At 43.0% G+C, this 119,349-nt stretch overlaps 3 protein-coding genes across 9 annotated transcripts; 2 read left to right on the forward strand and 1 right to left on the reverse strand.

Moving 5' to 3' along the window:
• Positions 1-4,839: 4,839 nt before the first annotated feature.
• BORCS8 (BLOC-1 related complex subunit 8) lies at positions 4,840-90,059 on the reverse strand. 6 transcript variants are annotated; one of them, XM_073661042.1, is made up of 6 exons: positions 89,746-90,058; positions 83,780-83,892; positions 81,303-81,367; positions 56,192-56,269; positions 13,865-13,950; positions 5,552-5,667 (listed from the first exon to the last, which is right to left on the reverse strand). In XM_073661042.1, exons 1-5 carry the CDS (start codon positions 89,780-89,782, stop codon positions 13,881-13,883), a joined length of 363 nt encoding a protein of 120 aa, XP_073517143.1. In that variant the 5' UTR covers positions 89,783-90,058; the 3' UTR covers positions 5,552-5,667; positions 13,865-13,880. The 6 variants fall into 6 exon arrangements, with proteins under 6 accessions (XP_073517142.1, XP_073517145.1, XP_073517141.1 ...); XM_073661041.1 differs by lacking the exon at positions 13,865-13,950 and having other exon boundaries at positions 4,840-5,667; positions 89,746-90,059; XM_073661040.1 differs by lacking the exons at positions 13,865-13,950; positions 56,192-56,269 and adding an exon at positions 68,284-68,391 and having other exon boundaries at positions 4,898-5,667; positions 89,746-90,057.
• TMEM221 (transmembrane protein 221) lies at positions 55,409-67,508 on the forward strand. Its single transcript, XM_073661037.1, has 3 exons — positions 55,409-56,620; positions 57,826-57,911; positions 62,776-67,508. The coding sequence occupies exons 1-3, from the start codon at positions 56,334-56,336 to the stop codon at positions 63,339-63,341; spliced, it is 939 nt and encodes a 312-aa protein (XP_073517138.1). The 5' UTR covers positions 55,409-56,333; the 3' UTR covers positions 63,342-67,508.
• Positions 90,060-90,061: 2 nt separating the features above from the next.
• Positions 90,062-113,168, forward strand: RFXANK (regulatory factor X associated ankyrin containing protein). Of its 2 annotated transcripts, none has more exons than XM_073661038.1 (9): positions 90,062-90,233; positions 91,666-91,782; positions 94,599-94,679; positions 96,311-96,376; positions 96,456-96,556; positions 105,491-105,616; positions 106,390-106,456; positions 107,069-107,149; positions 111,517-113,168. In XM_073661038.1, the coding sequence occupies exons 2-9, from the start codon at positions 91,668-91,670 to the stop codon at positions 111,567-111,569; spliced, it is 690 nt and encodes a 229-aa protein (XP_073517139.1). In that variant the 5' UTR covers positions 90,062-90,233; positions 91,666-91,667; the 3' UTR covers positions 111,570-113,168. The 2 variants fall into 2 exon arrangements, with proteins under 2 accessions (XP_073517139.1, XP_073517140.1); XM_073661039.1 differs by lacking the exon at positions 90,062-90,233 and adding an exon at positions 91,106-91,539.
• Positions 113,169-119,349: the final 6,181 nt, after the last annotated feature.

Genomic DNA, 119,349 nt, shown 5'->3' on the forward strand with positions numbered 1-119,349 from the left:
TCAAGGTGTTTAAGATTTCTGCAAGGGTGTGCAGGTTTGTGGAGTGGGGGTTGTACACCTGGAGAGGAGAGGGAGGAGAATGTAAGTAGGTTGTGGTCAGAAAGAGGGAGAGGTGAGTTAGAAAGGTTAGATAGGGAACAGAGGCGGGTGAATATGAGGTCCAGAGTGTGGCCATCTTTATGAGTTACGGGTTATGGTACATTTTTTATAGTTTGCGTTATTCCAGACATGACAATACTAAACGTGTACTTTTTTTTAAACTTTACTTTTAAATAAAACAAAGTTTCTAGTGATGAAATATTTTTCGGTTATTTTATCATATATCCTATATTGGACCTTAACTTTTTCTTGCCTGATAAGTAATATAATATCCTACAATACTTTTGTATTGCAGGATATTAGATCTGTCAAGTTTACAATGGCACTTCACCTGTAGACCCTGCTTACTGCAGAGCCTTACAGGCCACCACAGCTGGCTGACCCAAAGGCAACTACCTTAGCGATTTCAGGGAGCTGATAGGCTTAAAGAGGGAGCCCCCTCCCTCAAATAACCACCTAAATACCAATGTCACTATCGACAGTGATATCTAAGGGGTTTACCAGCCAGGATCGATGCGAATACCAATCATGACCATCGCAGCAAGGGGGTCACCAATGATATATAGCTAATACCCACTGATGATGGTGCCTTCTCTATATGTGAACTGCGGAACACAGATGACAGCCCTAGGGCTGCATTTGATCCCCGGGCAATGTGTTTGAGACCCCTGCTCTAAATGAAACTGTATTGTGATGATACAGTTTAAAATCTTAATTAGCCAGACAATTAGATTTGTTAAGTCAAGAGAAATACACTATTGTGTTGTGTTGACTTATACATGTATTTGTATTTCTCTTGCTGATCAAAAAGGTCACGCTAATTGTATAACCCTGAATGTTGAATTCTATTCTTTGGAAACAATCATGTTTACTATGCTAATGACAAATTGTACTAAAAGTCAGGTAGATGTTTATTTACAATAGCCCCTGTGATACCAAATATGTAACTAGCTCAGTGAGTTTGGATGGAGAGTTTCTATGAACAGAAATTTTCAAGTCTTGTAACAGATTCTCAATGGGATTTAGGTCTGGACTTCGACGGGCCATTCACACACATGAATCTTAGATCTAAACCATTCCATTGTAGCTCTGGCAGTATGTTTAGGGACACTGCTCTACTGGAAGGTGAACCTATACCCCAGTCTCAAGTAATTTGCAGCCTCTAACAGGTTTTCCTCCAGGATTGCGCTGTATTTAGCTCCATCCATCCTACCATTAACTCTGATAAGCTTCCCCATCCCTGCTGAAGAAAAGCATCCCCATAGAATGATGCTGCCACCACCATGTTTAATGTTGGGGGTGGAGTTTTAATGGGTGATGTACAGTGTTAGTTTTCTTCCACACATCGTTTTGAATTTATCCCAAAAATTTCTACTTTGGTCTCATCTGACCAGACTATCTTCTTCCACATGCTATCTGTATCCTCTACATGGCTTTTTGCAAACTCCACACAGGACTTCTTATGTCTTGCTTTCAAAAATGGCTTTCTTCTTGTAACTATTCCATAAAGGCCAGCTACTCCTGTGACCATGGGCCTCTTGACTGCTTCTCAAATTAGTGCTCTCCTTGCTTGAGATGTCAGTTTAGGTGGATACCCATGAAAGACAGTTGCAGTTGTGCCATACTACTTCCATTTTTGGATGATAGATTGAACAGAACTCCCTGACATGTTCAGACCTTGGGCTATTTCTTTATAACCTAACCCTGTTTTACTCTTCTGTACAACTTTATCCCTGAACTATCTGGTGTGTTCCTTGTTTTCACGATGCTGTTTGTTCCCTAATGCTCTCAAACAATCTTCTGAGGCCTTCAGCTCTAGTTACACTGAGAATAAATTACACACAGGTACACTCAATTTACTACTTACAGTGGCTTGCAAAAGTATCCATCCCCCCGCTCCCCCAGCATTTTTTATGTTTTTCTACCTCACAAACTAATTTCACCGTTTGTTTTTTTTTTTGAGGGTTTGCATCAGTTCATGTAAAGAACATGCCTACAACTGTGAACATTTGTTTTTCTTTTTATTGTGAAGGAAACAAAAAATAGGACAAGTCACTTTGTATAAGTCTTTATGAGCTTTCCACATCTTGCCACTGGGATTCCTCAAGGCAAAACTGCTCCAGCTCCTTCAGGTTAAAGGTTTTCTTCTGGTGAACAGCAATCTTCAAGTCTGACCACAGATCTTTAATTCAATTGAATTAAGGTCTGGGTTTTGACTAGGCCACTCCAAAACATTTACACATTTCCCCTTAAACCGCTCTAGTGTTGCTTTAGCAGTATGCTTTGGGTCTTGTTGGAAGATGAACATCCGTCCCAGTCTCAAATCACTGACAGACTGAAACAGGTTTTCCTCAACAATATCCCTGTATTTCGCACCATCCATCTTCCCCTCGACTCGGACCATTTTTCCTGTCACTGTTGCTGAAAAACATCCCCACAACATGATGCTGCCACCACAATGTTTTACTGTGGGGATGGTGTTCTTGGAGTGATGAGCTGCGTTGGTTTGGCTCCAGACAGAGTTTATCTTGGTGGCTAAAAAGTTACAATTTGATCTCATCTGACCACAGCACCTTCCTCTATACATTTAGGGAATCTCCCATACGTCTTTTGGCAAACTCAAAACGAGTCTTACAATTTTTGTGTGTAAGTAAAGGCTTTTTTCTGCCCACTCTTCCATAAAAGCTACTTCTATGAAGCGCACGGCTTATTGTGGTCGAATTGATAGACACTCCAGTCTCTGCTTGGGAACTGTGCAGATCCTTCAGGGTTACCTTCAGGGTTACTTTTGGTCTCTTTGCTGCCTCTCTGATTAATGTCCTCCTTGCCCGGGCTGAGAGTTTTGGTGGGCGGCCCTCTTTTGGCAGATTTGTTGTGGTACCATGTTCTTTCCATTTGATGATAATGGATTTGATGGTGCTCCAGGGGATCATAAGAGATTGGAATATTTGTTTTTTTACAACCCAACCCTGACTTGTACTTCTCAACAACCTTTGTCCTTGACTTGTTTGGATATCTCCTTGGCCTTCATGATGTTGTTTGGTTAGTGGTGTTGCAGCCTGTGTGACCTTTCAGAAAAGGTGTGTATTTACTGACAGACCATGTGACACTTAGATTGCACACAGGTGGACTTCCTTTCACTAAGCATGTGACTTATGAAGGTAATTGCTTGCACCAGAAATTTTTAGGGGCTTTATAGCAAAAGGGGTGAATACATATGCAGATGCCAAATTTTAGTTATTTGATACCATAAATTTTAATTTATGCCTATATTTTTCTCACTTCACTTCTCCAACTTAGACCATTTAGTGCTGATGCATCACACACAAATTGGATTACAAAAATATTTAAATACAAGTTGTAATATAACAAAATAGGTAAAGAGCCAAGGGGGTGAATACTTATGAAAACCACTGAATGCGACTTCTGGAGGCAATTGGTCACTCAGGATTTTATTTAGAGGTAAATTACAGGGGGCTGAAAACAAATGTAAATCCCAATTTTCAGATTTATATATTTTAAAATATTTAGAAAACCATGTCGTGTCATTTTCTTTACATTTCAAAAATTCTTTGTGTTGTTATTTGCCAGGATCTCTATTGAGGATAGTGCAACGCTCTGCAGGACATTTGCCAGGATCTCAATTGAGCAAAGTGAAACGCTCTGCAGGACAGTTCATTTGAAACAAACAAAAGGATCATCATACCAAAAGGTAGGAAACACAGTTTTTTGGAACCTTTACCTATATATCCAATTGGTTTATATTCATATGAAATACTAATATTATTTCTATATTTTAGTTTTGGATTCACTACGTAGCACATCTGTAACTTTTTTCATTGGATTTTACTGAATTCACTAGTGTGCACTAAGGCAAAGGAGCCCTTGAGTTTGCAGCTTGGAAGTTAACAAACACAGCGCTAGTGCAAAACCTTTTTACATAGTTGGTATAGCAGGGGGGCTCTTGTAAATCAACACTTAGCTGGCTTTAGTACAATATACAATTAGCATATTAACAAACATTATTGTTTCCAGACTAAGAGAAGTCAACATTCAGGTTTATACACATAATAGTATGTCCTTCTTGACCAGCTAAAGAAACACATATATTCAAAAGTCAACAAAGATATTAGTGTCTTTCTCCTGGCTTAACAAATCTAAACGTTTGGCTGATTAAGATTAGAAGTTGTGTCGTTACAGGGTGCAAGGTGAAAAAATGTGGAAAAGTTCCTGGGATGTGAATACTTTTTAAGGCACTGTATATTGACTTCTAATAAAGTATACATTTACATGTGTGCAGTATACATAAAAATAGCCTCTAAATAATGAATCTATAGTTTTAGATACATGAAAACAGATAAATACTAAAACACGCGATTTTGCTAAATTAACAAAGTAAAACCAAAGAAATTGAGCCAGAGCATATGTTGGTATAAGTACAATGCTTAGGTGTGCATTCACACTGTGACCATTTAACAAACAAAACCTAATATAAAAACAAAATGAGCAAATTCCCTGTAGCAAGTAAATGAATAAATTGTAATAGCACATTTAAGTAACTATTTAGATTTAGTGAACACTGTTTTGATCAAAAAAGTGTAAAACTCATCCCACTTATGTAAGTTCACCTCACTATGTGTCAGTGGACTTTAAAATAGATAAGGGTAGAGCAGGACCAGGTACGGCTCACATAGGACATAAATAAAAAAAATCTGACAGAAAAAGAAAAGCCTTACCGTTATCATGCATTCTATTGTCTTGTAAATGTAATATTACACTGTTATTACTTACAGGAACACACACTGGGAGAAAGCTAGATTTTCATTTAACTTCTGTAAACTTTTCTTATGCTGGAAAATATTGTCAGTATCCAGTCCTGGTCTCTTTAGTTTCAGAGTCTGTTAAGAAATGTAATTTTATGATAAAGCCTTACAATTGGATATGACACTTGAAAATAGTCAACTATCTGTAACAATGAGTTAGTAAAGTATCCTCTCCCCCCACTTATACCAGTTCTATATAGAAGTACACTTTTCAATATTATCATTAGTGTGATGTTAAAATTCCTCATTGCCAATGCTAGGGGGCCTGATCTAAAGGTTGAACAAGTAGGATTATATTATATATCTAGATAAATGAAATGTATTTAAAGTTTAACATCAATTTATTCAAAGTAACCATGTCAGTACTAGCATACTGCTAGAGTCGATTTGATCCATTGAAGATAATGAGGGTAATTTCGCAATCACATAGGACACTTAACTCATATTCCATCTTCATCAATCCAAAATTCCTTTTGTTAAATGTAACGTATACAATAGCACATTAAGAAAAATAATAAGATGATTATTTCATTTGACAGTCTCAGTACTTCCTAATGGATGCTTTATAAATATATCCTGTATATGTCAATCTTTCATGTAACAAAAATGTTGTGCTCATTGCTCTTTGTAGCACACTAATCATACTTGTCTGCCGCGTTGGTCTAATATACAGGATTTTTTTTTTTTCTTTTCGACGCATGTGGATATTCTTTGTGTGATCTTCAATGTAAATAGTCTTGCAAAACTGAAAAACAAGAAATGAACATAGTTTTACTAATTGACTCGTATAGTTGACTATTATATAGTTGATAGGGACAGTTTTGAAAGGCATATTTATTTTACAGCAGATTAACAATAAACACATTAGTTTTGCCAACTTTCTTAGGGCTCATGCATACGTCCATACAAATCGATCCGAGTACGGACCGCTTATGCACGGACTGGCTACCTGTCTCCTAACCAGAGCATGACAGCTTCATGTATTTCTATGGGGCTGTCATGCTCAAGTTGTGAGACCCCAAGCCAGTCCGTGCATTGTGGTCGAAGATCAGACCAAGCCTACAGACATCTGCAGTAGCCTTTCATATTGGGAGCGACAAAGCAGTTAAACAACTTATATTACTAATGTGAGAATATTATAACGAATTTGAATGAAACTAATAAAATAATATACGCACACCCCTTATACTTTACAAAACTGCAACTGTCACCAGCAGGGAGGAAGTAAAGGGCTGCAGTAAATCATGTTTCCTGCTAATCTGCCTCATAATGAAATGAATGGACTGTGCAGCTTTCTATGGAATGATGTTAAAGAAACACTCCCATCAAAGTGTTTATCCTCTTAACCCCTTTACAACCCAAGGTGGTTTGCACTTCAATGACCAGGCCAACTTTTAGAATTCTGACCACTGTCACTTTATGAGGTAATTACTCTGGAACGCTTCAACGGATCCCCCTGATTCTGAGAATGTTTTTTCGTGATATATTGTACTTCATGGTAGTGGTAAAATTTCTTCGATATCACTTTCGTTTATTTTTGAAAAAAATGGAAATTTGGCAAAAATTTTGAAAATTTTGCAATTTTCAAAATTTGAATTTTTATGCCCTTAAATCAGAGAGATATGTCACACAAAAGAGTTAATAAATAACATTTCCCACATGTCTACTTTACATCAGCACAATTTTGGAACCAAATTTTTTTTTTATTAGGGAGCTATAAGGGTTAAAAGTTGACCAGCGATTTCTCATTTTTCCAACAAAATTTACAAAACCATTTTTTTAGGGACCACATCACATTTGAAGTCACTTTGAGGGGTCTTTATGACAGAAAATACCCAAAAGTGACACCATTCTAAAAAATGCACCCCTCAAGGTGCTCAAAACCACATTCAAGAACTTCATTAACCCTTCAGGTGCTTCACAGGAATTTTTGGAATGTGGAAGAAAAAAATGAACAATTAACTTTTTTCACAAAAATGTTATTTTAAACCCAATTTTTTTTATTTTCGCAGGGGTAACAGGAAAAAATGGACCCCAAAATTTGTTGTGCAATTTCCCTTGAGCACGCAGATACCCCATATGTGGGAAAAAAACACTGTTTGAGTGCTCGGCAGGGTTCGGAAGAGAAGGAGCACCATTTGACTTTTTGATTGTAAAATTTGCTTGAATAATTAGCAGACGCCATGTTGCGTTTGGAGAGCCCCTGATGTGCCTAAACAGTGGAAACCCCCCACAAGTGACACCATTTTGGAAACTAGACCCCTCAGGGAACTTATCTAGATGTGTGATGAGCACCTTGAACCCCCAGGTGCTTCACAGAAGTTTATAACATTGAGCCGTAAAAATAAAATTTTCACATTTTTCGAACAAAAATGTTTTTCAGCCCACAATTTTGCATTTTCATAAGGGTAACAGGAGAAAGTGCACCATGCAGTTTGTTGTGCAATTTCTCCTGAGTAAGCAGATACCCCATATGTGGGGAAAAACCACTGCTTGGGCATACGGCAGTGTTCGGAAGGGAAGGAACGCCATTTGACTTTTTGAATGTAAAATTTGCTTGAATAATTAGCGGATGTGCCCCTGATGTGCCTAAACAGTGGAAAACCCCCACAAGTGACACCATTTTGGAAACTAGACCCCTCAGGGAACTTATATAGATGTGTGGTGAGCACCCTGAAACCCCAAGTCCTTTACAGAAGTTTATAACATGGAGCCGTGAAAATAAAAAAATCAAACTTTTTCCACAACAATGATGTTTTAGCCCCAATTTTTTTATTTTCACAAGGGTAAGAGGAGAAAATGGATCCCAAAAACTTTTGTGCAATGTCTCCTGAGTACGCCAATACCCCATATGTGGGGAAAATACAGTGTTTGGGCGCACGGCAGGGTTCAGAAGTGAAGGAGCATTGTGTGACTTTTTGAACGCAAAATCGGCTGGAATCGAGAGCGGACGCCATGTCGCGTTTGGAGAGCCCCTGATGTGCCTAAATAGTGGAGACCCCCCACAAGTGACTCCATTTTGGAAACTACACCCCTCAAGGATTTTATCAAGGGGTATAGTGAACATTTTGAACCCAGAGGTACGACACAGAATTTGATAACATTAGGTCATCATATTGAATAAGTTGTCATTAGTCTTGAGCGCAAGTGCTCGCTACTTAAGTTTGCATCGGGTACTCGGGTATGCACCATGTATCACGGGTGCTCAAGTGACATGCTTGAGTCCCCACCCACATGTTTCACGGTTATTAGACACCCAAAAAAAAACATGCGGGGATCGCTCGTGCATGGCAGGCAATCCCTGTGAGGTTTTTTTGGCCGCGAAGCATATGGGGCGGAGACTCGAGCATGTCACTCGAGCACCCGCGATACTCAGTGCATACCCGAGCACCCGATGCAAACTCAAGTAGCGAGCACTTGCGCTCAACACTAGTCACCATATCGTCATCTTTTTTTTTTTACTTTTGAAAAAAATCCCAACCCTAACCCTAACCCTAGCACAACCCTAACCCAAGAGTTTATTTTTTACGCCATTCCTCGTGCGGTATAAGTGATTAGACGACTTTATTCTTCGGGTCGGTGCGATTACAGCGATACCAGAATCATATCGGGATTTTATGATTGACAGCATACTAAAAGACGCATTTTTTGTAAAATCTAGATTTTGCATCGCAATATTTTGAGAGCTATAATTTTTATATATTTTGGCCGACAGAGTCATGTGACAGCTTGTTTTTTGTGGGATGAGTTGACGTTTTTATTGGTGCCATTTTCAGGCATGTGACATTTTTTGCTCGCTTTCTATTCCGATTTTTGGGAGGCAGAATAAACAAAACCAACAATTCAGGAATTGTTTTTTTTTTAAATTCTTTTATTCTGTTTCGCATGTGGTAAAATTGATAAGGTAGCTTTATTCTTCGGGTCAGTACGTTTACAGCGATACCACATATATATAATTTTTCTATGTTTTGCCGCTTTTACACAATAAAAGTTATTTTATAGAAAAAAATTTTTTTTGCATCGCTTTATTCTGAGAGCTGGAACTTTTTTATATTTCGGCTGATGGAGCTGTATGGCGGCTTGTTTTTTTGCGGGACAACATGACATTTTTAGCGGTACCATTTTGTTTTTTATTTTATTTTTTTACCGTGTTCACTGAAGGGGTTAACTAGTGGGACAATTTTATAGGTCAGGTCGTTCCGGACGCGGCGATACCAAATATGTGTACTTTTATTGTTTTGTTTTGCTTCATAATATTTATTGATGGGTACATTATATTTTTATTTTTGATGGATTATTTTTTTTATTTTCTTTTATATTTTTACAATTTTTTTTTTCTTCACTTTCTGATACTTTTTTTACTTTTATACTTTGTCCCACTATGGGACTTTCACTTTTTTTATTCTGATCGCCTGTATAGCATAGGGATGGAGCACCATCCCTGTGCTACGCAGGCTGTCTGCGCTGCAGATGCAGAAGATTCTTTGGTCATCCACTGCGCATGACCAAACTATCTTACTGCTGTCTGGTGACCCGGATGTTGTCATGACTACATCGGGTCGTCATGGCAATATCCGGGAAGCCGCGGCAGAAAGCGCTGGAGGCTGGAAGAGGATGTGAGTATTGCGATCACCTCCCCTTGCCACCGCAATGCTGCGATCGACTTCGATCGCAGCATTGCGGGGGTTAATGTGCCGGGAGCGGTGCGGGACCGCTCCCTGCACATAGTACCGGGTGTCAGCTGTGACAATCGCCATGACGCACTATTCCGTACCTGGCTCTTAAGTCCCAGGGCGCAGGTACGGAATAGTACGTCATAGACTTTAAAGGGGTTAATATATTGCAGTTGTAAGGGTTGTGGACTGTGCTGTCGCGTTCCTACCCTTGAAGACACCAATCACGTTATGTGTGTGTATTGTGTCATGCGTCTTTGTATATATCGTGAAATGTGAAATTTAATATGTTCCTGTGTGATGTTAATAATGTACAGTATAGGATGTGATAATTTAATCATAATGTATAAGATATAGATAGTTGACTGTAGTACAGGTAGTGATGATAGGGTAAGTTAGGATACAGTTAATGTTTGGGACTAGCCCACATGGGGAGGGAATTTAGTGTTAGGGAAAGAGACTGAGTTTCCCATTGATTGGTTTCATAGGGTCTGTAGTGTAAAGTGAGCAGAGCTGCATGAACGGGTGACCCTAAGTAAGAGGAGACAAAGGGTAAGAGATAGTGTGATCCTGAAGAGAAGTGAATGATGAGACAGAGTGTCCTTCTGAATAGGGGTCCTTGGATAGGACGCCGATGCACAAACCTCAGTGCTTGTAAGGTGGAAGGCATACTTCCCAACTTTTGAAGACCAGAAAGAGGAACAAATTAGACAGAATTCTTATAGTATCCCTCATGCAGCGGCATGCAGATGTTAGAGGAGTATGATGAGCAGAGGGCATTTACCCACATTTCTAAAGTAAAAGATGTATTTAGGTCTGCTTCCCATTTTTTCATAAATGTGGTTTTATTTGAGAGTACATCTTTGTTAAAGCAAGTATAGATATACTTCAGACTCCAGAAGATATTATGATTTGTATTACAGAGTAGGTTTATAGAGGCTTCAGACAGTGATTTTCTGTTGGAAAAAAATAACATAATCAGGTCCTTAGTCATTGAGTAGTAGAAGAATTCATCCGATGCCAATTTGAATTTGGATTTTAGTTCTGCGAAGGGGATAAAGTTGCTACCATTAAAAATGTCCTTAATTTGGTTATGCCTATGGAAGGCCAGTGAGAAGGAAACGGGTGGTTATAAAATGCTGAGATATATGAAAGAGGGAAATTCAGTGAGTAATTGGAATTGTTTTTGTTTCTATTGAGAGTAGTGAATTTTCCCCATGCAAATAAGGCAGCTTGGAAGATAGGGTGGGATGGAGTATAAGTGGGATTTCTTGAAAAATTTGTTAAGGAGTAAATTTTGAGGGGGGAGGTTACCGTAAAGCAATGTCTCCAATTCTATCCATGCTGGAGGGTGTTTTTGGTAAAACCAGTATTGACTCTGTTTTATTATGTTAGCTAAGTAGTATGAGTTCACGTTGATTAGTCCTATGCCGCCATTAGTTTTGCTTTTATATAGCAAAGCAGTCGGGGTCCTCGCTTTTTTACCGCACCAAATGAATGAATTGATAAGGTATTGCAATTTGGTTAAATATGAGGAGGGAATGATTAAGGGAAGGTTTCTCAGCACATATAAGATTTTAGGTAGAACAAATGTTTTTAGGATTAGTGACTTGCCTAACCACGATAAGTCTTTGTCGTTGTAGTAATGTGTGTCTTTATTTATTGTTTCTACAATTGAATACATGTTTTTGGTGATGATTGAGTTTATATTTTTTGTGATGATGATTCCTAGGTATGTGAATTCCTCCTCTTCCCAATCGTAATTAAAGTCTTTTTTGATTTTATTTATTATATTGTTGCTTAAGTTGAGTTGGATTATTTTTGATTTATTGTTGTTTATCTTAAAATACGAAATTTCCGAGAATTTTTCCAGAGTATTTGTTACCTCTGTGATGGAACTGAGAGGATCAGCTAATGTTAATAGGATATCATCTGCGAACAAATTAATTACAAATTGGCGGGAGCCTGCTTGTATGCCTTTTATATTTTGGTTTTCCCTAATTTTCTGTGCGAGGGGTTCAATTGCTAAAACAAACAACAAAGGTGATAGGGGGCAACCCTGCCTGGTTCCATTAGTTATTTTTAATGGGCTAGAGAGGTGGTTATTGGCGTATATTTTGGCCGAGGGGTTAGAGTACAGAGCTAAAATGGAAGACAAGATTTTTTCATTGAAACCAAATTTCGTTAGGGCGAGTTTTAAATATAGCCAATTGAGACGGTCAAACGCTTTTTCGGCGTCTAGTGTCAGAAGTATTGAAGGGATTTTTGAGGAGTTCAAAAATTTGATGATATTAATGAGGCGTCTGGTTCCATCTGTAGACTGTCTTTTTTCGACAAAGCCGATTTGATCAGTATTTATTAATGTAGGTAGTATAGATTTTAATCTATTTGCCAGCACTTTGGCGTATAATTTAACATCAGTATTTATGAGGGAGATAGGCCTGAAGTTTTTGACGTCCTCCAAATTATTTTTAGATTTAGGAATTAATATGATTGTGGCCTCCAGCATTTTGGCTGGGAATGAACCCTGGGACGCTGCCTTATTGAATACTTGGGTAAGGTGTGGGGTTAGAATAGGTTCGAAAGTTTTAAAATATTCATTGGTAAAACCAACGGGGCCTGGGGATTTATGTGGTTTTAATTGTGTTATTGCCTCAGATATCTCTTTTCCTGTAAAAGGGGATGATAAGAGTTCTAAATCTTGGTTGCTGGCTTGGGGTAATTTAATTGAGGAAAGAAATCTGTTGATTAATTCTTTATTGGGCTTTGGTACAGAATCGTCTGTATTGATGTTATATAGTTTATGATAATATTTCGCAAAAGTGGAGAGTATCTCTTTGGGGTGGTATTTAAATGTGCCATCCTCCGTTAAACTTTATCAATTCTATTGTGTATCCTCTTTTTCTTGATGCGGTTCATCATAAATTTAGTCGATTTATTCAAGGAGGCATACATTTTAAATTTTGAGTTCTTAATTAAAGAATCGAAGGGGGCGAATATTTCTTTTTTGAGTTCTACTCTTAAGTTGTTGATTTCTTGGCCTATTTTTTGAGATGGTGGGTTAGTGTTAGTTTGAATTTCTTCTTTATATCTAATTTGGGATTGGAGTTCCGTAATTTTTGCTCTATTTTTCTTTTTGATGGAGGATAACAATTTCATCAATGTCCCTCTGAGGACTGCTTTATGGGCATTCCAGTATGTAAATGGGCTGATGGTTTCATCTTCGTTTTCTGTGAAATATTGTTTTATATTTTCCTCAATTATAGCTCTGTACTCTGGTGAACAGAGAAGGGTAGGGTTGCATTTCCAGAGAAAATTATTTGTGAGGGATGGGCCTAGCCTAATTTCTCCCAACAAAGGGGAGTGGTCAGAAATACTTTTTGGAAGAATTGAGATTTGTTCAATTTTTGAGATGGAAAAGACGTCAGTTAGTATAAGGTCGATTCTGGAAGCTTTCTGGTGGACGTCTGAAAAGAACGTGTACTCCTTTGAAGTGGTGTTGATACACCTAAAGGCATCAAACAGCTCGTTCTTTGTTAGCCACGGGTTTAGGGAAGCAGACAGACATCCTTTGGGAGATGAGGAGTCCATACGACTGTCAGGGACCATGTTGAAGTCACCTAGTATAATTAGTTCCCCCTTTCTAATTTTAGAAATTTTTTTCATTATCTTATTAAGAAAACTAATTTGTCCTTTGTTGGGGGCATAGACATTTACAATTGTGCAAATTTGGTTGTTGATTCCACAAACAAGAATATGATATCTACCATTTGTATCAGTAACCTCTTCTTCATGTTTAAAAGGGACGGTGTTTTTGATTAAAGTGGCGACCCCGGCCTTCTTTTTATTCTTGTTTGTGGATTCAAAAATATTGTTGAAGTTTTTATGGCTGAATTTGGGATGGTTAGATTCAGAGAACTTTGTCTCTTGCAGACAGATAATGTCGGCTTTTTGGGAGTTGATTTCTTTCCAGAGGGAGAATCTTTATTTGGGCTGTTTAGCCCCTTAACATTGTATGATGATATTTTAATACTCATTCTTGAGTACGTTTGTACTAGGTTGGAAAAGGTGGGTAAAGTCTGAGAGTTGGAATCAGGAAATGTGTAAAAATTATTTAAATGACTACACAGGTGAACTTTTATATTTGTGTCATAAAATGTGTGAATAGATCACTATGCAAAGACAAATCAAATAAGAGCAACAATACAACTTTTAAAACGTTCGTGACAATCAGAATGAATAATTACACTTCACGACTCGTAAACAAACCTCCAGGGAAGACCTACTAGTCCGTAGGGGTTTTTTTTTCTGGGGAAAAAGTTCGTGAAATTGTCCGATGTAGAGCAACCAAGTTGCTGAAAGAGAAAATCCCAATATGAGGAGTCCAGTTAGGATTGCATACAAATAGTATATAAAACATAACATAATACCTATTAACCATATGGTGAAAAAGTTATATAATTATAACATGACGTAAGATCCTTCAAAAAACAGTGAAGGAAACTACAGCTTTAATGGAATCAGCAAGTTTTGGAAAAGGTAAAGGTAATCCGGGAGTTCAGCGATTGTCCCTCTGGTAGAGAGGAGGGTCTTTAAATGAGGTATCATCCTTCAGAGAGGCAACAAATTTACGTCCTTCCTCTGGGGAGAAAAGAATGATAGTTTTCCCTTTGTGAAAAACTAGCAGTTTTAGTGGGAAGCCCCATCTGTAGGGCACTCCCGAATCTCTCAGGTAGGTCGTGGTGTCCCTGAAAGATGTCCTAGCTTCTATCGTTTCCTTCGACAGGTCAGTGTAAATTCTTAAGTCATTATATGGTTCCGGAAAAGTTTTTTCTACCTTGATGAAGTTTTGTATTTTTTCTTTTGTTTGGTAAAAGTGGATTCTTAGTATTGTATCCCTTGGAGTGTCCGCTGAATCTGAGTTGGGACGGGGTAGTCTGTGTCTCCTGTCTATGGTGAGTTCATGGTTTGATAGTGAGGGCAGAGCTCTTTTGAACACTGATTTAGCGTAATCGGAGAGGCCATGTGGTGGGATCGTTTCCGGGATACCGCGTATTTTGAGGTTGTTTCTGCGGTTACGATCCTCCAGATCTGCCAGTTTTGCTCTGAGCTAGTTGATTTCTGCCTGGGTGTCATACTGGTCATTTGTTATTTTTTCAGATTTGGCTTCTACTAAAGTAAGTCTTTTTTCATAATCCTCCAGTCTTTTGTTAAAGGCTTGGAAAGTGGAGTTTATGGCTTCCGTTTGTTTGTCCAAAGTAATTTTCATATTTTCGTTGATGACTTTGGCTAACTCCAACATGTATGTTTCAATGTTGTTTGAGGGTGGAGGAAACTCTTTGAAGATACATGAGTTGTGAGAAGCTTTATCAGGAGTCTTGTGCCCATGTTCAGTTTTCTGTTTGCTTTTTTCAGGGCTAGGATTTGGGGATGAATCTGTGAAGTCAGGTTCTGAGTCAGATTCAGTATGCTCCTGGTAGACTGTGCCCTTGTGACCCCAGCTTTATGGTTTCAGACTCTTATGAGAGATGGATGTGTCCATTCCCTCGAAATTCAGTTTATTAGTTGTAGTTGAAGGAGGGTGATCCTTGTTTGGATCTATTGGTGGGGACGAGCTAGAGGGAAGGGGATTTTGGGATGCAGCTTGTGTGGCTTCTTTTAGGTAGTTTTTTCTTGAGGTTAGTTTTTCGTCTCTTTTGAGGGGAGACCTGGACTTGAGAGGGCTTACCAGGCTTGGAGAATCTTCCAGGGGATTGCAGTATGTGTGGTATTGAGGATTTTTCTCATTTGAATTTTTGGACTTGGTTGTTGAGGTAGAAGGTTTGCTTCCTGCGGTGGCATTTTTCTTAGTGGAACTCATGGTTGACGATATCAGCTAGGGTGTGCTTTGATAGATTTCCAGTCAGGGTTTGTTTGAGACTTCAGTAGTATTGGATTGCTGCGCCAAGAACGAGGAGGTCGCAACTGTGTCGTACAGTTTATGTCAGAGAATCTGTACGCAGTTGTGCCTTGTGTTCAGAGATGATAGCAGTCTGATGTAGTGCGACAGATGCAGTTAGGGACGCTGTTGCGTTTCGCGTTTCCAATCTGTGTTTCAGGACACAGTTAGGCTCTGCACTTAGTGCTGTTAATGATCAGGTGTGACGTTGAGTCTTTGGAGGGACGCAGTTGTGACCCGCAGATGCGATGTGTCACATGACGCAGTAGAGTTTCGCGATCGCAGTGGCCAGCGATCAGATGTAACACTGTAAGTGCTTGGGAGGACGCAGTTGCGACACGCAGATGCAATGTATCACAGGACGCAGTAGAGTTTTGTGTTCAGCACTCAGGTATGACACTGTATGCAATTTGGAAGACGCAACTGCGACTCAAAGATAATGTCACTTTATGATATAGGATGCAGTTGTGATCTACAGTCCCGGCTATCAGATTCATTTGTGTTGCGGAAGCGAGAACGGAGGCGACTGAGTCACGTGTTATGAGCCTGTTACAGCTCGCAGATAAGTCTTAGTCTTAGGGCTGGACTGGGACCATTCATGCACTCCAAGTTTGCTTTTTAACCCCCCAAGAGGCCTGTCTGCAACGTGAAGGTGATAGAGGTGGCACAGGCTTGTATGGGATTATTCGCATATGCGATGTAGCTGCGACGCTGGGGTGGGGGCGGAGCGATGTCGCGGATCAAATCTGCAACGCCGGCCGGTGTTACCGGACGGTAATCCCCCGCACAATTCACCGCTAACTGGTGGTTCCCACGTACACCGGGTATGGCGGGACGGGTTGGGGGGGACTGTACTAGCCTGTGGTAGTCTCCGCTGTTCCGTCGTCCGCGCCGCTCCCTCCGCTCAGTCCTCGCTGTCCTCTCCTCAGTGGTGCTGGAGCTTCACCTCCGAACTTCACTGTGTGGAGCTGCGACCTTCCGCTTCGGGATCCAGGGTTCTCAGGTGGGATGAGGGTCTGTGGTGGGGCGCTGCTTAGTAATGGCACCTGTGAAGATGTCACCTTCCTTCTTCTCCCTTGGGGACTTGAGCTGTACTTCCTGTGGCGGGAAAATGCAGCTGCCTGCTTCAGAAGAATATTGTTAGAACCCTCCTGTTAGTTTTTTCTATTTTGCTGGTCACATGACTTTTTGCCTATATAATCCAGCTCCGCCCTCCTGGCCTTGCTGGACTTCAGTGTTACTTTTACTCTTAAGCTAGCCAGGTGCCTTGTACCTTACTCTGTAGTTTGCTTGGTCTTTTGACCACTAGTACTTCTGTTTGTTTGTTTGTCTTTGCTCTGCTACTATTTCTGCTAGGAGGTGTCCAACTATATCCCAGTCCTTAGTTCTTGTAGGGACCCCTCCCTAATATCTATAGGTCTGCGTTCAGACTAGCCGAGGACTAAGGCGGGTCTGTTCACAAGGAACAGGTCCCCCGCTGCATCGTAGGGAATCAGCTTAGTCCTATTGTAGGGACAGTTTTCCTATCTTTCCTTAGTGTTTGTAGCAGTTCATAACAGTAAGTCCAGCCCAAAAATAAAACACTCTAAGGAAAGAAATCCTGATTTCAGCATGGTGTCGGTTCAGGAGTTGGCTCAAAGCCTGCAGGGACTGTCTTTGGAGGTGGCTGAGCTCCAGCAACACGTGAGTAGCTGTCCCGGAGCGCATTTTGTCGAACCGAAGGTAGGACTGCCAGATTTTTTTTATGGTAAACGGCAAGATTTTTTTTCCTTTAAAAACGCTTGTTTATTATATTTTCGTTTAAGACCCAGATCCTCGGGGAATGAATCACAGCGCATTGGGTTTATAATGTCACTTTTGCACAAAGAACCACAGGGATGGGCCTTTTCTCTACAACCAAATGACCCGTGTTTTAGATCTGTGGAAGATTTTTTTTCTGCTATGGGGTTGTTGTATGATGATCCTGATCGAGTCTCATCTGCTGAAACTGAATTAAGACGTTTGAAGCAGGGATCAGGTGATGTGGAAAATTATTGCACATACTTCAGAAGATGGTCGGCTGAAGTGGAATGGAATGACTCAGCATTAAAATGTTTGTTTCTTGATGGTCTAGGTGAAAGGGTTAAGGATCTGCTGATTGCCTTCCCAAAACCTGGAACCTTGCAGGAGGCATTGCAATTAGCCATACGTGTGGACAGGAGACTGCGTGCTAGGAGTAATGAAGAGAAATTTACTGCTATGGCAGCTCCTAGTTTTCAGAGGGTCTGTTCGGAGGGTGGAGAACCGATGGAGATTGGGGCGATGTCACCCTACTCTCAGGAAAAAGACCGCAGGTTTGCTAAAGGATTGTGTTTTTATTGCGGTAAATCTGACCACTTTATTAAGAACTGTGTGCTTCGTTTGAACAAAGAAAAAAAAAAAGAGATCAGTTACGCCCGCATAGCTTGTTTAAACTCAAAAGGAGTATTTCTTTCTGGAAGTACCTCATTCCAGGAGGAGTTGATTGAATTTCAGGTATTTGTGGATTGTGGTTCTACACTCAATGTGATTGATGAGGGCTTTTTGGAAAAATTTAAATTAGAATCCAAACTTTTGTAATCTCCTATTTCTGTGGTTACTGTTGATGGCTCTCCCTTGAAAGGTATTACTCACAAGGTTTTTGAATTTCCCCTCACCATTAATGGTATCCACCAAGAGAATTTGGATTTGGCGGTATTAAATAATTTGCCTGCTCCAGTGGTTTTGGGGTTACCTTGGTTAAAATTGCACAATCCTGTACTGGACTGGTCTACCAATGAAATTAAGTCTTGGAGTCCTAAGTGTTATGATAAATGTTGTAATGGTCGCATTGCTGCTGTGGAAAGAGGGGAATTACCTGTACCTATTCAGGACTTTTGGAAGTTTTTTTCTGAGGAGGAGTCGCAAGTTTTGCCTCCTCATAGGGACTATGATTGTACTATTGAGTTTGTCCCTGGAGCAACTCTTCCCAAGAGTCGCTTATTTAATCTTACTATCCCTGAGAGAAAGGCCTTGGAGGAATACATACAGACAAGCTTGGCCGCCGGTCACATTAGACCTTCTAAGTCACCTGTGGCTGTTGGATTCTTTTTTGTAAAAAAAAAGGACGGCGGTTTACGTCCATGTCTGGACTTTCGCGAAATTAATAAAATTACAGTACGCAATTCCTACCCACTGCCATTAATTCCTGACTTGTTCAACCAGTTAGTGGGGGTCAAGTGGTTCTCTAAGATTGATCTCCGGGGGGCATACAATTTGTTACGTATGAAGGAAGGTGATGAGTGGAAAACTGCTTTTAACACTCCAGTGGGTCATTTTGAGAATCTGGTTATGCCCTTTGGTCTTACCAACACACCAGCGTTTTTTCAGAACCTTATTAATGACATCCTAAGACTGTTGATCGGTAATAATGTGGTGGTGCATTTGGATGACATTTTGATTTGTTCGCCGGATCTGGAGTCTCATTGGCAGAGCGTATGTGAGGTATTGCAGTTGTTAAGTGACAATTCACTTTTTGCTAAGCTGGAGAAATGTGAGTTCGCTGTGCAGAGAATTAGTTTTTTGGGCTACATTATCTCCAGCGAGGGCTTTGAGATGGACCCGGTGAAGGTTCAGGCGGTTCAGGAATGGCCTAGGCCTATTGGTTTGAAACCAATACAGAGATTTTTGGGTTTCGCCAATTATTACAGAAAATTCATTAAGAATTTTTCTATAATTGTTAAGCCGCTGACCGATCTCACCAGGAAAGGTGCGAATACGGTCCAGTGGACTACTGAGGCCATTGAAGCTTTTGTGTATCTCAAGGAGATGTTCAGTTCTGCCCCCATCCTTATGCAGCCTGATGAGACCAAACCTTTTTTGGTCGAGGTTGATGCTTCTTCGGTGGGGGGTCGGTGCTGTTTTGTCTCAGGAAAACAAGGATGGAGTACATCCCTGTGCTTTTTTTTCAAAAAAATTTTCTGAGACTGAACTTAATTACGATGTCGGTAATTGGGAATTGCTGGCGATTAAACTCGCATTTGAACATTGGCGTCATCTCTTGGAAGGTGCTAAATTTCCCATTCAGGTTTTTACTGATCATAAGAATCTGATCTATCTTGATGCTGCCAAGCGCTTGAATGCCCGTCAAGCTAGGTGGGCACTTTTTTTTTCGCGGTTTCATTTTTCTGTTACTTACATTCCGGGTACCAAGAATGTAAAAGCTGATGCTTTATCTCGCAGTTTTTCTCCCATGGTTGGTACCGAGGAGGAGGAGAGCATTTTACAGGAAGGTGTTGTGATAGCAGCATTGGACTCCGTTTTGGAAGATGGGATTCTGAAAGCCCAGGAGGATGCCCCATCTAACACTCCCCATGGGAGGTTGTTTGTGCCTAGGAACTTTAGGAGAGATTTGTTTGTGGAGTGTCATGAGTCTCGGTTGGCAGGTCATCCAGGAATTTCGGAGACTAAGAGACTTGTAGGTCGCAGTTTTTGGTGGCCTGGGTGGCAGAAGGAAGTCATTAAGTGGGTGCGTCAATGTACTGTGTGTGCTAGATCTAAGTCTTCACATGCTCCTGCTGCGGGGTTGCTTTGCCCTCTGGAGGTTCCTAGTGCTCCTTGGACGCATCTTGCTATGGATTTTATTACTGACCTTCCTGCCTCTGAGGGTTTCACTGTTATCTGGGTGGTCGTGGACCGTTTTAGCAAGATGTGTCACTTGGTTCCCTTCATCAAACTGCCCTGCGCCAAGACACTCGCTAAGACTTTTGTTAAAGAAATTGTCAGGCTCCATGGTGTTCCTACCAACATTGTTTCCGATAGGGGACCTCAGTTCGTGGCTTGCTTTTGGCGTGCCTTTTGTGACAGGTTGGGAGTCCATTTGTCATTTTCATCTGGTTATCATCCTGAGTCTAATGGACAGACAGAAAGAAAAAAACAGGATGTTGAACAGTTTTTGCGTTGTTTTGTGGCTGACAATCAAGAGGGGTGGTCTGAGTTTCTGCCACTGGCTGAATTTGCTCTTAACAACCATACATCCTCTTCTCCTGGGTGTTCTCCTTTTTTTTGTTGTACTGGGAGACATCCGTCGTTTGGGTCATTCTCCAAATTGGTATCGGCTGTGCCGGAGGAGGAGAATTTTTCCGGTGATTTGGAGAGAGCTTGGACTGATGTACGTCGTAACTTTCAAGAGGCTAACAAAAAATCCAAGAGGTACTTTAACAGGAAACGTCAAGAGGTTTTGTTTACTGTTGGTGACATGGTTTGGTTGTCCTCTAGGAATCTGCGGTTGAGGATTCCTTCTAAGAAATTGGGCCCGAAGTTTGTGGGTCCGTTTAAGGTGCTTCAGGTAGTTAACCAATCTGCTGTTAGGTTGGAGGTTCCTACCTCCTGGAAGATTAATCCGGTGTTTCATGTTTCCTTATTGAAAAAAGCTGATGTTTCTGATAGGAACGCCACTGTCTCTGTTCCTCCGGTGGTGGAAGACGGTGAATATGAAATTTCTCGCATTCTTAATTCTAGATGGCATAGAGAGAGATTGCAGTATCTCGTCGCTTGGAAAGTTTTTGGTCCCGAGGATAACTCCTGGGTAAGGGCGGATGATGTCTCTGCTCCTAGACTTGTCGGAGCGTTTCACAGGAGGTTTCCTGATAGACCTGGGCCTGGAGGATCCGGAGGATCCTCATAGAAGAGGGGGTACTGTTAGAACCCTCCTGTTAGTTTTTTCTATTTTGCTGGTCACATGACTTTTTGCCTATATAATCCAGCTTCGCCCTCCTGGCCTTGCTGGACTTCAGTGTTACTTTTACTCTTAAGCTAGCCAGGTGCCTTGTACCTTACTCTGTATTTTGCTTTGTCTTTTGACCACTAGTACTTCTGTTTGTTTGTTTGTCTTTGCTCTGCTACTATTTCTGCTAGGAGGTGTCCAACTATATCCCAGTCCTTAGTTCTTGTAGGGACCCCTCCCTAATATCTATAGGTCTGCGTTCAGACTAGCCGAGGACTAAGGTGGGTCTGTTCACAAGGAACAGGTCCCCCGCTGCATCGTAGGGAATCAGCTTAGTCTTATTGTAGGGACAGTTTTCCTATCTTTCCTTAGTGTTTGTAGCAGTTCATAACAAATATAACTTCTTCAATTGTTTGTTGATTTTTCACGAGGAAGGTCTCAAAATACTCCTGAGACGGTCCCCAAGAGAATTCTGCAGGAGCTTTAGGGATTTCTTCTTTCAAATTGCGTTATAGTAGCGTTGAATTGGTTGTCTGCATGGAGCTCAACTCTCCTTCTTCCTACATCAGTTGAGCCCAGGCCATGCCCCCAAGGTGGCTACTTTGAAGAACCTAGAATATAAGACATATTTTCAGTTGTTTCACAATTTTTTGTTAAGTATATAATTCCACATGTGTTAATTCATAGTTTTGATGCCTTCAGTGTGAATGTACAATTTTCATAGTCATGAAAATACAGAAAAATCTTTAAATGAGAAGGTGTGTCCAAACTTTTGGTCTGTACTGTATGTCTGAGTATGGGACCTAAAGTCTATGTTCTGTGTTTCGGGGTTGGTTAAGTCTACAAAGTATAATGAGGAATAAAAAGATTTAAACATGTCAGCGATATCAGGTAGTAAATGTTTGCATCTCTGCGATTGATCAAAAATGGAAGGGACATAAGTGTTGGTTGTCTGTATTTATAAGTCTCTTGCTAGTGATTTACCACTTTTGCTTCTGTGTTCATAGTAGTGGCGACGACATCTCTTGAAATCTACCTTTTCTTTATGTAGGAGAAAAGAACGGAGAGATACACGTTTAATTATAAGGGACTTCCTTAGATCATCAGTAGGAGCTCTTTTATGCGATCTCTCCAAGTTGCCAATCTCTCCCAGCAGACACAACATCTCATGAGCACAATCACGTTTAAACCGGGCTCCATACTTAATAACCACTCCGCTGACCACGCACTTGTGAGCCTCCCACACAATACAAGGATCTCTTTCCTCAATACCAGCGAAATATGTGTCCAGAGTCCTCTGTGAGTTGGACTTTATAATGGGATCGTCTAGAAGAGATGAGTTCAGGCGCCAGTGGCATTGTTTGGCACTGAAAATAGGTAAAGTAATGGAGATACTAACGAGTGCGTGGTCTGAGAAGAATATACCATCAATGGAAGACCTTTGAAGTAAAGTGATGTCTTGATGGAAAACATTTTTTTACCATTTGGAAGGAGTGGGACTCCTAGACTGGTAAAGCAGATGCACTAAATGCAAGGGCTGAAAAACATTTACCCCTGGGGATATATCTATATCTATATATCTATATATATATATATATATATATATATATACATATATATATATATTAGATGAAACCAGAAGTTTACATACACTATATAAAAAGACACATATGTCAAATATTTGCCAAATGCCAGAATGAGAGAGAGAGAATGTTTTAAGGCATTTTTTAAATTTTCTGCAAAGTCAAAAGTTTACATACACTAAGATTACTGTGCCTTTAACCCCTTTACGACATAGGGCGTATTAATACGTATCTGTGCCCTGGGCCTTATGGACCAGATACGTATTTATACGCCCTATCTTTAATGCGGCACCGCGACCGAAGTCGCGGTGATAGCATTAAAATTCCGGTGCCATCTTACCTTAGGGTAGATGGCGCCGACATCTCGAGGGGTGTCGCCGCCCCTTCACACCCACGATCGCTGTGATTGGCTGTTCAATTCTGAACAGCCAATCACAGCATTTCTCACTGTTTCCGGCAATCTGATTGCCGGAAACAGTGATGTTCAGCCTAAGATCGGTGCTCCTAAGAGCACCGATCCTAGGCTGTTGCCTAGTAACCCCTGCCCTCTCCCCAAACTGTTAGGATCGGTGCGATCGCCGATCAAATCGATCGCACAGATCACAACGGGACCACGCAGTAACAAGGCGGTCACGGAGCGGTGACCGGCTTGTGACCTGCCTGTCACCTCCCCATGACCCCCTGTGATGTCATAGATCCCCCAGCCAGCCTCCAGCCAGCTCTGATTGGAGCGATCGATGATGACATCGATCGCTCCAATCAGAGTACCTGAACACAGGTGACAGGGCGGTCACAGGGCAGTGACCGGCTTGTGACCTGCCTGTCACCTCCCTGTGACTCCCTGTGGTGCGTGCCCAGGTCCCAGCCATCTCTGATTGGTGCGATCGATGTCATCATCGATCGCACCAATCAGAGTACCTGACCGGGAGGTGACCGGGTGGTGATCGGCCTGTGACCTGCCTGTCACCCCCCTGTGACCGCCCTGCAGATCCTCACACTTGGTGAGGATTTCTACAGAGCGGTCACGTCAGATCTGCGCTGTGCTGGGCCTTGTAGTGCCACAGAATCTTCTGTTACACTACAAGACCTTTCTCCTACCTGCTCCAGTCGCTGCTGCTGCTCCGGCATCCTGCTGCGGTCTCCAGAGTCCTGGATCTCCTGCTCCGGCGTCCTGCTGCTGTCTCTAGGTTGCTGGGTCTCCAGCTTCAGCGTCCTGCTGCTGTCTCCAGGGTCCCGGATCCTGCTCCAGAGCCTCTTCCAGAACCTGCTGCTGATCCTGCTGAAAGAAGAACAGAGAAGACTTTGGTAAGTCCATCTCTGTTCTCCCCTCATCCACCCCTCTTCCCCCCTCCCCCCCCCTCATTTTACCCCCAATCCCCCCCCCCAGTTTTTGTTTTTCTTCGTGCGTCCTGCAGCGGCCGAGCGCTGAGCAGTGTCTACGTCACTGATCAACGTCCGTGCTCGCTGCTTTTCAGGACTTTTTCTTGTCCCTGTCAATTCTCCCCCACCCCCACCTTTGCACCACATCCGCGCACACACCAAGCAGCTGCCGAGAGTTGATTGGTGACATAGTTCACCGATCCGCACTCGTGCTCGCTGTTTGCACCACCTACGGTAGTTCCTTTTTTTCTCTTTTTTTTTCAGAAAAAAAAAGTTCACACCAAGCACACTGACACACACACACTCTAAATAATGTACTGACACACATGCACCACATACACGAGAAAAAAAAAATGTCCGGCTCATCCCAAACTCGCTATTCAGTGGAGGAGGCATACGCTATTGTTGCCTCTGACACTGAGACTGACAGCGAGGGCGAGGATCCCACATTTCTTTACTTTTCCGACGCCTCATCGTCCTCCTCTTCCTCCTCAGGTGCTGCTGGACCGCCCCGCAGTCGTCGCAGGAGAGAAGATGTTCCAGCGCCCCCCACTACTGATCCCGTATGGACCTTGCCCCCCGAAAATTTTGAGCCACTGATTCCTGATTTCGTGGCGGAATCAGGAATCAAGTTTGACACCACCGGCCTCACAGAAATAGACTTTTTCAAAGTCTTTTTCTGTGAGGATTTTATAAACCTCATGGTGGGCCAAACTAATTTGTATGCTCATTAATTTTTGGAACAAAACCCCTCTTCATCATTTTCTAACTGGTCTCCTGTAGACGCAGAAGAAATGATGAAGTTTTGGGGCCTGGTCCTTCATATGGGGATCCTGAAAAAAACAGAGGTTCGGCAATACTGGAGTGTTGACGCTTTGTATAACACTCTAGTGTTCTGAATGGTCATGACCCAGACACGTTTTGAGGCCATCCGCAATAACCAAGATAATGCAAGGTGTCCTGCATGCGATGACCCGAACTTTGATCGTCTTTTCAAAGTTCGGCCGGTCATCGAGCACTTCAACAACAAGTTTGGTGAAGTGTACGTGCCCCAAAGGGACATCTGCGTGGATGAGTCCTTAATATCTTTTAAGGGGCGGCTTGGATTCCGGCAGTACCTGCCCAGTAAAAGGTCCATGTACGGGATCAAGCTGTATAAACTTTGTGAGAGTACCTCAGGGTACACTCACAAGTTTAGAGTTCATGAAGGGAAGGACTCCCGGATTGAACCCCCTGAATGCCCCCCTGTTCTGGGAGTGAGTGGGAAAATTGTGTGGGACTTGGTGCACCTACTGCTGGATAAAGGTTATCACCTGTACGTGGATAACTTTTATACAAGTATCCTGCTCTTCAAGTCCCTCTCTGCGCGACATACCGCAGCTTGCGGTACTGTCCGTGAAAATCAGAAAGGCCTCCCAAAGACGCTAATTGGGCAGCTGCTCAGAAGGGGTGAGAGCAGAGCCCAATGTAGCAACCACCTGTTGGTGGTCAAGTACAAGGACAAGAGGGATGTCCTTCTCTTGACCACCATACATGGTGATGGCAGCACCCTCAGCACTGTAAGAGGTTCCACTACACAGGTCGCTAAACCAGACTGTGTAGTGGGGTACAACAAGTACATGGGGGGAGTTGATCTCTCCGATCAAGTCCTCCAGTCGTATAGTGCTTTGAGAAAGGCCAAGGTATGGTATAAGAAGCTGGCCGTGCACATTGTTCAGATGGCAATGCACAACGCTTTCCTTCTGTCAAAATGTGCAGGCCAGACTTCTGTGTCGTATCTTCACTTTCAGGAGACAGTTATCAAGGCCCTGATATTTGGCAGTGGTGGCAGAGTGGGCCCCACTACTTATGGAACTGAAGAACCTCGAATTGTACCGGGCCAGCATTTCCCGGGGCAGATCCCTCACAGCGGAAAAAAAGGTAAGTCACAAAAGAAGTGCCGAGTGTGTTACCGAAGGGGAATACGCAAGGACACCATTTACCAATGTGACACCTGCCCTGACAAACCTGGCCTCTGCATGAAAGACTGCTTCAAAAGGTACCATACTTCCATGGACTATTGAATTAATTTCTGACATATGACAACCTGACGAACACTACACAGCTGACGTAGTGTTCGTCAGGTTGTCATACTTCAGTTGTGTAGTTTTTGTCAGGTTGTCCTACACAACTGGCGTATAACACTACATTATAAAATTGACAAATCAGGTATCCGTTCCAAATAGGGGGCACTTGTTGGGCATTTCCACTGTTTAGGCACATCAGGGGCTCTGAGAACGTGACATGACGCCCGCAGACCATTCCATCAAAGTCTGCATTCCAAAGCGTCACTCCTTCCCTTCCGAGCCCTGACATGCGCCCAAACAGTAGTTTTCTCCAACACATGGGGTATCAGCGTACTCAGGAGAAATTGCACAACAACTTTTGGGTCCAATTTCTCCTAGTACCCTCGTGAAAATAAAAATATTGCGGCTAAAAGAGCGTTTTTGTGGAAAATAAATGATTTTTTTTTTCATGGCTCTACGTCATAAACTTTTGCAAAACACTTGGGGGTTCAAAGTGCTCACCACACATCTAGATAAGTTCCCTGAGGGGTCTAGTTTCCAAAATGGGGTCACTTGTGGGGGAGCTCCAATGTTTAGGCACACAGGGGCTCTCCAAACGTGACATGGTGTCCGCTAACAATAAATAGTGTTTTTTTTTCCACTTTTTCATTTTTACGAATCAATTTGTGAAGCAGCTGGGGGTTCCAAGTGCTTACTATGCATCTAGATAGGTGCCTTGGGGGGTCTAGTTTCCAAAATTGGGTCAGTTGTGGGGGAGCTCTAATGTTTAGGCACACAGCGGCTCTCCAAACGCGACATGGTGTCCGCTAACAAATTGAATGGAAAATCGGCTCAAATTGTTAGCGGACACCATGTTGCGTTTGGAAAGCCCCTGTGTACCTAAACATTGGAGCTCCCCCACAAGTGACCCCATTTTGGAAACTAGACCCCCCAAGGCACCTATCTAGATGCATAGTGAGCACTTGGAACACCCAGGTGCTTCACAAATTAATCCGTAAAAATAAAAAGTGTTTTTTTTTCCACTTTTTCATTTTTACGAATCAATTTGTGAAGCACCTGGGGGTTCCAAGTGCTCACTATGCATCTAGATAGGTGCCTTGGGGGGTCTAGTTTCCAAAATGGGATCACTTGTGGGGGAGCTCCAATGTTTAGGCACACAGGGGCTCTCAAAACGCAACATGGCGTCCGCTAATTATTCAAGCAAATTTTACAATCAAAAAGTCAAATAGCGCTCCTTCCCTTCCGAGCCCTGCCGTGCGCCAAAACAGTGTTTTTTCCCCACATATGGGGTATTTGCGTGCCCAGGGGAAATTGCACAACAAATTTTGGGGTCCCTTTTTTTTGTTACCCCTGCGAAAATAAAATTAGGTCTAAAGTAACATTTTTGTGAAAAAAGTTAAATGTTCATTTTTTTCTTCCACATTCCATAAAATTGTGAAGCACCTGAAGGGTTAATAAAGTTCTTGAATGTGGTTTTGAGCACCTTGAGGGGTGCAGTTTTTACAATGGTGTCACTTTTGGGTATTTTCTGTCATAAAGACCTCTCAAAGTGACTTCAAATGTGATGCGGTCCGTAAAAAAAATGGTTTTGTAAATTTTGTTGGAAAAATGAGAAATCGCTGGTCAACTTTTAACCCTTATAGCTCCCTAACAAAAAAAAATTTTGGTTCCAAAATTGTGCTGATGTAAAGTAAACATGTGGGAAATGTTATTTATTAACTATTTTGTGTGACATATCTCTCTGATTTAAGGGCATAAAAATTCTAATTTTGAAAATTGCAAAATTTTCGCCAAATTTCATTTTTTTTTACAAATAAACGCAAGTGATATTGAAGAAATTTTACCACAATCATGAAGTACAATATGTCACGAAAAAAAATCTCAGAATCAGGGGGATCCGTTGAAGCGTTCCAGAGTAATTACCTCATAAAGTGACAGTGGTCAGAATCGTAAAAATTGGCCTGGTCATTAACGTGCAAACCACCCTCGGGGGTAAAGGGGTTAAACAATTCTGGACTGCCCATATGATGATGTCATGTGCTTGGAAGCTTCTGATAGTTTTTTTTACAACATCTGAGTTAATTAAAGACACACCTGTGGATGTATTTTAATGCACACCTGAAACACACTGCTTCTTTGTGTAGCATCACAAGAAAGTCTAAAGAAATCAGCCAAGATATCAGGAACATAATTGTGGACTTGCACAAGTCTGGCTCATCCTTGGGTACAATTTCAAGACACCTGAAGGTGTCTCGTTCCTCAGTACAAACAATTATACGCAAGTACAAACAGTTATTATGCCCCCGGTGGCACTAAAAACCCACTCTGACAAGATTCTGATGGCAGGGCAGGCCAACACCTCCAAGGCGTAGAGGGACAGTTCATGCCATGAGTCCAGCTTGGACACCCAATAGTTGTACGGCTCAAAGGAATCCCAGAAAATGCTGGTACGGTCTGCTAGGTACTCCTTCACCATCTTCATAAACTTTTCCCTCCTTGTCAGAGTACCCCGCAAATCAGGGCCTGGGAGTTGGGAGGGTCTAATGAAACTGTCCCACACCTTTGATAGTGTTTCTCTGCCTCTGTTGGTCGTTGTGTGTGTCTCCCTCCTCTCTACTCATTGGTTGTCCAAAGAGCTTTGACCTCTGCCGCCAGCGTTAGATGGGAAATTTTTGTCCAATTCTTCAACTTTGGCCTTCTGGTATTGCATCATTTTAGTATCTCTCTGTGCTGCAGGAAGGAGAGATGGAAAGTTCTCCTTGTAGCATGGGTCGAGAAGGGTGAACAACTAATAATCGGTGGTGGCCAAAATGCGTATAACGCGAGGGTCATGTGAAAGACAGCGGGACATAAAGTCTGCCTTGTGTGCCAGGCTCCCAACAGCCAAGACTTCACTGTCCCCATCAGGAGGACGACTCTTCATCTCCTCCTCCTCCCTCTCCAACTCCTGCTCCTCCTCTTCAGGCCATCCATGCTGAACTGATGAGAAGCAGGTGTTGGTAGTACCATCTGTAGCGCAGGCAACCATCTCCTATTCCTACTCCTCATTATCACCCAATCCGTGCTGAGAAGATGAGATGAGACTGGGCTGGGTAGTATCAGCCTGTCACTTTCTTCCTTGGCGAGGGTGCCAAGCTTCAGAGCCAGCACCAGGTTACGGCCAATACCACGCACTTCATGATTGCTTGGAGGTTTAGCGACGAGAGACACAGATCTCTCTGGTCGGTCAGACCTTTCAACAACTCTGGTGTGGGTGGTACAGTTTGTCACCTAAAGATATAAATTTAAGTAGAGCCTGTTGCCGGTTCACCGACACAGTGCTGTAGTGCTTACAGTTTGTGACCGATATGGACGATAATTCTGAGATGGAGGATGCGGAGGGGGTGCAGGAACTGGTGCAGGAGGAGGGGAAAACCCTGATGGAACTTGGGCCTGTAATTCTAGTCGTCAGTAGCATGTGTGCCATCCCAGGGTCTGACTTGGTCTCGGCCTCCACCAGGTTCACCCACTGTGCCGTCAGGGAAATATAGGGTCCCTGGCAAAAAGCACTTGTCCATGTGTCGGTGGTTAAGTGGATCTTCCCAGTAACTGCATGGGTGATGTTATGGGACATGTGCTGGTGTAAGGCGGGGACGGCTTTCTGGGCAAAATAGTGATGGCTGGGGACCGAGTACCAAGGGACAGTCGCCACCATAAGGTTGCGGAAAGCCTCAGTGTTCACAAGCCTAAATGGCAACATTTCCAGGGCAAGCAGTCTGGAAATGTGGTCGTTTAGTGTTTTGACGTGTGGGTGGGTGGCTGGGTATTTACGCTTGCCTTCCAAGACCTGTAGTAGGGACAGCTTAACGCTGTGCTGGTACAATGAAGTGGACGTGGTTGCTTATGGTGCTTGTCAATGTGCAATGAGAGGTGCAGGGCAGGAAGTGTCTGCCCCTGCGTCATGGACAGCGGATTGGCAAGCATGTAGCATAGGGGAAGAGGCAGTGGTGTTGAAGACACTAATTGTGGACCCAGGCTTTCGGCCCACCTAGTAGAGTACTTGGATCACATGTGTCTGAGCATGCTGGTGGTGGTCAGACTGGTAGTGGTCTGGCCCCTGCTGAGCTTGGTAGGGCACAGGTTGCAAATGACCATTTTCTTGTCTTCTGCACTTTCCGTAAAAAAGCGCCAGACTGGGGAACATCTAACCTTTGGCTGTGTGTGGGTGCTGTTAGGGAACAGTTGACCACCTTCTCCCTTTGACAATACCACTGCCTCTTCCTGCCTGTTGCGGTGCTGGTATTCCTCACCCTCTGCGCTGCTGTGCGTGCTCTGCATGCTACCTTGCCAGGTTGGGTCAGTGACTTCATCATCCACCACCTCGTCTTCCACTTCCTCACTCTGGTCCTCCTCCTGACTTGTTGACTTAACTGGACTTGTTGGCAACTGTGTCTCATCATTATCCACCTCTTAAGACATCAATTGCCATCCCCCACCGTTGTCTTCTTCTGACCGTGGCTGCTCAAATTTTTGGGTATTCCTACACACCATCTCCTCATGTCCCTCTTGAAACGTGCAAGACGAGAGGCCAAAATCATTAAATGGAAATGTAAGGAGCTCCTCAAAGTGTCCAAGTGTGGGATCACTTGTCTCCTGGGACTCGGCATGGTGGTAGGAAGGAGGATCAGAGTGAGGATTATGTGGTCCAGACTGTTGGCTAGTGAGACTGCACCATGTGGAAGACAGGATGGTGCTGCGAAACAGACTAGAAGTATTATCTGCAATCCAAACGACCACCTGTTCGTACTGTTCTGGCCTCTGTGTACACCATCAGCAGCACGTCCACTTCGTCGCCCCTTACCGCACACCTTGCGCATTTTAAATTATGTTAGCAGCTAAGAGCAGTATTATTAGAGAATAGAATCTATTTAAATTGGCACTGAAAGGACTTTTGGTTGTACGTGGCAGCTCCAAGGACTGTAACGCAATGAACCCTGCCTAAATGCCTCTAATACACTATCCCTACTTCACCAGCTAAACCTACATGAATTGCAGATATGAGTTGTATTATTAGAGAATAGAATCTATTTCAGTTGGGCCTGAAAGGACTTTTGGTTGTACATTGCAGCACCAAGGACTGTAACGCAATGAGCCCTGTCTAAATTCCTCTAATACACTATCCGTACTCTGATTAATGCACTGTCATAAATGTGTACAAAAATACACCTTCAAAATATTAATGAAATAACACTTCCAGAGAAATTAGGTACCTGTACATGAAGGCACCAAAACTAAAAATTATTAAAATGGTACAAACTTTATTAATATTTCAAATATATAAACAACATTAAAAACCCAGCACATAGGTATCACGGTTCGTAACAAACTGGCATTTCAGGTCCAATATGATGTGTAAATGCCTAAAAAAAGGACACTGAAAGTTCAGTTTTATAAGAAGGTGTTAGTAAGAATTCCACAGATTTATAAAGTGCATAGTGCTAAAAAATTATTTCACACATTCTGTTTGCAGGATTACAATGTTATAATAACAGCTACTGGTGGAACATTGTGGGTGGAATCAAATGTTTTTGAAAAAAGTTCTTAGTGACAGTTGTATCTATATATCCTATCATAGGGAAAATTGAAAACAAAAGAAACAAAAAAAAATAAGACTAAGAATCAAAGTGTAAAATGCACGTGCTTTTGTAATTATCACAATTTCCATTGAGATTTATGTGCCTTATTTATCGTATATATAGCTACCCACAAGACATAAATGAGGGGCATAGAGAGGCTCAATCAAGATATGTCATTATATAACTTACGGTTATAGTTGTAAGGACCTGTGTGTGGCTGGGCTACCACCCCAACGACTGTTTCACCTTAGCTTTTTCAAAAGGGTGGCAGACAACTAACGCTGCACATCACTCTGAAAACTTCATCCCCACTGTTGGTGGCAGAATCATGCTGTGGGGAAGCTTTTCTTCAGCAGGGACAGGGAAGCTGGTCAAAGTTGATGGCAATAAGGATTGAGCTAAATACAGGGCAATCCTGGAGGACAACTTGTTAGAGGCTGCAAAAGACTTGAGACATCCCTAATTATACTGTCACAGCTACAATGAATGGTTTAGATCAAAGCATATTAATGTGTCTGAATAGCCAAGTGTCAGTCCAGACATAAAGTTCATTGAGAATCTGTGTCAAGAATTGAAAATTGTTGTTCACAAACGCTCTCCATCCAATCTCACTGAGCTGGAGCTAGTTTGCAGGGAAGAATGGGCAAAAATTTCAACCTCTAGATGTGAAGAGCTGGTATAGATGTAAGAGGTGTGGACTGGACTGTCGCGTTACTACCCCTAAAGACACCAATCGTGTTGTAATGTGTATTGTGTCCTGCGTCTTTTGTATATATTGTGTCTAGTGATGGGCGAGCACTAAAATGCTTGGGTGCTTGATGCTCGGGTCGAGCACATTGGAATACTCGGGTGCTCGACCCGAGCAACAAGCCCAATGTAAGTCTATGGGAAACTCGAGCATTTTTCAGATGTCTCCCCCCGGTGGTTTGCAGAGGGCCTAAAAATTGCCTAAATCGATGGGAACAGTGCTCGAATGACATGGGGACAGCACGGGGAAGACCCCTGGAAGCATTTCTGACTCCCAGGTCACTTCTGTCAACAACGTTGTCAGAGGTATTACGCCACTTTTACGGACTCACAATAAAACATGCAAAAACAAAACCAAAATGGATTTTCCTGGGAAATATGTTAAGGAACATCCTTTCCAGGGTAATGACTTGTATATAAAGCAAAATAAATAACCAAAAACAAAAATGCTCCTCCACACCTTGGGCTATGTTCACACGTAGCGTTTTTGATGCGTTTTTTCACTTTTGCATTGCTTTCAACCGTGACAAATGCATTCACCAGGAAATGTAATTTTAACATTTTACAACCTTATCTGGCCATGTGGTGTGTGAGATATCATCAGACACATTGTGTTTCATTTATGAAGGAGGGACTCTGAAAGTCACAAAGCCTATTTTTATAGGGCCATCAGGCGACCTTTACTATTCTTAAAGGGCCAGCAGTAGGCCTTCACTATTCATAGAGAGCCATCAGCCGGCTATGTTTTATTGTTCCCATTACTAAAGAGTGGGTCTCCTATATTGTTATTGCATATGCAGTGAGTGGCAGGGCTGCCCAAAATTTGGACGCACCCCAATACCACTTTGAAAATTTGGACGCACCCCAATACCCCTTTGAAGAGACTTAGAGGAGGGCCTCCTTAATACAATGTTCCCATTATTAGGAAGTGGGTCTCCCATTGTGTTTGCCTATGCAGTGAATGCAAGGGTTGCCAAAAATTTGGAGGCACTCCAATGCCCCTTAGAAGAGACGTGGAGGTAAGAGGGCCTCCTTAAAACAATGTTCCCATTATTAGGAAGTAGGTCTTCCATTGTGTTTGCCTATGCAGTGAATTGGTTGTCAAAAATTGGGAGGCACTCCAATGCCCCTTGGAAGAGATGTGGAGGAGGGCCTCATAAAAAAATGTTCCCATTAGAAATGAGCGGATCTCCTATACTTGTAATGCCCATGCACTAAGTGTATGGGCTGACAAACATTTACCCCTGGGGGGTATACATGAACATACTGTATAAAAAATTTTTTTACGGGCATCATAAACACCCTTTAAAAAAATTATGTGGGTGTTGCATCACGGACCACGGTCACCCTGGTGATAAGGTGGTGGAGGATGAGGAGAAGGAGGACAAGAGCAAATAGCCAAAATCAGGAAGCGTATACCCATGTGTGGGTGTGAAGAGGTGCATGGGGATACACCTCCCAAAAAAAGACACTGGATTTGAGATTATGTTACGCTGCTATCATTCGGTGGTGTTGAGAAGTCTGGCCCAATCCAGTCCTTGTTCATTTCTATAAGAGTCAGCCTGTCAGCATTTTCAGTTGACAGGCGGATGCGCTTATCAGTTATAATTCCACCAGCGGCACAAAAAACCCGCTCTGATAAAACGCTGGCGGCAGGGCAGGCCAGGACCTCCAAGGCATAGAGAGCCAGTTCATTCCACATATCCAGTTTGGATACCCAATAATTATAAGGCACAGAGGAATCACGGAGGATGTTGGTAAGGTCGGCAAGGTACTCCCTCAACATCTTCCCAAACTTTGCACTCCTTGTGAGAGTACCCCGCGCCTCAGGGCTTGTGCGATGGGAGGGGCTGAGAAAATTCTCCCAGAACTTTGACAGTGTTCCCCTGCCTCTGCTGGATTGAAGTTGTGTCTCTCTTGCCTGTACTCCTTGGTTGTCCAACGATCTGTGACCTCTGCCGCCAGCGTTTTCAGATGGGAGTTTTTTTAATAGTTCTGCAACAAGGGCCTTCTGGTACAGCCCCATTTTTGTAGACCTGTCCGCCTCAGGAATAAGAGATATAAAGTTCTCCTTGTAGCGTGGGTCTAGAAGTGTCACCAACCAGTAATGACTGTCACCCAAAATTTTGAGAACGCGAGGGTCATGGGAAAGGCAGCGTAATATAAACTCAGCCATGCGTGCCAGACTGCTAACAGGCAAGACTTCCGTGTCCTCACCAAGAGGATGACTGACCATGCTCTCCTCCTCCTCTCTGTCCTCTGGCCATCCACGCTGAACAGACGGTATGACAGCTGTGCAGGTAGTACCGTCTATAGCGCATGAAACTAGCTCCTGTTCTTCCTCCTCCTCTTCCTCATTGTCACCCAATCCACGTTGGAATGAAGTGAGGCTGGGCTGTGTGTAATCACCCTGTATGGTTCCTTGCTCCATCTCATCGTGCTCCGCCTGCAATGCATCCTCTTTGATTGTGAGCAGAGAGCATTTCAGAAGACAGGGAAGCAGGATTGTGATGCTAATTATGGCGTCATCGCCGCTCACCATCTTGGTGGAGTCCTCAAAGTTTTGGAGGATGGTACATATGTCTGACATCCATGTCCACTCCTGAGGTCTTATGTGTGGAGTCAGAACTGAATACCGACGGCCTTGTTGATGCTGGTACTCAACAACTGCCCTCTTCTGCTCACAAATCCTTCTCAACATCTGCAATGTAGAGTTAAAACGTGTGGGGACATCACACACCAGTCTGTGAGCCGGAAGCTGCAAACGCTGCTGAAACACAGCAAGGGCTGCAGAAGCTGTAGGTGACTTTCTAAAATGGGCACACAGGTGGCGTACTTTAACAAGCAGATCCGGCAGCTCCGGGTAGGATTTAAGAAACCACTGAACCATGAGGTTAAGCACATGGGCCAGGCATGGTACGTGTGTGAGCTCGCCTCGCCTCAGAGCCGCCGCCAGGTTTTGGCCATTATCACACATGACCATGCCTGGCTGTAGGTTCAGCGGTGTGAGCCACAGATCTGCCTGCTATTTCAGAGCTGTCCACAACTCTTCAGCATTGTTCGGTTTGTCACCTAAGCATATTAGCTTCAGCACAGCCTGTTGCCGCTCGGCCGAGGCAGTGCTGCAGTGCTTCAGCTTGTGACTGATGTGGTCATTTCGGAGATGGAGGCTGAAGCGGAGGAGGAGGCTGAGGAGGATGAGGTGCAGGACCTGAAGACTGTGGGGGCAACCCTGATTGACCTAGAGCCCGCAATCCTTGGCGTCGGGAGGACGTGTTCCATCTCAAGGTCTGACTGGGTCCCGGCTTCCATTATGTTAACCCATTGTGCCGTCAGCGAGATGTACCGGCTCTGCCCACATGCACTTGTCCACGTGTCCGTGGTTAGGTGGACTTTCCCTGTAACTACGCTGTTGAGGGCACGGCTAATGTTTTGGGACACGTGCTTGTGTAATGTGGGGACGGCACACTGGAAGAAATAGTGGTGGCTGGGGACCGAGTACCGAGGGACGGCCGCCGCCATCAGGTTGTGGAATGCTTCTGTCTCCATGAGCCTAAAAGGCAACATTTCGAGCGCAAGCAGTCGTGAAATGTGGGAATTTAGTAGTGTGGCCTGTGGGGTGTTGGCTGCGTATTTGCGTTCCAAGGACTGGGGTATGGACAACTGAACGCTGCGCTGGGACAAGGAAGTGCTTCCTGATGCTGCTACTTGAGAGTGTGCAGGGGCGGAGGCATCTTCGCATACACCATGGACAGGGGATTGGCTTGCATGCACAACAGCAGACGAAGCAATGGTGCCACCCACAGATCCTGTTGCTGGACCCTGGGGTTCACCCTCAAAGTCAGGTGCTTTGCTGCCATGTGCCTGATCATGCTGGTGGTGGTCAGGCTGCTAGTTTTGCCACGCCTGCTGATGCTGGCCTGGCAGGTGGTGCAAATGGCCTTTTTGGGGTTAGCGGCAGAGTCTTTACAAAACAACCAGACTCAGGAAGACCTAACTGTTGTACTGGCAACTTCCTTCGTGTTGGTGTTACGGGGAACGGTTGCCTGCCTTCTGTCTGCGGCCACCACACTGCTTCTTTCTGCCTTCTGGGGTGCTCTGTCTCCCTCCCCCTGTGTGCTGCTGTCCTCGCTCTGCATGTCTTTCTGCCAGGTTGGGTCAGTTACTATATCATCCACCACCTCGTCTTCCACATCCGCACCCTGGTCCTCCTCCTGACTTTCTGGCAATTGTGTTTCATCATCGGCCACCTCTTGTGACACTTTCCCACCGTCGCCTTCGTGTGACAGTGGCTGCTTAAATATTTGGGCATTGCTACATGCGATCTCCTCTTGCCCCGCATCAAAAAGTATGGGGGCATTATGTGACTATGAGGGCATCATAAAGTATGGGGGCAGCAAAGTGTGGGGGCTCCTCATACATTGTAGGGACTACTGTGTGGGGGGGAGTCCCTCATACAGTGTGGGGGGCTACTGTGGAGGTCTTCATAAAGTGTTTGCAAAAAAGAAAGCTTTTTTTTTGCAAACTTCTGATTTTTTATTTCACCACTAAAATAATAAAAAACCTGGACATGTTTTGTATCACCATAATCGTTCTGATGAGCAGAATCATATTACGAGATCAATTTTACCACAAAATGTACACCGTAAAAACAGTTCCCAAAAAGCAATGTCAGAATTGTATTTTTTTCGCAATTTGTCCCCACTTGGATTTTTTTTATCTATTTTCCAGTACACTATATGGTAAAATTAATGATGTCATTGAACAGTACAACTTGTCCCACAAAAATTAAGTCCTCATATGTCTATATGGACAGAAAAATCAAACAGTTATGGCTCTAAAAAGAAGGGGAGGAAATGCAAAAATGGAAATTGGCCCCGTCATGAAGGGGTTAATGCAGATTTGAGTAAAGGTTACTGTGAAGATCCGGGGTCTTCCGTGGGCGTAATGCTACTCAGACAACACAGGGTGAGGGTAAAACAGTGTGGCAATACTTTATTGAACCATCAAATGGACAATAAACATATAGAATAGTCCCAGCAAATACCCAAGATGGTACAACATTACACAGTCTCACCCTTTCGCTGGCCCGATGGGAATAGAGCAGCTGCGACTTTGAGACTTCCAGGGCCAACTACCTCAACTAGTGGCCCCCCGCTTTTGGCGGGCCCCCACAGAGAGGAGGTAGCGGCAAGCTTAGGAAGCTGACAGTCCATCGAGGTACAAGGCCAGGAGAACCGAGGGTCCCACCCTGGCTTTTCCAAGAGTTTTCATGGGGCCAGATGACCAGCTGGTCCCAATCTGGCTTCTCCAAATGTCTCCATGGGTTGCAGGTGACAGTAGGGTCCCACCTGGCAATCCCAAACAACATATCCATGGGGCCAGGTGACTTCATCATCCCAATATGGTCTGCCCAAATGTATCCATGGGTTCTATGGTGGTAAGTGGAGCAGATCTGTATCCTTCCAGTCAGGGCCATGTACCCTTAGGCTGGAATCCTGTAGAATCCACTCTGTGTCTCTCTGGATGAAGACATGCTACCAAGCTGATGTCCTGAAGAGTCTGACTGATGTTTGATTCTCTCTTGCAATTCTGACAGCTACAGAGGCATATGTCGCTTTAAATAGTTACAATTGTCCTTTCAAGTACACATCCACAAGTCAAGGATTAGGGATGATATTATTCCACAGGGCTCAAGTCTCATTTTTTGTACATTTAATCAATTTACATAGTTGGTATAGCAAGGAGGGGCTCTTTCTATCAACAACTAGCTGGCTTTAGTACAATATGTAATTAGCATATTAACAAACATTATTGTTTCCAAACCAAAAGAAGTCAACATTCACGTTTATACACATAATAGTGTCATTCTTGACCATCCACAGAAAAACACATACATTCACAAGTCAGTACAAACACAATAGTGTATTTCTCTTGGCTTAACAAATCTAGAAGTCTGGCTGATTAAGATTAGAAGCTGTTTCGTCACAGTTTTACAGTGTTCAGCCAATTTTCCAACTTCTTTGGTATTTGGTCTGACCTATTAAGAGGAGGCTGTTACTGATATTATTAAAGGGATTTTCCACTACTGGGCAACCACTTTTTCAATACTAAAATGGCCCAAAAAAAATAGTGCACATACTCACCTCTTGGATTGGCACCGTGTCTTCAGGTGGTTAAGGCGAATAAATACCGTGCTGACGTAGCTGGAACTACACGTGTCCAGAAGGTAAATTTTGCTAACTCCAATTTTAGCATTTAAGAAGTGGTTGACAAGTAGCGGATAACCCCATTAATCCTCTGCCTCAGCAGCAAAGTTTTTTTATACTTGCTTTTTTTCTCTCTCCTGACATAGCTGTATGGCGCTTGCTTTTTGTGGATTGAGATGTAGTTTTGAATGACACCATCCATTTTACCATACAATTTACTGAAAAACAGCAAAAATGTTATGAGAAGTAAATAGTTTTTTGGTGGGTTGTTTTGTACGGCGTTCATTGTAAGGTAAAATACTTGGTAGCATAATTCTCCAGATCAGTATGATTACGCTGATGCCAAACTTATTATTTTTTATTTAAATGAAAAAAAATCAGAAGTTTGGTTTGTAGTTTGTATCACTATTTTTTGAGTCTCACCACATTTTTTATTTTTCTGTCTATGAAGTTGTGTGAGCGCTTATTTTTTGTGTGGCGAGCTGATGGTTTTATTAATATTAGTTTTGGGTACATACAATGCTTTGTTCGCTTATTTCATTCTTTAGGGAAGTGTGTTGATCAAAAAACACAATTTATTTAAAAAAAATTTCATAGGAGACATAATTTTTTTTTAAGTTCCCTTAGGGAACTTGAACCTGTGATTGTCTTATCGCTTACACTATAAACTGTAGTACCAAATTGTGTCATGGGGGGGCTGGTGAGAGCCAGTGAGCAAGATTATTGGCAACTGTTCTATTTAAACACCATTGTCAGAGATTGATAGCAGCATTTAAATGGTTAACAGCAGCGAGTGGAGCTTAGCTCCGGTCACTACTTATAGACACACATGCCGACAATGTATCATAGCCAGCACCTACCATGTGTGTAGAGAGCTTGGCTCCTGAGCCGCCTCCACACACGGCGACCCCAGCAATTATGAACCTGCCATTTTGTGATATGGGGATAAGCTTATTTTTTTGTGGTGGCCTCTGAATATGAAAGTGCAGTCTTTTGTGCATTTCTATACAGTTAAATAAATGGTATACAGATGAAAACCAATTAGAAAAAAGCCAAAAATCACACTTTGGGACTCCAGCTGGTAAATTAAGGGTATACGGTAGTGTCACAAGATTTAATAGCACATGATGTGGTGTCTCAATATCAGATCTGATCTCTGATATTGTACAATGCAGCAATACATCCCCGTAGAATTCCTCCCAAATGATGTTTAGAATGATGCAACGCGACTAAACCTTTAACATGAAAACAAGAGCAGACAACAAAAAAAGAACAGTGGAAGAGATATTTTCTGCCAGGCAGCTCTTTATTAGGAATAAACAATACAGATGCATTGAAAATTCAATAGATTTAGATGTATCATCCTGTTTTCTCACCAAGTTAGATGCTTCTCTTAGGCTGCGTTCACACATTGCGTATTTTCCTGTCTTTTTTTTCGCGCGTGTATTTTCCTGCTTTTTTTACCTGCGTTTTTTTACGCAGGTAAAAAAAGCACCTCCATTCACACACTGCGTTTTTTCCTGCGTTTTTTCACGGAGGTGCAGGAGAAATGAAGTGTGAGGAGCATAGACACCTGTATGTAATGTAATGTATGTGTCTGTATGTGTATGTATGTAATGTAATGTATGTGTCTGTGTGTCCTGTCTGTGTCTATGTGTCGTGTGTGTGAGTGTCCCCCTAGCAGTGTATGTACAGACAGCTTCTGTCTGCAGTACATACACTGCTTTAAAAGAAAAAAACTATGGATACTCACCTATCCGATGGATGGGAGAGGAGTCCGGTCCGGTCCCGGGGCTTCCAGCATCTGCCGTGAAGCGATCAGCTGACTGTCAGCTGACCGGCTTGTAAATCAGCTGACCGGAAGCCGGTAAGCTACAGTCAGCTGAACGGTTCTCCGGCAGATGCTGGAAGCGGCGGGACCAGACCGGACGCCTCTCCCATCCATCGGATAGGTGAGTATCCATAGTTTCTCCTGCGCCTCCATAAAAAAGCGCTGGAATTACGCAGTGTGTGAACACCGCTGCGTAATTCCATCGCTTATAATGGGCACAATAGGAGAAAGCGCAGGACGCAGCTGCGTAAAGAATTGACATGTCAATTCTTTACGCAGCTGCGCTTTCGCGCTGTGTAAAATCACAGTGTCTGAACGGCAAAGTGAATTTCCCATTCACTTTGCTGGCAGACACAAGGCACATTGCGTATATTGAAAAAGCGCAATGTGTGAACGCAGCCTTATAGTATTTCAGGAACTTGTTCTCATGCTATTTTTATTGTGTCGAAATACAACATAAACACTGTATACACTCCTCAGCATCGAAATTGCAACATTAAGGAAAACTCATGGAATTATGTAATTCACAGCATGTATAGACATGTTAATGATATTCAAATGATGTAACAATGGAAACATTTTCAAGATATTTCGATTTATTCAGTATTGAGTATGATCGTCACATGCAGAAATATATGGACTTACAGCCATCTCATGCTATCAGTGAGGATAATAATGGTTCTCTGATGTGTTGACAAGAGGGAGCCGACTCCCTCTGTCAAACACCTTTGGCATTGTGGTCACTATTGAAAATTTATCTCCTAGCTGATGCACTGTCAGCACCCCTGAGATGATGAGGTGCAATTAGCACTGTGACATGCATTTTCAGTGCCTGTCAGAAATTAGTTAAACATTCAGTGGTGTGAAAAAGTATTTGCCCCCTTCCTGATTTCTTATTCTTTTGCATGTTTGTAACACTTAAATGTTTCAGATCACAAAACAAATCTAAATATTAGACAGATAACACAAGTAAACACAAAATGCAGTTTTTAAATGAAGGTCTTTATTATTAAGGGAAAAAGAAATCCAAACCTACAAGGTCCTGTGTGAAAAAGTGATTGCCCCCAAAACCTAATAACTGGCTTGCAATCAAGCGTTTGCGATAACTGGCAATTTGTCTTTTACAACACTCTGGAGGAATTTTGGCCCACTTATCTTTGCAAAATTGTTGTAATTCAGACACATTGGGGGGTTTCCGAGCATGAACTACCTTTTTAAGGTCATGCCACAACATCTCAATCGGACTAAAGTCACAACATTAACTAGGCCACTCCAAAGTCTTAATTTTGTTTTTTCTTAAGCCATTCAAAGTGGGCTTGCTGGTGTGTTTTGGATCATTGTCCTACTGCATAACCTTAGTGCACTTCAGTTTGAGGTCACAAACAGATGGCAGGACATTCTCCTTTAAGATTTTTTGGTAGACAAAATAATTCATGGTTCCATTTACCACAGCAAGTCTTCCAGGTCCTGAAGCAGCAAATAGCCCCAGACCATCACACTACCACCACTATATTTTACTGCTGGTATGATGTTCCTTTTCTGAAATGCTGTCACTTCTACTCCAGATGTAATGGGACATACACCTTCCAAAAAGTTATACTTTTGTCTCTTCAGTCCACAGAGTATGCTCCCAAAATTCTTGGCGGTCATCAAGATGTTTTCTGGCAAAACTGATACGAGTCTTTATGTTCATTTTGCTCAACAGTGGTTTTCATCTTGGAACTCTGTTATGCATGCCATTTTTGCCCAGTCTCTTTTTTTTATTGTGGAGTCATGAATAATGCTGAGCGAATTTGTTTGGCATTTCAAATTCGTGTTCGGGGTTCCGACTTGTTCGCGCCAAAAAATCGGCTCCGCCCATGAACATCCCTGATTTACCACGCTGTCACACAGATGACATCTGCGTGACAGCGTGGCAAATCAGGGATGTTCATAGGCGGAGCCGATTTTTTTGCGCGAACAAATTCACTCAACCCTACTCATGAACACTGACCTTATCATCTGCAAGGAGTTTGTATGTTCTCCCCGTGTTTGCGTGGGTTTCCTCCCACACTCCAAAAGACATACTAATATGGAATTTAGATTGTGAGCCCCAATGGGGACAGTGCCCATAATGTCTGTAAAGCACTGTGGAATTAATGGCGCTATATAAGTGAGTAAAATAAATAAATAAATAAACTGAGGCCTGCCGTTGTTTGGATGTTGTTGTGGGGTCTTTTGTGACCTCTTGGATGAGTTGTCGCTTGGGGTAATTTTGATGGGCCAACCACTCCTGGGAAGGTTCACAACTGTTCCATGTTTTCGCCATTTGTGGATAATGGCTCTCACTGTGGTTCACTGGAGTCCCAAAGCTTTAAAACCTTTCCCAGACTTAGAGATCTCAATTACTTTGTTTCTCATTTGTTACTGAATTTCTTTGGATTGCAGCATGATGTCTAGCTTTTGAGGATCTTTTGGTCTACTTCACTTTGTCAGTCAGGTCCTATTTAAGTGATTTCTTGATTGAGAACAGGTGTGGCAGTAATCAGGCCTGTGTTTGGCTAGGGAAACTGAACTCAGCTTCCCAAAAGATGTGATAAACCACAGTTCATTTATGTTTTAAGGGAGGGACAATCGCTTTTTCACATAGGGCCCTGTAGATTTGGATTTCTTTTTCCCTTAATAATAAAGACTTCATTTAAAAACTGCATTTTGTATTTACTTGTATTATCTTTGTCTAATATTTAAATTTGTTTTGTGACCTGAAACATTTAAGTGTGACAAACATGCAAAAGAATAAGAAATCAGGAAGGGGCAACCACTTTTTCACACCACTGTATCTACAAAAAAAGGAACATAACGATTAAAACACAACTCCAATGTTTTTTATTTCAGTGCTGGAGTGGTGTCACTAATTTAAGTTCCCTGCCTCTAGTCTTATACTTACCTGTCGCCGTCTTTTTCTCTTCTCAGCACTGTGCCGTTTCTGATCCGCATCTTGTGATCGCAACTTCTGACTGCCTGGAAGTCAGAAGTAACGGTCATAAGCTTTCAGTCTAAGTCTATGAGAGCCTTGTTCTGGCCTCGTTCTAGATCTCATAGACTTACATTAAAGCGGTTGTCCAGTCAAAAGTGATAAGTCTGCAGTCGCTGTGTGTGACTGCAGACTTATGAATCCCCCCCAGTGCACACACTGTGCGCTGCGGCGATTCGCCGGTTTCAGACCCAGGACTGGAGGGTATGTATGCGTTATACATACCCCCAGACAGTGGGCGTGGCCTTGCTCTCCATACACTTGTATTAAGTGAGGCCACGCCTTCCAGTCAGACTCGCCCACTGGCCGTCTGCATCACTAGACGGGGCGTGGCCTCACTCCATACAAGTGTATGGAGCGAGGCGACGCCAACTGGCTGGGGGTATGTATAACTTATACATACCCTCTGTTCCCGTGTCTGAAACTGGCAAATCTCCGCAGTGCACAGTGCATGAGCTGGGGGATTCATAAGTCTGCAGTCACACAAAATGAATGCAGACTTATCACTTTTGACCAGACAACCCTTTTAAGTTATGACTTCTGGGTCGCCCAGAAAACACTGGAGCGATCTGACAGGTCATAAGCTGCAGAAGACGACTTGAGTGGCGCTAAGAACAGAGGAAGACGGCTGCTGGTGAGTATAAAACTAGGTGCAGGGAATTTAGATTAATAGCACCACTCCAGCAGTAAAATTAAATGAAAAAAAAGGCTGGAATGGTGCTTTATTTAGTAGTTTTTCTCCAATGCCTTTTTTTTTTTTTTTATTGCTTCATCTGATAACTTTTCATGCAACCGCATTAGAAGTTGCGATCACACAAACTCTTGTAAACAAAAAACTCCACTCACCTATAGGACAGGCCTGTCTAATGTTAATAATTTCTAACTATCATTTTAAACTTTAAAATTTAGTTTTGTTCTATGTTTTTTTTTCTCACTTCTTCATCCTCTGCTCCACTAGTGGTTTGTCTGAATTGCATGCCAACCTTACTAGTCTCCCATTAGGTTCTTAACATCGTTGAAGACAAGCTTCATTTCATAGTCTCCCTCCAATTGGCACCCAAAAAATAGTTTTCTGCCCCTTATGCCCTTGTAGGGCTCTTTTGGCAAGTAGAAAAAAGGCATAGATATACACTCCCTGACAGAAGTTATGTCACTTATCCATGTTTTGTAAATAAAAGCTTATAACCTGACGTTAAATTCATCCATTGGTTTTATAAATTACTCTTTTGAAATCTGAAACCCTCCTAAATTTGGTTTCGGTTAAGAAAATAAATTGGCATCAATGCTGAAATAGTGATCATTTAATGAATACAGAATGGTCAGATTTTGGCAAGACAAAAGTTTTGTCGCCCACAGAAAGTAATGTGATATTCAAACAAATAATTATCTTAAAATACAAATATATGTTGCATAACATTGGTGAATGAAGTTGTGGTGCTATTAGAGTCATATTTAATATTTTGTGCGACTTCCATGAGCTTGAAGGACTGCATCCATGCGGTTCAACAATGATTCATACAATTTATTAATGAAGTCATCAGGAATAGCAAAGAATGCAGTCTTACATGCCTCCCAGAGTTCATCTAGATTCTTTGGTTTTGTCTTCCAAGCTTCCTCTTTCATCCTACCCCAAACATGCTCAATGATGTTCATGTCTGGTGACTGGGCTGGCCAGTCCTTGAGCACCTTGATCTTTTTTGCCTGGAGGAACTTTGTTGTAGAGATAGATGTATGAGATGGAGCACCATCCTGCTGCAGAATTTGACCCCTTTTATGATTTGGAATGTAAGAGGTAGCTAATACTTCTTGATATTTTAGGCTATTGATATTGCCTTCCACCTTGCAAATGTTTCGCACACCCCCATACTGAATGTAACCCAGACCAAATTTAACTGTTTTCTGGGTGTATTTTGGATCCATACGGGCTCCAGTAGGTCTCCTGCAGTATTTGCGGCAGCTGTGGTGTAATTCTACTGAAGATTCATCAGAGAAATCCACCTTCTGCCACTTTTCCAACGTCCATCTGTTTAGCAGGCTGTGGGACTTTGCAAATGCCACACAGTTTTTTTATTTGCCTTTTGTTTAGTGCTGGCTTCTGGGCACTGATTCGACCATGGAGGCCATTTCGAGACAGAATCCTACAAACTGTTCTAGTTGACACAGGGACTTGAGGTGACCAGGCCTGTTGGAGCTCTGCTGCAGTGGAAGAGGGGCTTGCTTTGGATTTTCTAACCAACAAACGTTCCTCCTGAGCAGTTGTCTTGCGGGGTCTGCCGTACCTGGGCTTGTCAAACACATCTTCAGTCTCTTCAAATCTTTTTTTAATTCTTTGTACTTGACGCTGAGACACATTAAAGATGCCAGCCACCTCAGCAGTGGATCTGGTCTTCAGCCTCCTGATAATCAAGGCTTTGGTCGCTGGGTGGATTTTTGGCATGTTGTCAGAGCTCAAGTTGCAGTTCAAGTGAAGGTCTGGGGTGCTGGGTTTCTTTTTATACACACCCACTAATTAACCGATCATTTACTGAGCACTGGTGAGGATGTAAACTAGGATTGGGTGCATTATATGACCAGGCGACAAAACTTTTGTCTTGCCAAAATCTGACCATTCTGTGTTCATTAAATGATCAATATTTCAGCATTGATGCCAATTTATTTTCTTAACCGAAACCAAATTTGGGAGGGTTTCAGCTTTCAAAAGAGTAATTTATAAAACCAATGGATGAATTTAACGTCAGGTTATAAGCTTTTATTTACATAACATGGATAAGCGACATAACTTCTGTCAGGGAGTGTACTGTAATTCAACCTATTAACAAAGAGAGCTCACTAGGTAATGCCGAGCTCAAAGTGGAAGAAGGACAACAAAAGCACATGCGTGTCCACCATTACTGAATGTAGAAGGTGACTGCACATATCGGGACATAGGACAAACACTAGTGGCAGCTGCCAGGGCCGGCGTCAGCACCCGGGCAGGTGCCAGGGCCCTGAGCAGGTGGGGGGGCCCACTCACCATTGGGCACTCTGGCGCGCTATGGGACCCGTGAATGGTGCGGTGCCGGTGTCAGCGCTCACTCCCCCCCGCTTGCTCAGGGCCCCGGCACAATACTTACCTCTCCCTGTGCCTCAGCAGCAGCTCTGGTCTCCTCCGCGGCTGCTGCACTGTGACGTGTCAGGTCAGAGGGTGCGGTGACGTATTTACACTGTGCTCTCTCCTGAGCTGTCACAGCGCAGAGCGGGAAGACGCCGGCGACGCTGAGGAGTCTGGAGCAGCGGCACAGGTGAGAAGTGAGGCGAGTATTTGACTTTTTTTTTTATATGTATGGAGGCATGGGGCATTATATGGTGGGGGGGACAAGTGACATCCTGCATGGGACATTACATGGGGGGGACAAGTGACATCCTGCATGGGGCATTTAATGGGGGGGAGAGGTGACATCCTGCTTAGGGCATTATATGGGGGGGGAACAAGTGACATCCTGCATGGGACATTATATGGGGGGGGCAAGTGACATCCTGCAAGTGGTATTATATGGGGTGGAGAGGTGACATCCTACATGGGGCATTATATGGGGGGGGGACAAGTGACTTCCTGCATGGGGCATTATATGGGGGGGTGACATCCTGCATGGGGCATTATATGAGGGGGGGTGACATCCTGCATGGGGCATTATATGGGGGGAGAGGTGACATCCTGCTTGGGGCATTATATGGGGGGAGAGCTGACATCCTGGATGGGGCATTATATGGGGGGGGGGAGGTGACATCCTGCATGGGGCATTATATGGGGGGGAGAGGTGACATCCTGCTTGGGGCATTATATGGGGGGAGAGGTGACATCCTGCATGAGGCATTATATGGGGGGGAGAGGAAACATCTTGCATGGGGCATTATATGAGGGGGAGAGGTGACATCCTGCATGGTGCATTATATGGGGGGAGAGGTGACATCCTGCATGGAGCATTATATGGGGGGAGAGGTGACATCCTGCATGGGGCATTATATGGGGGGGAGAGGTGACATCCTGCATGGGGCATTATATGGGGGGGAGAGGTGACATCCTGCTTGGGGCATTATATGGGGGGGAGAGGTGACATCCTGCATGAGGCATTATATGGGGGGGAGAGGTGACATCCTGCATGGGGCATTATATGGGGGGAGAGGTGACATCCTGCATGGTGCATTATATGGGGGGAGAGGTGACATCCTGCATGGAGCATTATATGGGGGGAGAGGTGACATCCTGCATGGGACATTATATGGGGGGGGGCAAGTGACATCCTGCATGGGGCATTATATGGGGGGGTGACATCCTGCATGGGGCATTATATGGGGGGGAGAGGTGACATCCTGCTTGGGGCATTATATGGGGGAGAACAAGTGACATCCTGCAAGTGGTATTATATGGGGTGGAGAGGTGACATCCTACATGGGGCATTATATGGGGGGGACAAGTGACTTCCTGCATGGGGCATTATATGGGGGGGTGACATCCTGCATGGGGCATTATATGGGGGGGTGACATCCTGCATGGGGCATTATATGGGGGGGAGAGGTGACATCCTGCTTGGGGCATTATATGGGGGGAGAGGTGACATCCTGGATGGGGCATTATATGGGGGGGGAGAGGTGATATCCTGCATGGGGCATTATATGGGGGGGAGAGGTGACATCCTGCTTGGGGCATTATATGGGGGGAGAGGTGACATCCTGCATGAGGCATTATATGGGGGGAGAGGTGACATCCTGCATGGGGCATTATATGGGGGGGGTGACATCCTGCATGGTGCATTATATGGGGGGAGAGGTGACATTCTGCATGGAGCATTATATGGGGGGAGAGGTGACATCCTGCATGGGGCATTATATGGGGGGGAGAGGTGACATCCTGCATGGGGCATTATAAAGGGGGGGGTGACATCCCGCATGGGGCATTATATGGGGGGAGAGGTGACATTCTGCATGGAGCATTATATGGGGGGATTGGTGACATCCTGCATGGGGCATTATATGGGGGGGAGAGGTGACATCGTGCATGGGGCATTATAAGGGGGGGGATGACATCCCGCATGGGGCATTATGTGGGGGCCAGTATTCTGTATGGAGCATTATAAAATGGGGCCAGTATCCACTATGGAGCGTTACATGGGGGCCGGTATCCTATATGGAGCATTATATGGGGACCAGTATCCTGTATGGAGCGTTATATGGGGACCAGTATTCTGCATGGAGCAATATATGGGGCCCATAATACTGTAAGGAGGACTATATGGTGCCCATAATACTGAACAGAGGAGTATGTGAGGTCCAGTATTCTGCATGGAGCAATATATGGGGCCCATTATACTGTATGGAGGACTATACTGTCAGGTCTGCACTGGGCGCTGTGAGGATTCACCGGTTTCTGAGCTATTGTAGAATTTACAATACATATCGCTCATGTAATGTAAGAAGTGAAATCTTCGGCATTGTACTATATACTGTGTATATATATATATATATATATATATATATATATATATAATATATATATTATACACTGCTCAAAAAATAAAGGGAACACTCAAATAACACATCCTAGATCTGAATGAATGAAATATTCTCATTAAATACTTTGTTCTGTACAGAGTTGAATGTGCTGACAACAAAATCACACAAAAATCGTCAATGGAAATCAAATTTATTAACCAATGGAGGCCTGGATTTGGAGTCACCCCCAAAATTAAAGTGGAAAAACACACTACAGCCTGATCCAACTTTGATGTAATGTCCTTAAAACAAGTCAAAATGAGGCTCAGTATTGTGTGTGGCCTCCACGTGCCTGTATAACCTCCCTACAACGCCTGTGCATACTTCTGATGAGGTTGTGGATGGTCTCCTGTGGAATCTCATCCCAGACCGGGACTAAAGCATCCGCCAACTCCTGGACAGTCTGTGGTGCAACGTGACGTTGGTGGATGGAGCGAGACATGATGTCCCAGATGTGCTCAATCGGATTCAGGTCTGGGGAACGGGCGGGCCAGTCCATAGCTTCAATGCCTTCATCTTGCAGGAACTGCTGACACACTCTAGCCACATGAGGTCTGGCATTGTCTGGCATTAGGAGGAACCCAGGGCCAACCGCACCAGCATATGGTCTCACAAGGGGTCTGAGGATCTCATCTCGGTACCTAATGGCAGTCAGGCTACCTCTGGAGAGTACATGGAGGGCTGTGGGGCCCTCCAAAGAAATGCCACCCCACACCATTACTGACCCACTGCCAAACCAGTCATGCTGAAGGATGCTGCAGGCAGCAGATCGCTCTCCACGGCGTCTCCAGACTCTGTCACGTCTGTCACATGTGCTCAGTGTGAACCTGCTTTCATCTGTGAAGAGCACAGGGCGCGAGTGGCGACTTTGCCAATCCTAGTGTTCTGTGGCAAATACCAAGCGTCCTGCACGGTGTTGGGCTGTGAGCACAACCCCCATCTGTGGACGTCGGGCCCTCATACCACCCTCATGGAGTCGGTTTCTAACCGTTTGTGCAGACACATGCACATTTGTGGCCTGCTGGAGGTCATTTTGCAGGGCTCTGGCAGTGCTCCTCCTTGCACAAAGGCGGAGGTAGCGGTCCTGCTGCTGGGTTGTTGCCCTCCTACGGCCCCCTCCACGTCTCCAGGTGTACTGGCCTGTCTCCTGGTAGAGCCTCCAGCCTCTGGACACTACGCTGACAGACACAACAAACCTTCTTGCCATAGCTCGCATTGATGTGCCATCCTGGATGAGTTGCACTACCTGAGAAACTTCTGTGGGTTGTAGAGTCCGTCTCATGCTACCACGAGTGTGAAAGCACAACCAACATTCAAAAGTGACCAAAACATCAGCCAGAAAGCATTGGTACTGAGATGTGGTCTGTGGTCGCCACCTGCAGAACCACTCCTTTATTGAGGGTGTCTTGATAATTGCCAATAATTTCCATCTATTGTCTATTCTATTTGCACAACATCATGTAAAATTGATTGTCAATCAGTGTTGCTTCCTAAGTGGACAGTTTGATATCACAGAAGTTTGATTTACTTGGAGTTATATTCTGTTAAGTGTTCCCTTTATTTTTTTGAGCAGAGTATATATTTCTCTGTGGTATCTGTGCATCATGAATCGTGGTATGTGTTAAAGGGGCCCACTCAGACTCTTTCGCCCAGGGCCCACAAAAACCTGGAGCGGGCCCTGGCAGCTGGCATTGACAATGAAAGTTTTTTTGCACACAACACGTTGTGAAATGACTAATACTTAGAGGTTCTTTCACTTTTAGTAACAATATTGCTAAGGGATAACCCCTTTAAGCATGCTCTGACTAGCCTCCCTCTTCAGTATGTGCAATCCTATGGATGTACTGATCTTAGGACACACCAAAGCAATGGAAATAACGAGTGCATGTTAATTTCCAGTAAAACTCGGAACAGTATCATAAAGATTGTGGCAACAGGGTGAAGAGGTACCAGTTCCGAACCTGTTCATCTGCTGTTTTGTGACTTTTATCTGACCTCTTCACAACAGCATTTCTAGTTTATCAATAACTTTCTCTTACATGTGCTGTGCATAATTACAGGTAATGTTTATTAATGTCGGACCCTCGTTCCTCGTTAATCACTTATTAACAGCCTATGTGCTGATGTATTACAGGGTAAATGCTGAAAGTAACAAGCTATTGTCATTTAGAGTTCATTCTAATTTCCGCAAACAGTTGTATAATGAAATGTAAAGTTCTGCCGTTTTCTTACATTCCTTGTGTATCAGCTGTGCACCGCTTTAAGGACTTTGCTTACTGTCATTGGGTAGTATTCTTTATTGGAGAAGATTGTATAATCATGTTCAATATTTAGATTACTGTCTGAAAATGCAAAATTATACAAATTCACTAATTTACTTGTGCTTCTATATAATAATAAACTGAGCAATTTGTAAAATGAATAATGAGATGCTGCCCTTGTTTGCTTATAGTGAATCAAGGTTATTGTGCAAACTACGCATATGGGGGTGTGCTGGATCCATTCCTGCACAGGGGTCCGCCGGAGAATAACCAGTTCCCTTGTGGGGCAGTCTGAGCCTGCTCATGTATCATGTTCATTCACTTTCCTTTTTCTTTTGGACCAGATCATCAATACTTATTTTAACCATGAATGAATGTACAGCAGAGACATATTTGGCTCATTGCTTTTCCATCCCCCTCTACATTTCCCCACCTCTGCACAGACCACATTGTGCTATAATTATCCATAGTGCCCTATGTTATGGATCCGGGTGGTGGAACCTCTGTGCTGCGGTGCAAGGAGGGACCAGAGGGGCGTGACTAAGTGCCTACTTGGACTGACCAAGGTCACACGGCGGCTCAATCGACTCCGTGAACCAGGGAGGGCCGAGCAGAGGGACCAGGTGCCACTCTGGGACCGACCCTGTATGAGAGCAGGTGACTCCCACGGGTCAGATGGCAGGAACTGACCGGTACAGCGGATGAGCACGGCAGGCAGGCTGACGGGTGGTCTGGGTAGACAAGTAGGCTGATTCGGCTGATAGCCAGACGGGTGCTCCGGGTAGGCAAGCTAGCGGGCACAACGAGAAACTGGCAGGTGCTTCCAGGTAAGCAGGCTGGCGGGCACGGCAGGTAACAGGCAGGTGCTTCCAGGTAAGCAGGCTGGCGGGCATGGCAGGCAACAGGCAGGTGCCGGGAGGGCAGAGCCCATAGACAGACTGGCGGACTGGACTGTAGGCAGACTGTCGGGCAGGATAATAGTCAGACTGGCGGGCTGGACTGAAGAACAGACTGGTGGACAGGACTGACTTGCAGAGGGACCTGAGGGCTGAAGCAAAGTAAGAATCACAGAGGAACAACCTTGCACGGGAACCTCCATATTGGAGGAGGTGCTTTTTATAGGGAAAGTCCTCAGGACATTGGCCGGGGACTTTTTAGGACGGCGCGCGCGGCCCCTTTAAGAGGGAGCGAGCGCGTGCCATAAGCACAGTGCCCGGGAAGCTGTGTGCACCAGCAGCAGCAAGGTGGCAGGAAGACGCCAGAGCAGGACTGCGGCGGTAAGGGGGACGGCGTCTCTGCCTGGCAGGGGGCAGAGACGCCGATGCTACACCCTATACAGTAATAATGCTCTTTGGTGCCTCACACATCAAAAGTATTCCCCTTTTATGCTGTGCCCCCACATAGTAAATTGCTTCTACTGTGCTTGCGCTCAGTCATTTTGCAACCCTATGTGCCTCTTCAAAATAATAGTTTGTCCGTATCCCCCTGTGCCTATTCATAGTAATAAATGCCTCCTCTGTACATCTACACAGTAATAATGACTTCTTTACTCCATCAGATAGTAATAGTGTCTCCATATAGTAGTAATGCCACTTCCAGTGCCTCTCTATTGTAATAGTGCACTTCTCTGTGCTACTATATAGTAATAGTGACCCCTTCTGTGCCTTCACATAGCAATAGCTCCCCATCTTTCCTACTATAAAGTAATTGCTCCCCCTGTATTCTTTTCATACAATAATAATCCTCTTTCCCCCTTTCAGTCCTCCCTGCAATCTGCAGACCGGCACAGACGGTACAATGGAGGGACGTCATCACATCACTTGACAACCCTAGAGGTCCAGACTTCAATGAGCGGCTAAAGGCATAAAGCAGCCTGTGTCCTGTCAGAGTTAATAGTGGTGCAGGGAGCAGAAGACTCCCCTGCGCCGCCACAGTTTTTAACAGTGTGTGTCATTTATTTGCAAATACCTTTAAAGTGGTGCAGGCCCCTTCAACTCCTGTCCCCATGCAGCCCACTGCCAGTAACGGTCCTTCTGTCAGATTTGCCAGATAGGCGGTCAGAATTATATCATGCAATGAGCTGCACACCTTTGCAAGCATCACTTGACGGGTACAGATTTTTAGCAATTGGAAGTCAACAATATGGATTACTTTTGACTTCCAGCAATAAGAGATCTTGAACACTCAAAATGTATAGGAAACAGTATAACGTTTTATCAAACAAAAATCGTTACTTGCTTAACCCCGTGGTGACGGAGCCAATTATGTCCTTAATGACCAAGCCAAATTTTACAATTCTGACCACTGTCACTTTATGAGGTAATACCTCTGGAACGCTTCAACGGATTCCCCTGATTCTGAGATTGTTTTTTCGTGACATATTGTACTTCATGATAGTGGTAAAATTTCTTCAATATGACTTGCGTCTATTTGTAAAAAAAATGAAAATTTAGCCGTAACCCCAACCATGAGCCTAACAGCAAAGAATGGAAAAAAAAAATATATTTTTTTATTTTATCATTTTTATTTAACTAATCTGGTGACAAAGGGGGATTTGATTTACTATTTTTTTGCTTATGATTACTGTTATAGGGTCTATCAAAGTGATCAAAAGGTACCAATAGAAAAAATTCCCTATTGTTGCCGAGTACCGGCCAGCAGATCTCTTTTTTCCAGGAAGATGATGGAGGGCTGTAGGATGGATCAGGAGATCCGGGGGACGAGCGGAGGAACCGGGAGAGGTCGGGGGGCATCATTTCTCTCTCCTCTGACATGTATATCATGTCAGAAGTGAGAAAAATCATTGTAACCACGGGCACACTTTTTTTTCCTGTGATCACCGTTAATCACTGAATAACGAAGATCACCTGATCGGGGACTGGAAAAACCAGCCCTGATCATGTTCTTTAGGGTCTCAGCTACCCCTGGTAGCTAAGACTCTGGAGAATTTCCAACTCTGGGGAGCGCTACAGCCTTTTTCCCGATCGCTGTTTTAAAACAGCAATGAGGGAATAAGGCCCCTTAACGTCCGCCGTTTTAATGCATATCGGCGGTCCTTAAGGGGTTAAACAACGTTACTGAAAAGCAGATTTCTGAAATTATGTAGTATTAATGCCTCTTAAAATATAAAATGCTTGAGTTCCAGTTATAATCCATGTTAATAGCTAATTCACTTTTACCACCCTTGAAGATCAGTGAATATAATCCACATCTTTGTCTGAAAAGCAGTGTGATGGATAGGTCAAAACAAGACTTTTGAAAAGAGAAAAAAAGATAGCAGATGGGTAGCTGACATTGAGTGCTGGCCCGCTACTCCATCTTCCTTTTGAATAGTCTATTCAGCATCATCCGATCATTTCTACATAAAGGAATATGTTTGTTTTTCAGATTTTTAATTAGAAAATTATCCTGATATCCTAGAAATTCTTTACTACTCTCAGTCTTGGAGGATCATGTATATTTGAAAAAGTGTCTTTTTTTGTGACATGTTGCAACATTGACAAAAGCTGCCATAATTTTAAAATATGGAACTGCATATACTAAATGTCCCACAACTTGAACAGGACTATGTCATAGGTCTAGGATAGTATACATTATTTTGGGTGCACATATTTGCTGTATAGAATTGATATATATGTTCCAAAACACATTTTTCAATTGGTAAATAATGATAATATAATAGAATTCTAGAAACAAACTAGTTTCAAAAACTTAAACAAACAAAACAACTTATATTTACTATTCAGAACATTCTGGAATTGTTATAAAATAAATTGAAAATGCTTCACATCCCACTCAGTGATAGCTTTAACCCTCCTGTCACCACAATGATTTCTAGTTAGGGAAGAGGTTAAAAAGACGGTTGAAATTCCCGCCCATGCCCCCTCCTTCTGTGCCTGGACCAAACAATTCAGAGATTCCTTCTTTTATCCTCTTGGAAACCCCAGAGTTTGCAAGAATCAGAGAAACGAGGCAATCTTTTCAGAACTCTTCATTTATTTTGGTCCAAATTTGATATATTTTTTCTCTTTGTAAATGGTCAAACAATCCTAGGAGCTTATTTTCAGGAGACCAGCAAGAGGTTAAAAGGCAGGTTCTTTGCAGGGAGTAAGGTAAAAATCAGGAATTGTGACTTTCTTATCTTCTAAGAGAAGTTGATATGGTGGTATAGTATTATGTGTAACAACTTTCTGTACATGGAGGGGCTTTAGATGTTGGCAGATAATTTCTGGCTCCAGGTGCAGAGATTTAGAAGGCTTGATTTTATGTAGTGTAATTGTTCAGTTATTTTATCTACAGCTATATAATTTTGGCATATTAGTTTTACCAAGGGCATTATTCTGTAAGCAGATTGTCTTTTTTGTACTTTTATGTGTATGTTACTTTTTTGACTCTTGATTGTATATCTGTTTTCCAACTTATTTTTTTTATGTTTATTTAATGTTTAGTCCTGATATATGGTAATAGTTTTATATTTGTAAGTTAGTGTGTACGTGAAAGGTTAGAGAAGACTACACTCCCGAATGACTTTAATCTTTTGCATAGTGTAACAATATATAGTCGCTCGGTGCTTCATGCTGCTGATATGACATAGCATAGCGATGACTTGTAAAACAGTTACTGTTGTCTATTACATTATTCATTGATAATCGAATGTACTACAAACGTATTTTGTAATAGGTAGTGCCATTTTAGGGCTTACCTTGCACTGCATGATTGTTTTGTATATAGTATTGGTTGGTAGAATTTCCTTAGAGTGCTTGTAGCCGGTTGCTCTATTCTAGGATAATAGGGAGAAAACGCTGTGCATTATATTCTAACACACTTCAGCAAAGAGATCAAAAATGCCTTCTCACTACAGCCATCAGTCCATTATAGTCCTTGCACTTTTTGGCATTTTGGCAGCCATTATGGCCTCTCTTTCAGTTATCCTAATCTTCCAAGTTCAAACGGCTACAAAACAAGGGGAGCTCACTGCGGGACTGGGCCCTGCAGCGGGTAGGATCCTACTGCCAGCTTCAGCAGTACTGGCTGCCTTGTGTCTTGCCCTCAATACTAGTTGCCTCTTGATGTGTCTGCTCCACTCGTATTTCACTGCTGAAGTTTGTCGTGAGGACCCAGATTCCAGGAGGTGAGTACATTCATTCAATAACATGTAAAATGCATTGGCAGACCCATTACAAACCTATTCTAATGATACATCAACATAGTCTCACAGCACAGTGCACAGTGGCCTCCATCAACCTCCTCATTACATGTAGCTCACGCTCTTTGCTCCATAGTCTCTGCTCCAGTTTTCAGATCCTTGCCCTTTGTTCCCGAAAACAATGTCCCAGCAAGGAGCTGCTTCCAGCTTGTTAGGCTGACACATGACCATTAACGCCTCACAGCCAAGAGTAGGGAACAGTCCCATCAAAGCCAGTTTTAGAAGAAGTAACGCTCATTTCAAAAGTATGGCACATGCCCAATTAATATAACAACCCGCAGTTGTGATACCTTGGGTGTATAAATTATACAATTAAATAATTTCTTACATTTCCAGATATTTATTTCTATTTTACAGGGAAATGTAACTCACTAAGGTAATCTGTTGTGTGATGATGACTTAAAGGGGAGCTCTGACTTAAAAGCCATCCATGATGTTTGCTAAACAGAGGGACAAATATGTTTGGGCAGGAATGTATATTGTACCACAAAGAAGAAAGTACACATCTGGAGCTATGGAAATCTGAATGTCACTTAGCAGTGAACAACTGGTGGTACACATTGAGATGAAGTAGTGGCAGTTCCAGATGCAAGTGGTAAGGAGAGAAAGCAACCAGAAAAGTGGACATGAGTGGTCCAGGAGGGGAACTGGTTTGCTGCATTTTCTATTAAGCCATTTGTAATGGTTTTTAAATGATATGCAAGCCTTATTAATCCAATGCAGCTAAAATAAATACCCTACTGTTTTGCATGGACAATACTGAACGATCAGACTAAATTTGGTTTGTTTCCACGGAGAGGTCTGCGTGGGAGCCATAGACACAAAATTAGGAAATTTTCTAAAAAGCAATTATTTTTTTTTATTGGAGATGCAAAAGAAATAAAAACATAGTTTACAGAAGGTGAATATTGTCATTAAGCTTTGATTTTAGTATGCCATCTCTATTAAGGGCAATGTGGTAAGGCAATATACTTCAGTTTACAATATACTTCACAATGGATGAAACGTCACTACTGAGGACAGCTAATGCAACCTCATGGCGAGCAGGGGACCTTTCAGGGTAAAGAAGTCCCACCAAATCCATCATATCTCTTACGGTCATACAATAATATATATTCTTCTCTATGTAGGTGTGAATGGTTTCTGCTAGATAACCGGAGTATACGGCAATCAGCAGTCTGCCTCTTCTGCCTTGGGCTTTCACTGTACTTGGCAGGTAAGAATTTCTTGGTATACCTTAGTTCAGGGGTGGGAAAATTAATTTTCTTGAGGCCACATGAGAGACCGTAACTGTTGTGGAAGGCCGAACCAATCAAATTAAATTACTTTTACTCAATATTAATATATTAAATACAATTATTTTATATTGCTCTTAATTGTATCACTTAATATTGAGCAGAAATAAATATTGTGACTAGCTGCTACTGCTAATACATGTTAAGATAGGCCTAATTGTAACATTTATCTTACCAGTAGCAGTAAATCGAAAACATAATTTACTACTTTATATAAATCATATGTACCTGTTATTCAGTCCTGGTACCTTGATCAACAGCTCCCTTCACACAGTATTATGTCCCACAGCCCTCCCACCCACAGTATGATGTCCCCACAGCTCCCTACACCGTATGATGAATTTCATAGCACCTCAAATACTGACTCCAACACAGAATGATAGCCCCCCACAGACAGTGTAATGGCCCTCACCACATATGGTATGATGGTTCTCACAGACCCCCTATACACAGTATGATCCCCCACAGCCCCCCTCAAAGGATGGTCCTCATAGTCCCCCTATATGCAGTATAATGGTCCTCACAAACCCCCTATATAAAGTATGATCCCATATACAGCATGATTCCCCACACATTCCACCCTGTATACAGTATGAGCCCCCACACCAAGTCCCCCTTTATACAGTATTAGCCCCCACACACAGCCTCTCCTATATACAGTAGGAGCCCACAGAGTCCCTATATGCAAGAGCCCCCACACACAGTCCCCCTTATACACAAGTATGATTCCTCACACAATCTCCTATATAGAGTGGGCAAATTAAGTATTTGATACACTGCCGATTTTGCAAGTTTTCCCACCTACAAGGAATGAAGAGGTCTGTAATTTTTATCGTAGGTACACTTCACCTGTGAGAGACAGAATCTAAAAAATCCAGAAAATCATATTGTATGATTCTTACATAATGAATTTGCATTTTATTGCATGAAATAAGCATTTGATACAATAGAAAAACAGAACTTAATATTTTGTACAGAAACCTTTGTTTGCAATTACAGAGGTCAGACATTTCCTGTAGTTCTTGACCAAATTTGCTCACACTGCAGCAGGGATTTTGGCCCACTCCTCCATACAGATCTTCTCCAGATATTTCAGGTTTCGGGGCTGTCGCTGGGCAACATTGAGTTTTAGCTCCCTCCAAAGATTTTCTATTGGGTTCAGGTCTTCAGACTGGCTAGGCCACTCTAGGACCTTGAAATGCTTCTTATGGAGCATTTCATGTTATTGTCAAGCTGGAAGACCCAGCCATGATCCACCTTCAATGCTCTTACTGAGAGAAGGAGGTTATTGACCAAAATCTCACGATACATGACCCCATCCATCCTCCCCTTCAATACGGTGCAGTCGTCCTGTCCCCTTTGCAGAAAAGCACCCCAAAAGTATGAGGTTTCCCCACCATGCTTCACGGTTGGGATGGTGTTCTTGGGCTTGTACTCATCCTTCTTCTTCCTCCAAACACGGCAAGTGGAGTTGATACCTAGTTCTATTTTGGTCTAATTTGACCTTCTCCCATGCCTCTTCTGGATCATCCAGATGGTCATTGGCAAACTTCAAATGGGCCTGGTCATGTGCTGGCATGAGCAGGGAGACTTTGCATACCCTGCAGGATTTTAATCCATGATGGTGTAGTGTGTTACTAAGGCCACTGTCTCACTATCAGTATTCGGTAATTATATTTTCTCAGGATTGGGAGCCAAAACCAGGAGTGGGTGATAAATGCAGAATTGGTGCACTTGTTTCTATTATACCATTTCTCTGATTGTTCCTCACCTGGTTTGGTCTCCCACTCCTGAGGAAAAAATATTGACCGAATACTGATAGTGGGCCCGTAGCCCAAAGTTAATGTTTGAGACTGTGGTCCCAGCTCTCTGCAGGTCATTGACCAGGTCCTCTCGTGTAGTTCGGGGCCGATTGCGGACCTTTCTCAGAATCATCCTTACCCCACACGGTGAGATCTCGCATGGAGCCCCAGACCGAGGAAGACAGACAGTCTTCTTGTGTTGTTGGCTTCTCACCAAGCTGCTTTTCTATTGTCCTGTAGCCCATCCCAGCCTTGTGCATGTCTACAATTTTGTCCCTGCTGTCCTTAGACAGCTCTTTGGTCTTGGCCATGCTGTAGAGGTTGGCGTTTGATTGATTGTGTGGACAGGTGTCTTTTACTAACGAGTTCAAACAGGTGCAATTAATACAGGTAATGAGTGCAGAGTAGGAGGGCTTCTTAAAGAAAAACAACCCGGTCTGTGAGAGACAGAATTCTTGCTGGTTGGTAGGTGAACAAACACTTTATTTCATGCAACAAAATGCAATTTAATTATTTAAAAATCAGACAGACAATGTGATTTTTCTGGCTTTTATTTTCAGATTCAGTTGAAGTGTACCTACAATAAAAATTACCACCCTCTCCATTCTTTGTAGGGGAGAAAACTTGCAAAATCGGCAGTGTATCAAATACTTATTTTCGCCACTGTACAGTATGAGTGCGCACACACAGTCACCCTTATATACAATGTGAGACCCCACACACAGCCACCCCTATATACAGTAGGAACCCACACAGCCCCCTATATACAGTAGGAACAAACACACAGGAAAATAAGTATTTGATACACTGACAATTTTGCAAGTTTTCCCAACTACAAAGGTGGCTTTCTTTTTTAGTTTTGCAGTGTAGGAGGTGATTACTTGGTATTCTGGTGGCTCTTGTAATCTGGTTTTCAATTCTTCTTGGATGTTAGCCCTGATTCAAAAAGGTCTTTCTGAGGCCACCAAGGTTGACCAGACCTCAATCAGAGGACAATAAAACTTTCACACTCCTTATCAACTATTCCAATATTTATGGCCACAACTGTTTATCCCTCTCCCATAAAGATAGTTCTGCTTCACGTCACTTGTCTCATCTATTGCATTATTTCTGTGTCCTGTTCTGTATAAATATGTGACTTTTCAGATTTTGTGTTATTCTATGCCTGATAAAGAGACCCTAGTAGTCTCGAAAACTTCAATTTGTTACCATCTTTTTAGTTAGGCCACGGCCCCACTATCAGTATTTGGTCAGTATTTTTTCTCAGGAGTGGGAGCCAAAACAAGGTGAGAAACAATCAGATAAAAGGTATAATACAAACAAGTCACCAATTCTGCATTTATCACCCGCTCCTGGTTTTGGCTCCCACTCCTGAGAAAAAATACTGACCGAATACTGACCAAACACTGATAATGGGGCCCTGGCCTTAGCCATTAAAAGTCATCAACCACTGAGGACTCTCAAATGTTAATATTTTGCTGGTTGGTAGGTCATCAAACAACGGTTCTGCACCAAATTTTAAGTTCTGTTTCGCTATTGTATCAAATACTAATTTCATGCAATAAAATGCTAATTAATTATGTAAAAATCATACAATGTGATTTTCTGGATTTATTTTTAGATTCTGTCTCTCACAGTTGAAGTGTACCTACGATAAAAATTACAGACCTCAATTCTTTGTAGGTGGGAAAACTTACAAAATAAGCAGTGTATCAAATACTTATTTTCCCCACTGTATACAAATAAACAAAAAGGAAAAAAAAAAAAAAAAAAAAAAAAAACACATACGCCCCTTGCTCCCGTTTCTCTGCTCCAGTCTTTGCTGAGTGCACTAAGGCTCTGCACACCAGACACGATGTAATGACGTCATCACGTCTGCTGTCATCACACACGCTGAATGGTGGAAGTAGGAGCTTGCAGCTCCCTCCTCCACCACTGTATTCACCACTATCTGCATCTTGAGGTTGCAGATAGAAGTGAAATCAGGATGCGGCCGGCCGCATGGTACGCTCCTTGGGCCACAGTTTTTAGTCCTGCAGCTGTCTTGGTCCACAGGCCGGACAGTAAAAGCTAGAGGTCAGCACTTTGCCCACGTTACAGCTTATGAACTGGCACAATATCAAAGGGAACCTGTCAGGAACCTCATTGAATGGTTTTGCAGCCTCAGGGTTTTGAAGAAAACACACTTTGAAAAGCTGGCCAGGGACTATGTGACTAGGATAACTTGTCCAAGTCAGTTCTCCAGGGGCTTCTTCCCACCTGGCTCCCTGGAACTGACAGGTCTCTCCTTATGTATGTGGATATGGAGACCTGTTAGTCAAGGAAAGCGGGGCACATAGAAGCCGCCAGGGTACTGCCTCAGACTAGTCATCTGAGCCACAAAGTTTCCAGGCAGCCCCAATTTTTTTTTTTTCCCCTACAGTAAGACTTTCAGAGTTCGATGCAGGCTGTCTGCTGAATGCACAGGTTTTATTTAAAAGGAACCAAACAAAATGTATGGCCACTAAGATTTGTGTGAATCGATTAGCACAACTCATTCCATTGGCTAGGACAGTGGTGGGATTACCACTTCTTAACTGTTGGCATCCGCAGCTCTTGTTTTGATTAGCCGGCCTGGCATGACGTCACTTGCGAGTCAAACCACAATGATGACTTCGCGCCAGGTCACTCAATCAAATGAAGAGCTGCAGGGGCTATGAACCAAGAGGTGGTACTCTAACTCCCTTGCAGCAGAGACAAGAACACTGTCACGGCCTATGAAATGGAACGTGCAAATAGATTTACACCAACTCTAATGCCCACACAAGACTTAATTCATTATATGCCTCAAAGACTGCAGTGTGTTTCTAGAGTGAGCTTTATTCTTGGCTGTTTATCACAGGAAGCATTTTTTAAAAGTAATATAACTATGTATAGCCTCCACATTAATGGAAGTACATATAAACTTAAGTAATGTTTTGTGACATTTTTATTCTCTCTACAGCGCTCTCACTCTACATGTTAATCCTGTTTGAAATAGAAACAGGAATAGCTAGTTCCTGTATTCTCAGTATGGGCTCCATTTTTATGATAGTCACTGTGGCTCATACACTACACAAAGCCTCACAGGTCACCTGCCAAAACCACGACCAGGCGGCAAGTACACTGTATGAAAATGATTCAGCCCATGAAGCAGACCTTAATGATTCTACACCTTCCTCAGACCTCCATGATAAAGAAATGACGCCAGTGCGGCCACATCTGGAGATCCACCGTGAATTCTCTTACCCTCCATTTCTACAGCAGCAACAGCAACAACAACAGCAACACAAACCACAAACTCTTTCTCCACTATTCAACAATGCACAGTGTGTAGTGAAGCAGAGCGAGAGTATGTGCAACAGCCAGAGGGATGAGCGCTACAACATTCCCAGAATGCAACGTACACTTTCTGTCGAGTCTGGACTCACACAGCCGAACACTAGATCCTGGAATGGTGGAACGCAAGAGATGAGAACAATGATATTAAGGAAACCAGGAGTGATTGGGAAGGACTCCACACTAGTATGATCTCTCTATACCACCGTCAATAGGGTGCAATATATACTAAACTCGAAGCAGATTTGATCAAACTCTATTGCAGGTGGAAGAAAATTCGCGAAATATAGTCTAAGACTATGAAGATGTTCAACCAAAGACGTCACTGATAAAAAGGACTGAAGTTCTTAGAGTGAGGGGCTTATTGTGTAAGATTCCATTCCCTACTGGAACTATGAAGACCATCCTAATCTCTAAAATTTACCAAGAAACAAATCATCCAAACCAATGTCTACTCTATATTGGTAAAGTCCCCAGCCATCTGCCAGACGATAGCCATCTATCGCTCCTGTGTTCTCTATGAGAAAGCCGCTGCCAGACTCCTCTTGTAGCAGCTTATCTCCTGGACAACAAAAGGATCAGCCACTGGAAATACAGCATGTCAGATCCTTCTCTCCCCCGACATCAGTCAGCAGAGCGTAGGAAGGCCGCCATTAAACATTAGTTGGCGCATTCTGCCTATACAGGCAGATTTGGACTGCTTTAGCCCAATATGTATTCAGGACTTAAAACTTCAGCTTTCCGGGTCTTATTATTAAAAAAAATGGAGATTATTACTCTTCTCTTTGCCATTACAAGCAGAGACATGATGCAGTGATAATGATAAGAAACTAAACACTGCCATTGTCCTCATATTGCGAGGAAACCTGCCAGACCTGCATTTAAGTGCTCCAGAAGGAATGAAGCTGGCCATACATATTAGATAGTTTATGGCCAAAAGATGCTCTGGCCCATCATTCGGTCAACAGCCATCTCTTCATACACCGAAGCACACCAAGCTTCCACTCCCAATTCAGAAAAAAAAAAAAAAAAAAAAAAAAAAAAAAAAAAAAGATGCCGGAATACCCCTTTAAAATTTTTAACAGTATTTAACAGAGCAACAGCACAATACAGATTTTTAAGAACAAAATATTCTGTTATTTCATGGGGAATACAATAATTTACTAAAACAGACCTGTCATCTTTAAAGGCCACTGTCATTTAAAAAAGTCTCACACGAGAGATTTGACGTTGTGCTTAAAGAGGCCGTTGAAAAGATAGAGCGCAATAGCCAATCCAGTGTGGCTAAGGGCATGAATCTTCAGCACACATTGCAGACAGAAGTATGAGCAAATACACAATTAAATGCTGGCTATATGAATTTATTTCCCCTGAACCCACCATAAACATGTGCTCTTGGTTAAGCATCCACGTCATTTTACTGGGGTGATTGGCAGCTTATCAGGAGGCATCCATAAACAGATTGGCGGGTAACCAAGACCCTCATCTATTTGAGACCTGACACACGACGGGAGCAATCTATCATCACTCCAGAACAGTTTTCTGGTATGAAAAATTTGCCAAAATAAGTGAAAGTAGAATTTGGTATAATTTTGCTACTTTTTGTGTGGCTAACTACAAAGCAAACGATTTACTATAATGCATGCCAGTAAGCTGTCGCAAACTATAGCTGAAATCTATGCTCATAGCAGCCATACATTTTATTTCTGGAGTGTGGACAGCCCAAAGATGCACCAAACTTATAGAGATGTGCGCCTCTTAATAGGTTTGGTGCACCCAACGCCAGCTGTTTGGTTCAAGACTGGTGCATAAAACATCAGGAACTCTTTAATTCTATGTAATATCTAATATTTTGCTTTTTCATTATTCTTCTACAGTTAATGGGGTAGTTCACTACTGAACTACCCGACATAACCAAATAAAACCCCTATAAAGTTATTGTCCAGACTGGAGGTCTGTGGTCGCTGATCAGCTGCTGCCCTCATACTTCCATCAGAACTGTCCTAACAGAATTGTGAGAGCAGTAGTATATATTTGGAGGGCACACCCAGTTATTCTTGGAGGTGCTAGCGAGGCGGGAGTGAAATCTCAGTCCATCAGAAGCAAAAGGTTCACTGCACACTCAATCGGTGAAGTAGTAGTGATGAAGTGTTATTTATAAAAGTATTCATTTGTGAAAATGTGTTTCTTGATCGTCGTAATACTGTGACGTTTCGATTCGTGGAATCTTTATCAAAATGGTCACAGGGTGAGTACTGTGGAATGCCATGGGTGTGCAGGCCTTTATAAATAAGGCTTCATCACTACTACTTTACCGAATGAGTGTACAGTGAACTTTTCGCTTCACAATTGTGAAAGCTGCGGTCAATTAGGAGGAAAGTATTTGTTTTTTTTATATTATGTGGGGCTCTTAAGCAGTTAAGGGGGTTGTACATTGGTAGGACAACCAATTCTCCATCTGAATGTTTGCAGCCGTGAAAATGAAATAAGTTTATACTCCACTCCTGTGCCGATGCCGTTCCATGCATGGTGACACTTGCGTTCCTAGGCTCACGTGCAGTTATTAGGACACGTGAGCCCTGCACCCAATCAGCACTGGTGTCACTGTCCCAGCCTTCAAACGTATACATAATCAACAGGGTGTGAGAGCTGTGGTTGGCCGCTCATAACCGCACGTGAGCACCGGGAACACAAGTGCTGACATCACTGAAACGGCACCAACACGGGAGGAGAGTATAAGCTTTTATATTCTCACAAGGGGAAACATTCAGATCGGGAAGGAGTTGTTCTAGTAGTGGACATCCCCTTTAAGAAAGGGTTTTCCAGTAGAAGATAACCCCTTTCACCTCATCATCCTCAGTAAAACCTGAAATCTAAAAGAATGGACTCATACGCATGCATCATTAATACTGCAGTGATCTGCTGCTAACTTAGTCACAATATATATTTCTAAGTTAAAGGGGTTCTCCAATACTGTAATTTTTTGCTATAGTTAGTTTAATGTATAACTAGTGTGTTTGGATGAGCTGTAGTACTTGTATGTACATATATGAATATTTGGGTTTCACAGAAAGTAAATGGGACCGGACAGCCATACAGGAAACACAATAGCAAGCTGCAAGAAATAAGAAAAAAATAGATAGGGAATCAAAAGTAAAATGAACATTTAAGTCTTTTTTTGATATTGGATTTTCTTTTGCATTATATTATTTACTCTTATTTTTGTAAGTCAAGGAAAACGTTTTACTCGCGGGCAAGTTTTACAAATAAATAAAAGTTTTATTTGAGTAAGCTGACATTTGCTGTGGTTATACAATTGCTTTACAGCCGATAAGGAGATAAAAAAAACACAAAAAACAAACTCTTATCACGAACAGTCCATTTGCATAAACAGATAATTACTTTAATGGCACTGTACTTTCAAATAACTTATTTGACAGATGGAACATTTTTGTTGTTTGTCCCCTGAATTCCCCTCCTCATCCCCAAAAAACAACAACTCACTGACTTGCCACGCTTCTTACAGCCCTTTTTGGTATTTCGAGTAGAAGATGTCAGCATTTTAGAGGGGTGTTTCAGAAGAGGCTCAAAAATAAAGAAACCATAATATTTTGGATGTAATGTATCATAAATGTTATTTGAAAATATAGTGGCCATTTAATATAAATAGATGAAGTGACTAAATGACTAGCACTAAAATGCTTGTGGGCTGCGAATAATCATTCACGGAAATGTAAAAATAACCGTTGAGTGTTAAAGTTACAGTATACCCACATGAATTTTTTATTTATTTATTTTTTTTTTTAGATAGCAAACATGCAACATTATTAAAGTGGTTGTCAGGTCTTCTGATAAAAGTCTGCAGTCACTATGTAACTGCAGACTTCTGAATTCTTACAGTGTGCACACCACACACTGTCAGGATTCTCCAGTATTATTGGCAAGAGCAGTTGGTCACATGACCTTTGCATACTTGTTACCACATTTCAAGCTGAAAGCCACGTATGTCTAGTTGGAATATGGCTGGAAGCATGCCGCCAGATCTCACCGACAATACCAAAGAATCCTGACAACGTGTGGTGCTCACGCTGCAGACATCTAGAAGTCACAAAGGGATTGCAGACTTATCAGAAAACTAGACAACCCTTTTAAAACAGGTGATGAAACAATGAATTTACACAAAATGATATATACTATACCAGTATGTGTAAATGTGCACTGTTCTCTATTAGGCCGCCTACAGTATTCATATTGGCAATGAACATCTTCTTGTGCAAAGGTTTATACAACAAGGAACTAGCCCTGTATCATTTACTAAAGTGATCACATAAGACAAATTATTAAAAAAAAAATAAAAATCTATCAGTCTTTAAAAGTGAATTTCTCACAAAGAAAACTTTTTAAACTCCATTGATCAGCACGGAATTGTAAAATTACATGTCCAGCCTTTAAATAAATGACCACCTATGTTTAGAAACCTGCAGGCCAAGTTCATGTAATTAAGTTCCTCATGTATTTTCTTTCCCCCAAACAAGGATCGGACTGGAAAAAAAGCCTGTTATTCTTTTTCTTCACTCTTGGCAGGAGGTTTCAAGTAGTATCTCCTACAATATATTCTTTAATACCTTATTGCAGGGTTCCCCAACTCCAGTCCTCAAGGCCCACCAACAGGTCATGTTTTCAGGATTTCCTTAGTATTGCACAGGTGATGGAATTATTGCCTGTGCAGGTGATGGAATTATCACCTGTGTAATACTAAGGAAATCCTGAAAACATGACCTGTTGGTGGGCCTTGAGGACTGGAGTTGGGGAACCCTGCCTTATTGGACCTATTCCAGATGCCTAAATGTTACTCATAACCGCTTTTCATATTATTTAACCTTCTCAACATATGCAGTAACAGAATAAAGATATAAAAAAAAATCCATATACAACACATATTGGTATACAATCCTCACAAACATACAATTTATCACTTTGTTTTGGAATTGTTGCACCATCAAATTCGTATGACCCTTCAAATCGTGACAAGTCTATGGCACATGCATACAGACACAATCAGAGCATGGAATCCTTCTGGAGCCCTCTGATGTGGAGCAGGCAGACATGACACTTGGCAGTACAGATTGGCTACCTGCGGCTCTGGACCGCATTCATTTGATGCTTGAGATTGATAGATTGCTTCAGGAGGCCGTCAATGCTCTTGAAGTGTACACTGCTGAACGTCATACTTCTTACAGCACTGGGGGAGGAGAGAATATAAAATATTTTACGCATTCATATTTTTTGCTGTTCAGCCAACGCAAAGCATACAGCGAAACAAAAAAATAAAAATCTCTTTGAAAAGATCACTCCATTAACCAGACCAGAGCGCCTGTGACAGAATTTCAGTTCCACCATCTAAAATTATTCTTCCTTGAGAAGACCACTCCTCAATGCTATTTTGGGTAGTTTAAAGCAAACTTGTCATCAAACAGGGAATGACATGCAAACATTCTGCTGAATAGGACGTTACACACTGTTACTATAGGCTCTAAGGGAAACATCATTCTGCAGTCAGGCCACCTTCAGAGCAGCACTTGTAAGCCCTATAGCAAAGAGCTTGTAAACGCTGCTCTCCTTGCCCAAGGGACCTAAGCAATGAGAAATAAACTGTAAAATTAATCACACAGTTCTGTAAAATGGATAGGATAGTTAAACAAGCAACTTTGCAATTTGCTTATTTAACTGGCCCTGTACAATTTTACACATTAAAATGCAAAAATTAATTTAACCCCTTTACTACCTTGAGCATAAGCGTAGGTCCAAGGTCGTATCCCTGCACTCCATGCGGGCTCCGGCGCTGAGCCCTCATGTTTTCAGGCACATGACAGCTGATCTGTACAGCTGACATGTGCCCCTAATAGCTGCGGGTGGAATCGTGATACACCCACGGCTGTTAACTAGTTAAATGCCACTATCAACCTCTGACAGCAGCATTTAACTCGCGCTTATTGGAAGTGCGTCACTAATCCCACCCATCGGCGTCCGTGTCACATGACCACGGGTCGCCAATGGATGGCATGACAACCATAATATATATATTATTAAAAAGTTCAAAACACCCCCTCTCGCCCCAAAATAAAACAATAAATCAATCAAATATACACATACTGGTATCGCCGCGTTCAGAACCACCCGATCAATATAAAAAAATATAATCTGTTTGGTAAACTAATGAGAAAAAAGCACCAGAATTACTTTTTTTTTTGGTCGCTGCAACATTGCAACAATATGCAATAACAGGTGATCAAAAGATCTTATCGACTCCAAAATGGTATCAATAAAACGTCAGCCTGGCAAACAAAAAATAGGCCCTCACCCGGCCCCAGATCCTGGAAAATGGAGACTTTTTTTTTTTTTGCAAACTTTGGATTTTTTTTTTTTTTTACCACTTAAATAAAAAAGAACCTACCATATTTTTCGGACTAAAAGACGCACCCCAAATTTTGGAGTGGAAAATAGGAAAAAAAAAATTTCTGATAAGATGGGAGTCAGTCTTATAATCTGAATAGGTATCTTACCTGGAAGGGCTGTGTAGCAGGGGACACAGGTGGCAAGGTCCTTCAGGAAGCCGGGCCTGGCACTGGTGGCCTGGGGCCTGGTACCGGGGCCGGTGTCTTGCTGAGAGTAGCGTGGCAGAGCGGTGCGCGCGGCCATCTCTCTGAAGGTGAGATCTACAGGAAAATGGCTGCCGGCGTAGCAGAGCTCATGTGCCGGCTCTGGTGGCCATTTTCCTGTAGATCAGCTTCAGAGAGATGTCCGCGCGCACCGGAAGCCGCTCACAGCAAGAAACCGGCTCCGGCTCCCAGGCAGATACCTCTTCTGCCGCTGCCACCGATTCCACTCCACCACCACAGGTAAGTTACTTTGGGACCATAAGATGCACCCCCCCCCCCATTTTCCTCCCAAATTTGGGGGGAAAAAAAAAGTTCGTCTTATGGTCCGAAAAATACGGTATACATGTTTGGCATCTACGAACTCGTAATGACCTGGAGAATCATGATACAGATCAGTTTTAGCATTTAGTGAACATGATAAAAGAAAAACCAAAAAACAAATTGTGAAATTGCACTTATTTTTGCAATTTCACTGCACTTTGATTTTTTTTCCTGTTTTTCCAGTACACGATATGGTAAAAACCAATGGTGTCATTCAACTCATCCCACAAAAAAACAGCCCTCACATGGCCATATTGATGGGGGGGGGGGGGGGGGAGGAGGTATGGCTCTGGGAAGAAGGGGAGCAAAAAAACAAAAATGGATAAAACCCAAGGTGGTAAAGGGGTTAACCCCTTCAATCCCCCAAGCCTGTTTTCACCTTCCTGACCAGGCCAAATTATACAATTCTGACCAATGTCACTATGAGGTAATAACGCTGGAAAGCTTCAACGGATCCCACTGATTCGGAGATTGTGTTTTTCATCACACACTGTATTTCATGTTAGTGGTAAATTTAGGTCAAAATTGTTTTACATTTATTTGTGAAGATAATGAATTTTGGTGAAAATTTTCGCAATTTTCAAATAATCTATTTTTATATCCTTAAACCAGTTAGTCATGCTGTACAAAATAATTTATATAATCACATTTACATGTCTTTACATAATCATCAATTTTTAAACAATTTTTTTTTTCTTGTTGGGAAGACTTGAGGGACCTATATGACATAAAATACCAAAACATGACAACATTTTAAAAACTGCACCTTTTGAAGTGCTGAAAACCACATTCAAGAAGTTTATTAATTCTTTAGGTGTTTCACAGGAAGTAGAGCAATGTGCAAGGAAAAAAAAAAAAAAACATTTTAACCCCTTTCTGACATGGTACATAATAAGTCGTCCCTGTGCCCTGGGCCATGTATGTATTATGCCCAGGCGATCGCCGCCGGGTGTCAGCCGATTTTGACAGCTGACACAGGCACTAAATGCCAGGAGCAGTAACCACACAGCTCCCAGCACTTTAACCCACTAAATGCTGCATTTAGCGAGCAAGCAGGACAAAAGCCTCTCTGCTCTTAGATCGGCAACATCATCGCGGGGTACCGATCGTTGCCATGATGACCCGATGTAGTCATGACAACATTCGGGTCACCAGCAAGTTAGTTTGATCATGTGCAGTGCATGATCAAAGTAACTTGTGTCTGCAGGGCTGACAGGTTATAATGTATAGCAGTGATCCTATATTGTTATACGTTATAACTGCGATCAGATTGAAGAAAGTGAAAATCCCATAGTGGGACATACACACACACACATACATATACATTATATATATATATATATATATATATATATATATATATATATATATATATATATATATATATATATACACACACACACACACAGTACAGACCAAAAGTTTGGACACACCTTCTCATTTAAAGATTTTTCTGTATTTTCATGACTATGAAAATTGTACATTCTCACTGAAGGCATCAAAACTATGAATTAACACATGTGGAATTATATACTTAACAAAAAAGTGTGAAACTACTGAAAATAGGTCTTATATTCTAGGTTCTTCAAAGTAGCCACCTTTTGCTTTGATGACTGCTTTGCACACTCTTGGCATTCTCTTGATGAGCTTCAAGAGGTAGTCACCGGAAATGGTCTTCCAACAATCTTGAAGGAGTTCCCAGAGATGCTTAGCACTTGTCGGCCCTTTTGCATTCACTCTGCCGTCCAGCTCACCCCAAACCATCTCAATTGGGTTCAGGTCTGGTGACTGTGGAGGCCAGGTCATCTGGCGTAGCATCCCATCACTCTCTTTCTTGGTCAAATAGCCCTACACAGCCTGGAGGTGTGTTTGGGGTCATTGTCCTGTTGAAAAATAAATGATGGTCCAACTAAACGCAAACCGGATGGAATAGCATGCCGCTGCAAGATGCTGTGGTAGCCATGCTGGTTCAGTATGCCTTCAATTTTGAATATATCCCCAACAGCGTAACCAGCAAAGCACCCCCACACGATCACACGATCACACCTCCTCCTCCATGCTTCACGGTGGGAACCAGGCATGTAGAGTCCATCCGTTCACCTTTTCTGTGTCGCACAAAGACACAGTGGTTGGAACCAAAGATCTCAAATTTGGACTCATCAGACCAAAGCACAGATTTCCACTGGTCTAATGTCCATTCCTTGTGTTCCTTAGCCCAAACAAGTCTCTTCTGCTTGTTGTCTGTCCTTAGCAGTGGTTTCCTAGCAGCTATTTTACCATGAAGGCCTGCTGCACAAAGTCTCCTCTTAACAGTTGTTGTAGAGATGTGTCTGCTGCTAGAACTCTGTATGGCATGGACCTGGTCTCTAATCTGAGCTGCTGTTAACCTGCGATTTCTGAGTCTGGTGACTTGGATAAACTTATCCTCAGAAGCAGAGATGACTCTTGGTCGTCTTTTCCTGGGGCGGTCCTCATGTGAGCCAGTTTCTTTGTAGTGCTTGATGGTTTTTGCAACTGCATTTGGGGACATTTTCAAAGTTTTCCCAATTTTTCGCACTGACTGACCTTCATTTCTTAAAGTAATGATGGCCACTCGTTTTTCTTTACTTAGCTGCTTTTTTCATGCCATAATACAAATTCTAACAGTCTATTCAGTAGGAGTATCAGCTGTGTATCCACCAGACTTCTGTACAGCACAACTGATGGTCCCAACCCCATTTATAAGGCAAGAAATCCCACTTATTAAACCTGACAGGGCACACATGTGAAGTGAAAACCATTTCCGGTGACTACCTCTTGAAGCTCATCAAGAGAATGCCAAGAGTGTGCAAAGCAGTCATCAAAGCAAAAGGTGGCTACTTTGAAGAACCTAGAATATAAGATATATTTTCAGTTGTTTCACACTTTTTTGTTAAGTATATAATTCCACGTGTTAATTCATAGTTTTGATGCCTTCAGTGTGAATGTACAATTTTCATAGTCATGAAAATACAGAAAAATCTTTAAATGAGAAGGTGTGTCCAAACTTTTGGTCTGTACTAATATATATATATTATATATATATATATAAAAATGTGGTACCGCTGTAATCGTACTGACCAGAAGAATAACACTGCCTTATCAATTTTACCTCACGCAACACAGCATAATCCCCCACCCCACACACACACACACACACACACACACACAAAAAAAACAACAACACCATTCCTGAATTGTTGGTTTTTGTTTATTCTGCCTCCCAAAAAATGTCACGTGCCTGAAAGTGGTACCAATAAAAATGTCAACTTGTCCTGCAAAAAACAAGCCCTTAAATGACTCTGTCGGCTGAAATCTGGAGAAACTATAGCTCTCAAAATATGGTGATGCAAAAAAACAAAACAAAAACCAAAACAAACAAACAAAAAAAAACGTTTAGGCCTCTTTCACACGTCCGTGTGTCCGGTACATGTGGTGACAGTTTCCACACGTTCCGGAGACACAGACACATGCAGACCCATTCAAATGAATGCGTCTGTTCACATGTCAGTGTGTTTCCGTGGACCTGGAGCTGCGCTCAGTGAGTGACATGACACCGCTTGGTGAGCGCAGCTCCGGGGCTCGCTAGTTGCAGGAGTCATCCTCCCTGGCTCCTCTGCTGATTGGTCACATGGATTACAGCGGGGGACATCTCCGGACAGGTGAGTACAAGGATTTTTATTTTATTCTTATTTTAACAAGTGGACACTGCGGGAGCTGACACTACTACCCTCAGTATTGTCCCTGCTGTTGCTGATCGCAGCGCCGGCAGGGAACCATGATGAGGGAATCGTTCAGCACCCGGCGCTTGGGAACCGCGCTAAGTGTACACAGATTCCCAAGCGCCGATACTTGTGATCCTGACGTGGCACGGTTGCTACACATTTGACACACACACAAACACACAGTTTTTTTCAGTACCAGAAATATACGGATATGTGAAACCGCCCTTAGTGTGTGACAGCAGCCAAACATAAAAAAACCCAATATAAATCTGGTATCGCACCGACCGGAAGAATAAAGTAGTCTAATCACTTATACCGCACGAGGAACGGCGTAAAAAAAATAAATAAAACCAATTCTTCACCTGCTGCTGATTTGTTCATTCAGCCTCCCAAAGATCGCAGTAAGGCTCGGCTCGGCTCACATTTATCCTGCGCTCTACGCTGAGCGTTTACACCAGAGTTTCCAGTAAATCTCTGAAATATGTGATTCAGACGGATCCCCCGACGGAAGATTCCTTGTACTGAGGCAGATGGAGGCACCGTGGATGCAGTCTGCAGTTTTATTAGGAGTGCATAAGAGTGCTGTCACAGTTTTGTGAACCTCTGAAAAAAAGGACACGGCTAAACAGAGGGCAGAGTCCAGAGTTTGGCTACGTTCACATGCTTTTTCCACGCGGAAATGGGCCAAAAACACTAGCGAATCCTTGTGCCAGCTAATGCAATGACAATCTTGAAGTGCTGTGCACATGATCAGGAATTTTCCTGTCAGGATTGTCATTGCGTTTAAATCTGCAGCATGTCCATTCTTTGTGCATTTATGCATTAACTTCAATGGAGTTAGTCAAATCCGCAGCAAAAACACAAGTATAAAAATATTTGCGTATTTGACTGACTCAATTCACTACTCCTCACATCATCCTACAGCCGCTCTCGCTGACAATAGCGGGAGCAGGCGCGACTGAGAGGAGAAGTAGTCTCCTCAGCCAGCGACTGTATGCTGTGTAAAAGTTTAAATAAAATAAAATAAAAAACAAAACAAAACAAAACAAAACAAAAAAAAACACCTTATATTCTCCGGTCCACCGTCCTCCTGATGTTCCACAGCGATCCGATCACCCGGCATCACTCTATACACTGATGGGAGCGCAATTGCTCCCGGCAGTGTATAGCGTTGAGTTGCCGGGACTTAGATCACTGGCGTTCAAACAGCTGAAGATCAGCTGAGAGCTCTGGCGCCCTTACTTACAGCATCGGTGCTGCATGAGAATTTTTCCACGCATCACTTAGGCTAAGTGCCCACGATGCAGAAATGCAGCAGATTTTTTCTGCATCTCCCTGCGGATTTTACATGAGTTTTTTCCTACCAGGTAGAAGCGTTTGTCAAGCGTTTCTGCATGCGAGTTATCAAGAGCTTTTAGCATCACTAGGAAAAGTGCTTGACAACTTGGTCACACTTTATAAATCCATGCAACCGGCATGGATTTATATAGTGTGACCAAGTTAATGGTTGAAAAAAAAAACAAAAAACATTAAACTCACCTTCTGATGGCCCCCGGTCTTTTCTCCGCTGATTCCATTCTCTTGTACGGCTCGCGGTGGTGTGAAAGGACCTTTCATAAAGTAATTTAGTCATGTGACATGTCACGCGACCGCTGACGTCGGCGGTCGCGTGACCTGTCACATGACTAAATGACGTCATGGAAGGTCCTTTTAGACCATCGCGAGCTGTCGGGGAGCCAGGACGTATCATACAGCAGTCCGGGGGCCAACAGAAGGGGAGTATAATGTTTGTTTTTTTATTTTAAATTCTTTTTTTAACAGGTTCTATGGCACCCGAGTCTGGAGGAGAGTCTCCTCTTCTCCAGACCCGGGTACCAGCCACACATTGAAATGCATGTAATCTGCATGTGCACATGTAGTCATGCGGATATTATGCGATTCAATACAAGTCAATGGCGGCAATTACGCTGCGTGTCTGCAAAATTAATGGACATGCTGCGTATTCTTCCGCAATGATAATCCGCAGCGGACATTTCAGCAGCATGTGCACAGCACGTGCGGATCATCATTGGGGACCATGGGGCACGTATTACCAAGCGTTTTCGCTACGGAAATTCCGCAGCAAAAACGCTTGAAAGACGCATAGTGGGCACGCAGCCTGATTCAGTAAGTGAGATCACCGGAGATCACAGCTGATTCAACTCAAGTGACCTTAGTCCCTGCAGCGCAGCTGTCCGTGTATTAGAAGAAAAAAACACTGGAAAGCTATATGAATATAGACGTGTATTAGGCTATGTGCCCAGGATGCAGAAATGCTCAGGATTTTTTCCTGAGCGTTTCTGCATCTCCCTGGCAGAAAAGCATGCGGATTGTACATGCGTTTTCCTGCCAGGGACTTGCGGATATGAAGCGTTCTTCATTTGCGTTTCCACATGCGGGTTGACAAGCGCTTTCCAAGCGATTTTAGCATCACTTGGAAAGTGCTTGACAACTTGGTCACACTATATAAATCCATGCAAACAGCATGGATTTATAAAGTGTGACCCGAGAGAATGTCAAAAAATAAATATATACTTACCCTTTGAAGGCCCGCGCTGTCTTGCTTCGCTTGGTCCCGGCTGCGGTACACTGAAGGACTTGCCGACGTCAGCGAAGGTCCTTCATTCCATCGCGAAGTGCCGGGAAGCAAGGAGGAGCGCAGAACGGGCCGCCAGAAGGCATGTATAGATTTATTTTTTATTTTATTCTTTTTTTACAGCTTTTATAAATGGTACCTGGGTGTGGAGGAGAGTCTCCTGTCCTCCACACCCGGGTACCATCCGCACATTAGAACGCGCCAATTACGCAATTACAGATGCAGTCTTGCGGAATTGGCACGTTCTAATGCAAGTCAATGGCGGCGAAAACGCAGCACGTCCGCAAAATAATTGGTAGTGCTGCGTTTTTTTTTTAGCAATGATAATCCACAGCGGAAATTTCCGCAGCATGTGCACAGCACATGCGGATTATCATTGGGAAACATGGCAGGCCTTCTAACATGCATTTTTTAAGCGTTTCTGCAGCGTTTTTGCCCCTGCGGAAACGCTTAAAAAACGCATCGTGGGCACACAGCCTTAAAATCCAGTCTCCGGCATGAGAGCCAAACAATGGAAATCAGCAGAAGGACCAAAGAATGGCAGACCATTCGGTAAAGATACATGAAAAAAAAAAGAACAACCGAACATACGGTCCTTAGATCAAAATAAGGAACAATTGGGTGGTGGCTAGGGATGAAATAAAATACCTTTATTGATTAGAAACAATGGTACACCATACAAGATAAGTACGTGCACAGTACAAAAAATTACATTAAATGGAGAGAGGATAATGTATAATAAATTTACACAGGAATAGACGATTTATAGAGATGGTCAATTCCATCCCAAAGTACAAAGAAGTCACTCAAACTATTCCACAATGCATGAATAATTACAGAAAATAATATATAATAAATAAGGGTCTGGACCTGTGTCACCAGACACAGAGGGAAGAGGGGTCGGGTAAATGCACAACACTGTATAACAATTAGTATATAAACAGTATAATAAATACTAGGTAGAAATATGTAATTACAAAAGTATCACACTAGTGTGTGCATAGCCCTTGTCCCCAATTACGTCCATGCTGGAGGCAACCGTCCACTGAGTGGCAAAAAAGTTACAAGGGAATGAAATCAATCCAAAAAGATATACATGTATTATATGTCTCTGAGTATACGATGACATACCTGTGTTAAAGCAAAAGCACCGTGCCACGTACACCCCCGACGCGTGTTTCGGACCGCCGTCCTTCATCAGGGGGAAGGATATTATGAGGATGTTATGCGATTCAATGCAAATCAATGGTGGCAATTACGCTGCGTGTCTGCAAAATTAATGGACATGCTGCGTGTTCTTCCGCAATGATAATCCGCAGCGGAAATTTCCGCAGCATGTGCACAGCACATGCGGATCATCATTGGGGACCATGGGGCAAGTAATACCAAGCATTTTCGCTGCAGAAATTCCGCAGCAAAAACGCTTGAAAAACGAATAGTGGGCACGCAGCCTGATGCAGTAAGTGAGGTCAACGGAGATCACAGCTGATTCAACTCAAGTGACCTTAGTCCCTACAGCGCAGCTGTCAGTGTATGCAGTGCTGTCCTCTACAACAGTCCCATCAGTGATTGCTGATGTGGCTGCTGTAGAAGTGACCCAGATCGCCGTGGGACACTGGATTATGTCATGACTGTGGACAGGTGAGGGATATTGTTGTTTTTTATGTTTAGTTTCTTACAGAAGACAAGGGCTTCGGCATTAGGCGAGTATACAGTGTTTTTTATTTTTAAATAAATGAATAAAACCCTGTGGAATTTTATCTGAATAAAAGACTTTATTCTGCCCGTGTCTTTATTTTAAAAAACCTCACTACGAGGTTAGTAATAAGGGAGTCTTTGACGCCCCCCCATTACTTACTCAAGTTTTAAGTCAGCCGCCAATGCAAGGCTGACATGAACCCCAACCCTATAATCCCACTTGCCACCGCACCAGGGCAAGTGGGAAGAGTGGAGGCTAAGCGCCAGATTTGGCACATCTTATGGATGCGAGAGTTCTGGGGCCTCTGAGAGCTGATATTAATTAGCCTCGGAGGAAGCAAGGATCCATGGCCCCTTTCCTGACTATTACTATCAGCCCGCCGCTGATACTTTGCTGGTTAGATTTTATAGGGGGACCCTACGTCAATTTTTCTCTGGGGTCCCCTGTAATCTAGCCAGTAAAGGCTAAGCAAACAGCTGTGGGCTGTTATTAATAGCCAGGGAATATTTTTGGCTAATGGCCCCTTCCCCAGCTAGTAATCTCAGCCCCCAGCGGTTGGCTTTCCCTCTGCTGGTTATGAAAATGACACGCGAGCCCACGCCATTTTTTTTTAAATTTTAGACTATGTTCCCAAGATCCAGACGTAGCAGCGCTTTGGATGCAGCATATTTTTGCTGCATCCAAAACGCTGCGTTCTATTGAACGCAGGTAAATCCGCATGTATTCACTGAACCATGCGGATTTAAAGCATTCAATACATTCTAGTGGTCAAATTTCTGTTGCGGAGACTAGCGACTCCGCAAAAGAATTTGAGATGCTGCGGTCCTGAAAGATGTGCGGCATGTCAGTGTCTGCGGGTGAAGCCTCTAGAAATCCCATCCACTATTCTGTAACATCTGATCGCTGCGGATTTGAAGATACATAACTACACAGCTTCAAACCCGCAGCGGCTCCTGATCGTGGGCATGTACCAAAACTCACCCGCGGCATGTGAATTTCTCTAGTGGAGACACTAGTTTCCGCTGCAGATTTTGACCGACTGAAATGTCATTACATGTGGTGGATCTGCATGTACTGACAATAAAAGTGAGGCATTAGAACACAGCATTTTGGACACAGATAAAATGCATCCAAAGTCCTGCCAGTTGCTGATCTTGGGGACATAGCGGCTAACCAAACAGTTGCGAGCGGTTATTAATAGCCAAGGAACACGTTTGCCTAATGGCACCTTCCTAGGCTAAAAATAGCACCTCTTAGCTGCCCCAGAAATGACATGAATGGGAATGCTAATGGGATTAAGGTTTATGGGATTAGCTGACACCCTCATTACTAAACCTAAGTAAAGAGTTAAATAAACACAATACTTTATTTGAAATACAACAGACATTTTTTAATCATTTAAATTACCCAATATACTCACCCCAGGTCTGACAATAATCCAAGGGTTAAAGTGATGTCCCACGTTTCTTTTTTATAAAAGATCTTTATTTAGCTCCAAAAAGCATTCATTTCTGTACAAAAAAGCATCAAAAACCACATTTTTCCAGCAGTGTTTTTCCTGCCAAGAGATGCAGAAACCTCGCAGAAATTTCTGCAATCAAATCCTGAACGTGCGCACATACCCTAAGGCTGGTTTCACACATCCTGATATTTTCGGTACCGCAAAAACCAGTACTGAAGATATCTGTGTCCGTGTGCACCTGTGTGGCAAACATGTGCCGCATCAGGAGCACACGTACTGGCGCCTGGGAATCAGTTAGCGCTGTTCCCAAGCGCCGGATGCTGAACGCTGTCCTGTCACTAACTGAGCTCAGCGCAGCTCCGGGGCTAGCTTGCTGCAGTGAGTCATTCTCCTTAGCTCCTCTGCGTGAGCGGTCAGGTGAGTAGAAGGATTTTTTTAATTTTATTTTTACACCAGAACACAGCGGGAGCAGACTACTACTCTCATCATTGTCCCTTTAAAGGGGACAATGATGAGGGCAGCGGTCAGCCCCTGGCGCTCGGGAACAGCGCTAACTGTACACCGATTCCCAGGTGCTCGTACGTGTCACACTGATGACATCGATGTGGGATGTTTTGCGACCCGTGCAGCGAAAAAAAAACAAAAACCACGAACATGTCAATGTATTTTGCCCATGGACACACGGTCTGTGGAAACACACTGGACATGTGCACAGACCCTTTCATTTGAATGGGTCTGCGTGTGTATGTGTCTGTGGTACGTGTGGAAACTGTAACCACACATACTGGACACACTGACGTGTGAAAGAGGGCCTAACTCTGCTGCCTCATTATAGTGAATGGATCCCTCGGGGGTTCATCTGAATTATGTAGGAGCTGTGTATATGGAGTCTGCATACTATTCTAGGAAAATCTGCGCTCCAGGAGGCAGATAGCGCTCCGTCCCTCCCAAGTCTTTATAGGCTATAAATCATAGAGAAAGCGGCAACAGGCTGCACTCTAGAAGATAACACCTGGGCTGTGGAGTCCGAGTCAGTGTCCATTTTGGTGGAGTCGGACTAAAATATATAATAAATTGGGTACAGTAGTGCAATGCAGGATGTGCTGTAAATGTTTTCAGAAGAATTTGGGAAAGTTATGAAATGCCCTATAAGGCCACAGCCTCACTATCAGTATTTGGTCAGTATTCGGTCAGTATTTTTTCTCAGGAGTGGGAGCCAAAACCAGGAGTGGGTGATAAATGCAGAATTGGTGACTTGTTTCTATTAGACCTTTTCTCTGATTGTTCCTCACCTGGTTTTGGATTCCACTCCTGAGAAGAAATACTGACCGAATACTGATAGTGGGGCCGTGGCCTAAATGTCTAAGGATCTCGGCTTTTAGTGGAGATGAATTTGTGCTGAACTTTATGTACATGCTCAGTAGTGAGGCAGGGAAATTGAGGAGTTGGTGGTTTGGCTAACCGACTCCACAGCCCTGGATAACACATCCCTCCATTCTTGTGAGCAAAGACAAATTTACTAAGAGATATAATGCAACGTTGGTTGATTTTACAAGTACTTTGGAATTTTACCCATTTAAGAATTTAAGACAACTCCAGTAATATAAAAAGACTGAAAAAGCTGCAAAACATACCTGCAGGCGTATTCCACAGTATAGACAGATCCTTGACTTTGTTCTTCCCAATTCTGCATATCCGCCTACAACATCAAGAATATTTTGTTTAGACAGCAGCAATGATAACGCCATTCTCCCATACAGCAGACTAGCTGCATACATGTTGCCTCGCCTAAAATCTGCAACCAAAGTAAGGTAGAATTTATGTGAATAGGGTTTATCAAATACGATGCAGAGAGAGGAAGAAAATTCACACAGTAATGCCATGATTGAAATCTGCATCAAGGTCTGCTGCAAAATACCCAAATACATATTATACAGCAGATTTCAGGTATAGTTATTAGTGCGACACATTCTCATTATAAATCGTAAAAAGAACCTTCGGCACTAAGGATATGTTCACACATTACATTTTTTCAGCAGCAAAACCTGATCTCTTGCCAGGAAGGTTTGTTCAGGATTTTTCACTGTCCTTTTGTCTCTTTATTCATGTACATAAAGTTCAGTGATAGAAAAAAAAATCTCATTCTATTTCATCAGGTTTTGGCACAAAAAACGGTGAAAAAACACCTCACACCTGCGTTTTTGGTGTGTTGTTTTCATCACCCATTACTTCCGATGGGAAAAAAAAAAAACGCTGAAAAAACTGACATGCTCTATTCTGCAAAAAAAAACATGCAAAGCACAAAATACTGATCAAACAAAACCAAGGTGTGTGCATGAGATTTCTGGAATCTCAGACTTTGCTGGTACTGTAAAACACAGCTGAAAATTTGCATTTAAAAAAACAAAAAAACAAAAAAAAAACAAAAACAAAAAAAAAAAACAAAGCCGAAAAAACGCAATGTGTGAACAAAGCAAAAGAATGTTGTGAAGTCTGATGATTTATTTTTCAACGTTTCGGCCTGTTGGGGCCTTTATCAAGTTTTATCTGAACGTAATAACAAACAATACAAATTAAAATATAACAGACACCAAAATCAGGTATATGCAATTTATATACACTGCTCCAAAAAATAAAGGGAACACTTAAACAGAATATAACTCCAAGTAAATCAAACTTCTGTGAAATCAAACTGTCCACCTAGGAAGCAACACTGATTGACAATCAATTTCACATGCTGTTGTGCAAATGGAATAGACAATAGATGGAAATTATTGGCAATTATCAAGACACACTCAATAAAGGAGTGGTTCTGCAGGTGGGGACCACAGACCACATCTCAGTACCAATGCTTTCTGGCTGATGTTTTGGTCACTTTTGAATGTTGGTTGTGCTTTCACACATTGCATGAGACGGACTCTACAACCCACAGAAGTTGCTCAGGTAGTGCAGCTCATCCAGGATGGCACATCAATGCGAGCTGTGGCAAGAAGGTTTGCTATGTCTGTCAGCGTAGTGTCCAGAGGCTGGAGGCGCTACCAGGAGACAGGCCAGTACACCAGGAGACATGGAGGGGGCCGTAGGAGGGCAACAACCCAGCAGCAGGACCGCTACCTCCGCCTTTGAGCAAGGAGGAACACTGCCAGAGCCCTTCAAAATGATGTCCAGCAGGCCACAAATGTGCATGTGTCTGCACAAACGGTTAGAAACCGACTCCATGAGGGTGGTATGAGGGCCCGATGACCACAGCTGCAGCCGGCTCTGACATCCGCTGACTTCACGACAAGTCCAGGCTGCAGCCGAGGGTCTCTCTCTTCCGCGTTCCAGGTGGCTGCTGGGTTGTGGGCGGGGTTATCCCTGCGCATCATACCCAGCATCCAAAGGTTACCCCGGGTGTGACGCACGGGGTAACCCCGCCCACAATCCAGCAGACACCGCAGGGACCCCAGCGCTGAGTCACGCCTCAATAGACGGGAAGTCAGATGGGGGGGGGTCATGTGATGCCTGTGAGTGGAAAGCGCCGCTCACAGGCAGAAAAGGCAGCAGAAAGTAATTAGAAAGAAGTTGCTTTTCATCCTAAAAACGCTTTGGCATATTTGAAATAGTAGTGTACAACCCCTTTAAGTGTCTGATTGCATACGAATGTTATGCCACTTCTCCAGAATCAACCATATCATTCTGAGATGTAAAAAAATTACCCAACAAGTAGCTGTGTAAATATAATTTTTAGAACCTTTAAAGTGAACCTGACAGCTGATACATACATGCCGCCCGTGGATCAGGCAGTATCAGACACTGGCTGTACGGTCTCAGCCAGTAGGTTTGACTCTGAAATGCTGTGGCGCTTCATTGAAAAAAAAAAATACTATAAAATGTCACCGGTGACTATGTCGCGTTGAAAACTAGTCAAACATGTAGGTCCCTGGTGACTTCTCTCTGTCCGCTGCCCTGGATTGACAGGTCTCTCCTTACGTGCGCAGGCAGAGACCGGCAACTCCCAGGGAGAAGCCGCCAGGAACCTGCATGTTTAGTTCCCTTTAACTGGAATTCTGCTAATGCACGGCCAGAGACACATTATCAGACACTTATTCTACAGAAGAAGCTTACCCACCTTGTGCTGAGCCAACTCCGGAAGAGACCTGCGGACATGTTCTTGAAGCCTATACAAAGCCACAGAAGGCTCATTGGCGAGAACATACATGCTCTCAGTAAACTTGTCCGTTACTAGAAGAAAACAAAGATTCTTAAACAAGCTCAGTCAACAAATTTTGTGTCCCCTAATATTTTCTAAATACGAATGTAGTGTAAGTGAATTAAAATACTCGCCTATTGCAATCAACCCTGGTTTACAGCACATGATTGCCATTCAACTTCGCTTGGCTCACACAAATTTCTACCTGGTGGAGCATTAGCTGCTTTTCCTGTCTATGAGACTCAGAACGACTCCATAAATTGAGAAAGCATCTCCTGGGTCACTCAAACCCCTGTGTGATGCAGCAGGGTGCTCGAAACTGGGGTAGATGGTATTTTAACCCTTTCACCACTTTGGGTTTTTCCATTTTGGCTTTTTGCTCCCCTTCTTCCAAGATCCATAACTTTATTTTTCTGACAATATGCTCATATGAGGGCTTGTTTTTTGCAGGACAAGTTGTATTTTTGAATAACACCATTGATTTTACCATATCATGTACTGGAAAACAGGAAAAAAAATCCAAGTAGTGAAATTGCAAAAAAGTGCAATTCCACAATTGTTTTTTGGGTATTTTTTTACCATGTTCATTAAATGCTAAAACTGACCTACCATTATGATTCTCCAGGTCATTACGAGTTCATAGATACCAAACATGTATACCGTAAGATTTTAATTTATGTGGTGAAGAAAAAATTCAAAGTTTGTAAAAAAATAAATAAATAATAAAAAAAAAATATGGGGCCATTTTCCGAGATACGTAGCATCTCCATTTTTCGAAATCTGGGGCTGGGTGAGGGCTTATTTTTGTGTGCTGGAGCTGACGTATTTTTTGTTACCATTTTGGGGTATATACACGATGTTTTGATCGCCCGTTATTCTATTTTATTGCAGTGTTGCGTCGACCAAAAACTTAATTCTGGCGTTTTGATTTTTTTTTTTTTCTCTTTACTCCATTTATCGATCGGATTAATTCTTTTTATATATTGGTAGATCGGGCAATTCTGAACGCGGCGATACCAAATGTGTGTATTTTTGATTGTTTTATTTTGAATGGGGTGAAAGGCGGGCAATTTGAACTTTCATATTTATTTAATTTATTTTTTTTACATGCTTCAATAGTCTGTATGGGAGACTTGAGGCTGGGATCATCCAATACCTTGTGATACACATAGCAGGGCCAAAGCCCTGCTATTTGTAGCAAAAATGCTCATCTGCTGTAAGCGCCGGCCACCGCGCAGCGCTCACAGCAGTTTGGCAATGACAACCACAGGTGTCTCCTGCAGACTCCGGTTTGTCATGCCAACCCATCGGCTGCCCGCAATCTTGTGACAGGCGCACCAATGGGCAGAGCAAATGACGCGCTTCCGGCGAGATCATGTTAAATGCCGCTGTCAGAGATTGACAGCGGCATTTAACATGTTAACAGCTGATTTCATCTGCGGAGGTTATGTGCTTGAAAAGATTCAGGCTCATCACCGGAGCCAGGACCAAAAAGAGGGAGGTGACCTGTGATGTACCTATATGTCATAGGTCATAAAGGGGTTAATAAACTTGCACACATATTTAGAAACGATTAAGGAATACAAATGCAGGTACACCTTCTTTAATATAATTCCATAAGGTAAGATATACCGTATTTTTCGGACTATAAGACACACCCCAAATTTTAGGGTGGAAAATAGGAAAAAAAATTTTTTTTATAAGATGGGGGTCCATCTTATAGTCTGAATAGGTATCTTACCTGGGGGGGGCAGTGGAGCTGGGGGTCACAGGAGGCATTGTCCTTCAGGAAGTCGGCGGAAGTGGAGGCATGCTGGTACCTGGGGGCCTGGTGCTGGAACAAGAGGTGATGCGAGCACGTATCTGGCTGGGGGCCGACCCGGGTACCAGGGCCGGTGTATTACTGTGAGCGGAGTTTGCAGAGCAGAGTGAGTGGCTTCCGGTGGCTGCGGCCATGTTCCCTAAGATGTGCTCTACAGGAAAATGGCGGCCGACTAGGCAGAGCGCATGCGCCGGCGGCCATTTTCCTGTAGAGCACAGCTTCAGGAACATGGCCGCAGCCACCGGAAGCCACTCACTCTGCTCTGCAAACTCTGCTCACAACAATACACTAGCCCCGGTAACCGGCCAGGCCCAGCCCCCAGCCAGATACCGGCCCTCCTCACCTCTTCTTCTGCCGCCGCCCTGCGATCCCACTCCACCACCACCGGTAAGTTGCGTTCGAACCATTAGACGCACCCCCCATTTTCATCCCAAATTTTGGGGGAAAAAAAGTGTGTCTTATGGTCCGAAAAATATGGTAAGCTCTAGGACTTTAAATAAAATAAACAGACAATTATGCTTGCTTGTCTATTTCTAAAGCCTCATTCAGATGTCAGTGTTGCACATGAGTTCTATCCATTCCCCACCCCCCTCACGGTTAGAACATGTACCCATTAAAATCTATGGTGCTATTCAAATGTCTATGTTTTTTCAGGGATTGTGTATCCGTGTACAGTTCACGAAGATGTCTCATTTTCCAGTATCATATGAAAAGGGCCGATACAAGTCTGTGGGTCCATAAAAAAGACATACAGCACACAGATGGTGTCAGTAGGTCATGTGTATGCTGTCTGTATTTAACATTGCAAAGTACAGGAGATGCTTTGTCATTTATTTATCCATCCGTGAAAAACACTGATGACTGATGGTAAAAACGGACACATGGATGGTACACTGATGACACAGATCCAAAACACTGATACCAGTACCATTTTTTTCACGGATGTATCATTTAATCAAGGACGTGTGGATAAGACCTCATAGTAGTGAATGGAGAGAGCTGACTATTTCCACAGTACTGATTTGGTGACAGCCTGTTGTCCATTGGACCCTCTTTTTGGTTACAAATGCATGTTCGATCATGGTTTGTGTTTTAAAAGTATCTATGATGTACATAACATCCATTTTAAAACAAAACTCTCTGACATATGATCGGATCCAGAACAAAACTTTGAATAGAGTATTATTCCAACATGACAATCTAGTAGTAAGGATTATCTTGGTGGAGATGGCCACCATCAGATCCTTGCAAACTACTTTTCAAACCAAGCCCAACCAGTCTAATACCACTAAGCATTTACATACACCTACAGTTAGCTACAAAAATATTGGACAGTGACAGAATCTCTGTGATTTGGGCTCTGCATGCCACCATTTTTATTTAAAATGAAATAACAGATGCAATTGAAGTGTAGACTTTAAGATTTAATTACAGGGGTTAAACAAAAATATCCTGTGAAAGGTTTAGGTATTGCAACCATTTTTCTACAAAGCCTTCTCATTTCAGGGGCTCAAAGAGTAACTGGACAAATTAACTTCACCATAAATCAAATGTTCATTAATAGTTGTAGAGAATCCTTTGCAGGGAATGAGTGCCTGAAGTCTGGAAGTCATGGACGTCACCAAACGCTGGGTTTCCTCCTTTGTGATGCTGGTCTTTACTGCAGCTGACTTCAGTTGTTGCTTGTTTGTGGGTCTTTCTGCCTTAATTTTTTTCCGGTCCAAATCGATAAGTCTGCAGTCACTCTTTGTGACGGCAGACTTATGAATCTCCGATTTCTGAGACGTATTCTGAGGGTACGTATGCATTATACATACTCCTGGCCAGAGCAGACTAGTTGGCACGGCTTCTCTCCATACACTTGTATCGAGTTAGGCAGTGCCCCTGACTAGTGAAGCTGCCGTCCAGTGGGCGTGGCCCCACTCCATATGTATGGAGCGAGGCTGCCCCCAATAGTCGGGCTCTGGCCAGGAGTATGTATAAATGCATACATACCCTCTGGTCCCGGCTCAGAAACTGGCGAGTCCCGGCAGCGCACAATGCGTGCGCTGGGGGGATTCATAAGTCTGCAGTCACATAAAGTGACTGCAGACTTATCGATTTGGACTGGCCAACCCCTTTAAGTACGTGAAATGCCTGCTTGATGAGGTTGGGATCTGGTGACTGACTTGCCCATTGCAGAATATTCCACTTCTTTGCCTTAAAAATCTCCTGGGTTGCTTTCGCAGTATGTTTTGGGTCATTGTCCATCTGTACTGTGAAGCACCATCCAATCAGTCTAAACAGCATTTGGTTGAACCTGAGCAGATAGTATATCCCTGTGTACTTAAGAATTCATCCGGCTGCTTCTGTCACATCAATTAACACTAGTGACCCAGTGCCATTGGAAGCCATGCATGCCCATGCCATCACACTGCCTGCACTATGCGATACAGAGGATGTGGTGTGCTTTGGATCAGGAGTCGTTCCAAGCCTTCTCCATACTTTCTTCTTCCCATCATTCTGGTATTGGTTGATCTTTGTTTCTTCTGTCCAAGGAATTGTTTTCCAGAACTGGGCGGCTTCTTTAGATTTTTTTTTTTGGCAAAGTCTAATCTGGCCTTTATTTTTAAGGCTGATTAATGGTTTGCACCTTGTGGTGAACTCTCTGTAGTTGCTCCCATGAAGTCTTCTCTTTATTGCAGACTTAGATACTGAAACACCTACTTCCTGGAGAGTGCTCTCCACTAGGGTGGATGTAGTGAAGGGGGTTGGTTTCATCATGGAAAGGATTCTGCAATCATCTACCACTGTTGTCTTCTGTGAATGTAAAGGCCTTTCTGAGTTCCCAAGCTCACCAGTGCGTTTTTTTTTTTTTTTTTTTTTTTTTTTGCACAATGTACCAAATTATTGATTTGTCCACTCCTAACATTTCTGCTATTTCGCTGATGGCTTTCGTTTTTTTTTTTCCACCTAACGATGGTTAGTTTCTCTTTCATTGACCACATGTTGTGGGTTCACAGCCACAGCTTCCAAATGGAAATGCTTCACCTGAAATCGGCTCCAGATCTTTTACCTGCTTAATTGATAAAAGAGGGAATGAGGGAATAGCAGCTCATTAAAGAGTTTGAAATAATTGTCCAATTACTTTTGATCCCTTTAAAAAGAGGCAGCTACATATTAAAGAGCTGTAATTCCTAAACCCTTACTCCAATTAGGATGTGAGTACCCTCAAATGAAAGCCGATTGTCTGCACTGTAAGCCCATATTGATTACATAACTGTATTTTGAATAGGTTTTAGTAAAAAGCCAAAACTTGTGTCACTGTCCAAATAGTTCCGTAATAACTGTAAATCACATCTGTTCTCCCTATTTATTATACCCCCCCCCCCCCAAATAAATAGACAAAAAGCTGATTTACATAAGAACATTAATATATGATGTATTCTGCATGGTAGAATCTGTTCATAATGAAACTCACCTGCCCCTACCCAAGCTCTCCCCTCCTCAAAAAAAACAAATGGAATTAAGAAAAGAGTCCAAAACTACCAATACAGCTCAATCAGCACAATTAAAGCCGGCAGACAGCACCATCCAAGGAAGAGGAAAAAAATATGGGTATCGGAATATTGTGATAGCACGCAATTTTTCCTTTCTTTATATGTAAAAGCAGTGACATGCTAAACACCCCAGAAATATACTTGGCAGGGCGGTAATCGTACGGAGCTGTAGAATATATATTGTACTGGACAGTGAATGGGGAAAATACAGAACCAGAGCAATGATGGCACAGTCGCAGATTATTTTCATAACTTCATCACATTTGGATTTTTTTTTTTTAGCAAACTGTATGGTAAAATGGATGATGTCAAGTAAATAGCAAGTGCTCATATGTCTATGGCGGCGGAAAAGAAGGCGTTCAGGAGGAAAAACTGTAAGACAAAAAAAAAATTGGCTAAGCAACTGGTTCCCATGCTGCAGGGAGCACAGGCAACAATAGGGGTGAGAGGGGGTGACAGTCACGTGTGCAGCTGCAGGTCATGGGGGCCGTGCACCTCACACCTCCTCAGGTCTCACCACTCACCTTTCTTCACCTTTATCTGCATCTCCTGCTCCTCCATAGCCGGCTCCTGTAATGACAGCTACAGCTCCGGTCCGTCACCAATAGCAGTCCGGGCAAAGCACGGGGTCAGAGGTTCCGCTTGTAAACCACAGTGGCACATAAGCAGCGCGCACGTATATCACGGCCACGCAGACTCCACTACTTCCCGCAGCACTACTAATCCCAGCAGCTCACCTACAGCATCAGGAGCCAGGACCACTATGACAAGTATACAGGACGGAACATGTGACTGCCCTGTGGCGAATCACTGCACAAACCTTACTCTCAACCAATCAGGAGATACACTGTGCTGTCCAATCGGAAACCGCCTCACATCAACCCACCAGGAAGTGCGCGCTGCTTGTCCGCGACGGAGCTGGCGCGTTTAACTCTTGCCATGCCGCACGGCAGGAGGGAGCTGCGACTTTAAGAACCCGGAGAAGACGAATACTGGGCATTTCTTTACGCCGGTGGGTGGTGTTGTGGACTGGCTCTGCTTGTTGGGGGGGGGGGGGGTTCATGAATATTGCAATGTGCACTGGACTGGAATGGGGCACTAAACAGCTACAGTTCATCTCTAGGTGGTTGAATACATGCTATTGTCCTCTGTTATCAGCCATGCCCGCGTTGTGAGAAGGATGGCCGTTACCTTAATTGGGGTTACCTAGAGGAAGACCAGCAAATGTTCTACTGCAGTGATTACTACTATATGTGCCACAGCTCATCTGAGGGCCCTAGATCACTGGGCCCCTGACACAGCTGAGCAGGCATGCTTCCGCTTCCTGCTCCCCCCGCCCCCGCCTCCGCCTCCTGCTCCTGCTCCCCCCGCCTCCGCCTCCTGCTCCCCGCGCCTCCTGCTCCCCCCGCCTCCGCCTCCTGCTCCCCGCGCCTCCGCCTCCTGCTCCCCCCGCCTCCTGCTCCCCGCGCCTCCGCCTCCTGCTCCCCGCGCCTCCTGCTCCCCGCGCCTCCGCCTCCTGCTCCCCGCGCCTCCGCCTCCTGCTCCCCGCGCCTCCTGCTCCCCGCGCCTCCGCCTCCTGCTCCCCGCGCCTCCGCCTCCTGCTCCCCCCGCCTCCTGCTCCCCGCGCCTCCGCCTCCTGCTCCCCGCGCCTCCTGCTCCCCGCGCCTCCGCCTCCTGCTCCCCGCGCCTCCGCCTCCTGCTCCCCGCGCCTCCGCCTCCTGCTCCCCGCGCCTCCTGCTCCCCCCGCCTCCGCCTCCTGCTCCCCCCGCCTCCTGCTCCCCGCGCCTCCGCCTCCTGCTCCCCGCGCCTCCTGCTCCCCGCGCCTCCGCCTCCTGCTCCCCGCGCCTCCTGCTCCCCGCGCCTCCGCCTCCTGCTCCCCGCGCTTCCGCCTCCTGCTCCCCGCGCTTCCGCCTCCTGCTCCCCGCGCTTCTGCCTCCTGCGCTCCGTTCTTGGGGCTGCCATGTCACTAGGAAGAAATCTGTTAGTTCACAGTAGGAAGTTACCTGATGGTGGTGATAGAATCTGAGAGCTATCAGTGATATAGAAAGTATACTCTATAAGGAATGTAAGATCTCCATATAATATGGGCAGCATGGTGGCTCAGTGGTTAGCACTGCAGCGCTGATGTCCTGGGTTCAAATCCCACCAAGGACAACATCTGCAAGGAGTTTGTATGTTCTCCCCGTGTTTGTGTGGGTTTCCTCCAGTTTCCTTCCACACTCCAAAGACATACTGATAGGGAATTTAGATTGTGAGCCCCAATGGAAACCGTGCCCATAATGTCTGTAAAGTGCTGTGGAATTAATGGAGCTATATAAGTGAGTAAAATAAATAAATAATAATAAGATCCCCTGTATAATAATAATAATATATATAAGGAATGTAAGATCCCCTGTATAATAATAATCTAATCTGAAAGGAATGTAAAATCTCTTCTTTTCCAGCAATGGCAGATCCTGCATCCTTCCCGACTATTAATGATGAGGGCATAGTCATCCTAAATTTTTATCCTGACTCCCAGAATGGTTCCGACACAGAGGAAGAGGCGGCCCAGCTGAATGGTAACAAATATATGCTAATATAACATGTGGTATTGAGCCATATAAAAATCTACCAGTACTACGTTTAACTAATGCATGACCAAAAGCTAACAAAAATGCCAGGGTTTCCAGGATTAGGCATGAGGGTCTACTTTCTTTCTAGAATTAGTGTCATGTCTTGGCATGTGTCAAGTCATACAGCTCAGCTGCATTCAATTCTGTGGGCTGAACTGCCTGTCCATGATTAACATTGTAATGTATAGGAGAAGCTTTGGCATTTTATTTATTTTTGTAATACAAGAAAAATCACTCATAAAACACTGATGGTAAAAACTGACACACTTCAAAACACTGACACTCGGATCAAAAACACTGAAGAAATTCAGTACGCTTTATGCATTCCAGAAAAATCACTGATGTCTGAATTAGCCCTTAGCGTAAGGGTAAGATGTTGCACAAAGACTTTAAGGGCTCATACTCATCTGCGAGAAAAATGGACGAGTGCAATCTGATAAGAAAATTGGATTGCACTCTGACCAATGTTATTCTATGAGTCTTTGCTCATCTGCAATTTTTTTTCTCAGCTCACATCGGACTGAGAAAAAAACACAGTGTGCTGCAATTGACTACGCATATCAGACGAGACTCGTCAATGGGTGCGATAAAAAAAAAAATCACATGACACTCGGACCATGCGAGTGCCGTTCGATTTTTATGCACCCATCTCCTAGAAACCCGACACTTCATCAGCCGAGTACAGTAAAATCAGAGCATGACCCATCAGAATAGAATATATATACAGCTCTGGCAAAAATTAAGAGACCACTGCAAAATTTTCAGTTTCTCTGATTTTTCTCTTTATAGGTATATTTTGAATAAAATGTACATTGTTGTTTTATTCTATAAACTACTGACAATATGTCTCCGAAATTCAAAGCTAAAAATTTAGTATTTATTTGTAGCAAATGATAAAGCGTCAAAATACTAAAAAAGAAACAGTGCTTTCAGACCTCAAATTACTCAAGCTTTATCACAGGAAGAGTTCAGAAATCAGTATTTGGTGGACTAACCATGATTTTCAATCACAGCTTTCATGCCTCTTGGCATGCTTTCCACCAATCTTTCCATGCTTTCCAATAGAAAACTGTTCAGTGGTCTCTTAATTTTTGACAGAGCTGTTCATATACATAGAATAGATAGAAAGATGTCAGTGACATATATAATTAGTGCAGTGTGTGTGTAGTTTAATGTTCACATATATAGCTAATAATTCAATAAATTAAAGAAAATGGCATGGGGTCCCCCTAAATTTTAATAAACATTTGAGGGAAAGCCAACAGCAGGGGGCTGATGTTTATAGCCTGGGAAGGAGCTAATACACATGGAGCTTCCCAGGCTATTAATATTAGCTCACAGCTGTATACTTGGCCTTTACTGGTTATTAAAATGGGGGACCCCCCCCCCCCCCCCCCCCCAAAAAAAAAAAAGACGTGGGGTGTCCCCCTATAGTTAATAACCAACAAAGGCTAGGCAGACAGCTGCGGGCTGATATTAATAGGCTAGGAAGGGGCCATGTATATTGGCCCCCTCCCAGACTAAAACATCAACTCTCAGAAATGGTGCATCCATAATCTTTTTCTTAACAAATCCTTTCAAGGCTGTGGTTATCCCGGTTGCTTGTGCACTTTTTTCTACCACACTTTTCCTTCCACTCAACTTTCCATTAATATGCTTGGATACAGCACTCTGTGAACAGCCAGCTTCTTTAGCAATGACCTTTTGTGGCTTTCCCTCCTTGTGGAGTGTGTCAATGACTGCCTTCTGGACATCTGTCAAGTCAGCAGTCTTCCCCATGATTGTGGAGCCTACTGAAACAGACTAAAGGACCTTTTTAAACTCTTTGGAAGCCTCTGCAGGTGTTTTTTGTTAATTATTCTAATTTCCTGAGATAAGACTTTTGTGTTTTCATTGGCTGTAAGCCATCATCATCAACATTAACAGAAATAAATACTTGAAATACATCACTCTGTTTGTAATGACTGTATATAAAATGAGTTTCACTTTTTGTATTGAAGAACTGACATAAATTAACTTTTTGATGATATTCTAACTTTGTGAGAAGCACCTGTATATGCACGCTTGGTTTGGGAGAGAGAGAGGAGAAAGAGCTACTGTCAGACATCTGTGGTAGCAGCATATCACCTGCGGGAATAAGGATCTGGCATGTTTGATTTCAACAATGGCATATTTGCCAATAGATAATATCCCTATGTAACTGTTGACCAAACAGGCATTCAGGCAAAAGCTAGGTCTACAGATTCACCTATACACATTCACCCTTACTTCAGATGGACTCGTGTGTTCTCAGTGGGGACAGGGGAGTAAACTGCTGCCAGATACCACTGTAGGCCCATTATATCCCAGGGAAAAAAATGGATCAGCCATTGAGATTTAACTCATCGTTCCTATGGTGGAAGAGAGAGTTGGAGGCCCATATACATGAGATGGTTAGTTGATCCTGCCACAATCCGTGGACTCTGATGTGTATGGGGGACACAAAGTGCATATTATCCTTTAGAAAATGGCCTGATATCTGCAGCAAAATCAACATGCATGATATGCGGGCTTTTCCACACATTTGTATGTGGAACCCATTCTTTACATAAGTGGATGAAATCTGCTGGGAATCTGGAAACATATGCAGCCAATATGGCTGACTGGGAGATGGATTTGAAGACACTGTGAGGAGATACTCAGAAGTTTTTTGTTTTTTAAATGTTAAACTTGATATATGAGGCTATTGTATTTGATCTGAATACTGCTTTCTATCCTCATAGTTGGTCCATTGAAATATTCCACAACCTTAACCAACAGGCAACGAGGAAACATGGTATCAGTATTACCAGCCACCTTGGACTGTGAGTTACAAATCGAATGCTTATTTGTTCCATGGTAGAGACTGTTCTATAGATTGGTTGTACCGGATTAGAACAACATGGCTGCTATCTTCTAGAACCACCATCACAAGTGTCCATGGATTGTACCTGTTATTGATGGCAATGGAGCTGATCTGCAATATCCCGTGCACAAGTGTGCAGAATAGAGCTGTGTTGCAATACCACACACAGCCTTTGGAGAGTTGTGGAGCTGTATTTGGAAGTGGACAGCCATGTTTTTCTAATCCTAATCTGCCGAAGAATATAGAAATAAATCACAGAACAATACAGAAAGAGATATTACCATTATTTTGCTGCTACTAGCTATAGGCCCACAGTCAGGAGACTGCTGGTTATGATCATACACTGGTAGATATCGACCCTTTAGTATTTGGATTTCTTCATAAATATAATCAAAAGTGTAAATGTAAATTCTATGTTTTATATTCTAATGCTTTTATTCTTTTACTTGTACATTACAATCTATTCAATGTTATTTAAATTTATCAGAAATGTAAAACATTCTTAAACTCTTTACCACCTCTATATTCTGGGTCAATTTATCCACCATGGCAATAAAAAGTAGAACAATTTTGTACAGCTTGTTTTGTACAAAAATTTAGTGACTTTTTTCTGCCACACATTATTCTAGAAAAGCGGGGTTCATTTAGCAAAAGGGGGCATATATTGTACACTGGTAAACTGGTGAATATATTAGAAATCTGCACCAGTGAAGGTGCAAGAGGCATGTCCCTTTTTAATAAAATTTGTGCAACTTACTCAAGCAAGGCGTTTGGTTCAAGACTGGCATATGAAACTCCAAACATGACCATTTTAAAGGACAAGTTTTTAATGGCAAGATATGTAAGATATGTAAAGTAAGGCCACTGTGTAGTTAAGGGTAGGAAAGGAAGTCACAGTGCTTCAGATGATAATTACTGCACGATTAAGACTTTGTAACTAACACTATTTTGTATAGACCTTTCAATTATCACTAACAGAGTTAAATCTGTTAAGACGTCTGAGCATCTGATGGTGTGCCACTGTCAATTGATTCCATTTTAGTACATAGTGGACAGCTACAGAGGAAATGTAAGCAGGCTGCAAATTGTGGAGTTGGAGAGGCTGAGATTAGCTAGTTTCTGGCAGGCTTCACTTAGTAATGATTACCTTCATGAAGCACTTCCTTTAAGAGAGGGGGTTAAAAAAACCAGACAAATGCTTTAAAGTCTGCAGTCATTGTACAGAATCCCCCCTCCCTCACAATCAGCTGTTGTTTGCTCTGGAAGCAGCAAGATGTAACCAAGTGGAATGGAGCTGCAAAGCACAACTGCATTCAATGCACATTGGCTGCTGACGGTTACTGCACAACAGCTTGTTATGAATTGTTGTGCAGTACCTAGCAGCAGCCACTGCATATTCAATGTAGCTGCGCTTTGCTGCTCTCTTCCACATGTTTACATCAGGCAGCCACCAGAGCAAATATAAGCTGATCAGCTCGGTGCCAGTTGATGGACCCCTACCGGTCTATACATGACATATACTATGGCTAAGATCATCAATATGTTGTAACCGGACAACCCCTTTTAGTGGTGTCTCTTGACTCTCCCTAGCCCTGTCTGTACAGCAACTCGCAGCCCAGGGGGAGCTAACCCAATTAAAAGAATATCTGCAAAAAGGTAAGTTGTGTAATCTAGTCACGTGTATAGTTTATATGGACAAATTCCTTTCCTAATGAATCATTTGATTTCTATCTAGATGATACATTTTTAAACCGGCCAGATGAGCGAGGCTTTACTCCTTTAATGTGGGCTGCCGCTTTTGGGGAGATTGAGACTGTCCGGTACCTACTGGAAACGGTAAACATAAGAAGTTTCTATTGCTTATTTTCTAGGAAGATACAAAGCAGTTACAGACTTATTACAGGTGTTCTGTTTACCAATGGCTTGGTATATTAAAAAATACAATACACTTTCCGGAATCCAGTGCCAACCGCTCCATGCTCTGCATTAAGACTGAAAGTCTTTGTTCCAGTAGTATATGTGGCCTATGATTCGATGCCACAGTTAGGTGACTTCAGCAGCGCGGCATTGCTGCAGCGGTGACATCTTCCTTCGGTCCACAGTCCATGGAGGGGGCTGCACTGGATCCAAGCAAGTGCTGGTAGTTTAGTGTAGCTTTGTGAGTGTTGTTTTTTTAATATACCAAGCCAAGGGCAAAAGTTTAATCTTTTCCCCTTCTCCCATGACAGCACCACCTGAGAGAGGGTATCCGCCCACCAAGGACAGGAACCTACTGAATAAAAAGGCGGTACCTCTCCTCCGCATCAGTTTTTGGTTCCTGTCCCTGATGGGAGCCTCACCAGGTGGTACCTCACGTACCTGGATTATGGACGGTGCGGCCTGGAGGCCGTGGAAGCAGCAGATGGTCCCTGTTCCCAGCCCGTCTGGCTGCTGCCCGGGTCTGCGTGTGGGGAGGAGGTGCTGTTTTTTTTTTGGATTCCTCCCCGCGTGCGCCGGGGCCTGCGGCCGGGTCTGCGCCTCGCAAAGATGAACTGAGCGCGCCGGCCGGCAGGTCTTCCGGGCTGCGCACGTGGGGGTCGCGTCGCACCCTGTGACGGAGCGCGCCGGAAGTCCGGGCTGCGCACGCGCGGGGTGCTGACGCGCCCTATCACGGAGTGCGCCGGAAACCGGGTCTGCGCATGCGCGGGTGGGAAGCTGTCATCGCGCTGCAAGCGCGCCGGGTGCCGCTGGGCTGCGCACGCGCAGAGGCAGGTGGATCTGCGGGTAGCGCGCCAGCTGGCTAAAATTTAAAAAAAAAAAAAAGAGATTTGAGATGAGCACGCTGCCGGAAGGGGAGGAGCCTAAAGGAGGTGGAGCCCTACTGCTTTTAAGGATGGGGAGCAATCAGGATGGCGGTGTCTGCATCCCCGCCATGATGGATGAGGAACCGCAGTCACCTGGGCAGCAGCTGTCACCGCCACAGGAAGTACAGCAGCAGCCACAGCCATCAAAGCAGCGCAAGCAGCTCAAACAAATGGAACGGGAATCTTCCCATCGACAAAGTCACAGCAGTGAGGGGCGTACGAGTTCCGGCAAGACTGGTCAGAAAAGACTTCGTCAGTCCACCTCCGCCAGATGGGAGCCCTCATGTGAACGGCAACCACCGCCTCCGGTACCCTAGTCTGAACGGCAGTGTGGTGAGTGATCTTCGTGAAAGTCTCACCTTGAATAATGTGCTCTTCTCTCTCTCTCTTTTCCTCCTTCTTCTCCTTTTATTTCTTGGGGCAGGAGGCGAAGAAGTGTAGTGCTAAAAGTAAAAACAGGGAGTGTGCTTTATGCAAAATCGGTCTTCCCACCTCCTATGCCAAAAACCTATGCTCGGACTGTATTCAGAAAACCATTGCAGAGGAGTCCCCCAGGTTTTCTTTAGAATTAAAGGATCTAATCCAGACAGAGGTCAGAGAGTCTTTAAGAGGCTTAACCTCACTCAAAAAGAAGAAGCGAAAACTAGTTTCTTCAGAATCAGAGGAATCAGTGGAGTCCCGTTTTACGAGGGAACTGCCTTCCTCCTCTAATCACTCCTCATCGTCATCGGAGTCTTCGGATGATGATGGGGGGGGCAGACCTTGTTTTTCGGTTGATAATACTGAGAGACTAGTTAAAGCCGTCGGAGGGACTATGGGTATTACCGATACCAAAGTGCCCAGAACAGTCCAGGATGTTATGTTCGGGGGCTTAGACCAAAGGAGGAGACGCTCATTCCCGGTCAATGACAGGATTAAATCTCTGATAGAAAGGGAATGGAAGAAACCGGAGAGGAAGGGTCAGCTGCCGTCATCCTCCAAGCGGAGGTACCCCTTTGAGGATGAGGATGCGGCTAAATGGGACAAAACCCCTAAGATTGACGTGGCCATTTCAAAATCTTCAAAAAAAATCCACTCTGCCCTTTGAGGATTTAGGAGCCTTAAAAGACCCGCTGGATAAAAAAGCGGAGTCCTTCCTTAAGCAAACCTGGGAGTCGTCAGCAGGGGCCCTTAAACCGGCAGTAGCAGCGACCTGCACTGCTAGATCTATGATGATCTGGCTTCAACAATTGGAAGACCAGATCAGGGGGAATGTGTCCAGGGAGAAAATTCTATCAGACCTTCCTCTTGTGCAGGGAGCAGCTGCATTCCTGGCAGATGCATCGGCAGATTCAGTTAGGCTGGCTGCCCGGTCTGCAAACCTCTCTAATGCAGCCCGTAGGGCGCTATGGCTCAAGAGCTGGCCAGGAGATGTGCAGTCAAAGTCTAAACTGTGCTCAATCCCTTGTGAGGGGGACTTCTTGTTCGGCAAAGGTCTAGATGACATCCTAGATAAAGCCGCAGACAAAAAACATGGATTTCCCACGGTGTCTGGTTCCCGATTTAACAGTTCCTTTCGGAAGAGAAAATACAGCCGCAGTAAAGCTCCCAGAGACCAAGGTAGCTGGAAAGACCGAAAGCCGTATAGCTGAGGCTTCATGTTTGTGGGTCCCTCCTCCGAGAATAAGAAAGCCCCTAAGTGACAGTTCCCCCCAGGTGGGAGGAAGATTGTCCCACTTCCTGCCTGCCTGGAAGGAAATTTCATCCAATTCTTGGATCTTAGGGATAATCAGGAGGGGGCTCACATTAGAGTTCAAAAGCAGGCCCAAGAACACTGTCAAAATATCAGCCCCCAGAGGTTTAGCGGAACAGATAGCCTTACAGCAGGAAGTTCTCTCTCTGCTCATGAAAGGAGTTCTGGTGGAAACACCTGCACCCGAGCAAGGAAGAGGATTCTATTCGACTCTCTTCCTAATAAAGAAGCCGGACGGCTCCTTCAGGACCATTGCGAACTTAAAGAGACTGAACGACCATTTAATCTACAGGCCTTTCAAGATGGAAACAATAAAATCGGCCATACAGATGTTATTTCCGGACTGTTTTATGTGCGTCCTCGATCTGAAGGACGCCTACTACCACGTCCCGATTTTGCCAGATCATCAACAGTTTCTAAGAGTAGCTGTACAATTCGGCAGGCACGTAAGGCATTTTCAGCAGCTCTTCCCTTTGGCATTTCCATGGCGCCGAGAGTCTTCACAAAAATCATTCTGGAGGTCACAGCGCTCTTGAGGGAAAGAGATATTTTGGTCATCCCTTATCTGGACGACTTCTTAGTAGTGGGCAGATCAAGTCAACTCTGTGCTCTAGCCCTGGCGGACGTCATGGCCAGTCTAAGACGCCTAGGTTGGCTGTTAAATCTGGAGAAGTCAAGGCTGGAACCAAAGAGGGTTCAGTCTTTCCTGGGTCTCATTCTGGACTCAGAAAACCAAACCTGTCTTCTGCCAGAGGAAAAGAAACTGAAGATCAGATCCCTAACATCTCAGGTTGTCAGCAATCCGACCATGACCCTGAGGAGTGCAATGTCTCTGTTGGGTACAATGACGTCTTGCATCCCGGCGGTTCAGTGGGCCCAGCACCATTCCAGATGTCTTCAACAGGAGATTCTGGCAGCGGACAGGCGGCTCAAAGGTCGCCTGAATGGGAAAATATCTCTTCCAGATGTTGTGATCAACTCCCTGGACTGGTGGACATCTCCGGTCAACCTATCTTTGGGGGTTCCTTGGACCTTCCAGGTGTCGGATACAATTACAACAGACGCAAGTGCGGAAGGTTGGGGAGCTCACCTAAGGGATCGTTCTGTACAAGGCCTCTGGTCGGACAGCGAGACAAGTCTCTCTTCCAACATGAAAGAGCTGTTGGCAGCCAGAAACGCGCTAAAAGAATTCAGTTCTGTTCTTCAGGGTCCTCACGTCAGGATAATGTCAGACAACAGATCAACAGTCGCCTACATCAATCATCAGGGGGGTACCAGGTCTCTCCCTCTGATGTTAATAGCGGATCAGATCTTCAGGTTTGCCGAGAGTCGGCTGGTTACGCTCTCGGCACTGCATATAAAAGGGGAAGAGAACATAAAGGCCGATTTCTTGAGTCGTCACATCTTGAAACAAGGAGAGTGGGAGTTGAATCCAGCCGTTTTTCAGCAGATTGTGGATCGGTGGGGACAGCCCCAGATAGATCTGTTTGCAAACAGACACAATCGGAAGACCGAAACCTTTTGCTCCCTGAATCCAAAAGAGGGGGCGTTTGCGGTGGACGCGCTGCAGATTCAGTGGGATTTCACTCTAGCTTATGCCTTTCCCCCTTTAATACTGATCCCTACTATCCTGAGGAAGATCCGAGAGGAACGGGCGAGGGTTATATTGATCGCCCCGTTCTGGCCCAAGAGACCATGGTTCACTTGGATGAAGAGAATGTCCCAAGCAGATCCATGGGTTCTTCCGGACATCCCGGATCTCCTCAGGCAGGGCCCAGTCTGTCATCCCCAAAGAGCGGGCCTGCATTTGACGGCTTGGATTTTGAGAGGTCGCTATTGACGCAAAGGGGGTTTTCTCCGGATCTTGTTACTACCCTTCTAGCAAGTAGAAAGCCGATAACAACTAGAATCTATGGTAGAACCTGGGCTAAGTTCTTGTCTACCTCGGGTCAGTCTGCCAAAGGGAGGATTCCTATTGAGGCCATACTAGAATTCCTCCAGAAGGGGTTAAACATGGGACTAGCCACCAGTACTCTTAAGGTACAGGTATCGGCTCTGGGGGCACTGTATAATTATGACTTGGCAGCAAATAGATGGATCATTAGATTTATTAAAGCCTGTCATAGATCCAGACCTATTCCTGTTCCAAGAATGCCTCCTTGGGACCTTAATTTAGTTCTGGAAGCATTAACCAAACCTCCCTTCGAGCCCTTAGAGAAGGTTTCAGAAAAAATCTTAACTTTAAAGACTGCGCTATTGGTGGCCCTGACATCAGCTCGTAGAGTCAGTGACTTACACGCACTATCCGTTAACCATCCATTCACTCAAGTATGTATGGATAGAGTAATCTTAAGACCAGACCCGGCCTATCTTCCAAAGGTAGCCTCCAAGTTCCATAGGACGCAAGTAATCACTCTCCCTTCCTTCTATCCTAATCCTAGGGATTCTGAGGAACATAAGCTTCACACCTTAGATGTTAAGAGGGTGTTAGTCCAGTATTTGGAAGTGACAAAAGCCTGGAGAAAGAGTGACGCTTTATTTATATCCTTTCAGGGGGCTAGGAAAGGACTTAAGGTTACAAGGGGGACCATAGCTAGATGGGTCAGGGATACTATTACCTTAGCCTACTCTTCTAGCAATCTGCCGGTTCCGGAGAACCTGAAGGCCCATTCCACCAGAGCGGTAGCTGCTTCCTGGGCTGAGAAGGCGGATGTGCCCATCGACATTATATGTAAGGCGGCAACTTGGTCATCCCCTGCTACATTTTACAAACATTACCGTCTTGACCTTTCCTCTTCTACTGATCTGTCCTTTGGTAGAAGGGTGTTGCAAGCGGTGATCCCTCCCTCTGGTATTTGATCTCTATAAATCTCTCAGGTGGTGCTGTCATGGGAGAAGGGGAAAAGATCCTAGTTACTTACCGGTAACGGGATTTTACAGAGCCCATGACAGCACCCTATTAATTCCCTCCCCTTTATCACTGTGGTGTGCACTTTTTTTAAGGTGTTTAGTACATATGTTGAGGTGGTGGTTATGTATTAACCTGTCTTCGGAGGCCCTCTCATGCTCTGAAACAAAACTGATGCGGAGGAGAGGTACCGCCTTTTTATTCAGTAGGTTCCTGTCCTTGGTTGGCGGATACCCTCTCTCAGGTGGTGCTGTCATGGGCTCTGTAAAATCCTGTTACCGGTAAGTAACTAGGATCTTTCCCGGACATCTTTAAAGAGGACCTTTCACCAAATTTTTCATGTTGAACTGGACACATGATATAATAGTGGCTGCAGGGCAGAATAATTATTATTATTTTTTTAATTTCGCCTGTCTATTGCAGAGATATTGGCACCTAATACGTTCACTTTTGGTAAGTCCAAGTGCGTGTGATCAGATAGCAACTCATACAGAGAGAAGTACAGGCCTCCAGTGATAGCAACTCATACATGGAGAAGAAGTACAGGCCCTCAGTAATAGCAACTCATACATGGAGTAGTAGTACACGCCTCCAGTGATAGCAACTCATACATGGAGAAGAAGTACAGGCCCTCAGTAATAGCAACTCATACATGGAGTAGTAGTACACTCCACCAGTGATAGCTACTCATACATGGAGAAGTTGTACACGCCCTTAGTAATAGCAACTCATACATGAAGTAGTAGTACACGCCTCCAGTGATAGCAACTCATACATGGAGTAGTAGTACACTCCTCCAGTGATAGCAACTCATACATGGAGTAGTAGTACACTCCACCAGTGATAGCTACTCATACATGGAGAAGTAGTACACGCCTCCAGTGATAGCAACTCATACATGGAGTAGTAGTACACTCCTCCAGTGATAGCAGCTCATACAGGGAGAAGCACATGTCACCAGTGATAGCAGCTCATACAGGGAAAAGAAGCACACACCCCCAGTTATAGATGCTCATACAGGCAGAAGAAGCACACACCCCCAGTTATAGATGCTCATACAGGCAGAAGAAGCACACGCCCCCAGTTATAGATGCTCATACAGGCAGAAGAAGCACACGCCCCCAGTTATAGATGCTCATACAGGCAGAAGAAGCACACGCACCCAGTAATAGCTCATACAGGGAGAAGAAGCACATGCCCCCAGTAATAGCCGCTCATATAGGGAGAAGCACATGTCACCAGTGATAGCAACTCAAACATGGAGAAGAAGTACATGCCCTCAGTGATAGCAACTCATACAGAGAGAAGTACATGCCTCCAGTGAAAAGCATCTAATAATACCCACTTGGACTTAACTAAAGTTAACTCATACTTTGATTGCTAATATCTCTGCAAGGGAGCAACGAAAAAAAAGTTTTATTCCGCTCTGCAGCCATTATTACATCATGTGTCCAGTTCAACATGAAACATTTGGTGAAAGGTCATCTTGTCTTACTGATATTTCTTAGATTAGCCACAGAAAGTCAAAAAGCTAGAGAAAAGACTATGGGGCTCATGAATCAAAACACTTTCTAAGATGAAGTGTTTTGTTGACCACATTAACCAAGTACAGTTGAACTTAACATTTTTCTAGTTTGGTTAAGAAAAGTAATCTCTGGTTTAGATCAGGGAGACAACCACATATTCTTTGAGACTTCTTTGATGCATAAGGTTGTATGTTTAAAGGAGTATTTCAGGTTCGATTAATTTGTTATATCCTTTTATGTATGACGTCCTTATGATTTGGAAGATCTTTGGTTACTGGTTTTGATTTAGAGTCATCACTATTTGCTTTTAAAGGATATAAATATATTTATAATTGGAAATGTAGGCGCTTGACAAAACAGCTCTAATTACTATACAGGAACAAATCCCGTTCCTTGTGTCCATCCTACGATCTGAACAGATTTATCCTATGACGGTAAGCAATGAGTTCTCCCATTTCAATGACATTTCAAGAGAAATTGTACAACTTTTCATTATACTATGGCTAAGCTTTATGCTCTGAATCCAAAAAGTCTAAGGCCAGCTTCACGTCACAGTTTGAGATTTATAGACCAGCCATGGATTTCCTGACATTAACTCAACAACCTCTTAAAGGAGTTGTCCACTACTTTTTATTATCCCCACAATGGATTCCCCGGGGCCCATAAGGATTTTTGTAATTAACTTGCGTTGCAGGTTCTGCCTATGAGCGGCGCTATCACTGACCGCTCACAGGAATCACATGACCCCTGCTGCAACCGGCTCTGACATCCGCTTATGTCATGCCAAGTTCTGGCTGCAGCCGGGGGTCTCTCTTCTGCGTTCCACGGTGGATGCCAAACTGTGGGCGGGGTTATCCCAGCGCGTCACACCCAACATCCACCGCGTGCTTTCCCTCTCCCCATTCATTGGGAAAGCGCGGTGGATGCTGGGTGTGACGCGTGGGGAAACCCCGCCCACAGCGAGGACCGCGTCACTGATATCACGTCAAGTGAGGCGTGACATCAGAGGAGGCTGCAGTCGGGGTCACGTGATGCCTGTGAGCGGCCAGCAATAGCGCCGCTCACAAGCAATAAAGAACATACAAGGGAATTACAAAAACCCTTATGTGCCCCAGGGGAATACATTGGGGGGATAATAAAAAGTAATGGACATCTTTTTTAAAGATAAATGAGGCTGCTGAGTTCAGGTCAGTCCAAAAATCGTGATCTGTACACGGACCATGGAAGTAGGAAATGTGAAGCTGACCTAACACTTCGACACCTGTAAAGTCATTACCTTCTATGACATGTGTGATAATTTTGTTTTGCAGAATTTTTATTAAAGGGGTTGTCTGTGAACTTTTATCCCCATTAGAATAGAGCTGCATTGCACAGGCTTGATCTGTTCTCCATTCATTCTCTATGAGACTCGGCTTTATTCAGCAGCCCTATAGGGAATGAAGAGAACGTCTGTGGGATGTCCAACCTGCTGTGCCATCTTGTAATGGGGATAAAAGTTCCTTGATTTGACGATTGGCGCGGGTGCCAGCAATGGGACACACACCGATCAGCAAGTTATCACCTATCCTTTAAATGGACAACTCCTTTAATAAAAGAACTGAGCGTGTGCCGTAATGACACATGCATGATCAGAAAAAAAGAAAACCCTGACCGGAACACGAAATGAAGAAAAAATTTACCATAATGCGACCTGGGATATTTTTTTGGGATACTTGTTATTATGGATTAACACATTGCTATAATATAAATATCTGTCTGCAGGGAGCAGACCCTCACATTCTGGCTAAGGAACGAGAAAGTGCCTTGTCCCTGGCGAGCACTGGAGGATATTCTGATATTGTGACTTTACTCCTGAATACGAAAGTGGATATTAATATTTATGACTGGGTAAGGCAACGTGTTGTTACCATACATACAGTAATGACTTTGTTTCATTTAATGTAATCATAGCATGGTAATATAATATGTATTGCTTCTTCATACATTCTGTGATTATCAATGTAATGTAAATTAAACACTGATCATACTATATGTATTTAAAAAAAAAGTATACATTAATTTGTATAAAATATTATTTCACATATCTATATAGTCTAACAGATGAAATCTGAAAATTTTTCTCAAGTCCTTATAAGTGTAACTGTTACTTCAAAAACTTTTGACATTTCATAGACACATGTGAAAAGTTTTCATCAGTGGAGGTTGGCTGCCGAGATGAAAGATCAGCATTTCCCAGCCCTGCTCTGCTGTACTGTGCTGTCCTGACTTCATTCACGGTTTACACCCAGCCACCAGAACTGAAAACAGCTGATCAGTGGAGGTGACGGGTGTCAGACCCCTACTGATCTGGTATTGATGACCTATGCTAAAGAGAAGTAACCGATATTAGAAGCCTGGACAACCCCTTTAAATTCTGTGTCGTCTGTACTATGACTTTTAGACATAATATTGACCAGTTCTTCTAAATAAAGCTGCACATTATTATCACCGTGAAATAACACAGTGTTGGGCAGTCACTCCTACGCTGGTATTCTTTCCTTCATTTCCCTGCATTGGTACGGTGAGATACATTATACTGCCCCAGCGTGGGTTAGCAGAAAAAGCATTAGAATGTACGATAATTCATATAAATGACTCCTGTCTTGCTTTTGTTTTTGCAGAATGGAGGGACACCATTATTGTATGCGGTGAGAGGGAATCATGTAAAATGTGTAGAGGTGTTACTAGGTACATATATATTCGTATTCACTATATTATAGATGTATTTATTAAGGAAATAAAAGAGTAAAGAAAAAATACTTGGGGAAACGCGAGAGTGGCTGTACCTTATATCAGTAGACCTAAGGATGCAAAAATATCTTGCTTTTTTAGGAAAGTCTTTACTCTTATTATACAGTGAAGGACCACCCCCTTTTCCAGACCAGATTATCCCTTCTACCTTGTATTATTTATACTTGGCATCTTTGAGAAGACCACGCTCTTAGACGACCACTTTGCATTCAACTTTGGCTGGTCGTCTGGAAGAAGTTTTACTATATTTGGTAAAATAGCATAAAAAAGCCACTTGGTTCGAAAGATAAACAATCCCAAAAGAAAGAACTCCTCTTTACACATGAAAAGAGCTGCATCGGTCACCAGATTGGACAGATGCAACGAATGTCCATGGTCAGTAAGCATCTGCGTTCATGTAAGCAACCAGAAGAACAGACTTGGCAGACAGACTGAAATGAAATGTCAGTGGCATTACAGAACGTGGTTGGCTTTTTGTAATTGTGTCCTTTTTCTATGAGCCATTTTTTACATTGGCTGGTGTATTAATTGTGCCATCTATATTTATAGAGCGAGGAGCTGATTTAACAATGGAGGCAGATTCTGGATACACCCCAATGGATCTTGCTGTTGCACTTGGACATAAAAAAGGTAGTTATTACAGGTCACTCTGGCAAGAGCAAAATGTTATTTTGTAGGTGAACTGCTGATATTGGCAAAAAAGCAGTGACGTACCACCATAGGAGTTGTGTACAAGGGTGTCCACGTTTTGTATAAATTATAAGAATGCTTGGGAATTGGGGAACATAGAAACTTTGGGTATAGCCTCTACCACTAAGGCCTCATTCAAAATGTATTTTTTTGGTCTGTATTTTGTATCTCTAAGCCAAAACCAAGAGTAGAACTTGGGCTTGGGTCAGACGGCGATATATTCCCTCATCTGAGAGAATTGGGCCAATTTTGCAAATGATACTATGATTACAGTTTGATCAGAGTGTCACATTTGTGTGACCCTATTCTCTGGGGTGATAGAATCAGAGCACACTATGACGAGAAGAATGAAACAAAATTTCTCCATTTTGTGAGCCACGGAAATATGACTGCACTTACATTACATCCGATTGTAGTCCTATGATTTCCATGCACTCATTGACTTGCATGGCCGAGTGTGATCTGAATATCATTGGTCCGAGTGGAAAATACGATAGTGTGCATCTGGCCTTACATAGAGAAAACTATACTAGAACGATTTGGACCCACTCCTGGGTTACAGATGCACTCCTCAACATTCAAGTTGCACCAAAAAGGAAATTTCATGGTATTAAGAAAATGACAGGATGGATAGACATGTTAATGATATGCAAATGGTGAAAAAAGGGAAACCTTTACAAAAACATCTGAATTTATTCAGACTAGAGCATAAACCCACGCGCCGGAATAGACACACTTATAAGCTTTTCTTCAAAGTTTCCCAAGAGACGTTTTTCAACAGGACAACGCCATGCCACAGGCTGCGTGATCTAAATGTGCTACATGGCCTGCAGCATCTCCAGCGTTGTCTACCATCGAGCACATCTGGGACGTCATTGGTTGGCAATTGGAAAGGAGGCTGCCAACAGTGGATCTTAGTGATTTGTGTGCCCAAGTGCATTCAGTATGGAAGGTAAAGAGTATGTATACCGTGTTAGCCAGTAGATAGAACAATATTGGAATCTGAGAGTCCTCAGTGGTTGATACCTTTTAATGGCTAACTGAAAAGATGGTAAACATAGCAAGCTTTCGAGACAACGCCGGTCTCTTCTTCAGGCTAATATTAGCCTGAAGAAGAGACCGGACTTGTATCGAAAGCTTGCTATGTTTACCATCTTTTCAGTTAGCCATTAAAAGGTATCAACCACTGAGGACTCTCAGATTCAGTATGGAAGAACATTCCTCACTCAACCAATAACAACCTCACTGATACCATGTCAAGGCGTTTATTTTTACATGTGGCGCTCATACTTAATACTGAATAAATAGAGATGCTTTGAAATCTTTGTTTCCATTTTTCCATAATTTGCATAACATTAACATGTTTATCCATCCTGTCATTTCCAGAATTCCACCACTTTCTTCTTGGTGTAGTAATTTCAGTGTTGAGAAGTATACATACTGTATGCAGAATACTGCAGTGTGAATGCGGCTTGCAAATACACATGTGAAACACTGCAGAATTCTTTCATGTGAATGAGGCCTTTAACTTTTAAAGCTTTAGTAGTATACAGGTGCATCTCATTAAATTAGAATATCATCAAAAAGTTAATTTATTTCAGTTCTTCAATACAAAAAGTGAAACTCCTATATTATATAGAGTCATTACAGAGTGATCTATTTCAAGTGTTTATTTCTGTTAATGTTGATTATGGCTTACAGCCAATGAAAACACAAGAGTCATTATCTCAGTAAATTAGAATACTTTAACAACAGCTCGACAATTGTTTTTAAAATCTGAAATGTTAGCCTACTGAAATGTATGTTCAGTAAATACACTCAATACTTGGTCGGGGCTCCTTTTGCATCAATTACTGCATCAATGCGGCGTGGCATGGAGGCGATCAGCCTGTGGCACTGCTGAGGTGTTATGGAAGCCCAGGTTGCTTTGATAGCAGCCTTCAGCTCGTCTGCATTGTTCGGTCTGGTGTCTCATCTTCCTCTTGACAATACCCCATAGATTCTCTATGGGGAAAGGTCAGGCGAGTTTTCTGGCCAATCAAGCACAGTGATACTGTGGTTTTTAAACCAGGTATTGGTACTTTTGGCAGTGTGGACAGGTGCCAAGTCCTGCTGGAGAATGAAATTTCCATCTCCAAAAAGCTTGTCGGCAGAGGGATGCATGAAGTGCTGTAAAATTTCCTGGTAGACGACTGCGTTGACTTTGATCTTGATAAAACACAGTGGACCTACACCAGCAGATGACATAGCTCCCCAAACCATCACTGATTGTGGAAACTTCACACTAGACCTCAAGCAACTTGGATTGTGACCTCTCCACTCTTCCTCCAGACTCTGGCACCTTGATTTCCAAATGAAAATTGGAACTCTGGGTCCTTGTGGAGTGTGTCAATGACTGCCTTCTGGACATCTGTCAAGTCAGCAGTCTTCCCGATGATTGTGGAGCCTACTGAAACAGACTAAGGGACCTTTTTAAATGCTTAGGAAGCCTTTGCAGGTGTTTTTTGTTAATTACTCTAATTTACTGAGATACTGACTTTTGTGTTTTCATTGACTGTTAGCCATAATCATCAACATTAACTGAAATAAACACTTGAAATAGATCACCCTGTTTGTAATGACTAAAATTAACTTTTTGATATTCTAATTTAGTGAGATGCACCTGTATGTGAATATATGAAACTTTGTAGTATATCTTATTATTGAGAAGTGATAAGGTTTACCTTCCTTCAAACATTCTATCATCCTCTTTTCTTTACTTGTAAAACATCTTGCTTCAAGAATACTTATTTACTTACTTCTAAATACAAGACAGACGGGAGGGTAAGCGGCATCAGGAGCTCTCCCTCAGTGGCTGTGCAGTGAGAAATCATGTTAGGCTACGTGCATATGGCGTTTTTTACATGCCGGTACTGAGTTTTCCCAATCAAGTTGCTTCAGGAAAACGCTAGTGATTGTTTTCCTGAAGTGGTTTCGCCGTTGTTCTTGCAGTGGCATCTTTTATTCTATACTGTGCCATATGACATAGTTTTGACATCACTTTGCATTATGTTAATTTCATGGGGTGATTTTTCAGGGGAATTCCGACCAGAATCCATCTGAAAAATACGTTGTGTGTACATAGCCTTACAGTGTCTGTGCATCTACTCCAGTGGCCACTGGAACAAGACTGATGCTAGTCTAGATGAATTCCTAATAAATGTTTCCTACAAGAGCCATACCTCACCTCCTATTTAAGTTAATCAGTTTAGGCTCCAAGTCCACAAGATGGCTATTCTCTACAAGGATTTTTTTTTTGTCTAATCAATTTATTTGATGTTCGCATAATTACTACTCCATACTAAAGGGATATTCCCATCTTAATATTTTATGGACTGAGATAGGAGTGACTGCTTCTAAGCCCCCCCCAGCAGGGGTATAAAAAATCTGCCAAGTGCAGCTGCTTTAACGCCATTTGCTTAACTCCCATAGAAATAACAGTATGGCACAGCTCCCATCAGTTTCTGTGAGCATCATGCAAGCAGCGTAGCGCAGCTGCCCTCAGCGTTTTCTTAGCATCACCTCTGGCATCTGGGAGCAGTTATTCCTGCCTTGGCTACAAAAGGCGAAGATGGGAATAAGACTTTAAAGGGAATCTGTCACCCCCTGGCACTTATCAGACCTCTAATATGGGCATACAGGTGATAGAAATGTAAATCTATACATACCTGCATGCCTCATAGAGGTCTTGTTGCTGTGAAATGTCTTTTTATTCCTACAAGTTTCTGATGCTTTCAGGCCCGGGGCCCTGACGAAATCCCGCCTCCTGACCTAATTACAATGTTTCCCCTCTCCCCTGCATGTCACAGTGCACGGTATTTGGCTGCCACAACTGCACTTCACAGGGCACTGCCATGCAGGGGAGGGGGGGACATTGTAATTAACTCAGTGGTCGGAATTTCTTCCAGGCCGCAAGCATTAGAAACTTGATTGAATAAAAAGACATTTCACAGCAACAAGACCTCTAATATGAGGCATGCCAGTAGGTATAAATGTACATTTCTATCACCTGTATGCCCATATTAGAGGTCAAATAAGTGCCAGGGGGTAACAGATTACCTTTAAGGGAATCCTGTCCACCATCTAGACATTTTCTTCTGTTTTGTTAATTACATTTTTAATTTTCTTTTCCTTCCAGTCATCCTGTATTTTCTAAGTGGATAAGGAATCTGCTGTACTCAAGCAATGCGCTCTTTATTGTGTGTCTTGCTTTGAATGTTTTTATATACTTTTATTAAAAATATTATTTTCTTTCTTTCTTTCTTTAGTTCAACAGGTTATTGAGCATCACATCCTAAAACTGTTTCAGAATCAATCATGATGGGTGAACAAGAGAAGACTAACAGCAAGTTGACGGAAACAGGATAGTTTCTGTAGCGCACAGTGGACAATGCTAAATTAATGAGATTTCTAAGCACACTATCAAGAACTTTATTTAAGCCTCTTTTGCAGAGAAATAATTCAAGCTGAGCAAAAATGCTTTAGATATATATGAAAAAAAAAATCAATCTTTTTATTCTGCTTGAATGAGCAGTAACCAATCATTGCCATTTTCCTTTTTAAATGTGCCTTGCCCAACCAGGAAGGTTTAGGGCTTTTTAGGAGCGGGAAATCAGAATCTCCAGCATTCGAGTCTGAAGGGTTATAGTATTAAAAGAAATTTCATAACATTCATATATCATGTCATTTTAAACATGTTAAGTAAAGATCTGAAGGTGAGATGTTGTCAACCCCCTAACCTTATAACAGTGATCATAGTCTTTGAACTTGGGGAATACAAGTTGAACTGTTTCTATTTGAGGAGTTTCCCTTAAAATTTAAATAGCTGCTTGTTTTGACTATGATATTTGAATGTATTTTAGGCAGCTGGTATTTTGAGAGAATTCCTCTAACACACAACATAAGTTGATAAAATTGGTGCAGCTTTAGCCTGTGCAGTCTAAGTTTACAGCCCCTATTGGCTTACTGGGTGACAGCAGTTTTCCTACAGTGTTCAATAGTTCAAACAAAGTGAATGTGTTTTTTTTTTTTCTTCGTAGAAAAAAAAACACATAAAAAACCTGTTGCGTTTTGAAATGCAGAATACCAGCATTTCTTCACTAAAAACCGCATGTAAAAAAGGTTGCTTCAAATCTGCACCAAAAAAAGCATAAAAAGGCAAAACCCATCAAAAGGTGAAGCAAAAATGCAACAAATCAGAGAGGGATATTGTGTAGTTTGTTTCGGATATCTGCTGAAAAAATGCAGGTGGGGGGAGAGGAAGCAGTTTTTGCACGGGGGAACAAGGCCTAAATATCAGGCTATGACCGCTGTAGCAGATACAAATGTTACACTGATCCCAACAACTCCTGATGGACCATATTGACTCCTAATGGTCTGTAAGGCTGTGTGCCCACGAAGAGTATTTGCTGCTGCGTCAAAAACACAGCATCTTACTGTTCCAGCAAAGTGGATAAAATTTATAGCGATCTCAGCGTAAACGGATGGCAGTGCGTGTTTCAAATCCACAACATGTTAAAATTTGGCGTACCCACAAGAGAAAGTTTGTGCAGATTTTTCCTATAGACTTGCATTAGATGAAGCATATCCGCAAGTAAAAAATGCACATGCGTTTTAGTGTGTTCATCTCCTGGGAAGGGCAGGAAGCAGAAGAATATACAGCAGGGGATCACAGTTTATTTTTTCTTTGAAGTAAAACATTGTTTAAAAACAGGCATGTAAAACCACATAGGACTATCAATAGAGTTTTGACAAAGCAAAATACCAGGAAGTATGAAAAACAAAACAGCTCTATTTATAACATAACACACCAAAATGACAAAAAACACAGCGTTAAAAACACAATAAAGTGTGTTAAAACTTGCAATTGAAAAAAAAGCAAGTAACCTAACTTGCTTACATAGATGCAGAAAATCTGCAATATCAAAAGCTCATGTGTTAATGTAGCCTAAGGGCATGTTCACACAAGCTTTTTTTCCCAGTGATTTTGAAGCAGGTCAATACTTAAAGGGGTTTTCCCACGAAAAAAAGTTCATTTTAATCAATGGCTGTGTCTGACCGTGTACAGATCATGCCACATCTCCTGGGAAGGGGAGGAAGCAGAAGAATATACAGACATTACAGCAGGGGGTCACAGCTTATTTTTTCTTTGAAGTAAAACATTTTTTAACCCCCGAGGGTGGTTTGCACGTTAATGACCAGGCCAATTACTACAATTCTGACCACTGTCACTTTATGAGGTAATTACTCTGGAACGCTTCAACGTATTCCCCTGATTCTGAGACTGTTTTTTCGTGACATATTGTACTTCATGATTGTGGTAAAATTTCTTCGATATCACTTGCGTTTATTTGTGAAAAAAACGGAAATTTAGCAAAAATTTTGAAAATTTTGCAATTTTCAAAATTTGAATTTTCATGCCCTTAAATCAGAGAGATATGTCACACAAAAGAGTTAATAAATAACATTTCCCACATGTCTACTTTACATCAGCACAATTTTGGAACCCAATTTTTTTTTTGTTAGGGAGCTATAAGGGTTAAAAGTTGACCAGCGATTTCTCATTTTTCCAACAAAATTTACAAAACCATTTTTTTAGGGACCACATCACATTTGAAGTCACTTTGAGGGGTCTTTATGACAGAAAATACCCAAAATGACACCATTCTAAAAACTGCACCCCTCAAGGTGCTCAAAACCACATTCAAGAAGTTTATTAACCCTTCAGGTGCTTCACAGGAATTTTTGGAATGTGGAAGAAAAAAAATGAACATTAACTTTTTTCACAAAAATGTTACTTTAGACCCAATTTTTATTATTTTCACAAGGGTAACAAGAAAAAATGGACCCCAAAATTTGTTGTGCAATTTCCCCTGGGCACGCAGATACCCCATATGTGGGGAAAAACACTGTTTGGGCACACGGCAGGGCTCGGAAGGGAAGGAGCGCCATTTGACTTTTTGATTGTAAAATTTGCTTGAATAATTAGCGGACGCCATGTTGCGTTTGGAGAGCCCCTGTGTGCCCAAACATTGGAGCTCCCCCACAAGTGACCCCATTTTGGAAACTAGACCCCCCAAGGCACCTATCTAGATGCATAGTGAGCACTTGGAACCCCCAGGTGCTTCACAAATTGATTCGTAAAAGTGAAAAAAAAAACTTTTTCATTTTTATGAATCAATTTGTGAAGCACCTGGGGGTTCCAAGTGCTCACTATGCATCTAGATAGGTGCCTTGGGGGTTCTAGTTTCCAAAATGGGGTCACTTGTGGGGGAGCTCCAATGTTTGGGCACACAGGGGCTCTCCAAACGCAACATGGTGTCCGCTAACAATTTGAGCCGACAATTTGTTAGCGGACACCATGTCGCGTTTGGAGAGCCCCTGATGTGCCTAAACAGTGGAGCTTCCACACAAGTGACCCCATTTTGGAAACTATACCCCTCAAGAATTTTATTAAGGTGTATAGTGAACATTTTGAACCCAGAGGTACGACACAGAATTTGATAACATTAGGTCATCATATTGAATAAGTTGTCATTAGTCTTGAGCGCAAGAGCTCGCTACTTGAGTTTGCATCGGGTACTCAGGTATGCACCATGTACTGCGTGTGCTCGAGTGACATGCTCGAGTTCCTGCCCCGCATGTTTCACGGTTATTAGACACCCAAAAAAAAACATGCGGGGATCGCTCGTGCATGGCAGGCAATCCCCGCAAAGTTTTTTTGCCCGCGAAGCATATGGGGCGGAGACTCGAGCATGTCACTCAAATACCCACGATACTCAATGCATACCCGAGCACCCGATGCAAACTCAAGTAGCGCTCAACACTAGTCGCCATATCGTCATCTTTTTTTCTTACTTTTGAAAAAAATCACAACCCCAGCCCTAACCCTAACCCCAACCCCAGCCCTAACCCTAACCGTAGCACAACCCTAACCTGAGAGTTTATTTTTTATGCCGTTCCTCATGCGGTATAAGTGATTAGATGACCTTATTCTTTTGGTCGGTGAGACTACAGCGATACCAGAATCATATGGGGTTTTTATGACTGACAGCTGTCACACACTAAAAGACGCATTTTTTGTAAAATCTAGTTTTTGCATCGCCATATTTTGAGAGCTATAATTTTTCCAGATTTTGGCAGACAGTCATGTGACGGCTCGTTTTTTGCGGGATGAGTTGACGTTGTTATTGGTGCCATTTTCAGGCACGTGACATTTTTTGATCGCTTTCTATTCGATTTTTGGGAGGCAGACTAAAAAAAAACCAACAATTCAGGATTTTTTTTTTTTTTTTTATTCTGTTCCGCGTGTGGTAAAATTGATAAGGCAGCTTTATTCTTCGGGTCAGTACGTTTACAGCGGTACCACATTTATATCGTATTTCTATGTTTTGCACTTTTACATAATAAAAGCAATTTTATAGAAAAAATTATTTTTTAGCATAGCTTTATTCTGAGAGCTATAACTTTTTTATTTTTCGGCTGATGGAGCTGTATGGCGGCTTGTTTTTTGCGGGACGAGATGACGTTTTCAGCGGTTCCATATTTATTTATATTCGTCTTTTTGTTCGCGTGTTATTCCATTTTTTGTTTGGCGGTATGGTGATAAAGCATTGTTTTTTGCTTCGTTTTTTATTATTTATTTTTTTTACTGTGTTCACTGAAGGGGTTAACTAGTGGGACAGTTTTATAGGTCAGGTTGTTCCGGACGCGGCGATACCAAATATGTGTACTTTTATTGTTTTTTTTTTTATAATAATATTTGATGGGTACATTATATTTTTATTTTTGGTGGATTATTTTTTTCATTTTTTTTTTTTTTTTAATATTTTTACAATTTTTTTTTTTAACTTTCTGATAGTTTTTATACTTTATTACTTTGTCCCTCTATGGGACTTTCACTTTTTTTTTCTCTGATCGCCTGCATGGCACAGGAATGCAGCACCATCCCTGTGCCATGCAGGCTGTCAGCGCTGGACAGGGAGAAGATTGTTTGGAGATGCACTGCGCATGTCCAAAAAATCTTCCTGCTGTCTGGTGACCCGGATGTTGTCATGATGACATCGGGTCGTCATGGCAACATCCTGGAAGCCACGGCAGACACTGCTGGAAGCCGGAAGAGGAGGTGAGTATCTGCGATCACCTCTCCTTGCCACCGCAATGCTGCCATCGACTTCGATCGCAGCAGCGCGGGGGTTAATGTGCTGGGAGCGGTGCGTGACCACTCCCTGCACATAGTACCGGGTGTCAGCTGTGACAATCAGCTGACACCCAGCGGCGATCGCGCCCGCACAGCCTGTGTGCGCGTGCGATCGCCATGACGTACTAATACGGGTCTGGCTCTTCAGTCCCAGGGCACAGACGCGTATTAGTACGTCTAATGTTGTTAAGGGGTTAAAAACAGGCAGTGATCTCCTGCTGTAATGTCAGTATAATCATTTGCTTCCTCCCCTCCCCAGGAGCTGTGGTATGATCAGACCATGTCCCTGCACGGTCAGACACAGCCATTGAATAAAATGAACTTGTGTGTGGGAAAACGCCTTTATTAACAGAAAAAAAGATTTTCAAATGTTTTGATTAAAGTACTCGCTGTTCATATGTTCAGGCTTTTGATTTTTTTATTAGCTTCAAGTTTCAAAAAAACACCAAGTATCTAAAAGAAGTCACTGGACAATTCATTATCAGCCGCTTTTGGTTATGAAACAGCTCCACACTTTACAATAGAAGATAAGGGAAAGGCTGCAAAAACACTTGAGCTTTTTCTTTACTTTAAGTGGAAACGCTTACTAAGTTAACAATGTGAGGAAAATCTCCCAAAACAAGTTAAGATAATGCTGAAAAAAACAAACATTAAACATGTCCAGAAAAAATAAAGGCTGAAACAATGTCAGCATGTCTTTAAATTTTTTTTCTTTATTAAATGCAAGTAATTTGGGCTAAAAATCATTTTTGGATTTCTGTGCTGTCCAGTGTATGAGCACAGACACAATGGAGGAGATGGAGAACTTAAAGGGATATTTCCATCTCCAAGATCCTATCCTAATATGATCCTAATAGATAGAGTGACAATCAGTGGTCGTAACCATGGATGCCTAAGGTTCTGCAATGCCTGCACATGAGGAAAGAGACATACTGAATCAGAAAAACTATACTGCATCTCGAATTGGAGATATTTACTATTCTTATTTCACCTACATATTGGGATAGGATCTTGGAGATGGGAATATCCCTTTAAAGCCCCCGTCTCACATAGCGAGATCGCTGCTGTGTCACGGTTTTGGTGACGCAACAGCGACCTCACCAGCGATGTCGCTATGTGTGACACTTTGCAACGATCAGGCCCCTGCTGTGAGGTCGCTGATCGCTGCAAAGTGTCCTGGACCATTTTTTGGTCGTTGCTCTCCCGCTGGTCAGCACACATCGCTGTGTGTGACCAGCGATCAGGCTGGTAACTATGGTAAACATCGGGTTACTAGGGGCACAGGCGCACCTAGTAACCCGCTGTTTATCATGGTTACGAGCCTGCTAAAGTGAGCGGTAACCTCCCGCTCACTGTAGCAGAGTGGTAACCATGATAAACAGCGGGTTACTAGGGGCACGTGTGCCCCTAGTAACCCGATGTTTACCATAGTTACCAGCCTGCTCCTGCTTCAGCAGGCTCGTAACCAGGAGCAGGACATCGTGGAAAGATTCTTTCCACGATGTCGCTGCTCCCATGAGCGTTGATGAGCCTGCCTGTTTGACAGCTCACCAGCGACCACATAGTGACGCAGCAACGATCCCTGACAGGTCATATCGTTGTTGGGATCGTTGCAGCGTCGCTAAGTGTGACGGGGCCTTTAGTTCTCCTCCCCATCTGTGCGGCGATTCTCTCATGCAAGTCGGATCACACTCGGATCAAATTGTGAGAGTTTGACCCCAGTGTCATTAGCATAATTGGCCCGATTTTCTCACATAAGAGAATATACGCCAGTGTGAGCGAGCCCTAATACAGAGGCTATAGAAGGCAAATGAAAATGAAACACGATTGCAAAAGTTATTTTTAACCCCAATTGCATTTAGGAAAAAAAAAAATGGCCCAAAAGCGGTACAACCCCATTAAGCAATTTTTTCAGTTGGAAAAAACAAACAATGAACATATTCTTAATGACTTATTCACGATTTGCTTTTTTTGAAATGTAAAAAATGCAATGTTTTACAGTACCAGCAAAATGAATGAGATTTTCAGAAAACCACACACATGCTGCTATTTTTTATCCTTGGAGATTTTAACCTATGTGTTTTTTTTTCCTTTCTTCAAATCTGCAGCATGTCAATTTTTTAAGTGTTTTTCACCCATCCAAATAAATGGGGGGAAAATGCATCAAAAACGCACTTGTTATACCCAATGTTTTTCCTGGCAACACTAGTTTTTTTTGTGCAGAAAAATCCACTACAAATACTCAACGTATGAACATAGCCTTAGGTTATCGTTTGGGATTTGCTATTTTTGACTGCAGACAATTGTTTTTCTTGGTGTCTAAAATCCTGGAAACACTAATGGAAATGTAAGATTGCAAGTGTGAACAGATTCTGTGTGAATCAGTTTATGCCAGCCTTTAGAGATGAACAATAGTTGGTTCTATTCACTGACAACAAGCATAGATTTTCAATGGAGAGTAATTGAAACTTAAAAAGTTGTATTCTTATCATTTTAATTTAAAATGTGCATACAATTGAAAAATCCCAAATAGACATTTTATTTTATGGACCCATATTTCATATTTTACCATATTGCACAATTCAGGGAGATACATCTATTATTTGCCACAGCCTTTTTCACAAGGTTTAAATGAGAAGAGCTACCTTAGTGCCAGGTTTACTGCTGAACATTATACAATCACATGAAAACCAGGTATTCCAATTACATTAAAAATCAAGTTGTATGTACTGTATGGTTTGTAAGAGAGGATATCACTAAAATGGGATTTAGATTCACCTTTTCCCCTGAAAAATAAAGAATTATTTTATGCTTTTAAGAATAAAGTAATGGTTTTGCACAAGAGTTGTTTCTCCATTTTTGGAGCATGAACAAAATTACAGGTTTACGCTAGAATTGTGTG

The sequence above is a fragment of the Phyllobates terribilis genome, unplaced genomic scaffold (genome assembly GCF_046119375.1).
Source record: "Phyllobates terribilis strain yellow unplaced genomic scaffold, ASM4611937v1 Scaffold_1__5_contigs__length_1240528914, whole genome shotgun sequence".
In the NCBI taxonomy this organism is placed as follows: domain Eukaryota; kingdom Metazoa; phylum Chordata; class Amphibia; order Anura; family Dendrobatidae; genus Phyllobates; species Phyllobates terribilis.

Coding starts and splice junctions, on each gene's coding strand:
- TMEM221 (XM_073661037.1), top strand. CDS start 56,334: ATGCCTTCTCACTACAGCCATCAGTCCATTATAGTCCTTGCACTTTTT. Junction 56,621..57,825: donor GAGGACCCAGATTCCAGGAG/GTGAGTACATTC, acceptor TTCTCTATGTAG/GTGTGAATGGTTTCTGCTAG. Junction 57,912..62,775: donor GCTTTCACTGTACTTGGCAG/GTAAGAATTTCT, acceptor TTCTCTCTACAG/CGCTCTCACTCTACATGTTA.
- BORCS8 (XM_073661040.1), bottom strand. CDS start 89,782: ATGGAGGAGCAGGAGATGCAGATAAAGGTGAAGAAAG. Junction 83,893..89,745: donor GCAGATAAAGGTGAAGAAAG/GTGAGTGGTGAG, acceptor GTTTTCTTCTAG/TAACGGACAAGTTTACTGAG. Junction 81,368..83,779: donor CGGAGTTGGCTCAGCACAAG/GTGGGTAAGCTT, acceptor TTGATGTTGTAG/GCGGATATGCAGAATTGGGA.
- RFXANK (XM_073661038.1), top strand. CDS start 91,668: ATGGCAGATCCTGCATCCTTCCCGACTATTAATGATGAGGGCATAGTC. Junction 91,783..94,598: donor AGAGGCGGCCCAGCTGAATG/GTAACAAATATA, acceptor CTATCCTCATAG/TTGGTCCATTGAAATATTCC. Junction 94,680..96,310: donor ATTACCAGCCACCTTGGACT/GTGAGTTACAAA, acceptor GACTCTCCCTAG/CCCTGTCTGTACAGCAACTC.